This window comes from Nyctereutes procyonoides, unplaced genomic scaffold (assembly GCF_905146905.1).
Source record: "Nyctereutes procyonoides isolate TBG_1078 unplaced genomic scaffold, NYPRO_anot_genome, whole genome shotgun sequence".
NCBI classification, from domain to species: Eukaryota; Metazoa; Chordata; class Mammalia; order Carnivora; family Canidae; genus Nyctereutes; species Nyctereutes procyonoides.
The window spans coordinates 1,604,474-1,705,987 of NW_026575118.1; the positions used below are offsets into that span (position 1 = coordinate 1,604,474).

Sequence of the window (101,514 nt, forward strand, 5' to 3'; positions counted from 1 at the left end):
AACTCTCTGAAGAAAGTCCATGGTATTTGATAGGGATTGCATTGAATGTCTAAATTGCCCTGGGCAGCATAGACATTTTCACAATGTTTACTCTTTCAATCCATGAGCATGGAATATTTTTCCATCTCTTTGTGTCTTTCTCAATTTCTTTCAGAAGTGTTCTATAGTTTGTAGGGTATAGATCCTTTACCTCTTTGGTTAGGTTTATTCCTAGGTATCTTATGCTTTTGGGTGCAATGGTAAATGGGATTGACTCCTTAATTTCTCTTTCTTCAGTTTCATTGTTAGTGTATAGAAATGCCACTGATTTCTGGGCATTGATTGTGTATCCTGCCACACTGCCAAATTGCTGTATGAGTTCTAGCAATCTTGGGGTGGAGTCTTTTGGGTTTTCTATGTAGAGTATCATGTCATCAGCGAAGAGGGAGAGTTTGACTTCTTCTTTGCCAACTTGAATGCCTTTTATTTCTTTTTGTTGTCTGATTGCCGAGGCTAGGACTTCTAGTACTATGTTGAATAGCAATAGTGAGAGTGGACATCCCTGTGGTGTTCCTGATCTTAGGGTAAAGGCTCCCAGTGTTTCCCCATTGAGACTGATATTCACTGTGGGCTTTTCGTAAATGGCTTTTAAGATGCTGAGGAATGTTCCTTCTATCCCTACACTGAAGAGTTTTGATCAGGAATGGATGCTGTTTATTTTGTCAAATGCTTTCTTGGCATCTATTGAGAAGATCATATGGTTCTTGTTTTTTCTCTTGTTGATGTGATCTATCACGTTGATTATTTTACAAGTGTTGAACTGCCCTTGCATCCCAGAGATAAATCCCTTTGGGTCATGGTGAATAATCCTCTTAATGTACTATTGGATCTTATTGGCTAGTATCTTGTTGAGAATTTTTGCATCTGTGTTCATCAGGGATATTGGTCTATAATTCTCCTTTTTGGTGGGGTACTTGTCTGGTTTTGGAACTAAGGTAATGCTGGTCTCATAAAACAAGTTTGGAAGTATTCTGTCCCTTTCTATCCTTTGGAACAGCTTTAGTAGAATAGGTATTATTTCTTCTTAAAAGTTCAATAGAAATCCCCTGGGGAGCCATCTGGCCTTGGACTTTTGTGTCCTGGGAGGTTTTTGATGACTGCTTCAATTTCCTCCCTGGTTATTGGCCTGTTCAGGTTTTCTGTTTCTTCCTGTTTCAGTTTTGGTAATTTATGGTTTTCCAGAAATGCGTCCATTTCTTCTAGATTGCCTAATTTGTTGGCATATAGCTGCTCATAATACATTCTTAAAATCACTTGTATTTCCTTGGTATTGGTTGTGATCTCTCCTCTTTCATTTGTGATCTTATTAATTTGTCTTTTTTCTTTTTAATAAGGCTGCCTAGGGGTTTATCTATCTTATTAATTCTTTCAAAGAACCAACACATGGTTTTGTTGATCTGTTCTGTAGGTCTTCTGGTCTCTATTTCATTGAGTTCTGCTCGGATCATTATTATCTCTCTTCTTCTGCTTGGTGTAGGTTTTACTTGCTGTTCTTTCTCCAATTCCTTTAGGTGCGAGGTTACCTTCTGTATTTGAGGTTTTTTCCAATTTTTTGAGAGATGCTTGTATTGTGATATATTTCCCTCTTAGGACTATTTTTGCTGTATCTCAAAGATTTTGAATGGTTTTATCTTCAGTTTCATTAGTTTCCATGAATCTTTTTAATTATTCTCTAATTTTATGTTTGACCCATTCATCTTTTAGTAGGATGATCTTTAACCTCCATATGTTTGAGGTTCTTCCAAATTTCTTCCTGTGATTGAGTTCTAGTTTCAAAGCATTATGGTTTCAAAATATGCAGGGGGCAATCTCAATCTTTTGGTATCAGTTGAGACCTGATTTGTGACCCAGTATGTGGTCTATTCTGGAAAAAGTTCCAAGTGCACTTGAGAAGAATGTGTATTCAGTTTCATTTGGATGGAAACTTCTGTATATATCTGTGAAATCTATTTGGTTCAGTGTATCATTTAAGGCCCTTGTTTCTTTGGTGATGTTCTGCTTAGAAGATCTGTCATTTGCAGAAAATGTCATGTTGAAGTCTCCTACTATATTATTAAGTATGTATTTACTTTGGTTATTAATTGATTGATTTACTTGGCAGCTCCCACATTAGGGGCATAAATATCCATGATTGTTAGGTCTTCTTGTTGGATAGACCCTTTACATATGATATAGTGTCCCTCTTCATCTCTTAATATAGTCTTTGGGATAAACTTTAATTTATCTGATATAAGGATTGCTATCTCAGCTTTCTTTTGAGGACCATTTGAATGGTAAATGGTTCTCCAACTCTTCAGGCTGGAGGTGTCCTTAGGTCTAAAATGAGTTTCTTGGGCAGCCCCGGTGGCTCAGCGGTTTAGCGCCACTTACAGCCTAGGGTGTGATCCTGGAGACCCAGGATCTAGTCCCATGTGGGGCTCCCTGCATGGAGCCTGCTTCTCTCTCTGCCTGTGTCTCTGCCTCTCTCTCTGTGTGTGTCTCATGAATAAATAAAATCTTTAAAACAAATAAAATAAAATGAGTCTCTTGTAGACAGCAAATAGATAGGTCTTGCTTTTTTATCCAGTCTGATACCCTGCATCTTTTGATGGTATCATTTAGCCCATTCACGTTCATAGTAACTATTGAAAGATATGAGTTCAGTGTCATCATATTACCTACTCAGTCCCTGTTTTTGTGGACCATTTCTTTGAGCTCCCTCTTTCTTTCACAGAGTCCCCCTTAATATTCCTTGCAGAGTCAGTTTGGTGGTCACATATTCTTTCAGTTTCTGCCTATCTGGAAAGCTCTTTACCCCTCCTTCTATTCTGAATGACAGCCTTGCTGGGTAAAGTAGACTTGGCTGCATGTTTTTATCATTTAGGACCCTGAATATATCATGCCAGCCCTTTCTGGCCTGCTGGGTCTCTGTGAGAGGTCTGCTGTTAATCTGATATTTCTCCCCATATAATTTAAGAATCTCTTGTCTTGCACTGCTTTAAGAATTTCTTTATCTTTGAAATTTGCAAGTTTCACTATTAAATGTCGAGGTGTTGAACAATTTTTGTTGATTATTTGGGGGGCCTCTCTATCTCTTGGATCTGGATGCCTGTTTCCTTTCCCAGATTAGGGAAGTTCTCATCTATGATTTGTTCAAATATACTTTGTGGTTCTCTCTCCCTCTCAGCCTCTTCTGGAATCCCAATTAGATGTAAATTCTTCTCAAGCTCTCATTTATATCCCTAAGCCTTTCTTTATTTTTTTTTAATTTTTATTTATTTATAGTCACAGAGAGAGAAAGAGAGAGAGGCAGAGACATAGGCAGAGGGAGAAGCAGGCTCCATGCACCGGAGCCCGACATGGGATTCGATCCCGGGTCTCCAGGATCACGCCCTGGGTCAAAGGCAGGCGCCAAACCGCTGCGCCACCCAGGGATCCCTTCCCTAAGCCTTTCTTCATGGGCTCTTAATTGTTTTTCTCTTTTTTCCTCAGCTTCCTTCCTTACCATCAACTTGTCTTCTATGTCACTCACTCTCTCTTCCACCTCATTAACCCTAGTAGTTAGGACATCCAGTTTAGATTGCATCTGATTTAATCTATTTTTAATTTAGGCCTGATTAGATCTCAATTCCATAGTAAGGAAGTCTCTAGAGTCCTTTTTGCTTTTTTCCAGAGCCACCAGTAGCTTTATAATTGTACTTTTGAATTGAATTTCTGACATAGTATTGAAATCCAAATTCTGGAACTCTGTGGCAGAGAGTACTGTTTCCAGTTCTTTCTTTTGTGGTGAATTCTTCCTTCTAGTCATTTTATTCAGTGCAGAGTGGCTGTATGAGTGGGCTGAGTCAAAAATATCAACCACAACCTAAGTAAAATATGCCCTACATGATTCCAAAGAGGTCAGAGACCAGAAAAATAGAAAAAGAACAGAACAAAAGAAAACAAAAGGACCACTAAAATGAAAAGCAAATTTTAAAACACAGTAGTAAAAATAAAAGACCAAAAATCACAAAGAAGAAAAAAGAAAAGAAAAAGGGGGGGGGAGGTAAATAAAAGAGGAAAAAAAGGGAGGGGGATGGTGGTGGTGAAGAAGTGGTAATGAAGAGAGAAAGTAGTCTACCTGAGGGGTCCTAGAGGGTTATCCTCTTGGTTCTGAGTGTATTTTCTTCTGTATGTTAGAAGATGCTCAATCCCAATTTTATATAAACCAGCAATATTTATAGAAAGCCCCAACATGACAAGATAAAAGAGGGGGGCAGAATGGGAAGGAAGAGAGAATATAATCTCAGAGAATGAACCAGCATGGTATTCCACTTTGTTCTGGGTGTATGTTGGTCACATTTTAGAAGGTACTAATTTCCACCATTGTAAAACAAAACAAAGCAGAAAAAACAAAACAAAAAAAACCCCACAAAACAAAAACCCATATCTCGTATATCTACCAAAATTAAATTGAATACGTTGAAGGGAATCCAGAAGTGAAAAATATATCTAAGACATGTAATTGTAGAAATATGAGTCAAAAAGGAAAAAAGTTAAAAATGAAGAGCTGGTAAAATATTGCGGTTAATGTGGGAAAAAAAGAAAAAAATATTGAAAAATTTTAGTCTGATATTAAAATGAGTAGTAATGGAAAAAGGAAAAGAAAAAGAAGAAAATAAAAGGGGGCACCTTCTAGTTCTGTATATTATTTTTCCTCATTCTGGAGATTTCCAGTGCTGCTTGGTCAATAAATTTGCTCTTCCCTTGTTCTTCCAGCTGGTCTTCTGGGGCAGAAGCCTGCTGCACTGATTCTCAGGTGTCTGTGCCTAGGCGGAAATGCCCCGCCCCCCATCAGGTGCCGGGCTCAGTGCAAGCTGTTTACCCTGTGAGGTCTCTGTTACCTGGCACCCTGGCTCTCCCAGGCACAAGGAGAAACAAAGAGGAACAACAACACTGGTGGCAGCCAGATTTCCAGCTCTGGAGTCAGCTCCCCATGAGTAACTAACCAGAGTCTCCCAGTTTGCACTGGCCTAGGTGTTCCCGGGGCAGGTGCGGGTGCACTGACCTGCACAGCTTGGGGCCGCCCAGCGGCAGGAAAGTCCTTGCTGTCCTGTGCCCTCCCCAATTCCACCTGTCCCAGGGGGAGTGAAGGATCACTGGCTTTGTCCACTAGGGTGCCCTGGGATCTGGAGCCCTGTGCTGCTGGACCCACACTCCCAGGGACCGCCTCTCTCAAAGCCACCACTATCTGGACCATCCTGCCTAACCAACCAGCTTCTCCCAAATGCTCTGAGACCTGCGGTGCTCCAGCCCTTTACCGAGATCAGCCCCTGGTTTGTGGTGAGCTTTCCTCCGGGAGCCCCTCCTCTATTAGTGACTCCAGGAATCTGGAGGCTTCACTGCCCCTCCTGTGATTCTGCCCAATTTCCCTGCTAAGCACTTTTCCATCTGGGAAAAATCCAGCGTGGATTTTTAAAGTTCCCGCATCTCTGGAGCTGGGCTTCCCTGTCCCGGAAGCTTTCACTGCTCTGTTTAGCCCTGCTACTCATGGTTCCCTCCCCCACTTTATTCTTGTTTTTATTTTTTCACCTTCCTACCTTGTTAGAAGCAAAACCTTTTCTCTGTAGCATTCCCGCTGTTCTCTTTTTAAATCTCAGGTTGAATTCGTAGGTGTTCAGGATGTTTTGAAAGTTATCTAGGTAAGGTTATGGGGCCAGGTGACTTGAGAACCCCTACTCTTCCGCCATCTTGCCTCTTCTCCCTCAGGATGCCCAATTAAATTTGATGTTCAGTAAACAACAATTTTTTTAATATAAATGTTCCCATGGTACATTTTGAGACATACTACTTCAGGATATGCTTATACTAAAATAATACAAAACTTCCTGCTGTTTATCTGAAATTGAAATTTAACTAGACACCCTGTCTTTTAACTGAATTTTAAAATCCATACAAAGATTTTTGCCTTTAACAGAGATATGTGCAAGGAAAGACATGAGGCTTCACTGCAGACCTAAAGGGGCTCAATTGATGAAGACTATGAGGATCCCAATATTTCGAATTGTCCCTTTGCAGCACTATAGTAAGATATTCAGTGGGTAAGAGACTTCTTTTGGACAATGGTTGGTGAATGAGGAGATGGACACTGCATGTGGCCCTCAGGTAAGTCAAGTTTAGGATGTGGAAATCTATGCTTTCATAAACTTTCCATATTGGGAAAATTCTAGGATGTGCGTGCATGCCTATGTGTGTGTATGAGGTGGGGGTGAAGGTTGATATTGGCACAGTGCACATACCCTAAATTTGAAGACCAGTATTCTGGGCAGAGTTTCCCAACAGGTCTGCACTAAATGGGTAAATGGGTTGTGATTGTGCCATAAGATACCTTATCAGCTCTTAGGGCAGCCTTCGTTTAGAGGTACAGAAACATCTGGCAGTGACTCAAGTGCAAAGGGCTGGGAAGCCCCATATAGCAGAAACATTCCCTAATATACATAAGGTGGCACATCAATAAATGCTCACAGCAGCATTTTTTATAGTTTCCTAGACATCAACCAAATGCCCATAAGATAAAAAATGGTGGAATTAGTCACTGAATATTTAGGTAACCAAGTTTTATAGTGCAATTAAAATGGGTAAGCCTGATATATAACTCCCAATATGAAGAGATCTCAAAAACCTAGCACTGAGAAAAAAGCAAGCTGCAGAAGGATGGTAGACACAGTATGGCAATACATATAAAATTACACAGGTTAATTTTTTTAATGCAACCATCATGCATTAAAAGCAGATAAGCACTGATTAGAAGGATGTAGAGTAACTTGAGGAAAGTGCCTGCCTCTGGCAGAAGAATGGGGTTAAGGAGGACGAGTAAGAGCAATGGCAAAGGATAGCATTTGTGCAGTGGCAGGTCAAGCTCTGTTTTTCACTCTTTACAGTTACTCATTTACTCCTTTTGACAACTCCATAAGGTAACGATGGTATTATCTCCGTTTTATAAAGGAAGTGACTGATACTTAGAAACAGAGATTAGAGCGCTTGTCCAGGGTTATACATCTTTAATGAAAAGTACAAAAGGGTTCCTTAACTGTCCATTAATTTTTTTATTCATAAGGACTTGAAATATGACAAAATGACAACATAATAGATGAGTATTTATTATACTTCATTCTTTTCCACTTTTTTTTAAATATCAAATTTAAAAGCTCTGCTTTATTCTTTCAGAGGCTCAAACTTATATAATAAGATCATTCTAAAACTCTGGTTCTTTTCATGAAAACATGTCTTTTTCTTATGTGTCCTCACCAGTGGTAGATAAATTACACAAATGGGTGTCCTTTTTGTCCTTTTTATTTTTGTGTGGTGATATGGAAATGAAGACATTCTATCTCAGTCTAAATTACATAGTATGGCCATAAACTTGCATGCCCCACTACAATTTATAATATTTAAGGGATGGTTTTCATCCAAAAAAATCTGTGCTTTGCATGGTCCAAATGGATGAATGGGAATTAGGCCCAATTTTCCCTTAATTGATTTAATTAACTGAATCCTTTTTTTTTTTTCAGAAAAGTTAAAAAGCCAGTATTTAAAAGCTTGCTGCAATTAACTTTCTAAGAGCCAGGAAAATAAGCAGTATAAAGAGTGATCTTTGATTCATGCATCCAGAATAGTTTCAGGTGGTAATTTTATCTCCACTTCCAAAATATATTCTAATATTTCATACAGAGCCATTGTGAGGAAGTTGATGGAATAATGGGGGTGACAGTAAACATTTTTCCCTGGAATTGCTGTCTTTGGCAAGAAGAGCAGCTAAAGCTGTCTCACTGAAGCCCATCTCCACAGAGACCAGGATGGGGGCAACTGGCAAGCCTCCCTGACAAATCTCAGCTGTTATTTAATAACCCTAAATCATTTTTGTTTTCAAAAGCTAGTAGTTGTTGGGGCGCGTGGCTGACATAGTCAGTGGAGTATGCAACTCTGAATCTCAGGGTTGTACATTCGAGCCCCATGCTGGGCATAGAGATTGCTTAAAAATAAAATCTTTAAAAAAAAACTAAACAAATTTCAAAAACAAAATAAAATAAAAAACTAGTTGTTGGCTCCATTGTGAACAGGAGAAAGACCTGACCAGGTCACATAGATGGATCTGGATAACAGCATGCTTTCAGCTACAGGGCCCCTGGGGGTCTGTAAGTAACTAAACAGCTATGGGATTCACAGAGTCCTAGGTAATGAAGGAGGCACACAGGTATGATTTAAGCTGCTATTGCCACCACCAATTTGTCACACTGTCTGAAATTCCTACCAACACTCTCTCAGGTTTCAGACATTTATCCAAGGGATTGCTTGTCTCAGTGTAACTATGTATCTTGTAAGAAGGGGACATTGCCCCAAATATGGATTAGTGTATTTGACTAATTGGCTGATAGTTTAGAGACATCAGAAGATAAGAGAGTGGGACACAGAAAAGTTTTAATGAGGAGAATATAGAAAGGCACACATTATAGAGCAATAGCAATTAGGGCAGTATATTAGGATTCCTCAGAGAAACAGAACCAGTACGTTATTTTATATATATTACACATAGCTTATTGATGATATATATATATGATATATATCATATATATCTTTATATACATGTAAACAAATATTGCATTGATATATTTATAGTAATATATACATACATATAATGTATGTATAGAGTTTTATATAGAGAGAGTTATTATAAAGAATTGCTCACATGGTTATGGAGGCTGAGAAGTCCCACAGTGTGCTGTTTATAAGCTGGAGATCCAGAAAAGCCAGTGGTGTAGTTGAGTTCAAGTCCGAAGGTCTGAGAAACGGAAGGCCGGTTGTCCCAGTCCAAGGGCAGGAAAAAACCAATGCTCTGTCCCAGTCAGGCAGAGTTAATTCTCCCACTCTCCAAATTTTTGTTCTATTCAGACCCTCTAGACATTGGATATAGCCCACTCACACTGGGGAGGGTGATCTGCTTGACTCAGTCTATGGATTCAAATGCTAATTTCATCCACAGACACACCCAGAAATAATGTTTAGCCAAGTCTCTGGGCACACTGTGACCCAGTCAAATTAACACATAAAATTAACCATCACAGGCAGGCTGCAATAGAATTGCAAACTGGGAGAGAATGCTGAGCTGCTAGGTACCCAGATAGGGAGGAATCCAAGAATAGGATTAGGAAGTAGCAGTCACAACCTTTGCCTCCTTTCTGTGATTGGGGCTTTAACCTTCAACAACTGCTTTGGGGAATTCAGTGACCCAAGAATCCCTCAGGGTTCAGACACATACATTCAGAACCACAAAACCAGTTGGTACCACTGAGATGCATTTTGTGGAATGGAAGGGAGGATATAAGAAAGAGGGACACATCAGCTGGAGGGCTGTTTTGCTACATCTGGGTTGATGTCCTTAAGTTCTTCAAGCATCAGGTCTCTCGTGAAATGGAGATAACAATCCCAATAGTGTTGTTGTGAGGATTATCAGAATGAGTGATGAGTAATAAATACTCAACCTATGTGAGCTGTATTCATTACTGCCATAACACACATACACAAACACACACACACACACACACACACACACCACACACACATATTAGTAAAAGCATGGACTTTGGCCAATATCAATTTCTGATTCTCGACGGCTAACATGCAACACATATTTTCAAAGATCTAGTCTTTGCTTTGTTGACAAACATTGGATCAGCTACTTGGCATGGAGATATAGAGGTGATACATTGATTCTCAGCTGACCTTGTGCTAGCACCAATATTAATCAGTTCATGCCAGGAGTTACTCAATAATGTAGGAACTAGCCAGGTCTGTTCTTAAAACCCAAATCCATAAGTCTTTAAATATAATTGAAATGATCTAAGGTGATCTGTGGGTTATTTTCAACAAAATTTCTGGATTTTTGGTGCTAAAAACTAGCAGGAACAGAGTACTAAAGAGTATGTAAGAGAATTTGTGAGCATCTTGTGTATTTCTCTGACAAGATGCTAGAACTGTATATAAATGACTTAGAAATTATTAATTCATATTAATTATGTTCTTCCACACTAACTGCACACAGAATCCACTACATGATTCAGTTTGTCAGCATGTTTGGGAGTAGCAATTCTCAACTCTTGGAACCTAACTCAGCTGTACCAGAATTAGCTGGTAGTTTGGCTAACAGCTCTCTTCACCCTCTGCTGCACCCGACATAATGAATCAGAATTTCCAAAAAGAGGGTCTAGAAGTTTTCATGTTTAAGAAGCTCTATAGTGACTCAGTCAGGGAACTGAGTGAGTGACTCTTCATGTCGGGGTCCTGAGTTCAAGCCCCAGATTGGGCATAGAGCTTACTTAAAAAAAAATAAAATAAATAGACAAGCTCCCTAGATAATTTTTACCCAGAGTGAAGTTTAGAACACACTGGGTTTAAGACAGAAGGCAGACTGGCCACTTGATAGCAACCTTAAGCTTTCCTATATTACAACCTTTTTTACCTTCCAACTATCGTTGACACTGTCAAAATTTAGTTTCTTTCTTTGCCCTAAGAACAATTTGGTTAATATAATCATTCTAAAAATTAAATACCTTTCAGTGCCTTCAGGTCACCATTCTGGATTCAATTTAATTGTAGATAATTAAAGAGGACAAACACAGAGGAAAAGTTGAGTTGCTTGGAGGCTCTGATTGGAAACTGCAGGCCACTCTTCTGTATGGCTCCTAACCCAGGTGTGGTTCTCAGAGGAGAGCTGCTCCTTGCCATCCTCCTTCACCCCCTGGGTATGACCTCCCTGCATCACACACACCACAGCATATCCTGTGGAAGAGTCTGGCACACAGTGTCCTGAGTGTGTCATAGTTGTGCTGGTCATTTCCTAGCCCAGAAACTGCTTAGTTTTCCATAACTGTACACTTTCAGGGGACAATGCCCAGTTTTTGTGATTTTTTTCTTTTTCTCTGTGTTATGTTTGTTCTGACTATATTTACTGAACTGTAATTTTATGTCTACCAAAACTAATAAGAAAAAAATTGAACTTTTATTTTGTATTTTTACCTCACTTTTTCCTGTAATTTTGTTATATTTTGTGAACGGACAGCTATGCGACAGATTTTTTTTAAACTTCTTTACCAAAGAGCACTATTTTCCACCACACTCCTTTAAACAAATTCAGACAAAACACAGCTCTATTTTAGCACATTCTCACCTGCTAAACAGTAGGATGTTATATTAGATCATCCATGAGATTCTACAATTCTCTGTGGATATGGTTCTATCTTTTTCCTACAGGTTACAAACTTTTATGTGCACAGCAGACTTTCTGCTGTCTTGTCATTGTCTGCACCATCTCTCCCATTGTGAGACTGTGTGGATTTAGAGAAAAAAGAGAATTTTAATAAGAGCCCAATAAAAATGTAATTAAGAAAGGTAATTTGGTACCATTAAAAATATTACATAATATACATCAAAGATAAAGTCTAGATATTTCTTACCATCCATACTTTGGATTATAACTTCTCTCCTCCATTGAGATTTAAATGTTCACAACAATATTTGAAGTGTGCACTACTTTCTGAACCTCCTTCTATTTGCTTTATCATAACACATATCACACTGGATTATAATCGTTTGTGTTAAGTAACATTCAGCTTCCTTGCTAGATTTTTAGCTTCACAAGAATGGAGATCAATTCTGTCTTACTCACCACTAGGTTCTAGTATTCAGTCTCTGACATATTAATAAATGTGTATTGGAATAAATGAGTGGAAGAATGAATGAATTTCTTAGAGGAAGAACAATGGATTTTAGACTTTCCTTTCTTTACAGCATCTTGAGTATTTCTCGTCCATTACTTTCCTTTTGTACTGTAATTTCTGAGCATCGAGTTTATAGTTTGAATAGAGTCTAAGACTTCACGTGCTTTTAGAGAGTAATAGTTACAATATGTCTTAATTCCCTCAACTCAGCATTGGTATTTTAATGCCAAATACCCAACATAATTGTTATCTGCAACTATTTCCGATGGCTGTCAACCTCCCGCACTTTCTGCTTCAGATTAGCATAGTAATATTTTGCTTTTACATTTTTTAATTGATGATCACATCACATCTCCATTGCTTGGACTGCATACGCAATGTTTTTTAAAGAATTTTTTATTTCACCAGCAGGAGCTTAAAAAGCAAAGTTTTTTTTTTTAAATTAAGAAATTACTTTTCTTCTCCAGAGAAAATGTAGACAAAGCAAGTTTAAAGAGAGATCCAATTAAATAAATTTTTGTCTCTGTGAATTGGATCCCAAGTTGGTTCTCAAGGTCTGCCTGCTTTACACCAAATGTCAGACCGGATTTCCCTTTTGTCATCTACACTGCTTGGATGAAGTAAGAAATGACATTACAATACATACATTTCTCCCAGCGCTTCCTAAATGTGCTGACCCCCTGAAAGTTTCAGAATGGCTTCTTTGTGGGCTGGTAGGGACCAGCTGGCTAGCTGTAAACAAGTTTCAACATATGGGCCATAACACACACATGGTTCTACTCTAAGACAGAAAACTAAGAAAAGGTTGCTCTCTTGATATAGAAGCTCATGCAAAAGCAGCAGCACCATGTAGTACACAGCCTGCCCTACATTGCACACAGGAGAACATAATTCCCTTCTGTCCCACTCACTGAACATGTCACTTGATCATACCAGGTTTCCTCGATAGTCCCATCTGAATATTAAAAAGGATCCCTAGAATACTCTGGTTCTTCTCTTTCTCTCTCCCTCTTTCCTTCTCTCCCTCCTTTTTTCCTTCTTTCCTTCCCATTAAGAAATATTTTTTACATGCCTCCTATATATGTTGCAAGCACAGTGCAAAGTGCTGGGCATATTGATGAGGAAAATAGACACAGCTCCTGCCCCTGAAGAATTACTAAACAATGATGCAGATATACACTAATAATTGAAAATAGGTTGAATATTCCAAACAGAGGGGGAAAGCATGTGTGAAGGCCCTGAGGTGGGAAGCATAGACAGTTAACAAAATGCAGGATCTGTAAATATCTCTATCCATTAAATTAAGGACTCCTTTGACAGTCAAAATGCTGCAAGGAAAATGCTACCTCCTCCAATTCATGGCAATTCAAGCAATCATTATATATTAGCATAAGCTATCTGAAAAACTGTGCATTCTATTCATATTGTTGATATGCCTATAATCAATGAATCTAATAAACCTGCATGAAAACATGATCACTGAAAATATATACAAGCACCTCAAGCACATGACACTCTCGTAAAGGCTTTAAGAATTATGAAACCCTTTCCAGAAAACCTAAAAACTCTATGAGTACCCCTGCTTAACATTTACATAATAAAACCAGACACTAAAGCAATAGTCATTAAGTGACAGCTTACAAGTACTCTTTCCTAAGCACCATTTCCCAATACCCAGCCTTGCAGGATGACAGCTGATATCTCTGAGTGAAAAAAGAGATTAGTCATAACAGCCATTCTTGCTGAACAGTCATAAAATATGTGTAAAGTATTTCTTTCCTTGATTTTCCCAATTCTGGGTTAAAACAAAAGCTGTACCTTTGCACAAATTATGTCATGTGTGAAGTAGTATAAGTTGTTCGATATTTCTCTCATTCTCTCTCAATTTCTACTTTCTCCTTTCATTTGGCTGCTTTGCACATAGAACACAGCTTACACTGTCGTGCCCCTGTAGCCGGAATAAGGCAGAGTTCAATACCCAGGCATGCAGGTTAGGCATGAGAAAGAGCCAATTTCAACAACAAAGGTCATAATAAAAAAAATTAAGCAAACCCATTTGAAAAGCTGGACCAATCCAATTAACCATAATACTTTGTCTTACACTACGGGCATTTGTGATTCCCTACAAACTGCCATAGCCCTCACTCTATGATACAGTGACTATCTGAGAAATGTCTGCCTTCAATTTGATGGCACACTTCCTAAAACTTGTTTTACCCATCTTTGTTCCCTTGATGTCCACAGTGCTGAATGTAGCAGAAGGCCAATAAGTGCCCATTAATTAAATCAAGGAATGAACAGTCATTCTTAAAAAAAGTTATAAATTGAATAAATCCTCACAGTGAAATGCAGTTCATTAGAGACTGTCTTAACTACCCATTAGGATTTTAGCAAAACATTCAAGGCTTGGCCTTCTGTTATTTACATATAGCAATATTTATGACAGCTATGACAGCAGACCTTCAATTAAAAATCATTACTTAGGTTGCTTTATTACAGCTACAAATAAACTTTATTTGATGTAATGTAATAAAACATTTTCAAATTTAACAACATTTATTTGACCAGAATTAATCATTTAAATTAGGAATATAAGTATATACAGTCACTTTTGCAAATTCATGGTTCAGGAATTTGTACACGCTTTATCTGAAAAGACCGTGCCCACCTCCCCTTCCAGACCCTTCCTTGCGTCTGGTGAGATGCAATGTCAGTGAAAGAGGAAGAAATCCATAATCCACATTGGAATTCCACATTATCCTGTGAGAGAACAGCTACATTCCTTGTAGAAAAATAATTTTCTCTGTCAGTTCTCTTTTATCTAACGAAGGTTTGCGTTTGCTTTCTCCCCTTGGAGGTACTCATCTGATCCACCAACTTCCTGTCTCATTACGTATTACATAGTGTAATTTTTAAAAACGTACTATCCACAAAGGGGCCTCTTCTGTGTCCTTACCTGCCCTAATGTCTATCGCTTTGGGGATGGGGGGGAGGAGGAAGAAGAACAGAATGAGCCAGGCACACATCTGATTTAGGTTACAGAGAACACAAAAAACAAATTCTCCTGTAGGGAGAGAATAGTGTTCTGAGTATTTCCCAGTAGCAGCCCAGGCTACCTCCAATTTACACAATTCACTCTAATACAACACTGCCCAAGAATTTACACATTGATGCTCTGTCTCCAAAAGCATCACAACCTTCCAGGGAAACCCCATTATTCCCACACTTCCTCCCCCAAAGAAACACAGTTATCAACTAGCCCATGAGCCCACTGGATTTGTGTGGACAGAACAGCCAAAAGTTGTATGCCAACAACCATGCTGGTAGACAGTGCAGTTAGGTAGCACTCCTTCTTTATTCAGGCACAAAGCCTCATGGAAGGCATCCCCTTCATTCCTCAGGACCCTTCAGAAGAAGTGTGAGGAAAAGCTTTATTCAGGTTTTCTGATTCTCTCCATCCTGAGATCTGTTCCTGAGTTATACCATAACAATAAATGAGTTAAACAAAGAAAAGTACATTGGTGTGGAAGTCATAGGGACCCTGCAAAAAAGCGAAACTAGTTGACAGAAGCTTTAACCAGACACTGCTCTGGGACATCATTTGTATTAGCTGATGATGGGATTCTGTTTTCTAACACAGACATGCAACATATTCAACACTAGGCTTATCACAGTTTGCTTGGAAAAACACCCTTCTGTCCTACCACAAAATACATTCTGTCTCATGAATGATTCCTGAATATTCACCACAATGCCTAGACTTGGAAGCATGGGAAGTTTGCATTGGAACTTTCTTCAATTTGTAGGGGCTTGGATGTACACAAAGCACCAGAAACCATTTCCTTTCTGGGACTCAGCTCTGTCTGTGTGCTTACTGATGAGCTGATCTGGCTGTCTTAAACTGAGAACTGCTTTCCTTGGCACACCATAGCACTGATCCACAGAGAAGGACAAGAGGTTACCATCTCCCTCATCATATGCTTTGTACAACAGATCACCCTGGTTGTTACGTTTCAGCTACCCCAAGAAAGGACGAGCCACACTCCATTCTGTGGGCTCAGCAAATGGTTATGTTTCCATCTCTGTCTTGCCTTGTTCATTTCGTCTCCATTAGTCCACTTTTGATCATGAATCATGACTTTTTTTTCTACAGTAGTCAGAGTTTTGTCTGTAAAGAGAGAGAGAGAGAGAGAGAGAAGACCAGACAAGGATTTAGCAAAACCGTAAATATGAGTTTTCATTTTGGGGTGAGTGGATTTAATGTTTACAGCATTCAGTAATTTGAATTATTTGTGGCTTCTAAGGGGTTATAGGAGCTTCTCTAAAGGGAAGGAAAGAATGCTGTGGCTCTTTTCATAAATTTCATAACGTCTATAAGTTCCCAGGGCCTTAATACATTTGTAAATTGGCCCCAGATAACCCATTTAGAAATCCACCTTTATAATATGGCTGCAGCCAAAAATGGCTCCACTCTCAAAAATCTTTGCAAAATACTACTGCACTTGCCCCACATGAAAAGAATAACGATGACCACTTATGAGAAGTGTTCTTCCCTTCAGGCCTAGGAGCATGCATCATAGAAAGACATGTGTGCAAAGACCGGGAAACTCCATCTCCCTCACTTCCTTCCTCCCAGATTCACAGAAGTGCGTGAGTCATGAAGAAGTCTTGGCCAACAGTTGAGGGAAAGTCTTTCTCTTTGGTGTAGAGCCACATTCCATCCAGATCCACAGTCCCCTAATTCTATACCTTCATAGGACTCAGCTTACCAAACACTATCTGCGAGCTTAAGACTTCAGTCTACTGAGGTTTCAGGACCTGGCACTGCAACCCTAGGCTTAGTCTCTCCATCCCAACAACAGTACTACTCTCACTTGGCTCTCAAGACTGGAAAGATGGGTTTTCCTGGTGACAGGATCAGTGTCTCCATAAGATATCACCTCTTGCTTTGTCCGTCACCTCCCAGAACAGTGCTTGAAGAGAAGCACCATGCCGCAGCTAAGACCACAGCTCTAGGCTCCTGGGTTTGTGGGAGTGGGCAATGGAAATAGGTGTGTCCCAGACGATGCCCCCCCTCTTCTTAGCCTGAGGCCTCTACCTGTCTCAGCATAGAGGAGAGACTATACTTCTCTACAGCTGAGCACACCTCTGTTCACACTGGTTTATGAAATGGACTGAATCCCTACAGGTCTCAAGTGGCAGCACCGTCTGACTCCCCTGCCCTCACAACCCACCTGCAAGTCAACCACTACTGAACATATAGACATCCTTGGCCTCTTTCCTGGTCTCAGTGCCACGCTCCTCTTGTGGGCCCTCATGACAAAGGATCCCATTTTTATATTGGTCTCTTAATTCATCTCCCTTCTCCTATTGTGAACCCCTGTCCTGGTCTCACTCCTGTTCAAAAGACTTCGTCTCTCCCCTGACCCACACTGCCCACCTGGTCCTCCATGTTGAAGGAGGACTCACTTGGCTTCCAGAGACTGCTGAAGACCCACTCCAGGTTCCTTATCTGCCTCCACCCACATCTCTGCCCCTCTGTCCATACTGTCCAATCTGCTTTGAGTAGGCCCAACTCCACTTCCATCCCTGCCATCCCTTCTTCTTAAATTCCTGCTCTTTATTCAAGGCCCACTCCAAATATCCCCTCCTTTCTGATTTCCCCCAGGGATAGTTTTCGCCCAGGCTTATTTTTCTTATATACCCATCTATACTGCTTGATTTTTATTTTTAAAGATTTTATTTATCTATTTATTTATTTGAAAAAGAGAAAAAGAACGAGTAGTGACTGGGGAGGGGCACAGGGTGAGAGACAGAGAGAGAAAGAGAAGGAGAAAAGCAGACTCCCCGATGAGCAGGAAGCCCAACTTGGGGCTTCCTCCCAGTTCCATTTGAATTTCTTTTTAATCACTGGTTTCCATAAAGAAAAGGTAGATTCACCCTGAAACTCAAAAGCTTCAGCACAAAGCCTGGAGCAGCAGATTGACAGAATTCATAAAAGGAACCCAAGGTTACTCTACTACAACTCACCAGTGCAATCAACAGGGATTATAAGAGGCTTTTTGAAGAGAAAGGCAATATGATCACTGAGGAGGAAGGAGAGGCAAAAGAAGAGCTACTTCAAAACAATTTCATGAAATTCTTTCATATGAAAGTATTTTAATAACTGCCTTGCTATATTGTTCACAATAACAGTGTCAAAGAACAAAAATCATCACAATGTGACACTTAAAAACAATTTACGGCATTCGAAAGCACCTCCGTAAATAAGGTGGTCAAATTAAAAAGAAAAACAAAAGAATCCCTGTTTATATCACAAACTCACACCTGGTTTTGTATTGCCAGATTCGGATACTTGTGAAAAGGTGACAAAGTGAATTAAGATTAGCAGCAAAGCATGCATAGTCTTTTCTCTCTTTCCACTCCCTAACCAAGTGCCAGTTGGACTCCGGAGTCTCTCACTGTGCTGATCAAGAAAATGGGAAGAAATGGGTAGATATTTGGATGTAAATACAGTCTAGTAGATTGTTTACACAGAAGAGGAAGCAAGCCATTTATGTAGGAGGCAAAAATAGAGCCAAGAAGGCAGTTAGGGGCATAAATGAACAAGATTAAAACCCAAGCAGCCAGAGAGGGAGGACTCAACCCTGAGTCTGTAGGCTGGCCAAGACATGTGGGTGCTGGAGAGACAGGTAGGGGCGGGGAGATAAAGGATCCTGAGAAGGCTTGCCATGAGCTCTGGATTGGACACCAGCCATTCTTCCAGAAACTCCAGTAAGGTTATGAATTGTTTGGGTTCTTCAGCTGGTGTGTGCTTGAATGCAGGTATGGGATATTCTGATTACTTGTCTTACTAACTACTATCACATCTACCCAGCCCACTGGACTGTGAGCTTCCAGAGACAAGGACTGTCACCTCTTTCCTTCTACCCCCTGACATGCCTGGCATCATGCCTTGTACATGAAAGGCCTCACATGTTTCTGGGGAAAACCAGCCACTGAAGAAACTGAACTTCCAGCCTCTACCTTCTGATTCATATCACCTGGTGCCCCTGGTGTCTCCATCACTTTGATGATTCCTGTTCTCCTATGTGCAGAGATTCAGGCAATGGCTCCCCTCTGTCCACACCACGGTTTTTGCAACTTCAGTATTACAGAATGTGGGGTAATTCTTTATTGTGAGTGACTGCGCCTATATTACAGGATGTTGAACAGCATCCTATGAGATGGCAGTAGGTCCTCCTCTCCCCTAACTGTGATAACCAAAAATATCTCTAGACATTGTCAAATGTTCTGTGGGGGCAAAACCAACTCTGGCTGAAAACTACTCATCTATACCCAAATCCCAAATTGCTGGGGCTAGAATAGGAGAGCCTTCACAATTTTATCTCATTCTACCTTTCCACTGGATCTCCAAATCTTGCCCCATATCAAACCTCAGTACCAGTCTGACTGTCCTTTGCAGAAGGCCCCATACCGATGCCTTTACATGAATGCCCATATTCTCCAAAGTCTTCCCTGATCAGGGTTAGGGTAAGCTCTGAGTTATTTTCCTCTCCGTTGAATCCTACAGTTTTTCCTGTTTCCACCTCTCCTTTGCTCTTATTACAAAAAGGGTGACTGTGCATACCTGTGTGTTTATGCTCAGACTGTCCAACAGAAATATATGCAGGACCAGAAAAACATCACATATTTTCTGCATCCTTCTCAGTGCATGGAACAGTTATAGGCACAAATTTCAAAAGGAGTCTTCCCACACTGTAACTGACTAGAAAGCTGCCTGGTATTGATTTTTTAAAACAGCAGCTACTCCAAATCTCTTACTAGAAATTTCCGGAAGTTAATGGAGATTTAGGCAATCATTCCAAATGATTTTCGTATTCTATAATTATAAATACAATCATTATAAATCAAATAGAACGAGATGTAATGAGAGGATAGTCATTTTCTTAGACCAGGGAACAGCAAACTATCCAAATTCAACTGGCTGTTGAACTTTTTGTAAATAAAGTTTTATTGGTACGTGACCATGCTCATTTGTTTACTTGTGTCTATGACTGCTTTCTCACTGCAAAGGCAGAGGTGAGTAGTTTCAAGAGACCTATCGCTAGCAAAGCCTAACACACTTACTATCTGGCTCTTCAGAGTAAAAGTTTGCTGACCCCCATCATACCTAATGCTCCATACTAGCTAAAGACCCAGAGGCAAATATCCATGGATGCTGTGCTAGTGAAGTTAGGGAATAGGCTGAGTCCTGGAGGTTTTCAGTTATTTGTCATTTGGGGAGTATCCTAGGTTGGGAGCCTCTGTTGTATGCTGTGATGCTTGAGGGCACTTTAGTGTCCTGGAGCAGGGCTATTCTTCTGGGATAGCAAGAGCAGGAATGTGTCCTTTGCCATGGTTGTTACACATAAAGGAATCTAATTAAGGAAGAATTTCTAGAAGTAAGATTCAGATGAGGTAGGATCTAGACCTAGGAGTGTCTTAGCTCACTAAGGGCCACATTAGCCCCCAATCTATTACCTCTTTTGTCAAATGAAGGGTCTGGACAAGATGCCTGGCGGCCCATGGTTCTCCGGCTGCTCCCTCCCTCTGGGTCCAGTGAAGAGCAGAGCCTCCTCCTCTCATGCTCAACACTGATCTCTTACCAGTACCTTCCATCTTCTCCTCCCAATTTCTTTGCCCTCAAACAGCTTTCAAACAGGAAGATGTTGCCTCTGCCTCAGATTTAAAGCAAAATCAGGGTGTGATGTGCAGACAACCCTAATTACTCTGTCGTCTTCTTCCTTCATTACCATGCCAAACTCAGTGAGTGGGTTGCATGTGAAATACCCATTCTTTATCACCACTGGCCCTCTTTGATCCTTCTTGAGATTCTAACACCTACTGCAATTGCTTCTGGGAAAGTCAGAGGCCTCCCAGACAGACTCAACCTCTACAGGGTTCTCTCCTCCTCCAAAGGTGGGCAGCGCTTCCTAAAAGCTCTGTAGCTTTCAAGACTGCCTCATCCTGGCATGTCCCCATGCTCTCCACTCTCCTTTGTTCCAGGCTGCTTCCTTTAAGCTCATGTGAGTTTGCTCCCTTTCTCAAAGGACTTTATCAGTGAAGGAGGAGGGCATCAAAAAAGCTTTACTGGATGTAAGAGTAAGAGCAAAACAACAATAACAATGCTACAAGAGAGGGAGATACAGGACATGACTCCAACATTGTTTATGGGAAAAGGATGGGAAACATCACCTTTCATGCCCATCACACTGACTGTAATTCATTGACAAATCAGTCCTGACTTCCTGTCCCTGTAAGTACCTGACTTTAGCTTTGGGAACACTGTTGGCTGGAGGACTGGAGTCTATAGTATCCTCAATCCCAATCTGATCTGCTGGTAGGAAAGAAGCTGGCTACTGATTCAGGAAGCCCCCTGTGATATACTCTGAGAACTTCCAGACCAGGGGTGGGGGGATAAAAGGAAAATAGTGATAAGTGACCTTACAGCACAAACTCGGGTCTCTCGGGCCTCTCGGCGAGCTTCAGGGCCTCGTGCATGCCTGCCGCCGACAGCTTGCGGTTGATATTCCGGTACTGGCACTGAAGCAGGCTGCGGTAGGTGGTCCTCAGGTCCCGGTTGAAGAAGGCATATATAAAAGGGTTAATGAGAGAGTTTGCATAGCCCAGCCACAGAAATGTCCTCTCTACCCAGAGTGGGATGCAGCTGCAGGCAGTGCCGCAGATGAAGGGCCTGGCTGTGGAGAGGAGGAAGAACGGCAGCCAGCACACCGTGAAGGCCCCAACAATGATGCCCAAGGTGGTGGCTGCTTTCTGCTCCCTCTTAAAGATGGAGATGTTTTTCCTTTCGTGCTTGAGGAGTCTTGAAAGGTTGGCACACTCCTCCACCTCCTTCTGGAGCTTCACCATGCCATTCAGGGAGATGATGCTGTCTGGCTCCTCGGGCCGAGGGAAGCCAGGGAACTTGTGCTTGGCAGCACTCTTCCTGGCGGCCTTGTAAATCTGGTAGTACATGAACAGCATGACAGACATGGGGATATAGAATGCCACCGCCGTGGAGTAGATCGTGTAGCCAAAGTCCTGGCTGATCAAGCACACCTTGTCATCGTTTACGTTCTGAGCCCATCCGAAGAGCGGTGGTAATGTGATGGAGGCCGAAAGAAGCCAGACGGAGAGAATCATCTTGGCCATGCACTTCCCGTTCTGCCTCACGGGATACGTGAGTGGCCTCGTGATCCCAAGGTACCTAGGGGAGAAACGAAAGCCAACGTGTGACTCCATGATCACACCTGAGCAACCAGAAGCACCACTAGCCAGGTGCCAGGCTTTCTCCCCCGCAGCTCCATTCCTCAGGATAGCCCTTCTAGGGAGGCATCCTAATTCCCATTTTACTGAGAGGCAAACAAAGGCTCTGAGATATTACCTCCTTCCTTCCAGGTCATACAATCATCTGGAGGTGCTGCCTGCATTCAACCTGGGGGCCCTCTGTCCATAATGCTAGGCCCTGGTCTTCTCCTACCTTGTAGCCTCTCCTATTCCACACAGTCAGGGAACCAAAGATTAAACATCAGCCCTCCCCCCACGACCACTGCCACTGAAATCAGCCGGGAACAAAATGTCCAGCCTGATGTGGGATGTTGTGACACATCCTCACAAATTAACTAAGGTCTACCACGCTCTGATATTATACACCCACTGATCTCCTGGATTGTCTTAACTCAGACAGGCTTTTAATTCATTTTAACTTCCCCTTTGCACCGTAGCAAAAGCACTTCTTTAAGATCATAGAGATTTGTGAGCTATTAAGGAAATCCTAGGGTTTGGGAATGGAAAGTAGCAAGTAATCATTTTTTCTTTTACACCCAGAAAATTCTCACACAAGAGTAATGTCAGAACAATCTATAAAATAAGAACAGCCTACCTTGTCTCTCCCCTCCTGAGAAGGATCACAAAAAAAGGGGCAAAATTCTGAAAAATAGGAGGTAAAGCCAATGTTTTTTTTCTGCGCTTCGATCTACATAGAGAATAAATATTTCTCCATTTCTGTCATCAAGGATTTCCAATGCAAAAGAGACTCAGCAAACAGAAAACATACACAGCAAGATGTTTTTGCTAAATGTTTAACGATTTTCAGCTTTTCAAATTTGTTTTCTTCTCTGTACTGAATGGTCTTAGCTTCTATTTTAGGGAGAATGCAAAGAGCTCATAAGAAGCCAAAACCAGAAAAAGCTGGTCATTTTTTTTTCATGTATGATATAAAAGATATACTTTTTAAAGATTTTATTTATTTATTCATGAGAGACAGACAGAGAGAGAGAGAGGCAGAGACACAGGCAGAGGGAGAAGCAGGCTCCACGCAGGGAGCCTGATGTGGGACTCCATCCAGGTCTCCAGGATCAGGCCCTGACTGAAAGCAGCGCTAAACCACTGAGCCACCTGGGCTGCCCCTAAAAGGACTCTTAACGCAGGAAAAGAAAAGGTAGAGAGCCCCCAAATTACCAAGAGGTTATTTTCTGGAAGTCTCTCAGTTGATGGGTTGGAGTTTTAAAAACAATTATTTTGTGCTAGAAATAGCCTCACATGTTTTGCTTAAATTATCCTACAAAAGTCAAAAAATCATATTTTCACCATGAGAATTAGCATCAGCACAGCACTTACAACAAGGTAAAAGTGAAATATTAGTAAAAAGGATCAGCCACATTTTCTCATTCATCAAGAATATTTATTCATTCCTTCAACCAATATTAATCATGCTCTTCTTGTAAGCTAGATGCTGTTTTAAAAGTTGGGGATATGGCAGTGAATAAAACAGATAAAAATCTTGAATGCAGACACCTGAGGAAATCATGTTGGGTTGAACGGGAAGACTGCGCGGGTCATGGTAATGGTGAAAGGACTCCAGATTCTCTCCAAGGATTCAGGTGTTAGTGGCATGGGTTCATTTTACAACCTTTAGGTCCCCTTCCTCCATACAACTGACCCATCAGCACTATCCCTAGCTTTATAAGGTATAACTAGGATTAAGGTTTGGTTCCCAAACAGAATGAAGGATGAGAAAGAGGGAGGTTCTCCTGAGAACACAAGAATTAGAGCTGCAAAGGAAGGGAAAAGAGCAAAGGAAGTAAGAAGGGAGCAAGGAAGGGCAATGCCATTTGGGAATTATCTGAAATTATCTGAGTTTTAAGTTGCAGAAAAATTGTTAAGAAAATTTAAAAAAAAAGGTAAATGAGGAAATTCCTGATGCAAAGTGTTGGAACTGACTGGTAGCATACAGTTAAGCTGATCTCTGCTCTGAGATATTCCACTAAAAAATAATAACAATAAAATTTTAAAATATATTTATTTGTTTTGCTTTGGTTCACGTATTTTCTGCTGGAACTGCTTTCCAGAACTCTCTTTACAGATCTCACATTTGCTCTCCATAGACTCCTGTGGATGGATGTAGCCTTTTGGCTTCTTCCTTGTTTCTTAACTCCCCCAGCAAGGCTTTGCCAGGACTTGGATTTTGATTATCTTCTCTCTTTGCCCATAGCCACAGGCACAAGCTTGGATCTAGCTTCCAGGATACCAACCCAGGCAGGAGGTCCAACAGGAAGAGACAAGTCCCTACAGTTCCCCAGGTAGCCACCAGATGGCATTGTGAGACCATCTTACAACTACTTACAGGGGGGAGGGTTGGATATGCCTAGTTAGGGCAATTGGTGTTTGCTGGAAGGAGGAAGGAGGATCACTCAACTAGAAAAGTTATATTTTATTTGCGGGGTTATACAAAAAATTAGTAAGACTGGAATTCAGAATCTTGTAAACTATTCTTGAGGAATTCGATTCAGTTTTCCCTTTCACCCCTCACATACTCCTTACTCAAACAGGGAATTCTATCTTCATGCCTAATTAAATCCAGCCTTTCTTATGCTCACATAAATAATATGGAATTCAAAAAGATTAATCCTGAGAGATTGAGTACCAAAGCACATCTCACAATATTAAATAATCTCATAAACGCAGCATGCTCATTCATTCTAATATACTAAGTCTGACTTATATTGCATTTCTGTGATGGGAGTTGGCCCATATTTGGTCCTTCCTGGGTACACAAATTATATTCCACAAAATCCTGTTTTAGACTCCATTCTCTAGTGATTATGTCATGTCCTACAGTAAGGTAGTTATAATTACTTTTTTAGTCTCTTGGGCACCACCTGGTGAGAACTGACGGCTAAAATCAACCAAAAGATTATTTTAAAAAATAAATAAGTGCTCATTAAAGTGTCTGGAAATAAAATAAATAAACAAAAGTCAATAGTTTTTTTTAAATCAATTAACAATTAGAAATGCAATAAAAAGAAATAACTCTATTCACAGCAACAATGAAGGAATTAAAATATCTAGATAAATGTTTTAAATGCCAGGGCCTACAAGAATACATAATATGCTACTGAAATAACAAAGAGAATGCTTGAATCCATAGAGAAGCATTTTTAAAAAACAAAACCCAGTGTTATAAAAGTGCCAATTTCCCCTCAATTAATCTAAAAATAATATACAACTCTACTTGAAGATTCCAGCAGGGCTTTTCTTCATTTGACCAAATAATTTTTAAGTTTATCAAGTAAATATTTAAAAACAGAAAATCTGAAAAGGAAGAAAATTGAAGGGATACATATTCTATTTTAAAAGAAAGTAAGAAGCCACAGAAACAAAAACAGTAATAAGTACTCAGACAGGTCAGTTGAGTAGAATAGAGCCCACAAATAGATTCAAATATCTAAGGGAATAATAAAAGAAAATGAGTCATTTTAAAATCAGTAGTAAATTGGGTATGTATTCTTGAAGTCTGACAACTGGCTAGCAATTGGGGTAAGTAAAAATAAAACTGGCTTACATTTCTCCTTATTCAAAAATAAATCCCAGATGGATCAAAGATTATCATGTAAAAAAGTAAGGCTACTATGAAGAAATATGGGGGAGTATTTCTGCAATCCTGGAAGAACAATGCTCGTTAACTATGATACAAAACCTTAAAACTATAAAATGACATAGTGATTACATTTTTGACAAAAAAATTTATACACAAAACAAAAACAAATGACATTTAGTTTAAATTAAAAATGATCGTGTGCGGAGTTAAAAGTCAAAAGACAAACTCTCTTCCAGGTCAATGAGAAAAAGACAGCCATCCCAATAAAAATACTGAAGCAATTAAACAAAGAAGAAATAAGAATATCCAATAAGCACTTGGAAATAATGTACAATTTCATTCATAATCAGAAAGATGCAAATTTTTAAATGATGAAAGAATTTTTGGTCATTTGTTAATTTTTAAGAAAGACAAAAGCCAATATTGAGAAAGTATGAAAAAATAAGCATCTCTCACTTTGTTAGTGGAGGTCGCAACTATGATGACAGTTCTTTAGGGTAGTTTGGTAAGGAATATACATCAACATTTACCTTTTGGCCCAGCAATCAGACTTCTAGGAATTCAAGAATATAACTGTACAAATGCAAAATTATTAATGCGGAAGGATGTTAACTAAATACCTAATAGAAAGGGGAAGCTGTAGTGTAAATATCTATCAATAAGAGGTTAGATAAAGTAGGGCTGTTGCATGTATATATAAAGATACAGATAGAAATATGGATACAGATGTAGATATATAATGTAGCCATTAAATATTATACTTATCTATTTACTGACATGTAAACACAAGAAAGTGGATAGAAAATGATGTCTAGCCCTAAAATACAGAGTGCCATATATTGCATTAATCTTTTTATGTAAAACTAGGTGTTTATATGAGTGTGTGTGTGTATACTGAGATGTCTAGAATATCTACCAAATATGAATGGCACTTTTATCTAAGTTGCAGAGATTTGAGTCATTTTAAATTTTTTCTTTGGATTTTTCTATGCCTAACCTTTGTTAGCAGTATATAAAAAAGAAAAGAAAAGAACATCATTTTAATTCTGAGAATAAAATAAAAGATTAAGGAGGATTCTGTGATTTCTAAGCCACCTAAGTGATTTTGGCAATACAGACAATCTGATTCATAAAATCTTTAAAAAGCTGATAATTAAATCTTAGATTGTCTTATTTGATAACCTTTCCAAAAGTGTTTTATTACATTCATAAATTCACACAAAGGAAACAGAATTCACTGGCATTTAAAGTCCCATAATTAATATATAAAGTAATATTGGTATTCAGGGAAGTGTTTGTCCAAATTATACATTCATTCTCTCAAATCTTGTCTAGTATAAGTCTTACCTTTGAGAGAGGGGGTGGGGAAGGCAATCTAGATTGATTCTAAATATTCCCTAACACACATGGCTAATATTTGTCACACTACATTTTATGAACATTTATGTTCAGTGTTAATTAGAAAGCAAGGTACTTATAAAGCCTTCAGAATTTAACTTTAAAATGCATACAAATGTTAAAATAAGTAAATCTCAGAGACAAAGGCACCAAAGTATTATATAATTGTGAAACATATGCAACTCACAACAGGGGTTCTATTAAAGAAAGGGGTTTGTAGAAAAAGAGGGTTGGGAAGTTATAATCTACACAAAGAAGGATTAAAAAGCAAGTGAATTCTGCTGCCTGTCTTCCATTCTACTATATAGATAGAAATCACAGGTAATGGTTCTTCAATGAAATGACTTCTCTTGAATTTTACTGCTACAGAATAACAATTTAGGGGGTAAAAGAAATAGGATAGAACTACTCTTTGGCAAGTGTTAAACTTTAAGAAGGTCTATACACTTTGCACACCACTTCCATGAGAACTCCTCCCTCACAGGTGAAATCCACTGGAATCTCCAACCTGTAACAGTGGTTCCCAAAGTTGTCAGAATCACAGAGAAGCTTTTGAAACCTACAGATTCACAGGTTGCCATCCACAGATTCTCTCTCAAGAGAATCTGGAGGCCCAAGGCTTTGTATTTAGAACTGTTCTGTTCCTTATCTCGTGTACTGCTGTCAGAGCAGCCTTCCCTTGTTCAATTACAAAGACTCTCTCTTGTATGAAAGATTTTACTTTTACTTAAATATTTCATCTTAATGGTGGTTCCAGTTTGGCCCAGCAAAAGCATCATGGATCATATCTGCGTTATGCCAGTTATCAGTTTTGTCTCCCACTGTGTGAAATGCAAGAAATAGGCATGGTTTTATGTCTTAATTAAATTGTAGATTTTTTTTTAAATGTACAGAATACAACAGGGTTTTGTAAACCTTTTTAACAATAAATAAGAAATAAAAAAATAAGAAAAAAAAAGAAATAAGAACAAATACTTCTTATAATGAATATATTTTCCAGTCATTCAGTACACATATATTTAAGTATATAAATAAGAAATTAAGGCATAGGTATGTGTGTATGCAGGTATAGACATAGACATAGACATGCATATATTTATGTATTATGAAACTGAAACAAAAGTTTCACAATATCAACCTACGATTATAAATTGCAATTCACTCTCTTCTATTCTACTTCAGATTTTTAAAATGTTGCTCATAATGTGTTAAATTGATTTCATGACCTAATAATGGACCATGACCCAAAGTTTAAAAATTACTAGCTTTCAATAAATGTACAGAAAGGTGTTAAATATCATGAGTCATCAGGGGAAATGCAAATTAAAAGCACATTGAGAGGGGCACCTGGGTGGCTCAGTGGTTGAGCATCTACCTTTGGCTCAGGTTGTGGTCCTCGGGTCCTGGAATTGAGTTGCGCATCAGGCTCCCTGTGGGGAGCCTGCTTCTCCCTCTGCCTATGTCTCTGCCACTCTCTGTGTGTCTCTCTTGAATAATAATTTTTTTAAAAGCACACTGAGATGCCACCGACACGCATCAGAATGGTTACAATTAAAAATGATGATGATTCAAATTGGTGCAGCCACTCCAAAAAACAGTACGGAGATTACTCAAAAAGTTAAAGATAGAATTACCCTATGACCCAGCAATTATACCACTAAGTATTTATCCAAAGGATACATAGTGATCTGAAGGGGCCCGTGTACCCCAGTGTTTACAGCAGCAATGTCCACAATGCCAAACTATGTAAAGAGCCCAGATGTCTACTGACAGATGAATGGAAAAAGATGAGATACACACACACACACACACACACACACACACACACACACACACTGGAATGTTACTCAGCCACCAGAAAGAATAAATCTTGTCCTTTGCAACAACGTAGATGGAACTAAAGGGTATTATGCTGAGTGAAATAAGTTAGTAAGAGAAAGACAATTATATGATCTTACACATGTGTGGAATTTAAGAAACAAAACAGAGGATCATAGGGGAAGGGAAGGAAAAATAAAATAAGATGAAATCAGAGGAGGAGACAAACCATAAAAGACTCTTAACTATAGGAAATAAACTGAGGGTTGCTGGAGGGGAGGGGGGTGGGGGGATGGGGTAGCTAGGTGATGAGCTTTAAGGAGGGCATGTGATGTAATGAGCACTAGGTGTTGTATGCAACTGATGAATAACTGAATTCTACCTCTAAAACTAATACCATAGTATATGTTAATTAAATTAAACTGAATTAAGTTGAATTGAAATAAATTTTTTTTTAAAATAAAAATGATGATGATGCGGGAGTCTGGGTGGCTCAGTCAGTTGAGTATCTGACTCTTGATCTCAGCTCAGGTCTTGTTCTTAAGATTGTGAGTTCAAGCCCTGTGTTGGGCATAGAGACTTTCTAAAAAATGATGATGATGATGGTAAAAATTACAATCCTAAGCGTCTGGTGAAGACAAAACGCAACTGTCATTCTCATGCACTGCTGGTGGGAGTATAAATTGATGCGGTAACTTTGGGAAACTATTTTTAACATTTATTGAACCAGAATATATATGTACGTGTATGTGTGTATACATATTTTAATATATATTTCTATATATTAAGGAGAAATAATATATATAATATATATGCATATATATATATGAGAGAATATATATATGATAGAGGGAATCCCAAGCCCATCCCACACCATGCTGGGTGAGGAGCTCAACTCAGGGCTGAGATGATGACCTGAGCAGAAACCTAGAGTCGGATCCTTAACCAACTATGCCACTCAGGTGCCCCTATATTCTTCTAAGTATACAATGAACATTCATCAAAATATCAAAAAAAAAATATATATATATATAAATGTTCATAGCAGCACTAACAGTAATAGCCCCAAATGAAACCAACCCATTCCACAAGAATAAAATAAGTACAGTTCTACAATAAAAGAATAGGTTTATATATTATGGTGTATTTATGCAGTAAATCCTATAAAACAATAAGAGTGAACCACCTACTGCTCAATTCACCAACATAGGTGATTCTTGCAAACATAATACTGAGCTAAAGCACCCAAAAAGGAAAAAAAAAGAACACAGTTCAAAAACGGGCAAAACTAACTTATCGTGATATACACCAGAATAGTGGTTATCTTGAAGGGAGAGGGGATGTTGCATAAAAGGGAGTCTCAGGAAAATTTAGAGTTCCAGAAATATTCTATTTCTTTGTCTGGGTGTGTTACATAAATACATTCCCTTTGTAGAAATTAAGTGAGCTGTGCAGTCATGATTTGGCAGTGTTTAGAATATAAATAAATAAGTTTAACTTTAAAAATTAAAAGTAAATTTTTAAGAACACATCAAACTTAACATTTGCCATTAACCTACACATGGGCCTATTCTCTAAAACCACTGTTATAATGGGGTTATATCCTTTAAAACCATTTTTATCAGTATCTCCAGGCTATAGTCATAGTTAGGACAAGTGAAAATCTTGATTTCCCATTCTGACCCCAGTGTTGAAGAAAAAAAGTAAAAATTTGGAAAGAGTAACAAAAGCTTCCTCTTTGAAAAACTAAAGTTTAAGATAAGAAATGATAGCTTACCTTTAGGGAGAAAATAAGGCTTAATTAAAATAAAGCAAATCACTTAAAGCTAAAAGTATTTTTAAAAATTCATATACTGTATTAGTTTACTGTTGTTGCATAATTAATTACCACTATTTAGTAGCTTAAAATAACACCAAATCTGTAGATGTTCTCACAGTTCTGTAGGTCAAAAGTCTGGATATGGCTCCACTGTGTTCTCTATTCAGGGTCTCACCAGGCTAATCAAGGTGTTGGCCAGGGCTGAGGTATCATAGGAGAACTCTGGCAAGCATACATTGTTATTGGCAGAAATCATTTCCTTGTCGCTGCAGAATCCATAAAGGTTGCATCTTCAATGCCAGCAGGGAAACACCTGCTACACATCTCAACCTCTGTGATCTTTAAATCCTCTTTGAAAAGGGCTCACCTGATTTGATCAGGCCCACTGACACTGGAGGAGAGGTAATTATGCAGGGCATACGCACAAGGAAAAGAGAACCTTGGGGCCATCTTAGAATTCTGCCTTCCTCTGATACCTGGTGGTAACAGACGCTAAGGATACAGAAAATTTTCTACCAAGTGAGCTCAACAGAGACCTATTTGCTATCTACTCAAACTGAGACAAATCTTCCAGAGGGACTAACTTGTCTGTACCATACCATAAGACGATTGTTTTCTGCTGAATTTTTCCATCATTCAAGGTTAAAACACACACACACACACACACACACACACACACACACGTTTTCTCTTACCTGTCACTCTATTTTTAACTACCTAATATGTAAAACTCTATCTGTCAAAAAATTCTCAAAGGATTTTTAACTAATTATACAAAGTCATTATAAATAATGTAAGATATTACTAGTGACCCCTGAATTATATTTGGTATTTAATCACTTCAGTTGTTTCTGACCTTACAATAAAGTCTAAATTTTCCCACCAAAGAATTTTATTCCTCACAGAGAGAAATGGAAAGACAAGGAGTGACCCAAAATTGACCAACAGCAATAAAACAAAGAAATGACATAAAACTTTAGTTAAAGCTTCAAAAGATCACAGGCAAGGAAAACATATATATTCTGTTTTATGATAGTACAGAGTGACTTCTAATCACATACTACCCACAGAACACTGCCTCATAGAAGCAGCTGAAGAAAGAGGGTGAGTAAATAATTTCTGACTAGTATTATCTGAAGTAAATTGAGGTGAGGAGGAGCCAGCCTAAAGAAAATCCATGAAAACCATCAAGAACAAAACCCCTCAAATATCATTTTAGCCATGGTAAGAAGGAGCACCAAAATCTATGATCTTCTAAGACAATGGGCTGAAATGGGAGATACACCAAGGTCCAGAAGGTGGGTAATCCGCAGCTTAGTGGAATGTGCTCTGCTACAGGACATTTCATGAGAATTCAGAATAAAGAACAGTCCTTCACTAAGGGCTTTTCACTGAGCTGTAGTGGTCTACTCCCTCCCCTTTCCCCCAACCCTACATTTTCAGGCTATAGAAAAGCAGATATAATAAGTAGTAGCCTAAAGGGAGAAAACTGATATCAAATAAGGCAGATTTTCAAGGAGAGTTCAACTATACAATGTCAAAACAAACATTAAGATTTAAATAACTCATGTTAAGAATGAGCCAAATTTAAAAAGAATGTTGCAGCAACTACACATACTACTATAATAACAGTGAAAGAAGAAAGCAACAGAACATGCATAAAATTGTTGAAAACAAAATAAAAAAAAACACCCTTAGATTAAAAGCAGTTTTCTTACAAATACTTTTCATTCTAAAGGACCTCAACAAATACATATAACCCCTGAACAATGCAAGAGTTAGGGGCACTGACCCTCCATGCAGTAAAAACTCCATATTCACTTTTGACTCTCCAAAAATGTAATTACAGAGCCTACTGTTGACCAGAAGCCTGATAACATAAATGGTTGATTAGCACACATTTTATGTGTAATATGAATTATATACTGTATTCTTACAACAAAGTAAGCTAGCGAAAATAAAATGCTATGAAAAAATCATAAGAGAAAACACACTTCCAGTACTGAACTAATTTTTAAAATCCACATAGAAGTGGTCCTATGCAGTTCAAACCAGTGTTGTTCAAGGGCCAAATACATACATAATCACTAAAGCAGGGACTCAAAGATGAGATGCTGAAACAGCAGAATGAGACAGAAAAAGAGACTGCAGAGTTGAGGAAATAAATTGAGGTTAAAACACCGCCAGTTCAGATCTAATAGATAAATTAGAAGCAGCTAAGAATAGAATAAACACAGGTGAAAAGTAAATAGTGGCATGGAGAGAAGGTGGCAAGTAAAATAAACAATGCAGAGGGAAGAATTTATTCACGTAATTAGAGAGAAGATGACAGACAAGGAGGACACCAACAATAATACAACATAAGGATAACTGGTGCTCCAGAAGAAACAAAAGAACTCGACAAAGTAGCAACAATACAATATCAATTAGAGGTGCAAAATGTAAAAAGTATTCAGAGATATAATATAGGATATTTTCGTTAAATCCATGAAAGAGAGGAATGTTATGATTGGAAGGACATACAACACAGTTTGGAAAAAGTAACACAGAATTATCATCAACAAGACCAATCCATGTAAAGTTACGGAACTTTAAGATATGGGAAAGTGTATATAGGCATCTGCATGAATGAAAAAAGATATCAAAAAATATCCAAGGGGAAAACAATCAGACTGTTTCTCAATAGCATCATTCCATAATGGATCACAACGCAAAAATGTCTAGAAAGACATGAGTGTACAAGAACACGATACTTATTATTTAAGGTTATATAGTCAACAAGTGGGCATTCTCAAACATGAAAGAATGTAGGGAATATAGCACCCATAAACTCATTTTGGTGGGTGGGGGGAAACAAAATTTATCCAACTAAAAGGTGAATCAAAATGAAGAACTTAGGGGCACCTGAGTGGCTTAGTTGGTTAAGCGTCTACCTTCAGCTTCAGGTCATGATCTCAGGGTCCTGGGATTGAGCCCTGCATCAGGCTCTCTGCTCAGTGGAGAGCCTGCTTCTCCCTCTCTCTCCTTCTGTTCTTTCTCTCTCTCTCAAATAAATAAACTATTTTTTAAAAATTTTAAATGAAGAATTTAGAACCAAAGAAACCAGGATTATCACTGAACCTGTTTAAATGTAGAAATAACACCTGTGGGATTTATATTAGAAAAACAATATAAATTTTACAAAGTAAAAATAGCATAAGCCACAAGAATCAGGAGCTAATGAAAATGGTGTAAGATACACCATTAGAAGACTGATCACCTCAACTTTTGTAGTAGGAAAGAACTGATACTGTCTGTAAAATTTTAACATACAGTTTCTGTAAATCGAGCTTCTTGATGGTTGCGTGTTTTCCCCATAATCGTCATGCAATCTTTTAGGAACTAATAGCATTAAAATTAATAGCCCTTGCTTAAAGTTTGTACTTCCTTCATTTTAATTTTATTTTTCTCTTAAATTCAAGTAAACTTTGAATGTTTTGTTAGAATAATATGTTTAATGTGATCTCCTTCTTATAATTTTTCATCTATCAACTTTCTCTGGATCTGTCTGTTGAAACAGCCAATAGCCAAACAGCCAGCTGTCCTTCTAAGTGGACAGAAGCATAAAGGGACATCTAAAATGATCCTCACCAAATGTTAACACTATTATTTTTTTCTCTGCACAGGGAGGGTTTTGACAATTTGTTGCTATCTTATTTGTGTTTTTTATAATTGCTTGACATTTTTATGATGAACACATATAATTTTCAAAAAACTATTTCTCTAGGGAAGCCTGGGTGGCTCATCAGTTGAGCATCTGCCTTTGGCTCAGGGCATGATCCTGGGATCTGGGATCGAGTCCCACATCGGGCTCCTCACAGGAAGCCTGCTTCTCCCTCTGCCTTGCCTCTGCCTCCCTGTCTCTCTGTCTCTCTGTCTCTCTCCGTGTGTCTCTCATAAATAAATAAAATCTTTTAAAAAAGTATTTCTCTAAAATAACTAAAGGCCTTTTTTAAGGCACACCTAGGTGGCTCAGCCAGTTAGGCATCCTACTGTTCATTTCTGCTTGGATCTTGATGTAAATGTCATGAGTTCAGGCCCTCAGTTGAGCTCCATGCTGAGTATGGAGCCTACTTAAAAAAAAAAAAAAAAGATCTCATTCAGTAATTTCATTCACTTGCCCTTCAGTCCTTTTTTTACAGATCTCTCTATGAACTTGGCAAGTTTGGGACTGACTGCTTATTAACCATACTCAATTTCTCAGAAGATTTTACAAATTATCTTTGCACTCTTAAATTCTCATCAACTTCTTGAATCATGGCGTACATTTGGGGAGAAAGCCAGTTCTTGGCATCCTAACAGTCTAGTCTCCGAATGGGCTGTGGTGGACTATACAGATGGCTATATATTCTTTGCCACCCTGTCTTTGAGAGGTAAACTTTTCCCCTTTCCTTCATTCTGGCCTAGCCTTGTGCCTTGCTTTACCCACAGAGAGTAGAATAAGTGATGTGTGACTTCTGAGACCAAGGGCCTTAGGAGGTCTGTAGCTTCTGCCTTCACAGCTTGGAAAATCCCCTCTTAGAAGCCCACCATGCTGCCAGGAAGCCCAGGCTAAGCATGTTAAAAAAGAGAGAACCTTGTAGAGGAGCTCTGAAGAGTCACTGATGTGGATAAGGCTTTCTTGGATCTTCTGGTTTGGCCCAGACACCAGCTGAGTGTAGTCAAATAAATAATCCTTTATGATATCATTTGGTGTCAGTGAACCACCCACGTGAATTCTGCCCAAATTCCTGACCACAGATTTTGGAACAATAATGAATCAAATAAAGTTACATGGTGGTTTCTTACACAACAATTGATAACTGAGACAAGTTATCGCATTCTCCTCATTAACACATGATCTCAGAAATTGCATTTGCTGACAAGCACTCCACCTCATGCTTAGGAATGAAGCACTGCTTCATCTTGGCATCTACAGCCCCTAAAAGTAAGCCACAAGCACTCACTAGTGTTTGAAGCAAATCCAAATTTCATTCTTTGCCTTCTCCAATTCATTTATTCATTCAAAGAATATATCCTGAGTACCTACAGTATGGTGAGTACTGTTTAAGGACTGGGGCTACAGTGGTGAACAAAAGGGACAAAAACCCATGAAGCTTGAATCTAAAATAACAAAACAAATCAACAAACAAAACCAGAAACAGAATGATAAATACAGAGAACTGGTGGCTGCCAGAGGGGTAGGTTGGTGGGATAGGTGAAATCGGTAAAGGGATTAAGAGGTGCAAACTGGGTAACTTCTCAATTACAAAATAAATAAACCAGGGGATGAGGAGCACAGCATGAGGAATAAAGTCAATAACATTGCAATAGTGTTGCACAGTGACTCATGGTAAGTACACTTTTTGTAGCGCACACAGCATAGCACTGTGGAATCACTATGTTGTATACCTGAAAAATAATATAACTTTGAATAAATAAAATTTTAAAAATCTATGAAGCTTACAGAGATCATAAATAAATAAGTCAAAGTAGACAGTAGGTCAGATCATTGTAAGTGCAATGGAGAAAAACAAAGCAGGGGAGAGGAACAGAGAGTGGGGGATGGGTTGGGGACAAGCCACAGTGCAGGTGTGCACTGTGGTCCCTCAAAATGTGATGGCAGGCTCCCCAGGATTTCTTGAAAGCCTCCCCACTCTCAACTTCTGTGGCATGGCCTTCACCCGATTCTTTACCTTATGCTGCACAGAGAAGCGTTGTCTTCATTTGGCGGCTAGACAATACTCAACATCTGGCTAAAATGGAAACCGTGGAAACCCTGCACCGGGCAGATCTGGTGTGAATTCTGGCTCTGTCCTTTTCACTAGCTAGAGTACTCTGAAATGGATGCTCAGCTATCCAGAGCTTCTGCTGCCTCCCATGGAAGAAAGGGGGAAGGATGGAGTCACTGTGATGGGGAAATGAGAATGTGTACTTAAAGTTTTCACACCACCCATTACCTGGCAGACACTCAAAAACTAGGCCTGACTTCCTACCCCAGAATTCCATTTTAAAGAAAGAACTGGCAAATGAGGCTGCAACCTGAGTGGATCCAATGGGAGAGAGAGTGAGAGGACATATGAAGCATCTTGGGAAGAAGAACAGAGGGTTTTATGCCCCCCACATGAGCACTTGGCAGTGCAGCATGGGTGCTGATGGAATTTATTGGTATGAGGGCTAGCTGTCCTGAAGCTGGTGAAGTGGCTGTATGAATAAAGAAAAGAAGACAGAAGCAGAAGATACTGTTGAAACAGAGTAGATAGCACTTAGAAATGATTTAGCAAGGACTTGGTGGGTAAAACTGGACAAAGAGAAAGGAGAAGCTGAAGAGACTCATCAGTTTTCAAGCCAAGCTGACTGGGAAGATGGTGGGGCCCTTATCTGATATAAGTGGTCCTCAATCTACTGTGATACACCTTCCAGTCCAGGAGACCTCTGAGGCAGATCCCATTAGGACCACTGATTGTCTCTCCAGATCCAGTGGACATCACTCCATTCTTGTCATACTTGATGGCTCTGCAGCCCTCAGCCTGTAGTCAGCCTCAGCCTGTAGAAACTTCCCTTAGTTCAGTACTGACATACTCCCCAAGTTCTCCCACGCCTCTGGCCTACTCTTGCCCTATCTTCTTGGCCACCTTGTCCTCCACTCTGGGGCCTTTATGCTTTGGAACTCCTCCACGCTGGATCCCAACCCCACTGTCCTTCTAATTCTGTATTCTCTAGCTGTTCTCTTCCATTACCAGGGCTTTAAAACCCTCTATTGACTGATGATCCACCAATTTGAATCCCCAACCCAGACTACCCCATGGAGGTCTAGGCTCACAAATCCAACTGCCTCCTTGCTATCCCTACTTTGATATTTCTAAAGCATCTTATTCATTCCTTCATCCAACAGACTTTTATTAAACACTTTATATGAGTCTGGCACCATCTGGAAGTGTCCAAACACATCGTCATCGCCACAAATTGAGTCTCCTTCCTATTTTTCCAACTTGGTAAAAACACATAAGGGTGCAGTTCAGGAAACTGGGAGTCATCCTGGACTCCTTCTTGTTCATCATTTCCCCCAGGTATTAACCTAGTCTTGCACAGTGTATCTTCTCCATAACTCTCAAACCTGCCCACTTTTCTCTGCCTCCACAGCCACCATTCTAGAATCATTAACTGTTCTAGATTACTACAGTGGCTTTTAATTTGGCCTCTCATATCTATTCTTCTCCTTCCTAATACATTCTCCTCATGCATCCAACATGACTTATTCTTTTTAATTTTTAATGTTAATTTATTTAATTGAATATCTGACATTTCATACTTAAAAAATGAAAATATCCTAAAAGTCAATATTGAGAAGTCTCACTTCAAACCTTGCCCCGTCTTCCTCACCCCTTACATTCTATAGGTACCACTTTTATTAGAATCTTGTGTACACTTCCAGCTTTTCTTTGTACAAATGCAAGCAAATAAGAATATATTTCTTCTCTCCAACTTCCTCATATGTAGAACAGCATACTGAATACACTGTTTTGCTCATTGCCTTTTTTACTTTAAAATATATCCTTGAGATACTTTTACACTGGTGCATCCAGAGCTCCCTCATGCTTTTTTTAGAGCTTCCTAGCATTCTATTGTGAGGCTTTGCCATCATTTATTTATCCAGTTATAAATAAATACTGGTATAAATAAATGCTAATGGTATCTACCAACATTCATACTTTGCTGTCCACCAATCAAAGCCAAAAAGAAATCCACACTTCAGATGCAAACACCCAGGCAGAAAAATAATGAAACAACTCCATTGTCTTCCTTGTGATGTGAACTCTAAAAACAGTGGCCACCTGTCCTTCGGTTGGCCTTTGAAGAAAAGGAAGGATGTTGTTGGCCAAGGCTGGTCACCAGCTACTAAAGATCCCACTGATACAGAGCATAGAATGGATGTTTCTTTCTACTAGCCAAGAATACTCCCATGAACTGGAGCCCAGAGCCTAGTTTGCAGAAATCCTACAATAGCTCAGGATATGTGTTCTGAGCCATCCTTGCAGAAGAAACAAGAAGACAGGTTTCCTCAGTGACAAGTATCTCAAGTTGCTGCACTATTTGAATGTAAACATTATTTTCCTCCTACTTTAAGAATATCATATACAACAGTCTAAACCCACCAAGATTTGAGTTTTTAAAAATCGTATAAAAATATGGTTCCAGGGATCCCTGGGTGGCGCAGCGGTTTGGCGCCTGCCTTTGGCCCAGGGCGCGATCCTGGAGACCCCGGATCGAATCCCACGTCGGGCTCCCGGTGCATGGAGCCTGCTTCTCTCTCTGCCTGTGTCTGCCTCTCTCTCTCTCTGTGTGTGTGATTATCATAAATAAATAAAATAAAATAAATTATACAAAAAATATGGTTCCAATAGCTTTGAGTAAGAAGTTTGTCCCACAGGGACGCCTGGGTGGCTCAGCAGTTGAGCGTCTGCCTTTGGCTCAGGGCATGATCCCAGAGTCCCAGGGTCGAGTCCCACATTGGGCTCCCTGCACGGAGCCTCCTTCTCCCTCTGCCTATGTCTGTGCCTCTCCCTCTCTCTGTATCTCTCATAAATAAATAAATAAATCTTTTTTTAAAAGAAGTTTGTCCCTGTATTTAATACTTTGATAACATCATTTTCCTTTCTTAAGTTAATTGTATGGGAAGTTATGAATTAAATTTACTCTATATTCTCTATTTATTACTGTTATCTGATAATTAATTTGCCCATTTCCATTAATCTTCCCCCAAAGCAATCAACTAGCAAATATATTTAATCTTGAAATGCTTATTATGTATGCATAATTTCAATGTTTTCTTTCTGAACTAAATTGCTTATCTGATCTAGGCCTATCACAAATGTTCATATATTTCCACTGAAGTAGAGTAGAATATAAATCAGCATATACTTATCAAAATGTATTTTCTGGTTTAAGTTTTAACATAATAAGCTTTGGACCTTATAAGTAATTATAACCAAATATATACTTTAAAATAATTATGGAAACAAATGAACAAAAGAATTTTTAGAATTAGAAAATCAATTATATAATATATTCTAACCTGGAAACATAATTTAAAAGATTAGATTCTAAAAACCAAAGAAAAATTAAACGGTAACAACAGAAACAGTGGGCAAAATAACCAACACCAAGAGTTACTTTGTTGAACAAAATGAATAAAATTGAAAAGATCCTTTATAGACTGCTAAATAAGAGAGAGATTAAAAGAGGAAAGAAATGAAAGAGAAAATAGCATTTGAAAAGATCAATATCTTTCAAAGTAAACTAAAACAAAACAAAGACTTCTTTAAGAATCCCTTTGGTAAGAACTATAAAGCATTATATGTATAAAAAAACAGTACTTAGGAAGAAATTTCAATTGAAAACTGATTACAAAATCACCATAAAATAATTTGACAACTTCCTAAATTTAGACAGTATTAAAAGAAGTTTCTAAAAACAAAACCCCACATTATAGCAGCATAATTTTTGCTCTAATCGACTGAATAATCTCCCTATTTACATATCTACTTTAAAAAAGCAAATAGGCATCAGATATTTGGGTGGTTATTTATTCTTTTATTTAATTCTAACCCTTTGTTCTCATATTTTTCCTTAAAATTATATTATTCTACTAGTTCTAAATGGTATCCAGTACTAGTAGTCGATATTCACCAACATAATCTAATCACTTAGATGTCTTCCACTTCTCAAAAACACAAAATATATCGATAAGACTTGGAGATTTTCCTCCTCTGCTTCCTTTCCCCTTTAGCACAGTAAACCATTACAAAATCACCACAACTTTAGTCCAGAGGCTCTTCTTCTTCCTCTTAGCCCTTTTTATATGACATACCTTTACACAAAGGCAAAAATCTTTCTAGAATAAAAAAATCATAGCTGATAAACTTATTTTCTACTTGCAAGGAGAAAAATTTATATTTCTTTTAAGCATGTGTCTATCCAGAAACCCAACATGCTTTGTGTGACATGTATTTTTCCTTTTATCCCCAAAATCATTATGCAAAAAGAGTAAGAGCAAAAATAATTCTGCCTCATGTTTTTCTAGCATTTGTATAACTACTAACATTTACTGAGCATGCAAAATGCCCAACTCTGATAAATGTGTAGACACGGCATTGGATTCAGTCCTGGCAACCCTGTATGGTAGATATTAGCCACATTTCACAAATGAGGAAAATAAGTCTCAGAGAGGTTAACTTATTCTCCCAATGTCACCCAGCTAATAAAGCTCAAAACTGGATTTCAAACAAGGTTTTTCTTACTCCAGAACCTCCTCCTCACAAATACACATTTTCTACTTCATCATTTACAAATCACATTGATATAATAATGTTATCATATAATCCCTCTTTTTTTCAGTTTATGTTGGTGAATCACTGCAAGTCTAGCTGGCAAGAGCTTAGAATCCCTGACCAACTCAAATTTAGAAATTCCCATCTAGAATATCCCAAGCTTTTGGTTAGACTCACACGTTGTCAGAGAAGTCAAAGTTGCCTACAGCAAACAGCTATACTGCTGGACAGCCACAAGTGTTTAAAAGTTCTACATTCGTTCTAAGACAAATGTGCCTTTTTAATGGTTCCCCTCTGTGGGTGATATTCTTTTAAAGTAACCAAGAATAATTCTCACTCTTTTCCATATGACAACTACTCAAATGGCTTCAGATATTTATGATCTTTTTACCCTCGGTCAGGTCCTTTTCATTGAGATGATAGAACCCTGAGTTCAAACAAGCATAAGCAAGAAGGCAAATGTTATGGCCTGTGAATTAAAAAAAAAAAAGTAGAGGCTGTGTTTCATGCATGTCTTGATCCAGGGGCTTAAATGATGTCACTAGAATCTGGCTTCTCTACAATGCTCATCTCTATACTCAACAACATGGCTCCATTCTCAAGCTCAGTATATGTCTGTTCTGCTTCCAGCACCCACAGAGTTTTATTTTGCAAGGTTCAGTCTGATTCAAGGCTGTGCTCTTTCCCAGAAAACCCAGAAAAAAGTCTTGTTTCTTTCATTTTATTGGCTTTCATTGGTTCACACATCCATCCCTGAGCCAATCATATGGGTCAGGAAAACAATACCCTTCCTACTCAATGCCCCAGATGGGAGTTTCCCACTCCCCCTAAAACATGCAGAGTAAACATAGGGTAGGGATAGTTTCCCAGACTAAAATAATAGTTGTTTCAGGCATTTTCCTTGTTTTCAGTAGAACTTGTCAGTGATCTTATAACATGACTACAGAAGGGAACTCAGGACTCGGAATTTGGTTGAATCTGCACAGATGACATGAAAAGGGGAGTCATTTGTTTTCACATTTTTGAGTTATATTTATAATTTAAGTTTATATAATAATATTGTTAATTCAAGGTATTTCTTCTTTTTTGGAGTGGTTCTCCCCTTAAGTACTAAGCACTCTTGTGCTGTGTCCCTAGCCTACTCCTTAGGAAAACACTATTGTACAATAGTATCTCATTATGACTTCTGCACTTTTGTCTGACAGGTTTATACTTTGGAGACTGCTTCACCTGAATTTTGTTATAATACAGCATCACTTAGATATGCTTGGCTGGGGAAAACATTTTCAGAAAACCCAGCTCTAAATGACATAAACAATAAGAATAATTTATCATCGCCCCAAACAAGAAGTCACAAAGTAGGACAGCTCTGAGATAGTTAATTTGTCAGCTCAACAACATCATCAGGGACTGGGCTATCTTCCAACTTTTTAATCTCAATTCGGACTCAGCAGTTCTACAGATCTAATATGGCTGCGGCCATTTGGAATGGCATCACACACAAACCAAGACCAGCAGGGCTGTGACAGACCAGTCCTTCATAAGCATCTCTTTTGAAGCAGTGACATCTTTTCCAGATGGCCCCCTTCTCAGAAGTCCTCTTCTCACAGCTCACCAGCAAGAAATATATCACCTACCTATTCCTAAACCAATCATAGACAGAAATATGAGATCACCATAAGTGGTTTAGTGAAACAAGACCATAGAAGAGGGAGTGCCTAGACAAAATATGGTTCTTTTAACAATGTGTGTGGGTAGGCAGCAGGAAAAAAATGAAAACTATCCATCACTTGGAAATAGACCTTATTTACATTTTGGTGTTTTTCCTTCCAAACTGTGTTTTTTTTTCTTCCTTTTTGGTAGCTTCCTTTAAAACTACTTTATTCATTTGTCTAACAAATATTTACTGAGGACCTACTATGTTCCACTATTGTTAAAGGCAATGGAAATTTGGTGGTGATAAAGTCAAGGAGACAAATAATTTATAGGTTCTTTTCAGGCAGTGTTAGGTACTATGTGGATGAATTTTAAAGGATGAGGAGTATACAGAGGGGTGAAACAACATAGCAAGTTAAGAGGAGGTCCATCTGAGCAGAGGTGAGGGAGTGAGCCACCTGAGCATACAGAGAAAGCACATCAGATGTGCAAAGGCCCTAAGAGCAGCACACGGCCATGCTCACAAACCAGCAAAAGGGCCAGAGTAGCACAGGATGCTGGCCAGGAGAAATGTAGGGACACCTGGGTGGCTCAGTGGTTGAGCGTCTACCTTCAGCTCAGGTCATGATCCTGGGGTCCTAGGATCGAGTCTCACATCAGGTTCCCTGTGAAAAGCCTGCTTCTCCCTCTGCCTGTGTCTCTGCCTGTGTGTGTATGTGTGTCTCATGAATAAATAAAATCTTAAAAGAAAAAAAAAGAAGAAATGTAAGGGATCAATTTGCAAAGTGGTCAGCAACCAAACTTTATGGGGTCTGGCCAGCCATTATGGGATACCAGGTTTTAGCACAAGAGAGGAGGGAAGTCCCTGGAGAGCTGAGCAAGGGAGACAGAGCCTGAGTTACATTTTTAATGCTCACTGGGACTGCTCTGTGGAGAAGAGACTATGTAGAGACAAGATTCTAGGAAGCAGATTTCTCAAGATTCTCTGACAGCTTTTTAAGTTCATTTTTTCCCCATTTACAAGAACAAACCTTTTTTATACACTAGGTTTCTCCTATATTTATGGGAGTCTGTTTCAGTTACTTGTTTTAGACCAGCACCTTCCATGATAAACATAATGTAAGCCACACACGTAAAGTTTCTAGTAAAAAATTTTTAAAAAAGAAACAGGTGAACTTAAACTTAATAATATACTGTATTTAACCCATATGTCCTAAATATTATCATTTCTACACATAACATACAAATTTTAATGAGTGATTTTACAGTCTTTTCCTTATATAAAGTCTTTGAAACCTAATGTCGATCACACATACGGCACATCACCATTCTTACTAACTGCACATCAAGCCCTCAGAAGCCACATATGGCTTCTGCTACCATATTGGACATGGAAGTCTGGGATGACAGTTTCCACCTGTTCTTTGTTCTTTTTAATGCATCCCTTATGCTATTTCATGCCTTTAATATTTGAAAACTTAATTTCATAAACATTTTAATTATAAAAGGTCTGAGCAACTTTAATATCCAATATCACTCCGATATGTTGGATAGACATTGTCTCATTCTATTTTCTCTTTAGACTTTTTATTTTCAAATACTTTAATTCAAATACACACTCTGGCTAGCTTCTGTTCAGAATATTTATTTGAAAAAGCAAAGTGCTGGGCATCTTTATATGCTTTAATTAACTAGATAAATTCCACCAACCTTAGAAACGATGTGAAGCTAATTTATTTTCTCTTTCTCTTAAGTTTATGATCTAAATTTTATTTAATCATGTAAGTAATTACATAAAACTTCATACCTCATACCTCGCTTAGGTTGAAAGGATAAAATTTTTTTAACATTTTAAAATCGACATTTAAGCAGAATAAAATTAAATTATTAGGTATAAAAATGCTGATTAGCTAGAGTACTTAGGGAATAAAATGGTTTTTAATTGAATTCTAAAGTTAATGTTGGCTCCTTATTGTGAAAAATCTTTCTAAAATATATTAGGCAGATTTCCATTAATTAAGTTTAGTCTACTGACTATAATAGATTTTCCTTTGATGATTCCAGAAGTTATGCAGACTCAGTGTTATTATTCTGAATAACAGCTATCCATGTACAAAAGTACAAAGGAAAGAAAATCCAATTATTTAAGATCTTAGTTTAGTTGCAGTCTGGCCAGAATTCCCTATAGCATGGCAAATGAGAATTATTATTTTACAGAGTAAGTGAGGGTATACTAGCTAGGAATGCTTTTGGCTAAATATAATAACCTCTCTAAAGTGGGGTTTGTTTTCCCCTGGAGGAGTCCTAACAGCAATGGTGCTTCTACAATGCTAGCATGGACCTATCCTTCTAAATTCCCAGTTGTAACAAACTTAATCTTGTGGCCTTAAGATGGCACCTACCAAAAACCAGCATGCCAACCGTGTTCTAGGCTAGAAGACAGGAGACAGGCCAAAAGACAAAAAAAGATAAGGCTAACCAAATCTGTCCCTTTTTGAGGACTTCTCCAGGAGTCACTCCCAAGAATTTTCATCTCAGTCTCATCGGCCAGGATTGTGTAATCTGACTACCACAGCACCAAGAGAGGTTGGGGAGTTAGTATTTCACCTGGATGCATTGCCATTCTAAACAGAACCAGAGCCTTGTTAATAAAGAAAGATAAAAGAATGGATTTGGAAAAGGTAACCAGCAATTGCACATAAGGGGACCGTGGCATAATTGTGGGGAAAAGGGAGTTGGCTCCCAAATGCCCTAATCTCATGGCAGTGAGATGGAAAGTGAACAGATAGGATCAGTACAAGAGAACAAATAACAACGTCAACAAATAACCATGCCACTTCCTCACCCTCCATCCCAAACAACATGTGCCTCTTCGTCTCTTCATCTTCAGGCAGTGTTGGACTCCATAGACACTTCCAAATACAAATTTTCCTCCTGTTCTTTCCTCTTCCATTTCCCCTAAAGTGGATTCTAACTAGGTAAACCATAGATCCCAAGGATAAGGACGATGACCTGTCTCTCTCTGCCAGCCATTTCAACTAGCAAGGTAGACCACTGGACATGCTGAGTCATCATAAACTCAAAGAATCTGAATAAACCGAAAGAAAAGTCTTACCATTTGGACTGCTCAAACAGGACTCCTTTCAATGAACTGAGTTCCCACGGAAACATACACTGAATCCTTGCCCTTTATCTCTGTAAATAATTCAGGCCATTTCCACTTGCCAGCACCCACTGCCTCTCACATGGGGCGTTCCTTTTCTTCCGTCCAAACATGGCTCCATAGCTGGACAGCCATCATCCATTGTCCATGTGGTCCTCTTCTACCTGCCTCTCTCAATTCTAAACTTGATTTTTCAGCTTCAACTCCAACTAGTGTCCTGGCTATCAGACGGAGGATCAGGCAACCCTAACTTTCCACAGTGTGCTGACTGCAGGAGTCAACCACCCCAAAGCGAGAGTCGCTGCCCTAATTCTGGTCATGGTGCTGGTGATGGGCCAGTGGGAGGAAGGATACTAAACCTGCTACCTGAGGGTGGTGCTGGTCTGCATAGCCCCTGAGAGCTGTCCCTGAGAGCAGTCCCCAAGGAAATGTATGTGCCTCTTGAAGATGTTTAAAAAGAATTCCAGCAAAAGTAAGCTCTCTTCCATCCCACCCCACCCCCTTTGGAGCAGAGAGCGCTGGAACAGAGAAATTAGGACAGACCAGAAGAGGGACCAATACCATCAAGAATGACAAAATGAAACTCTCCACATTTCTAAATCTGCTGAGAAATAAAATCCTGGGACTCCTGGGTAGCTCAGTGGTTGAGTGTCTGCCTTTGGCTCAGGGTGTGATCCTGGAGTCCTTGGGCTCCCCACACAGAAGCCTGCTTCTCTCTGTCTGTGTCTTTGCCTCTCTTTCGCTCTCTTGAATAAATAAATAAAATCTTTTAAAAAATAAAAAGGAAAAAAATAAAATAAAATACAACGTGATTGGGGGAAGTGTTAAGTGTTTTGTCCCAGGAAGAAGATACCAAGAGATGAATGGGGGTCTGTATGCTCTGACCCCTGCCTTTGGCTCCGACTTCATTGCAGGCTACTCTCTTCCTATACCTGCTCTTTGTTTCCCACATACTGTGCCAGCTCAAAGAAGCTGGCTTCTGGTCTGATGAGAAACAACTCTGAAATCCCATTCAATGTTCATTCTCGACTGGTGTCACATCTTCTGTGAGTGCAGGCAATTCCTCAGGCCAGCTCTCCTCCTTAGTGATGACTAGCTAAGCAGCCTGTCTCTGTCAAGCCATGCTTCCAGAATCCCATTTCAAGGAAAGAGTGCTCTGGAGAGACCCCACACCCACAGATGAACCCCCCCCCAAAGAATATTTCCCATCTTCACTCACACCCCATTGGCTAAAGCATATTACATAGCAGTGCCTAACCCCACGGGCAGGGAAGTAAGTCCACCACAAGTGCAGAAGGACAGATGGAAATAATGCTGAGCAACACAAATAACCTGCCACGCCTTCCATGTTCTCTCTCACCTCCACACTTTAGCTTCTAGGTGGGGCTGCTCCCCAGAGGCTCCCCCGCCCCCACCCCTTTCCTTGGTTAACCTCTATTCCTTCAGTTAACACTTCCCTTCAGTTATTCCTCACCATCCAGGCCTGCACCCAGCCCATCAGAACTCTGTCCTGTCACTACACTTGTCATGTTGTTTGCTTATTTTACTCACAAAATGACACACTTTAAGGGTCTGTTACTTGTCTTTTGAAAATTCAAGTATGGAGTTCAGTGTGTGGTACATGGTAAAGGATTCCAAAATATGTGATAAATGATTAAATGAATAAACATGTAACAACTCAGGAAGAGCCAAAAGCAGCAAGAGGCACAATGCCACAGGGAAGTGGAACAGACAGATCCACATCCAGTGTGAAGGTCAGCCATCATCAAGAAGGACAAAATCAAATTCTCCACATGTGTGAATCTGTAAGACAGAAAAATCCAATGGAATTATGGGAAGTGATCTGTGTGCGTCAGCTGGGGAAGAGCAGAGGAAGAGGGACAAGCAGACTCTGTCCAGAGCATGGAGTCTCACATGGGGCTTGATCTCCAGACCCCAAGATCATGACATGAGCCAAAACCAAGAGCCGAAGACACTCAAGCAACTAAGCCACCCAGGTACCCTATGATAAGTACTCTTAATCCTCTTCACCAATTTCACCCATCCTCCCCATCCACCTTCTTTCTGGCATCCACTAGTTTGTTTTTTTTATCTTTTTTTCTTTATTTTTTTTGTTTCTTAAATTCCACATATGAGTGAAATCATATGATATTTGTCTCTCTCTGACTTATTTTGCTTAGCATTATACACTACATCTTCTTCATCTATCAATAGACACTTGGGTTTCTTCCATATCTTGGCTATTGTAAATAACGCTGCAATAAAATATGGGTGCATCTATCTTTCCAAGTTAGTGTTTTGGTATTATGTGGGTGAATACCCAGGAGTGGAATTACCAGAGCATATGTTAATCTCATTTTTAATTTCTTGAGGAACCTTCATATTGTTTTCCAGAGTGGCTGCACCAGTTTGTGTTCCCAACAGTCCAAGAGAGTTCCTTTTTCTCCACGTTCTCACCAACACTTGTTTATTTTGTTTATTATTTTAGCCATTCTGACAGGTATGAAGTGATGTCTCATTGGAGTTTTGATTTTCATTTCCCTAATGAGTGATGTTTAGCATCTTTTCATATGTCTATTGGCCATCTGTATGTGTTCTTTGAAAAATTATCTATTCAGGTTCTCTGCCCATTTGTTTAATAGAACTATCTGTGTAGTGTTAATTGTATGAGTTCTTTATATATTTTGGATAATAACTCCTTATCAGATTATCATTTGCAAATATCTTCTTCCATTCATTAGGTTGCCTTTTAGTTTCATTGATACTTTCCTTTGCTCTGCAAAGGAAACAAAAACAAAACTGCCTCACAACGAATATATGTTTACATCTATGAGACATGTGGCTTGGAATCTGAAGTTTTTTAACTTTTCTCATTTTTTATTAGAAAATAATATATGACCCAAAATTAAAATTTCAAATAATACAAAATGGTATGAATTTAAAGTGGAAGTGTCCTCCCCATTTCCACCCTAGATCCCTAACACCACTCTCAGAAGTAATCACTGTTAGCAGTCTATTCTTCCAGAAATCACTATGCATATTATATTCCCACATGTTGGTATTTAACCTTCTCATATAAACAAGATCATAGTCTACATTTTCTACAACTTGCTCTTTTCACTGTATATAGGGGACATCTCTGAATCAGTACATAGAAACACACCTCCTTTATCTTACAGCTGAATAGTGAGAATAAGGAATTTGAGCCAAACCCCTGACAAAGAGGCCACAACTTTTTGGAATTTTAAATATATCTTTTGAATGGGAAAAGTGTCTTCAAAACACTGTCCTCTGTAAACAATGAGAAAACTGAGTTCATATTCCACAGAAAATCGAAAAGATATCAGAAGGGTAATAAATGGTCAACATTATTATAACCATTCATCTTTCAAGTGAAGATAAGAATCTGAGAAAGTAAAAGCTTTATTCTCCATAGAAAATGTTGTGCATGATTCTATCAGAAAAAGGAATCTGATTTCAAATGTCTTGATTTCAAACATTCTGTCCTGTTATATAACAAGGGCTCTTCTTTTATCTTCTCACAAAAAGAGAATCTGAATTAAAAGCCTTCTCCAATTCAATTTAAAGAAATACTCATGTGTCAGATTTTCTGGATCAAAATCAGGATTTACTGGAATATAACCTTTCTTTGCTATTCTTTGACCACTAAATGTTTCTGGCATAACCAGCCACAGTGAGTACTGGTAGCAAGAAGCTCCAGTCTGCATCTTACTCAAGAATTACTCCCATGGCCCTGCTGCTTGCTCTGGGCACATCTTCCTTTTGCTCCTGAACTTGGTTCTATCATGCCTCTGCTTGGGTTGGATCAAGCTGGACTCCAGGACCAAGCAGGGACCTCTGGCTGTGCCCTGTTTCCCCCTGGGAGGCTGATTCCTGCCATTAATAGACATCACAAAAATAGGAGGGGTGGTCCATCCACATCCTGGAGAGGCTCCTAGACACCACTTTATGTGGGTCCACAGCACTTTCAATTCCGGTTACAGGCAAGGGACAATGCACCCAACCACCCCTGGCCCTTCAGGATACCACACTGAGTGCACTGCCTCTCCAAGAGGGCACTGAGCACTTTCCAGAAGTGCTGAAGTTTAGGAATGTTAGTTCAGAAGCCAGGCTGACTGAGTTCACATCCGACTTTAACTTCATTAGCTTGAATGAGCCATTTTCCTAAGACTTTATTACCTCATTTGTAAAAGAGGGTTAATAACAACACTTATACAATAAGATTAAATAAAGCATAATCTTATTTCATAACACTGAATAATCCAGTTGTGTGCTCGTCACAATGTATGAAGCACAAGATGTACTTAATAAATGTCCAGAGAGATGACAGTGATGATGGCAATGGTGAAGACGCTGACCTCTCCAAAAAAGTGTTTGGAATTCCTGACTTCCCTGAGCAACTGAACCCCTAGAATCATGCCCCATCACCTTTCCTATATCTCAAGGAATGAGATGGCCCAGATCCTTCCAGAGGACAGGCACTCTGAAAAAAGCCATGACAGTGCCTTAAATGGCCAACCAGACTCAGCCAGGATCCTCAGAAGCAAAGTAAACCCTTGCCTATGCCATGTTCCTGAGGCTCCTCAAGAATGCTCATGAGACTTGTATAATCCATCATGGAGCACTTCTTCTCCTTCCCACAAATCTCTTTGACTATCTTTGAGCATTTTTGTTCCTCATTCACACTTGTGATTCTATTTAAGAACCATAAATACAGGCATCATATGTTCAATATTTAATAATGACATCTAAACTCTACAGATTCAATTGTCCCATGTGAACTTTTTGCTGGTAAAGACTGGCTTCCTGAGGAGTTTTATAACTTGGAAATTATGAGCCCCATCTTACTGGAACTTTAATTGTGGGAATTCTCTGAGGCCTGTGTCCAGGGTGTATTTCTCCAGAGACCATTTGCTTGCATTTCTGCCAGGCCGGACAACACTGCCCATTCAGGGCTGCTTTAAGCCCAATTCTAGTTTGGAGATTTTGCTTGTTTATTTTTCCTGGACCTCAGGAGTAGTATGAACTCGACCCTAAGCCCTATGAGTGCCTGCTTCTGGTTGCAGATTATCAAGAGAGACTTTTCACTCCCCAGTGTCAAGGTTAAGAAAGGCAAATTTCCCCACTAACTTCTGTGCAAATTTGCCCCTTAGGTCAGCCTTTCAAGATTCACTCAAAATTTGTAGCAGCTTTGATCTCACTTCCCACTTTGTAAAACTCCTGGGCTTTCTTGCCTCTGGAAGGCAGCCTTCGTATTTAAGGCTCTAGGTCACCAGAAATCAGCAGCTCACCCCAAGGGAGGCCGCCAGCTTCTATGCTAGTTTACCTCTCTGGCTACTTGCTTCCTCTCCATCTTTGGCCTCTGAGGATTCTTCTTATTTACTTGCCAGCTCAGCCATGCAATTAAAATGACATGCATTTTTATAATTTTATCCACCGTGTTTTACATTATATGGGTTTTATAGAATATCTAGTCTATCCATAATACTACCAGAAATAGCCTGGATTTTTATGTGATGTTAAAATTTACTCAGTATTTTCTTCACCGTGTTATTTGAATGGTTTGTGCTTGCCTCTCCTCCTCGTCATCTGCTTTAATAATCATAATGCTCCTGCTCGACTTTCAAGCCCTACTCACTCACTTCTGAGTTTTCTTTTATTTCCCCACTCATCTTCCAAAGTGATAAAGTATGGCACTTTATCACGAATTTTTCCAACTAGGTCTGCCCATAGGAGAAAGGTTACTATATAATTATTATTTTTATACTGTGACTTCAAGCAACATTTCTAGAAAATTTAGTTCCTGACAGGTACAATACAATTACACAAAGAAAGATGGAGATTAATGGCATTCTTGCTAAGACAGATCCTATTAAATAGATGATGTGGAATAGTATAGCATCTTATACGTTATCTTTCACAAAACATACCACATACAAAACTGTCTAATTGTGTTGCCAACCACCTCAGGAAATATTAACTGTCTACCCACTAGAATCCTTCCATTACTTTAAAATTAATCACAAAGGACTTTGGAAAGATCTATTAATAACTGCTGCATCACATACTAAATACATGGTGTGGTTCTTTCTCTAAAGCTCAAGCACTGGATTCTACGCCCATCCTCTGAGACAGCCTGAATTTGAATCCCTGTTCTAATCCTTACCAGGTAAGAAGGTAAGAGCAGGTCACTTTATCTCTCAGAGCCTCCAGTCTTCACCTGCACAATGGGAATAAGTGTTCCTCCCTCACATGACCCTATCAGGGTTTAAATAAGAAGGTTTGTAAAACCCCTGGTACAGGGTCTATGTGAAGACACATATACTGTCTTCAATCATTGGCAGCTGTAAGAATAAATTCTATTAATATCTAATTTTTAAAAATTTAGCCACCCACCATTATCCCAACTGGAATAGCGACGACAACTGACCCAGTATTAAGAAGCCAGGGGTTTGTTTAAGGAGTGGGGATTAATGTGTGCTGACTTTAATACTTCTTCTACTTGGTCCTCTGTGTAGTCAACCCAGTCTCCAAGATGCTCAGTCAGGATAAAGTCAATGGCACCTGCCTTGATTCAGTAAGTGTAATCACTGATCATGTGACTCAGCAGCATTAGCACCAATACATATAGTTCTGTACTACTGTCCAGTTCATTCATTAGCAATGACCACTCTGGGAGATTCAGGCTCCCAGCCCTTGCACAGGCTGTTCCTCTGCCTGAAACACTCCATAGCCTTCTTCAGCTAAGTCTTACTTAGGCACTTAGGCATTAGAAGGCAGCTTGGATGCCATTTCCTCCAGAAAGACTCTCCAGTTCCAATGAATTCCTTGCTTGGAGTTTCTGGGACATCTCCTCATCACATCATCAACTATCCTGGCTTTCTATGGTTATCCACTTATTTGTATGGCTTTTCCGTAACATAAGGTGCATTAGGACAGGAACCATGTCCTTATTTAGAACTAAATCCAAATCCTAGTACAATGGCTGATATGACAAGCATTAAATAAACATTGATTGTATGAGTGAGCGAATGAGTGAATGAAAAATGCAGAGAACTGTATGTAGTAAAAGACTTACTTATCCTATAGACATCACTTAGAGGCATGATATCAGAGATGTCTGAGCAGACAGACCTAAATGTCTAATTGAGATGACCAAATTGAAAAAGTAGCAGAACATACACTTTGAACATTGTCTTCTCTGTGAAAGCCAAGTAGAATCAAGGGGATTTTAAAGTCCTAGATGCAACTTCCATTGTTAGCTGTGTAGCCTCCCCCATCCGTCCGTTTGTTTCTCTCCCACGCCCACCCTCACCTCCCCAGACACTTGTCCACATAGTACATGATTCAGTACCTGGTATATAAGCACTAAATAAATGTTACCTGAATGACTAAATGGCACTCCTGCTGTTTTCCCCCCATCAATCCTAATACTTTGCCTATGGCAACAGACCCTTCAGCCAAGAACCAGCACTGAATTCCCACAATCCACATTGAGCCTCCGTTTTGTGATATATTTTGATCATATTTTAACCATAACACTATGGTTCCTCTTATTCTTTACTTAGTCCTTAAAATTATATTTTTCCTCCAACATTTTTTACTGTTCCTCAAACTGCACCACAATACCCCACAAAATGGACTGAGCCCCAAATGCAGCCAAACACAAGGTCCTATAGCTGCGTGGAGTCACTTTTCAGGAGAGCCCATAAAACAGTCACCGTGCTACCCGCGAGTAGCCCAACATCGGATGTGTCCACCCCTGGAGTGTGTTTTCTCACCCAAATTCATGTGACCATAGGGATGTGGCCTTTCTGCAAGGTGTTTCCATACCCCTCTGGCTTCCATCTTAAACCCTGCTCATTGCAGGTATTTCTGCTGAGGGAACTTCCACAACACATTGTCCCCAGGTTTATGTCTGAACTGCACCACCTGGTGTCTTCATTAAAAACACAAAATTTATAGAAGTAGGCAGGTTGACACCTGATTTTTGCTCAGCATTTCCCCACACATTCAATAAGCAGGCTACCCACCATGGAGGCATTAGCTCTCTGTAGATGCCAAGTGGTCAAGGGCAGGCCTCGGCTAAAGATTGTTCATCTGCTTCAGCAGCAGGAAAATGCCTGTCATAGTTACCTGCTTCTAGGTATCTGGTTCATATTTCTTTATGCAGGTCAGTGGTTTTAATTTATTTATTCATATATTTACCATTCATGTTCTCCTGGGAACGTTGAAGCTGATGAGGTGACTACATGTGATGCCTGGGTTAACATACCCATGTGTGCTTGCTCCCGACATTGGGGTACATTAGGAACTGACTAAGAAATGCTTACACAGATGGAAAAGTTGATGAGACAAGCAAAGAGAGAAAAAACCTGACAGAGTTTAACTTCCCTTATTCTCGGTTATTACCTGAACTCTTATTTTTAAACTACAAAGCCTTGAAATTCATGAATAATACAGGAAATCTGTAAAATGCCACTTTTCTGGAATAAGCAGGACATTAAAATGCAAATTGCAGTTCCAAACACAGCTGTACCGATGTGACAAATTAAGCTCTTCTTATTCCTAGTCTTGACATTTGCCTTCAAGATGTTTGTTCAATGTAAAGAGAAAGAGCAAGGGAGAAACAGATAAGAGGAGTGGTTACCACAATGCCCAGGGTTGTTAGCCCCCCATAAGAGGTCCTGAGGGGGCAAAAGGTCATTCTGGGAGCTCTCCTCCTCTAGCAGAATACATGGGAAAAACCATCCTCTGCATTATTGCATGAGGCCTCAGGAAGGCCTCCCTATAAAAATAGCATTCTTTAATAATAAACATACCTCTTTAGAACAAGTAGAACAGAAATCTAGAACAAAGCAAGTAAACTAGAAAGTCTAGAGTCCCTTTTAGACTTACAGTTCCATATTTCACTCACTCAGCTAGGCCCACAAAAGTCCATCCTCAAACTTTCTCTTACAATATAACATATTGATTCAGGACAAGTGCCTACTCGACCTGCTACACTGAAGACCCATGAGTAAGTAATGCAGACTAAGCTCCCTGCCTTCATTGGGCTTACCTATCACAGCTGGGGTAGGGAATGACTAGCCAACGATTACATTAGCTGTAATGCTAAATACATATTTGGCTCACATAATGCCCTTGGCAGCCCTGGGACAGAGGTACTATTACTATTCACATTTTACAAATGAGGACACTGAGAGGTTAAGTAACTTAGCTAGCACACAGTAAGTGGGTGAACTCGGATGTGAACCCAAGCACTCTCACTCTAGAATCTGCATGCCTAACCCCTTCATTACATTGCCTCTCGGTCTTAAGGCCTCTTTTACTTTGCTACCTTGCTACCTGTATACAATAAAGACCATATCCTCCCAAAAGTAGGGTCTGCACCCTTGTTATCTTTGCAACTCACCACTCACAATCCCTACCAAGTCTGGTTCTTGGGTAATCAATACTATTTATTGAATAAATGATTCACCTGTTACTACTAAATTACTCTGGGCTAGAGCCGCAACAGCAAATATTAGCGCCATTTAGTGGAGAGAAGACTGGCACAAGAAAGGCCACCATGACCGAGTAATTGACAGCCCAAAGGTAGCTAGGGATTAAAGCAATTATCTGGATAATTCAGGTAAATGTCCTTGTGCAGGTACCTTGCCATCATTCTACAGACCTCTCACACTCAATGTGATATAACCAAAAGCTAATCACCTAGTATATAAAGTTAACACTATCCCAAACAGATCAAGCCTTGGTATTCTCAAGGGATCAATGGAGCAGAATTTTTTAAACAAAATTCTTCTAGAACAGTCATGATCATGGTCACAGTACAATAGGGAAGATCCTAAACTCTTACAGGGATGATCTATATATATGTATCTACAAATAACTGCACTAATCTTGTTAAAGCAGATAAAACCAATCACTCAGAGACCAAAAATTAGATTGGGCCCAGATAGAAAGCCTAAATGACAATGCTTGTTCCTGATCCCTGCTTCTACAGGAACTCGACTCTTTGCCCATTCTTTTATTAAGTATTAGTAAATTGTTTAAAAAAAAAGATAGTAATTATAATATCAATGTATTAATGTATGAATACAGGCTCTATCTATACTTTGCTTAAAGTAAAACAAATAAGTTGAATTTACTTCTTTCTTTAAATACCTCTTAGCAAAATAGGAAAAATAAAGGAGTATTTTATTTCAGTTATTTTCAGTTGCTTTCCCCTTTGATGTAAAGTGAAGAAAAAGAAAAGTATATGGAAAAATGCAGGGAAACAGAGTCAAAGACCAAAGTGACAAAGTCAGGAAGACTTCTAATACCTACTACATAACTTGGCAGACTCCTATTCATCCCTTAAGACCTTGCTCAAGTGTCGCCTCCACAGTGAAGTTTTTCCTAGCTGTGCTCCTCCTCTAGTTGCTTACTCTCATTATTGAGATCCCATAGTACTTGATATGTACACTATGATATAATATAGTATCATACTATAATTATGCACTGACCTGTCCTTGTCCCTTGGAAGCGATGAGGCCTTTCTTACGAAGTTTCTCACCACATCTACCAGTGATATGACTACTGAAACTAGAAGTAACAGTCATTTGAAAACAATATCACTTCCTTCTTACTAAGTCATACTTTGTATTATTATGCAACAAAAGCCTCTTGAAAGTAACTCAAAGATACAGCAGTTCTCAAGGCCTTTGCTTTGTTTGACTCTTCCTTTTGTGATTTTTTTCTGTGTATGGTCTTCAAAACTAGTCTTCCCAAGCTACAAAATCGACAATCACTGAAATACAAAGTAGAAAAAAATAAGCAAGGGCTTTGGTTTCCAATGCTATTTTCATCTGTTCTGCCTAGATGAAACTGTGTCAGGAGGGATACCCAACACACATCAGTGCATCCCCTGAACTGAAAAGAATGTGGAAAGGCTCACAGGAAACATCAAATCTGCTTTATAAACCCAAATGCCTCGACATGATCTGTTTACTTAAATACTATTGGCAAATGTACTGCTGAAGGTCAACACATAATTAAGAATCACTGTATTTCCATAAAAAATGATAAATAAAACAGAAGGATTAGCCTTATGTAGTTTCATAAAATCAGCTACAATTAAACAAAAATCAATAACCAGGAAAAGCACTGCACTTACTAAATGCATCTCGTTGGTATAGCGTAATAGTTAAAAATGTCTGAATGGGGGGTTATCACAGAGCCAGAATTCAAATCCATGTTTGGCCGTATATAAATTGGGCAACCTAATACATGTTCCTCAATCTTTTTTATGCCTCAGTTTTCTTATCTGTAAAAATGGGAGTAATAATTGCAAAATCATGGGTTTGTTGTGAGCACTTAGCAGAGCATTTGGTATATAGTAAACACTCAACAGATATTAACTGTTATTATTTCTCTTTTCTCATTTATTTATTCAGTACTTCAAGAAAATAAATATTGAGTGCACATACTAGATATTATACTGGAGACTTCCACACATATCACTGCAGCTCCTATCTGGAAAAGTGAAAAGGTCAGACACAAGGAAAATTTCTCATGCCAACATCTCCTATCCTAGTCATGCGAATAGTCAAAGTATGCTCCCAGGGTTCTGCAAACATTTGATTCAAATTTCATAATTAAAGTATGTTAATTATTTTACAACTATAAGGCAAAGCATCAATCATATTCATTAATGTCCTTTATCAAAATTTAATGCAAACGAGACCCCAAAGAACTTAAATGTGTGCTGCCCGGTTAACTATGCTTTATTCCAGAGTCCTCACAATAAAGCTTTTCTGTGGATATATTTGAACTTCTTGGCAACATGACTCTGATTAAGAAGACTGAAGGTCTTTTTGTTTTGCTCTGTTTTGTTTAAATTCAGACCTGCACATACCTACTCACACAAAATCATACAAGCAAATACAATCCTATAACATAGGTGTGCTCCACTAAATTAAATGACAAGGTACATTCATATGGTATTTTCTGACAAATGCTGACAAATTAAAATGAGTAACCATTAATTGATTCTTAAAGCTGAATACTTAATTAATAACCCTATGCACTTGTTACTTGCTGGGATTTTAATGAGACAAGTATTCACTACTCTTTTAAGTTACTGTATCCATTAAATTGAAAAGAAAGCTATTTTTAAAAATACTGTCATTCACAACTACTCTTATGAGTCCACATTTTCTTGATACCATACAAAGAGAGAGAGTACATGTGTGAGAGAGAGAGAAAGAGAGAGAATTAAATTGGATGCTTAGACTGTTGTGGCTGGAACTGCCTTCCATAAACACAAATTTCATTGGAAGTTTATTAAATGAGCCTCATTTAATAAACTTTTTAGATGCTTTTTTAAGATGACTTTCTAACAACCAAACATCACAAATTTTTTTTAAAGATTTTATTTATTTATTCATGAGAGACAGAGAGAGAGACAGAGAGAGAGGCAGAGACACAGGCAGAGGGAGAAGCAGGCTCCATCCCAGGAGCCCAATGTGGGACTTGATCTCCTGGTCTCCAGGATCACGCCAGGGGCTGAAGGCGGCGCTAAACTGCTGAGTCACCGGGCTGCCCCAAACATCACAAATTTGAAGTCACAAATTTATACTAATAAAATCTCCCCTTAATCTCTTCTACATATTTGAATCCTACATGATATTTAAAAAGAAGGTTCAGAAAACTTCATTCCAAGTTATTCTCTTTAGTGAGCAATTGTCAAAAGCTAGTAACTATGATGGTTCTTAGGTGGGACACAAAGAAAAATAACACCAAGTACCTGTCCACAAGAAAGTTTAAGTCCGGAGAAGGCTTTTAGAATAAGGCAGTATATGCAAACTGCCACCAAAGTGTGTATGTGCATTATATATATATATAATACCTAAAGGAATGAAGATGTAGATTGAAGGATTATTAATTTCAACTAGGAAGTTAGAGGAAAGTTCCATAAATAATCAGTATTTAAGCAGCACATTGAATACTGAATAGAATTTAATAGGGGAATTATATAGAACATACCAAGGAAAGATAAAGTAGTAAAAGATTCAGGAAATGCTCAAGAAACGTAAGTGGTCCAAGTGTATGTGTATACGTTTTTGTTCATGCTCACTGGAGGAGGTAGGGGAAAGAGATAATAAGGCTAGCGTAATCTGAAACATAGTTTCTGAAATTTTACCTAAAGATGTACATTTTGCACTTGTCCTAGATCTAAAGAGCCAAAAGAGAATAATCTTTAAAGTGAGCTCTGCTGATATTCCCTTCCAGTTTTTTTCTGTCACTCAAGATATCCTTATAACTTCCAGTAAACTGAAGCTTGGTAATCCTCTTGTTTCTTCATCCTTCCTAACAATTTTTCACAAACATGAAAATATTACAATATTTGACAGAAGTCTGGGTTTTTCAAATTTGAAATATCTAGTCACAGCTGCTCCCTAGAGTTCTTTGTTATTTACCTCAAAAATCTCCAAATCAGTTTTCAGCAGGGTTTATAAAGAGACAGAATGAAATAAAAGAATTTTGAAGACTAAAAAATTCAAGGAAAATTGTGTAACTCAAACTCATCATTTTCATGCATCTATGACCCATTCAGTTCAGATGATTCTGAGAAAGGGATGAAATAAAACAGAAGATGAGACCATTTTTTTAACTCAAACACACTTCAAAATTCTTTAAGTGTCACACAAGTTCAACCCTCAAGCTCTCAGAGCTAGGAAGATAACCATGATAATGATTCTCATTTTCAAGTTTCTTGACTTCCAATCCAAGCTTGGCTTCACACAGGGTAGAGTGGTGAATCAAAAATATGACATGAAGTCCTTGGTTCTAATATTTCAATGTCTAATTGGGGAGATAAAATATAACATCTATAAATAATAGGAGTTTGTTTTTTGTGGTTTGTCTTTTTTTTTTTTTTACTACAGCCATACCAGATGGAAATTTATCATAACCCCTGGTTTAAAACATAATGTCAACATTGTTCCAGGCATGACCCTCTTTTTTTTTTAATCTTTAAAAATAATATAATGAGCAAGGCGCCTGAGTGGCTCAGTGAGTTGAGTTAAGCAGACACTTAACTTTGGCTCAGGTCATGATCCCGGGGCCCCTGGGTTGAGCCTCACATCTGGCTCCCTGCTCAGTGGAGAGCCTGCTTCTCCCTCTCCCTCTCTCTGCATCTTCTCCAGCCTGTGCACTTGCTCTCTCTCTCTCTCAAATAAATAAACAAAATATTTTTTAAAATTATATCATGAGCACCACAAATGTACCATCCATCCCTAGAATTAGAATGCAGACAACTATTCACACCCATGGACACTTTCTCTTGTCCCTTTCTCTGCCTACCCTCACACAGGAGGTGAAGCCCCTTCCTGCTGGACTAAGGAAAGACTCAGTGGAGCTGGTCAGATTTTGATCAAGGGTGATCAGCAGCATTTGGGTAGATGGAAAAGAATATTCAAACATGGACAAAAGCTTGAACAGAGTTCAAACATAAAAAAAAAAAAAAACTCTACCGCAGGTTTACGGAGGGACTATAGAGAATACAAAGGCGGATTCAGCTTTGTGTAAGGGCTGAATGAGAGCCAAGAGAAGACAAACCTGTGGGTAGAGACAACTAAGTGCCACCTCAAGTACCTTAAGTGTATTCTGAAGATAATAGAGAGACTTTCAATGGAAAAATAAATGATCCAAGGAGTGTTTTAGGAAAATCAGCAGGATGGAAATAGACTAAATAGACTGAAAAGAGGGAGCCAAAAATCAGAAAGTTCAGTCCGGAGTTGTACAATAAGCTATCACTGAAAATGACAACTGGCCAACATTCCAGTAGCAGCGACTCCCTGTTTCCCATAAAAATACACATTCCTCATGAAAACCAAAGACATAGGGCAGCCCCGGTGGCACAGCGGTTTAGCACCGCCTGCAGCCCAGGGTGTGGACCCGGGATCAAGTCCCACGTCCAGTCCCACGTCCGGCTCCCTGCGTGGGGCCTGCTTCTCCCTCTGCCTGTGTTTCTGCCTCTCTCTCTCTCTCTCTCTCTCTCTGTGTGTGTCTCTATGAATAAATAAAACCTTAAAAAAAAGAAAACCAAAGACATAAAACATATTTTTAAAAAATCACTTAAGTGAATAACCTATTAACAAGTACCCTCAGATGACCTTTAAAAATACTAAACACAATAAAACTTAAAATACACACAACTTTAAAATCACAGAGAGCTGAAGGATAAGCAGATTCACTGGGTACACAATTTTTAAAAAGCACATATGGTGATAATAATATTAGGTAAAGGAGGGTATATAATTCAACTGGCTTGAAATATATATGGGAAAATATAAATTTCCAAAGTTGACCCCAAAAGAAATAGACAATGTAAATATACCAATAATACTTAAGGAAACTGAAAGATTAAAGAAAAAAAAAAGGGGCTCCAGAACCAGATGTTCTACTATAGACAAAAAAATGCAAATCCACTCATTGTACAAATCTGATATCTACATAGCAGATATAATTCTAATTATATAATATATATTCTAATATATATTATTGTCTAGATATATTATAATAATTCTAATATCTGAAAAAATAGGACCAAGTAAGAATAAACTATGAAATTAACTACAGACCAGTCCCATGTCTTTAATTTTAATAGGAATAAGACAGAGCCTGTTATTTGCCCTGCAATATGCTAAAACATCAGGAAAAATATGGTCTCTGTCTTCCTAGTACTTATGGTTTAGCCATTAAGCAAGTAATTATAAGTGTGATGGGGTAGATATGTAATATGTGAAAATCACAACAAAATACTGACAACAGAATTTTAAAATAAACTAAAAGAATCATTCATAATTACCATGGAGGAAGCACTCCCAAGAATGCAAGCATAGTTTAATGTTAGGAAATTTATTTATATGATATAGTAGTATATCAATATGCTGAACATTTTGAATGTATATAGTAATATATAATGAAAAATAATTGTATTTAAAAATAATTTTTTTAAAAAAACAAAAAAATAAGATCAATTCAGAATTAGACAGCAGTATATACTACAGCCTCAACTCTTACACACCAATTCCTTGATGTACAGAGAGTTCTTTAAAAATCCATAACAGTATTGAAAGGCAAGATGGGGCATTCTCAATGAACCAAAAATCATAAAAGAATCCCTTAAAGATAAAAGGTAGACTAGATCGGATTTAAAAAGGAACTGCAGTCCAAAACCGTCACAGAAAATGACTGCTGAAAAACATGAGCGAGCCTCTCTGAAGGTGCTAGGAAGTGGGATGGGTAAAGGAAGAAGCTCCAGGACAACCAACAATGTCATCTGAGTGGGGATGGTTATCACAGCAGGGACAGGTAGACAAGTGTGTCACTCTCTACTCACTCCCATGCTCAAAACACTACCTAGCAGAGCACACTACGTGAAAAGGCAAGATAAGCCCACAACCAAGAACTATAAAACATCTGGGACAACCAAAACCACCAAAATGAAGCCCCAAACTCAACCACCAAGAACTAACACCAGAGGAAGAAGAATTATTAGAGCAAACACAGAGAGACTTTAAAATAAATATAATTTTTGAAAGTATTCATATCCCCAGAAGAATCAGACAAGATATTGAACCCATTAAAAAGTAAAAATTGATACAGAAAATTGTATCTTAGAAATAGTGTTTTCTTACAATGAGTCAAGTGATTCTAAGGCTCATCTAGAAGAATATTTAGATGATATTAGCCAAGAAATTTTAAAAAGGAAATAGTCTCATTAGATAATAAATTAAAACAGCAAAATATTGTTATAAAAATTGATAATTAACCAGAATAATAGCTCAGGAACAGATCTTAGTGCAACAATGTATTCAGAACAAAGTAAAACACACTTTATTACAGCAATGAATATAACTCAAGAACTAAATGTAAAAAAAAAAATTCAATGAATTAACTAAAATAAATCACAAATATTTCAATTGTCAAAAGATAAAGACAGCTTAAGCAAAAAACCAATCTAAGAAAAGATAGCTTTGACTACATTAAAAAATACAAAATTAAGAAGCAAATGATAATCCAGAAAAATAATCTGCAACATATATGACAAAAGAGGATTATCTTCAATATAAAGAGCTCCAAAAAGTTAAACCTTAATTAATACAGATACTGAGATGCAAACAAATAAGATTATTTGAATATTCACGATTTTGCTTTATTTTATTTTTCACCATTTTAACAGTATTTATCACTAAGCGGTTAAAGTAAGAATTCATTAAATCCAGTATTTTCACAATCAGAATTAAAAGTTATCTCTAAATTAGTAAAATGAAGATAAACACACAAAGAAAATTCATTAAAAAAATATAAGTCTGGTCAATATATTGCAAAAGCTGGACACCTCTAATCAAAAATACAAACCAAAACAAACGCCATGTTTGCCAAAGTTAAAAAAATTATTTTAATGATACTATCCAGTGTTGGCAAGAATGCAATGAAACACTGTTATATACTCTTCTCTGGGTAGAACCTAAATTGGTACAATCTTCCTGAAGAATGTAACAATATATGCCATAAATATTAAAAATACATAAATTCTTATAAATTCCACTTACAAGAAATTATCCTGAGAACATAACCAGAGCAGCAAAGAAGTATTTTCATCTACATAGAAACTAGAAACAACCTGAATATCAAAATACAAAACGAGAAACAACCTGAATATCAAAATACAGGGAAATCACCAAATAAATTATGGTAGATAACTACGTAGTCACCAAAAATCATAATTTTGAAAAATGACTTAAGGATGTGGTAATTGTTCCCAACATAATTTTAAGTGAAAAACAGTAAAATATAAAATTCTATCTACAGTGGGAATGTAAAAATGATGCAGCTGTTGCAGAAAACAGAATGGTGAATCCTCAAAACATTAAAAATAGAATTAGCATATGACCCAACACTTCCACTTACTGGTATATACCCAAACGAGTTAGAAATCGGGGTCTTGAAGAGATATTTGTACACCCATGTTCATATACTCATGTTCATATGTCCATGCTCATGCAGCAGGATGCAAAACAGCCAAATGGTAAAAGGAACCCAAGTGTCCATGGACACAAGATGTGATCTATCCATACAATGTAATATTATTCCACCTTTAAAAGGAAGTAAATTGACACATGTTACAACATGGATGAACCTTGAGTACAATATGCTAAGTGAAAAAAGACAAAAGTGTAGTATGATTCCACTTCCGTGGAGCACCTAGAATAGTCAAATTCACCCACACAGAAGATAGAATGGTGGGTGCCAGGAGCTGAGAGGAGGGGAAATGAGGAGTTGTTTAATGTTTATAATTTCAATTTTGCAGGATGTAAAGAATTCTGGAGATTGGTAGCACAAATATGTGAATGTATGTAACAGTACTGGACCATATTTGAAAATGGTTATGGTTGTAAATCTTATGTGTATTTTACCAGATTTTTTTTTTTTTAGTTTTTATTTATTTGAGAAAAAGAGCACGATCAAGGAGGAGCGGAAGAGGGAGAAGCAGGCTCCCCACTGAGCAGGGAGCTCTATCCCAGGACCCTGGGATCCTGACCTGAGCAGAAGGCAGATACTTAACCAACTGAGCCACCCAGGCACTCTTACCACAATTTTTTAAATGGAGGAAAAAACTAGGTATGAACCCATTTTTTAAAGACATTTATAAAAAATGATCATGTTGTTCTACCACCTAAACCATCACTATCTCCTAAGAAGAATCTGATATGAGCACAAAGGTTTAAAGACTCTCTGAATAACAAACAATACAGCCACAAGATGTTAGACATCTAGGAAATAACTAAGAGAAAGAAGGCAGGAACTGGCAAGATGGTAGGCCATAAGAGGGAGTAAGAAAGCCAAAAGTCCATCATCAAAGAAAATTTGCAATATACTATAAATTGCTTACAAATAGTTTTATGCAAGTGGATTCTTCCAGGGAAGCTCAAAGAGGAGGCTGGTGGCAGCTGAAATTTGAATTATATAAGAAATTTCTAAGCAAAAAGACTGGAAAGATATACCCTAAAATGGCAGTGATGGTTATTTCTAGACGGTGAGCTTCCTGGTGTCTTTTTTTTTTCTCCTTTCATGTACATTCCTTTCTATGTTTCTTAAATTTTCTACAACAAGCATGCAGGCATTTATTTGTTAGTGGTTATCTTGGGTAGTAGCGATGGGAATGAAAGAAAGGTAAGCAACAGGCATTGCCTTGTGAGAGACGAATCTACAGGACTTAGCAACAGGACCACTGAGGGACTGCATTCTTCCAGGGTTCATTCACTCATGGATTCCTCGATATAACACACATTTATTGAGACTCAAAGGATACCAAAATGAAGAAGACCCTGTTCTTGCCCTCAAGAAGCCATTGGTCCGTCTAACAGACTCATTATCAGCCAAGCAGAGAACCACATGAGAGGTGCAAGAGGGCTTTGTACTAAGGATACACTATAAGAAGAACTACCAACCTAGTCAAAGTACTAACTGGAATCTAGGACAGAAAAATGCTTTGAATTCGTGTAAAACAACAGACAAATGCAAGATACTGTCACAATGAACTGAATTATTCTATCATGGAACAAAAACTCCATAAAACAATGAAGAAAGTAGCAAGGAAGATGTCCTACTAAGTAAAACTTTCAATTCTTCTCCATCCTGAGGCTCTGCCTGCAACATTTAGGTGTTTTAATGTGCCTACCGTGAGCAACACCTCTCCAGTTTCCAATATTCTGCTTCTAATCTGACAACTGGGGAAGCAGATAAGCAACCTTATTAGAATTATACCAAAAATAACCCAGATCTACATGGAAAAGTATTCTTAGAACACAAAGTAGGAGTCTTAATGTTGTTCTCTTGGGTCATACATTGTGGGGATTTGGAGGTCTCTTTTCCATGCCTCAGGTTGGGGGAATGTGTTTATAGTACAACAGTAAAGGCTTCTAGGACTGTCTATATAAAGAACGCTAATCCTCTAAGAAGGAGGAATCCTTCCCCTCCTGAACTGTGTGATCTCAAGTAAACTGTAATCATTCTGGGCCTCAATGTGCTTACATATATAATGGGAATGAAGTCTACCTGGGACAAAAACGAATGGATTACATGAGGTCATGTGCTTTAAAGAGTGTTCAAAAATGAGTTGATATTGCTGTTCCTCTCCACATTCCCTCAAGCACCACAAGAAGGCATGCTGGCAAAAGTTAACGCAGTACCTTCACTTATTGAGCTCCTTCAGGACTGGGTACAATCTCACTCAAAGCAAGAGTGGGAGCCCCACTTGCAGATACTCTGATTTAATCGGCCTGAGTTGGGACCTAGGTAAAGAGATCTTCAAATGATTCCCATAGGCGCCCAGGTTATGAATTAATGCTGCAGACAAATACCTTGAGCCCGCTGAGCCTCCATACTTGCCTACATTATATCAGGACCCCTAAAAGCCCTACTGTCCACTGATGAGACTCAAGGTTGGTTGATTCTTGGTACCTTCACGCTCATCTTCTAGGGACCCTGCTCTGACTCAAGTCCTATTTCCTTCAAAATGCCTGACAATATCTGGTGTAAGACTCATCTCATATCAGGTACATACATTGATATTACTGTACTAGTTGTTAAAATACCATGATATTTCCCTACTAGCTGGCATATAGCTGCTGCTGGAAGCTCCCTGAGTGGCCCCACTTCATCATCTAGCCATATGACCTACGTCCACTGTGACTGGTTAGTAGCAATAATTAAATATTTTTAATAACATCCCAGATTTTCATGAGTAGGGCTTTGCCCCAGGACACTGAAATATACAGGGTAGAAAACACTGTAACAATTTTTTTAAGTTTACAGGTAAAATAATGAAGCAGCAGAAAGAGAAATCAAGGAATTGATCCTATTTACAATTGTACCAAAAATCCTAAGATACCCAAGAATAAACCTCACCAGAGAGGTAAAAGATCTGTACTCTGAAAACTACAAAACACCCTTGAGAGAAATTGAAGATGACACAAAGAAACAAAGATATCCTATGCTCATAGGTTAGAAGAACAAATATTGTTAAAATGTCTATATTACTCAAAGCAATCTACACATTTAATGCAATCCCTAACAAAACAGCACCAGCATTTTTCACAGAGCTAAAACAAATAGTTCTAAAATTTGTATAGAACCACAAGACAAAAAAAAAAAAAAAAAAGAACCACAAAAGACTCCAAATAGCCAAAGCAATCTTGAAAAAGACTGAAATCTTGAAAAAGAAAAGCAAATCTGGAGGCATCACAATTCCAGACTTCAAGTTATATTACAAAGCTTTAGTGATCAAGACTGTATGGTACTGGCACAGAAACGGACACACAGATCAAGGGAACAGAACAGAAAATCCATTAATGGACCCATAACTCTATGGTCAACTAATCTTCAACAAAGCAGGAATGAATTTCCAATGGAAAAAGACAATCTCATCAACAAATGATGTTGGGAAAACTGGACAGCCACATGTAGAAGAATGAAACTGGACCACTTTCTTACACCATATAGAAAAATAAACTCAAAATGGATGAAAGACCTACATGTGTGAGAGAAAACCATCAAAATCCTAGAGGAGAACACAGGCAGTAACTTCTTTTGACATTGGATGCAGCAACTTCTTAATAGATTTAACTCCTGAGGCAAGGAAAACAAAAGCAAAAATGAACTCCTGGGACTACATTAAGAGAAAAAGTTTCTGTGCAGCGAAGGAAACAATCAACAACTAAAAGGCAACCTTCAGAATGGGAGAAGATATTTTCAAATGACATACCTGATGAAGAGCTAGTATCCAAGATCTATAAAGACCTTATCAAACTCAACACCCAAAAAACAAATAGTCCTATTAAGAAATAGGCAGAAGACAAGAATAAGCATTTTTCCAAATAAGACATGCAGATGGCCCACAGACACATGAAAAGACCTTCAACATCACTCAATATAAATACAAATCAAATACAATGAGATACAAATCAAATCAAATATAAATCAAAACAATGAGATATCACTTCACACCTGTCAGAATGGCTAAAATTAACACAGGAAATGACAGATGTTGGTAAGGATGTGGAGAAAGGAGAACCTTCTTAGACTGTTGGTGGGAATGCAAACTGGTGCAGCCACGTGGAAGCAAGTATTAAGGTTCCTCAAAAAGTCAAACAGAGAACTACCCTCTGATCCAGCAATTACACTACTAGGTATTTACCCAAAAGATACAAAAATAGTGATTCAAAGGGGCACATGCACCCTGATGTTTATAGCAGCACTATCAATAATAGCCAAATTATGGAAAGAGCCCAAATGTCCACTGATAAGATGAACAGATAAAGAAGATGTGGTGTATATATATATACAATGGAATACTACTCAACCATAAAAAGGAATGAAATCTTGCCATTTGCAATGACAAGGATGGAGTTAGAGAGTATAATGCTAAGCAAAATAAATCCATTAGAGAAAGACAAATACCATATGATTTCACTCATGTGGAATTTAAGAAACAAAACAGATGAATGGGGGGGGTAAGAGTGAAGGGCAAACCACAAAAGAGAGTCTTAACTATAGAAAACAACTGAGGGTTGCTGGAAGGGAGGTGTGGGGGGAATGGGTTAAATGGGTGATGGGGATTAAGGAAGGCACTGGTGATGAGCACTGGGTGTTTATGTAAATGATGAATCACTAAATTCTATTCCTGAAACTAATATTACACTATACTTTAACTGGAATTTAAATAAAAATTTGAAACTACAAAAAAATTTTAAAATAAAGTTTATAGGTGAGTCCATTTGCATAGATAATCACACAACTGGCCTCCTAACTTTATTCAGATCTTTGTTCAAATGTCCTCACACCAGAGAGAATGTAAAACAGCACTTCACTGCCTAATGTTACCATGTTTTAATTTGTTGCACAGCACAAATTACTTTCAATTATGTTTGTGTTTTGATTTATATGTTAACTCCCTCCAAGAACATCCAAGGGTCTGTGAGAATGAGGACTGGTCTGGTTTATTTGCTCTCTAAATCCCAATGTGTTAAGCAGTATCTATACTTTAGTAAGTACTAATAAATATTCACCAACAGTAAATGAATAATATAATTCACGTAGTACTATTAAAAATAGATTATGGATGGAAGAAAATATCTGCAATTCTTGTATCTGATAAAAAAACCCTTGTATCCAAAATACACAAAGAACTCCTACAATTAATAATAAAGCCATAAACAACCCAATTAAAAAGTGGAGAAAAGTTCTGAATAGACATCTCACCAAACATAATACCCAATTGGCCAGTAAGAAACTCAGCATCATTAGTCAGTAGGAAAACACAAATTTAACAACAACAAAATTCCACTACACACCCAACTGAGTAGCTATAATCAAAAATACCAGGGTGAACATGAAGAAACCAAAGTCCTATACATTGCTTTTGGGAATGTACAACCGCTTTGGAAAATAGTTTGATAGTCTGATCGTTTCTTAGAAAGTTAAACAGAGACACCTGGGTGGCACAGTCAGTTAAGCATCCAACTCTCGTTTGCACCTCAGGTCATGACCTCAGGGTCAGGAGTTTGAGCCCCATGTAGGTCTCCACTCCCAGTGCAGAGTCTGCTTGAGATTCTCTCTCCCCTACCCCTTCCACTCATGCTCACTATCTCTCATAAATAAACAAATAAATAAATCTTTAAAAAAAAGCTAAACATGTTCTTACTAGCAGTTCTACTTGTAGTCATCTACCCAAGAGAAATAAAAATAATGTCCACAAAGGACTTGTCTACAAATATTCTTTTTTTAAAAAAAGATTTTATTTATTTATTCATGAGAGACAGAGACAGAGAGAGAGAGAGAGAGAGGCAGAGACACAGGCAGAGGGAGAAGCAGGCTCCATGCAGGGAGCCCGACGCAGGACTCGATCCCAGGTCCCCAGATCATGCCCTGGGCTGAAGGTGGCGCTAAACCACTGAGCCACCCAGGCTGCCCGTCTACAAATATTCTTAAATAGAACTATTTATAATAGCTAAAATGTGGAACATCCTAGATGTCCTTCAAATGATAATCAGAAAAACAAAATGCGGTATATCCATACATTAGAATGCTTTTCTGCAAGATATACATATATGTCTTTGGAGGAAGGGGTATTGGAAATATTCCAGAACTGGATTGTGGTGATAAATACACAACCCTATACATTCACTGATCTGAATCACTGATCTGTGTACTTAGAATGGTGAATTCCATGGTATGTAACTTATATCTCAATAAAACTGTTAAACAACAACAAAAAAAGATAAAATAAGAACCACTGTACAAATCTAAGTGTTTATTTGCAGTCCTTCCCAGAAATACTGCCTCTTTATCCAACATGACAAGCAGAGATGCCTCAGGCTGGGGACCCAAAGTCAACAGGGATCTGCTAGGTTTAAGACCCTATCTTTGAACAGTATACCCCATTCTCCCTTAACTGTTGATTTATGGATAACTTGTATCTGTTGATTTGTGGATAACTTAGAGTTCCCATGTATCTGTTGATTTGTGGATAACTTAGAGTTACAACCCCAAGTTGCCCCATGAAGTCTTCACCTCCTATCTGGTTTCTACTTCTGGGGTCTACCCACTCCCACTGTCCTCTTCATTCCCAAACTCACTTTTGTCCTGGACACTTTTATTTCTCAATGCATAAACGTGATACAAAAAGCCTTAATACCACCCCAGATCCTGAGCCAAGAACCTTATTTAGACTGGCATCAGCTAGCTTCCCCCTTGTTCTGGGGCAGGATAGAGTTCAGGCAGCATCTCATAAGCTAAAGGGTATATCCCAGGGATTCCCATTATTCTTCAAAAAAGAGGACCCCTTTTAAATGTCAAAACATTTTTCAAACCCACACTTAGTAGTAATTGCACTTTTACTATCAGTTGACTAAAGCAGTACAAAATGACAAAATGCTATGCTAGCTTAAATGCTCTTAAGTGAATTTGCATTTTATTAATCATAATCACATCTACATTTACCAGGAAGGAAAATCTGCTATTTTTTAAAAGGGAGAAATACTTACTCCAGCTGCTTCGGCATTCTGAGAAAGTGCAGAATTTATGTCAGGGGGAAGAAGGTCATTTTTTTCTTAGGATGTTACAGCCCTTAGTTGTGAAAGGGAAGCCAGCCTCTAGGCTGATCTGATGAGAGAGATAGAGGCTGATGGGAAATAACTTAATTTGCATAATAAAATAAAGATCAAATAGACCTTTCCAATAGGTCTCAGGCAGCTTACAAGAACGGTGGCTTTTAAATATTGTTTTTGTAATTTTGCAAGGGGTGGGGACAAAGGAGAGGAAGAACCCCAACATACTGAAAGAGGTGTTGAGGTGGAAAGTTTCAATGGGAAAAAGATTTGGACACAAATCCAGACCATTGCTGCTTGGAGCAAGAACCTGGATGCTGTTAGAACACCCCAGCCCACAACATGGAAAATCTGCTATAGGAAATGAGGTTTCTAATCATTTCTTGAGTCATTTCTTTAGAATCATCCAAATCACAAGCTTCACAGATAATGAGAGAAGATCCCATCTGAACTAGTAAAGCACACAGATCAGAACGTCAACATAGGACCCACAGTCCACCAAGTCTGTCATTTCAAAGACAGTTATAATACCCTTATGCTACAGGAAAAGCAATACTCTCCACTTATCTCCACTTACAAAAGAACATCTTGTACATACGTTTTTCTTTTTACCACCAAAACATCCTATGAGGAAGGTATAATCAACCCAACTTTACAATATGGAAACTGAGGCTCAAAGAGAGTGAATTGGTGTCTTATAGCTAATAAGGAAGTCACAGAATGAGACCCAAAAGTGAGGCCTTTGGATTCCAAATGCAGTGTGTTTTCTACGTCATCATGGATATGGAAAATGAACAGAAAAAATAAAAAGAAGTCAAGGCATCTGAATTCTAATTAGTATCAGGCTGAATCAACAGCCAACAGAGAATGCCTCAGAGGTCAAAGAATTAATATGCAATGCTGTAGACAGACTAGGTGCAACTACTAACTTTACTATTTCCTGCTCATGGACAATATGAATATTCATTCATTAAATCATTCAACAAATATTGATTGACTGTTTATCTTGAGCCAGTGCATCAGCAAAGCCAAGTTTCAGTATCTGCAACTCGAATACCATTTGATAATTGTATCCATAATCAGTGTGACAATTCCTTCCCTTGATGGTAAGCACTGGATTCACTGCCATTGTGGTTTGTGGGTGCTATTAAGCTCATGAAAACCCTGTATTTCTTAAAGAACAAAAACCATTTATCCTGGAAGATGCTAATTACACTCACATACAAGCCATCTGCCTACACTGTATACATAAAAATATATAACCAGATAAACACAGAAGCCCATTCATGGCATTTTTTATTCTGGAGCACCCAAGATAAGGCAAAAGACATAGCTGACAAGTTGCCCAAGTGCAGTTGAGGAATCACCTGGGTCACAGTCATTACAGGAAGATGTGATTCAGTTAAGTTGTTCTACAAGGAAAGTAAATAAAACAAACTGTCTAAACTACTAGACACTACTACTACACAACTACTAGGCTGTCCTCACTGGAGTGTACATGAGAATTACTGGATAGGAAGTCAGTCTGGTATGCCTTCCAGTTCTGGTCTTGTCACTTAGCAGTCAGTTGCTTCAAGCAGGCACTTGCTTTCTCTATGCTTTGGTTTCCTTTATAAACCATGAAGGTTGGACTACATAACCTCCAGAAGTTCATACCAATCTGAATCTCAGCAAGAAAAAAATTGTACCCTCAAATTAGGATAATTTAAGGAATCTCTTTATGGAGGTATGAGCAGGAGGTAAGGGGATGACAAAGGACAGTGCAGCAACAGAACAATAACTACCCCATGTGCAAAGGGAGGAGGTCAGGAGGCAGTTACAGGACCCAGCTGGAAGGAGTCAGGTAGCAAGGGCCACCTGGAAAGGAACAATGACTTCAAGTCAAGGGGCATAGTCAGTGCAAGAGGACCCAAAGGAAGGTAGGATCTCCCTTTGATAAACTTCCCTGAACTTTCCACCTGCTGAACCCAACCCAAAGCCAGAAAGGGTATCTGTTTCCCAGGGAAGAGAACAGAATGGAGAAAAGTAGAGAGTAGACCTGGAGATGTCAACTAGCAGAGGTCCCTTCCAGTTTTCACATTCTCTGATTCTGTTTGGTAATTTAGGACAGGATAACTTGATCTCAGTTGACCTCTGGCATGCCAAACCTGGAACTTTGGGACAATCAGGGATAAAGAGAAGCCACCATGCACACCAACGTCAACATTTATCCTATCACCATACAGAATATTTCAAGGTGCTGATATTGTGCCCTGAGGTGAATCACCAAGGTCTAGATATATTATTTGATTTTCATCTTTAAAAGAAGACACATGATCTACCAGGAATAGACCATACTTTCCATCCCCTTCTCTGAGAAGCATAAGAGGTAAGACACCAGCTCTGGAATCAAATATACCCAAGTTTGATTCCAGATTCTGACCCCGAGTAACCTGATCAAATTCTCTTCCTCATCAAACCCCTTCCACATTTGTACAATGGAGATAACAGAATCTACTACACAGGACTGTTGGAAAAAGTCAGTGAAATGGTCAGCATGTAGCACAGAGTCCTACAGTTAGAGGGTAACATTTAATCTTTCACTGGGCATTTAGTTAACAAAAATTTCTTGGACTTGTTAATGATTTTTACCTAAGTTACCTTTCACTTCCTTCATTTCAACTCTGAAAGACTCCTACACAGAACTTTCTAGGGCTCCCAAAATGCCAACAATCGATCAGGGATCTTTATTGAAGCTACACATGAAATGAATTTGTTTGAAGAGTCATAACCTTGGACAAGATGAAATTAAGAACTTTCAGTGGGAAACTGTTCATTTGGAAAATATGAATCTTACACACTGAAAATCGAATCAAATCTAAATAAAATAAAAATCAGTCATCACATAATGCCACTTGAAAAATACAATTTAGAAAAAGGAAACTTGGATACTTATCAAAAGGCTTTATTTTGGCCAGTTCTTTTATGACTACATACTCTCATTTTTATGAAAATTTGGGGGACTTTGCTATTACCTTTGGATATGCTAAGAAATATAAGGATTGGTAAGAGACCACCATAACTATAAAAGAGAACATGGAAATACAAAACATCAAGAGTAGAGTGAACATCAGATACTGGATATCTAGCTAGGGAGTGGGGAAGAAATGAGTAAAGAGGTTGTTGGTAAAAACAGAAGCCAAGATTCAAAGATACTGCAATTGAGTTGCATACATTCATCTGACCTGCCCACATTTCCAAAGTGCATTCTTGGTACCTGGCACTGGGATAAGCCTTATGTTGGGCAAATCCAACAAGTCCTCCAGATACTGCTACTGTTCTTGGAGTATTCAAGATCTACTGGGGAGGTAGACTCATAAACAAACATCCAGAGAACTTGATGGACATTGTGCTATAACATGAACAAATCAACATCGGAACATAAATTCAGGAAAGAGGAAGATCAAATCACTGAAGTCTTGCTATCAGTTTCTGCTATATAAGAAATTACTCTAAAATCTTGAGATGTAAACACTAGCCATATATATTCAGCTTGCTATTCTGTGGGCCAGTGCACTGTTCTGGTCTAGGTTGGTTCAGTTCATCTCAAGTGGGTTTTCTTATGTCTGTGGTCAAGTGATAGATCTGCTGGTGCCTTAGTAATTTATGAAAACCTAATTTTCCTGACTGGAGACGGGCAGCCAGGGAAGTAGGAGGACAAACCCATGAGTCTCTCATTACCCAGCACAGGCTTCTTCACATGAAAGCAGTCACAGGGCCCCCCAAAGCAGCAAAAGCAGGCAAATTCCAATGCATATGCTCTCTTCAAGTCTCTGCCTGCATCATGTTTGCTAAAGTCCCATAAGCCAAAGCAAGGTATAAGGCCAAGCATAGAGTCAATATGAGAAGGGCTATAAAGTCACACAGGAAAGGCATATGCATAGAGGAATGGGAAGAATTTGGGATCAGTTTTATAATCTATCACAAGGCTATGTACAAGTGACATTTGAGGGGAACGTGACTGTCTCGTAGGAATTTACCAGGACAGGAGCTATTCCAGGGATGAAGAATCAAGACAGAAACCAATGTATAATCGTAAAAATGCCTCTGACTCATCCAAGATAGAGCAATGAGAGGTTCCAGAGGCAAGGTTACATTTTATTATGTGATTTCCCACTTTCTGCAGATATGTTTGAAATATATGTGGCTGTAGTAGATCCTATTATACGATTTCCAGCATCTTGTCTTGCCTCTGGGGCTCAGAAGCCAATCGAATAAGGCTGCTGGGGATGTTCATGTAATGCACCACGCAGGTAAAAACCCTTTTATACCCACCACCCTTACAAAGAGACCTTAATGACAGAACATCCTGACAATGAAATCCACAGTGACTTTATAAATCGTGAGAAGCAGAACTGTGCATTCAGAGCCAGAAAAAGTGCTCCTGGCAGCTACAATCATGTCCCCACCCAGAGAGAAAAGAAACAAGGCACACCAAAGCAGAACTGAATCATAAATGGTGTGGCTCCTACGTCCTTCATTTTCCCTGCCTACTTGTTCTATACCCAAGACCCAAATGAGTAAATTAATGAATGTTTCCTTCATTCCTTCATTTATTCATTTACTTATCCATCACATATTTATTGAGCACCTTCCACATGCCAAGAAAAGCTGGGAACAAACAGTGATGAGTAAGACGCCCCTGTTCCCAAGGATCCTCAGCATTTGCTGTGTGGGGTAGGGAAGAAATAGAAACAAGTACATTTCAGCATGATGATAACAGAGGCTAAGGAGGAGACTGGGAGAGAACCGAACCCAGACCTAGGGATCAGGGACAGCTTCCCAGAGCCCATGATATATTAGTTGAATCTTGAAGAATATTTAGGAAATAGGCAGGAAAGGGGGGGGCATTCCAGGCAGAGGCTTTAAATATCATTTACAATAACATCCAAATGTGTATATGTAGACCTGACTTCTCTCTGGAACTCTAGAAACTTACATCCAAATGTCCACAGGTATCAAACTTACCATTCAAAATAGAACTCATGATTTTTACCACCAGTCCTACGACTTTCCCACTTGGTAAATAGCATCACCATTGACTGGGTGGCTTGAGCCAAAAGCATGTTGTCCTCTATCTTCTCTGTCCCTCACTTTCCACATCCAACCCTGTTAGTCCTGCTGATGCACCTCTGAGACATATCTTGCATCCCTCCCTCTTCCCCATCTTCAATATTCCCAGTGATCTCTTATCTTGACTGCCACAGAAGCCTTCCGATTGGTCTCCGCCTTGCACTCTTACCCTTCTCCAATCCATTCTCTACAAAGTAACCATAGTGAACTATCAAAATTATAAATGGGATCATGTCACCCAGACTTCAAATTCTGCGCTGGATTTACTGCACTTAGAATAAAATCCACACTCTTTACCTGGCCCAAATCCCAATATAATCTGTGACCACTGCTCTACTCTCATTTCCTTCCAGGCTCTCCTTTCATCCTTCTACTCCAGTCAACTGGCCCAGGGCCTTGGCACCGGTTGCTGCCTTTGCCAGCATGCTCTTCCTCCTGAACTTTAAGGAGCCAGCTCCACCACACTATTTTTTGTATATTTTTATTGGAGTTAGATTTGCCAACATATAGTATAACACCGAGTGCTCATCCCGTCAAGTGCCCCCCTCAGTGCCCATCACCCAGTTATGCCATCCCCCTGCCCACCTCCCCTTCCACTATCCCTTGTTCATTTCTCAGAGTTAGGAGTCTCTCATGGTTTGTCTCCCTCTCTAATTTTTCCCACTCAGTTCCCCTCCTTCTCCATATAATCCCTTTCACTATTTCTTATATTCTGCATATGAGTGAAACCAAATGATAACTGTCCTTCTCTGATTGACTTACTTCACTCAGCATAATACCCTCCAGTTCCATCCATGTCAGAGCAAATGGTGGACAGTCTCTTCGATAAATGGTGCTGGGAAAATTGGACAGCCACGTGTAGAAGAACTAGACCATTCTCTTACACCAGACACAAAGATACACTCAAAATGAATGAAAGATCTAAATGTGAGACAAGAATCCATCAAAATCCTAGAGGAGAACACAGGCAACACCCTTGTTGAACTTGGCCACAGTAACTTCTTACAAGACACATCTATGAGGGCAAGGGAAACAAAAGCAAAAATGAACTATTAGGACCTAATCAAGATAAAAAGCTTCTGCACAGCAAAAGAAACAGTCAACAAAACTAAAAGACAACCTACAGAATGGGAGAAGATATTTGCAAATTGCATATCAGATAAAGGACTAGTATCCAAGATCTATAAAGAAGCTATTAAACTCAACACCAAGAAACAAGCAATCCAATCATGAAATGGGCAAAAGACTTGAACAGAAATTTCACTAAAGAAGACATACACCTGGCCAACAAGCACATGAGAAAATGCTCCGCATCACTTGCCATCAGGGAAATACAAATCAAAACCACAATGAGATACCACCTCACACCAGTGAGAAATGTGAAAATGAACAAGAAGAAATAACAAATGTTGGAGAGGATGTGGAGAAAGGGGAACCCTCTTGCACTGTTGGTGGGAATGTGAGCTGGTACAGCCACTCTGGAAAAATGTGTGGAGGTTCCTTAAAGAGTTAAAAATAGAGCTACTCTACAACCCAGCAAATGCACTACTGGGGATTAACCCCAAAGTATAGATGCAGTGAAAAGCTAAGACACCTGCACCTCAATGTTTATAGCAGCAATGTCCACAACAGCCAAACTGTGGAAGGAGCCACCATGTTATTTATATCTCAATATACATGTCACCGCCTTGGAAAGATCTTCGTGATAACCCACTCTAAATTAATACATCACTCTGCTTTAATTCTCCATTATGGCACATGTTACCAATGAATGACTGTGTTTTTTAAAAGAGTATCTGTTTCTGGTCTATTTATTCTTACCAGAATGTAAGATTCAAGAGAGAAAAGGTCTTATTTTTGTCTTATTTAGGGTATAGAAGAGTAACTAATGAAGATTGAGGCACCAATAAAGGTTGAAGAAATGAACAGATAAATCCCCTATGACTCCCATAATAAGAAAAGACAATTTTGATATGTTAAGAAGTTGTTAATAAAGGCCTATCACCTTTGAGATCCCCAAAAACTAACAAGTATGAAACCATAAGGCAATATATTTATCAAAACAGAAGAATTTTCAGACTTTTATTGAGACTATCAGGGACTTTTTCACACCAAACATACAGAATATATATTTCTCAAAATACAATTCTGAAATATTCAGGCAGTTGGATCAGGTCGATCATAGCTGGGCTGTAATAGCATGCCGCTGAAGTCTCCAGGTTTAACCATTAAGGCTCACAGCCCTCTATAGGTGTGTGGTTCTGCCAGATGTTCTGAATTAACCATTAGGAAGGAAGAAAGCTATCCGGCTGCCATTCTTTGAAAGAGTAGAAAAATATCAGAATGCCCAGAAATACAGAATGCTCGGGAATTTTAATCAGAACAGAGTCCATGATGAAAGTGAGAATGCAAACCAGCTAAATGGGCAAAACTCAAGCTCCCCACAAAGATGCACTGGGAGTGCTCCCCTCAAGGCCCACAGCTGCTTAGTCCCCAGAGGCTGGCAGCCTGCGCTTCACTACAACATCAGAAGAGTGGGCAGGCAGGTCTGGCCCAGGAGCCATAATTTTGCAGCCACCCTTACCAAGAATAATTCAGGCACAGAAAGGCTGTTCAAAAACAGACCACAGAGTCCCTGGGTTTTTATTGATGGAAGCACTCAAACAACCCAACTGTTTGCAACTAGAAGCTGAATGACTCATAAACTCCTCCAGAAAGGTCAAAGCACACAGGGATTGACTGCAGAACAATAGATATAAGCTAACTTTTTAAAGGTCCATATTTTCTGATATGTGAATAAATAATATTAATTCATGCTCAACTAGATAACCTCTTGAAGTCTGGGCCATGTCTCTATTCACCTTTGTATCACCACAGTACTCAAATATCTAGGAGACAAGTAACAAGGGTTTGCCCTATTAAAGAAATCTCAGCTCCACTATCTTCTCTGGCTTGCTCACGCATCCTCTCTCTCTCCCTTTCTCTACAAACACACACACACACACACACACACACACACACACACACACACACACCACACCTGGCCTCTCTGTTAAGGTCTGCTGGTCTAGAGTCTTTCTTAAACCTGTGAAGAAATGGATCTTAATATTCCATAATGAACTTACCCTAACCCTAGCCCAAAAGCTAACACAGATGGACTGGAGTGGAGATGCCGTGGATCAACACTGGTGGAGAGGGTGCCAAAACACATCTGGCTCTAGAATAGAATGTTAGTTAAGAGACTATGAACTTATGATAACATAATTACTATTATAATAACATCACAGTTGTCCTCGTTGAAAGGTGGTAGAAAACATCTAGTGCTTGATGTGGTACACAAATGATGTTCACAAAGTCAACACCCCTCTGGGTCTCAAAAGACCTGAAGTCAGACATTTCCCCAGCCAAATGTGATTCCACTACTTTCTTCCTGTGTGCCCTTGGGCAAGTTATTTAAGCTCTAACAGCCTCCCTTTGCTCATCACACAGGTGGCCAGGATGAGAGTGCCCACAGAGTGGTCATGGGGAGGAAGTGAGATGAATTACATAAAGCCCTTAGCAGTGGCCCTAACACAAAGTATGCACTCAACAAATTATGTTGCAAATGCCAGTTACTGCGCTCTCCTACTTGAGTATCACTCTCATGCCTGACACCTGTGACTCTCCTTCTGAGATACCTGAGCTTGGTCGAACATGTTTCTCCACTGAAAGAAAAAGGCTCTGGGATTTTCATTCAATTTTGCCTGCATTCTCCCTCTGCAACAATGATTATAATAAAGAGAAAATCCCTGGCTCTAAGCTGCGAGGTCTTTGGTGTCACTTGGACCTTATTAAAGTCAGTGTACTGCCTATGCATGGGAGTGGAAAGTGACTCTCTAGCCTACGAGACCTTGATGGGACAATCCCTTGGGGCTGTCCTACTGCCTCCATGCTGCTTCTGTTCCATCAATCCCTTGATCCTAATTTGGTTTCCCAGGGAAACGTCTATGTTTTCACCAAGAAGAATGTTTCACAGAAAGCTGGAAAATAAGTAGTCAAAGCCAGACCTTTGGGAATCTGAGGTACCCATCTTCCTTCTTCAAATCAATCCACAATGATTAACTAAACACCTGCCATGTGCCAAGCACTACACTAGGGATGGAGACAATCTCCAACAAGACTCCTGACATGCAAAATATAAGAATAATTCCATGCAGAATGTACAGGTCCTGCCATGCAGAATGTATGGATGATTAATCCCATAGTTCATGCATGCATTACAGTTAATTTCACAAACCATGAATTACAAATTGAAGTGAGTCTTAGTAAGAAAAAATGCAGAAAGTTATAAGACTATGTAAGATGGTCTGGAGATTCTAGGAAAACTGCATGCTACAGAAACATCTAGCCAAGGACCTGTTTGAAGAGTGGTAAAAATTAGCCAGCCAAAAAGGTAGAAAAGGAGGGAGGGACAATAAAAAGACTTGTGGAGGCCCTGAACATCAAAATGTTGAGGAACTAAAAAAGGAACAAGGTTGCCAGAATATTAGGGGCATGGCGGAGATGGGAAGATTGACTGATTGACTGACTGACAGAGAACTGAATTGAATCAAATTGAATCTTGGGCAAAAGTTGGCAAAGTCCAACAGGATCAAATCTGGCCTGCCTGTTTTTTTGTAAAATACCCCCAGATAAGAATGGTATTTATATTCTGAAATAGTTGAATAAAAATGAATATTTAATTAGATGTAAAAATTACATGAAATTCAAATTTTAGTATCCATAAAGTTTTACTGGAACACAACCACTCCCATATATCTACTACATACTGACTATGGTTGCTTTTAAGCCTCAATGGCAAAGTAGTTGCAACAGAGACTACATGACATACAAGCCTAAAATATTTACTAAAATACTTATCTAGCCCTTTACAGAAAAAGGTTTGCCAACCCCCAATCTAGTGAGATAGGCAGAGGTCAGGTTATATAATTTTTTAGGTCACAATGAACATTTAGGATCTTACCCCATGAACAGGGGAACTCGTTAACCCATTAAAAAAGCAGAACAGCATGATCTAGTTAGTGTCCCAAACCTGTCTGCCCATTGGACTAACTTGGGAGCTTCCAAAATATGGATTATGAATCCAACCCCCAGAGACTGGGCATTAATTGGGCTCGTGTATAGCCTGGGTATGGGCTGTGGAATTTTTTGAAGATTCCCAGGTGACTCTAATGTGCAGATAAGTTTGGGTACTGTGAATAAAATCACATTTGCTTTTTTTTTTTTTCAAAGGTTTTATTTACTTATTCATAAGAGATGCGGAGAGAGAGGCAGAGAGAAAAGCAGACTCCATGCATGGAGCCCGACGTGGGACTCGATCCCAAGACTCCAAGATCACACCCTGGCCAAAGGCAGGCACTTAACCGCTAAGTCACCCAGGCATCCCACATTTGCTTTTTGAACATCTTAACTGAGGGGCTTTCCATCTTGCTACACACTAGAATTACTTGGGGGATGTTTTCAAACATTCTGATGCCCAGGCCCACCCAGACCAATTAAATCAGGATCACTCTAGAGCTGGGCTCCAAGAATTGTAATTTTTTTTTTAATTGCCCAGGTGATTCTGTTCTTTGGCTAGGGTTATACACGCTGTATTACCATGAGGCAGTAGATACAGGGAGCTTCCTGGGAGGCTACTTTGAGTGGTCCAAATGAAAGGTGATAGAGGCTCCAATTGAGCTGCTAAACATGGCTGAGGAGAGAGGGAAATGGGAGAGGTAATCAGCAGGATTTGGTGACTGGCTGGTGAGAGTAGGGGACTTAATGGGAAGTTTCAAAGATGGACCCAAATATCTAGCAAAGCAAATGGGTGCAGAGTGATGTCATTGATTGGGATGGGAATGTTGGGAGAGGAACAAGTTTTTTTTTGGGGGGGGGGGTAAGAGAATTAGCTCTGTTCTGACATATTGAAGAGGAAGGGTCTATAATGGAGTTAGTCATACTGAGGCAATAAGGGAATCTGGAGTTAAATCATAAAGGGCCTTGAATGCCGGTATAACAGTATTCTACTCACACAGTAGGCAATGGTTGCAGTGATACAGGAGGATACATGGGCTTTTGATCCAGATGCTGTTCCTGCCACACAGAATATGGTGTTCCCTCAGCTTCCTCATCTACAAAATGGAATTAAAAATGTTCACACTTTCTTCTTTACCTTTGGCCAGCAGAGACACTCAGTAAACATCCTTGTTATGAAAATTAAATGAGATATTGTGTGTAAAATCTTTAGGAATTTACATAGCACCAAAGGCTCTCAAAAATAGTAGTTGTTAATTCTAAAGGATTTCCAAAAAAAAAAAAATGACACAGTGACACTCTCCATAATGTTTTATGATATATACATGTGGACATCCATGGAAGGATCAATGAGTAGGGTCAGAAACTGGCTCTTATGTTCAGCAGTTGTGACAGACAACATAATGGTATCTGTTCACCCATTGCTAAGAAGTCAGGGTTCCGGCAACCCTGTGGAAACCACCATCCATCAGGATCCAGGCTACCCTGCTGGCACACTGCCCCTCCTTCCCAAGTGTGGTCCTCTCTTGACCAAGATAATAGCTAGACCTCTAGCCACCAGATTTAAATGCCAAGCAACAAGATGGAGACAAGGACAAAAAAAGGAAGGAAGAAGGCACACACCAAATGTCTTGAAGGAAGTTTCCAAGAAGCTGAAAAACAATATTTCTACTAACATCTCTTGGGTCAAAATTTGGTAACATGGCCACACCTAGCTGCAAGGGAGACTAGAAAATGTAGTCTTTATTTTGGGCAGCCATATTTCCAGTTGAAAACAGGAATTCCTGTAAGTAAGGAGGAAGAAGGTGATAGGTGTCAAGAAAGTCAGCCAGCAGCATCTGCCACAAGGGGCAAGGTCTTGCAGACTTGGGCTTTTCCTATGCTATTACCTCACCCGGGATGCCTTCTGGCTCCCTCCTTGGCATCTCTATTCTCCTTGCCTGGAAACTCTCCACCTTTCCATCACCAGTCTAATTCAACATTTCTTCAGAGACCTCCATCAGGATTTAACTCCATCTTGGCCATATCTAAACTTCTACTATTTCCTTGAAGACATATACATTAGTACATGGCACTTGAATAGGCTTTGAATATAGGTTTCACCTTGTCTTGGACAAGTCACTTTCTCCCTCCAGGTCCTCCCACACTGAGTACAGACAACAATGCCCACCTCACAACGCTGAAGGAAGGATCAAAGATTTCTGTGTGGAAAGTGGTCTGCGAACAATAAAGCACTAAAACACCTATTAGCTGCTAGCATCTCTACCCTGCTCATCAATTCATAAGAAGAAACAAAAGTAGTTTCTGGGAAGCATCACTCACAAAAGAGCAGAAGACCTGTGTATTCTCCTCCCTCTCACCTTCCCACAGCAAAGCTAGAAGAGGATTCCATCAACACTTAAATGGTCCCTACAAGCTGAAAATTAATTTAGAGATGAGCAAAGATGACTTCTTTAAAGAGAAAGGTGATCCACAGAAGCCAGAATGCTCCCTGCACTGCTGATAACAGCAGAATCAAAGCCAAGAACGCAGCTCAGATTATCGAAGCGAATGAGTCACGGTACCTGGCAAGGAGATGAGGTTTCAGCCAGACACCAGTCAGAACCAAGGAGTATGGATCTTGCAAATAAGTCAGATGAGTTCCTGTGACTGTTAACAACCTCAAGATGACTCCTGCCCTCATGCATGAAGCAAAAAAATAAATGGCTGCTGATCAACTGAAAGAGTACCAGCATCTGCTCAGATTAACCACGCATCTAATGTAAATCCAAATGCCCCTCACAAGTTGTCATTAAGTAAATACTTCTGTCCTTTTGATTATAAAACAAAATGTGTAAGCAGGAAAGTACTTAGAATATATATGGATGCTTTCACAATAATTTTAAAAGTGAATATTCATGTGATTATCACCACAGTTCAAGAGAGAAATCATTACAACACTTCAAAAGCATGCCAAGAAGTAATCACTCTCCTTGTTCTCATGTTATATATGTCTTTCCTTTTCTTTCTAAAATTTCCACTTACCTAGGTCTCTAAACAAAGTTGTTTGTTTCAAATTTTTTAAATAATAGTGGAATCTCATTGTATGTGTTCCTAGGAACTCTGCTTCTTCTTTTTTTAATTTTTTTTATTTATTTATGATAGTCACAGAGAGAGAGAGAGAGAGAGAGAGAGAGAGAGAGAGAGAGAGAGAGGCAGAGAAATAGGCAGAGGGACATAGGCAGGCTCCACGCACTGGGAGCCCGACGTGGGACTCGATCCCGGGTCTCCAGGATCACGCCCTGGGCCAAAGGCAGGCGCCAAACCGCTGCGCCACCCAGGGATCCCTGCTTCTTCTGCTCAGCATTGTGTTTGTGACCCCAAAGTATTTATGGGTGAAATGACATGATGTCTGAAATTTGACTTAAGATACTGTGAGGATGAAGGAGTCTCAAAGGATATGTTGAAGAAAATGGTGATCCCTATTGAAGCTAGGCAATGGATACATTAGGTTCTTCATACTATACTCCTGACTTCTAAACATGTTTCAATTTTTTATAACAACAAATTGTTTAAATTACTTTGTGAGATTCATTTTAACTGTGGTTCATTTTCATTGTAGTATAGCAATCATTCTATAAGTAATGTCCTAAAACCAGGAGCATCAGAATCATCTGGGAATTTGAAATGCAAATTATTTGGCTCTACCCCAGACTTACTGAATCAGAAACTTGGGGTAGGACGCAGCAATGTGTGTTTTAATAAGCTCTCCAGATAGTTTTGATACATGTTCAAATTGGATAACCATTATCAAATAGTATTCTATCACACAAATGAATCACAATTTATTTATCCATTCTATTGATGCACAAATGTATTATTTCAAGTTTTAGGATTCCAAGTTTATGTATATTATAAATAATCTTATATAAGACTTTTGGTGACAAGAGTCTCTCTGATACATACCTAATGGTAAAATAACAAAATCACAGGCTGTATGTATCTTTAACACTACATAATGATGCCAAACTCTTGTTCAAGTGATTCACCAATTTACAATCCTGCTAGTAATGTATGAAAGTAGCCTTTGTTCTACATCCTTGTCAATACTTGGTATTTTTCAGGTATTTTAACTGTTGCCATTCTGGAGTGTTTCTGCCAAATACTTTCAGGCTTTCCAACCTGGGATCAAAAATATGTATTAGGGAATAGATATATTAGGGGATAGAACTCCAGACATTCATAATTTTGCAAATATGTTAGTTGGAATGGACCTGATTTCAGAAAGAATTTGGCATGATGGAGAAACTGAAAGGGTCAGTGGGACTATACTTTGGAAGGCAAGAGGAAATGTGGTACAAAATATTATTGAGAAGTAAGGCAGGGACAAATCAGGGACCTTATACATGTGCTACACATTCGGTTTTATTCTAAGTGAAATTAAAAGCCAATGAAAGGTTTTCAGAAGAGCAATTTACATAGTTACACTTCTGTTATTTTTATATATTTAAAATATCTCAGGCACACATCTACTTCTAGCGATGATGAGGCCACATGATGTTTCAGACCACTGCTTCTGCTGAAACAACCAAAAAAACTGGGTAAAGCAGAGACACACCCCTGCTTGTAGCCATCACAGTTTTTTTTTTTTTTTATGATAGTCACAGAGAGAGAGAGACAGGCAGAGACATAGGCAGAGGGAGAAGCAGGCTCCATGCACCGGGAGCCCGACGCGGGACTCGATCCCGGGTCTCCAGGATCGCACCCTGGGCCAAAGGCAGGCGCTAAACCGCTGCACCACCCAGGGATCCCGCCATCACAGTTTTTGAGACAACACAGGAGTTGAGGGGACAAAATAATTCTGGACAAGAGAGAACCACAGAGGTGAGCCAAAATTCTGCAGCCATTTTTCCCCTTGGGACATTTGCCAAAACTAGGTGAGGGGAAGGGGGTAAGGATCCGGGCAAAGAACCTCAGCAGAGCTGCTTATGAAGAGGCAACAATATGAGAAAAAACTTTGGTAGTCTATTGAAAATAAAAACCTGAGAGACCAAGAACCAATAAGAAGGAAGAAGTAGAAAACTAAGCCCAATACTTGGCCAGTATTCCCCTGAAGACATTGGCTGAGTTCTGAAGCTGTGCAGAGCAGGAGGCTGAGAAGCCAAAAAGAAAGCTCCCCAAAGGCTTTCAATAGGAGTTTTAACAGTCTCTCAGTGCTGAAGAGAGAACAATCAAGAGTTCCACACAAGCCAGGTCATTGAGAACACCTTATGCTCTTAGCTGAAATCCCAAAAAGGCTACACCTTAAATAGAGGCATCAGCCAGTAGCAGATAGAGCTCTATCAAAACTAAAACATAGCCTGTAGTCAGCACAACCCCTAAGTGGATTACAATAATAAGTCCGCCAATATGCCTGCCTCACAGAATTTTCTCTTAAGGAAAATAACATCATTTACAACATACGTAATTTTGTGTACAAAATGTTGAGTATATAATCAAAGGTGCTGGCATGCCAAGACATAGACCCAAAGCCTAGAGGACAAAAACCCAAAGCAGATTACACAAAAAGAAACCACAAGTAACTCAGATATTGGAATTAGTATAAAAAGAGCCTATGTACACTCAACAGTATAATAACATTAAGGAGAAATTACATGGAAAGGCAGAGAATTCAAATCAACAAAAAGGATCAAATACAGGAAAAAAGGGTCAAATGGAACTTTTAGGAGTGTGAAATTAATAACTTAATAGATAAGCCAAACAACAGATTAGACATAGCAGAAAGGATGGTTAATAAACTGGAAGGCAGGTCAAAAATTTTTCAGCATTAAACCACAGAGTAAAATGGAAAATAAAGAAAAAGCATAAGAGACATGTGTGATAGAATAAAAGTTCTACATTATGTATGTTTGAGACACAGAAGAGAGAAAGAATGGGACAGTAAAACTATGTAAAGAGATAACAACAAACTAATCAGAGATATCAGTGCACAAAAAGAAAAACTACTAAGAATCCCAGTGGAGTTGACAGCAAATTAACAGCAAAAAATAATCAATAATCTGGAGACATCACAGAAAACGTGATAAAAACTAAAGACAAAAGGAAAATCCTAAAAGGAACCAGAGGATAAAAGACACATTATCTTCAAAGGCATAATAATAATGTTGGTTAATGGCTGATTTTTCAACAGAAATGATGGAAGCCTGAAGACAATGGAAGAATGTCTTAAAGTGCGGAGAAAACCCCTCACACATATAATTACATACTCAGAGAAAATGTCACTCAAAAATGATGGCAAAATTAAGACATTTCCAGATAAATAAAAACTGACAAGATTTCTTACCAACAAACTCACTTAAAAAAGATGCTAATGAAAGTTTAACTAGGCAGAAGAAAATAACCCCAGATGAAAGCATGGTAATGAAGGAAAAAATACAATGCAAAGGTGAACCTGTGGGGAACTGAGAATAAAAACTGATTGTTTAAAATAACAAAAATAATATATAAAAGATCTTTTAAATATGTAGATTAAGATGCATGAAAACAACACAAAAGATGTAAGGAGGCAAAGAGAATTAAAATACAATATGGAACCGTAGTATACAGCATTTTGTTTACCCAAAACAAATGAAAACATGTCCACAAAATGACTTGTAAACAAACAAATGTTTATTATTTATTATTTATTTATAGCACTATTAGTAATATCCAGAAACTGGGAACAATTCAAATGTCTATCTACAGGTGAACTTATAGACAAATTAAATGGAATACTACTCACCAAAAAAGTAAAATAAGACAAAATAAAGTACAGACACACTAAAAACTATGGATGGATCACACAGATATTATATTGAGCAAAAGAAGCCAGAATTAAGAGTACATACTAAGCTGTTCCATTTACAAGAGGTTCTAACCAAGTAAAACTAATTCATGATCCTAAAAGTCAGGATAATAGTTATCCTTGAAGTATCAAAAACTGGAGAGGGGCAGAAGGGGATCTCTGGGATCTCCCCCCTTACTGTGTCGATAATTTTCAATTTCTTGATCTAGTGGCAGATAACATTAAAGTGTTCACTTTTTGGAAATTCGTCAAGCTCTATACTTAGGATTGTTCATTTTCTATATGTATTTTCCAAAAAAAATTAAAACATATATTTCAGACATACAGAAAATTAAACAAATAGCAAGACTGTATCAACCATCAAAATTCGAAATAAAATATTACCACTACAGTTGGTATGTGCGTTACTGCCTCATTACACCTCCACCTACCCCACCAGAGATAAGGACTCCCATGAGTTTGGTTTGGTGTTCACCATCCCTCTGCACTCTTTTTTCCTTTACTCCTTATATAAATTCACCTAAACAATGTATAGAGCTCTTTCACATGTTTTTAAACTATATATAAAATGTAATTGGATTTCTATTTTTATTTTTTAAAGATTTATTTTAGAAAGAGAGACAGAATGAGTGGGGTAAGGGGTAGAGGGAAAGAATCTCAAGCAGACTCCCCGCTGAGCACAGAGTCCCACTTGGGGTTCTATTTCACAACCTTAAGATCATGATCTGAGCCAAAATCAAGAGTCAGACGCTTAAATGACTGAGCCACCCAGGCACCTCTGATTTCTATTTTTAAAAGATGATTCTATAAAGGGGCACAAGGGAACTTTCTAGCATTATAAAAATATGCTACATCCTGGTTGGAGTGTGGGTCCATGGGTACAGACATATGTCAAAACTCATCAAGCTATGCATTTAATATCTGTGCATTTCACTATAGGTAAATATCATCTCACTTAAATTATTTAAAAAGAGATCATTCATAGGCAATGAATGAGGGATGGACAGAAATGAAACCAACAAGGCCAGTTAAAATATTTCAGTAGACCTGAGAATGCCAAACTCAACTACCTAAGGAGGAAAGAAATAAAGACAGCTGTGGGCACAGTTCTTTGAGCAGCTTAACTGTGAAGTGGAGCAGTAAATTGAGGGAGACATAAGGCCAAAGTTAAATAGAAGATCAAGCTTGACCCAGTTGAGAGGAAACACTGAAGGCAAAGAAGAGAGAGGAGGGATCAAGGAAGGAACAAAATCCTTGAGATGAGAAGGGATGGGATGTGAAGTGCAGGTGGTTTGGTCTTTGCTGGGACACAATGTCTTCTAGCCTTTTAACTGGACAGAAATAAAAAGGGAACAGATATATAGGAAAGACTGGTGGTGGAAAGATATTGAAATATCCATCCAATGATTGCTACTTTTTCAATGATCATGAATCATTATCTGAAAAGGATAGGGAAGGGAGTGTTGAAGTCTGTGAAGAAGAACAGCATGAAATTGCATTGAAAAGGCTAGAAAGGCATCCCTGTATGGTGGATGTCATTAAGAAAAATCAAAGGTTCCATCTTGGACACGTTAAAGGCTCACCAGATATCCAAATCCTCGCAATACAGTAAGAGCTCAAAAGCAGGAATATTATTACTCATCTTTGATTAGCACTGCACAAAGCACACTGTAACCTAACCCTGTACTCAAGAGGGAATGAATAAACAAATATTAAAATTTTTCATATTTTCTTAGCACATTTGTATATCCGTGGTCATATTCTACAATGAAACTGAAGAAAACAGTCTCTTCAGAAATAATTCACCTTAGATATCAAATGTATTTTCCTTTGTCTCATTTTTTATTTTTGTGTTTTGTTGGAAGAAAAGCAATCTGTGTCTTCCAGTGTTATCAGTTCTTTATTTTATCTTAAAAAAAATGCTCTGTTCATCCTCCAAAGTAATTTTTAAGTAGAATTCACCAGTGGAGCAATTCTCATAGGAAATAAAGAGACAGACTCTACATCCCTATATTATCACGGTTTGTGACAATCACAGGATATGCTGGATGAAGAAACTGAAAACTCTTGCCAAGAAAGATTAACCTCTTCCTTGTATCCAAGACATCCTTGCTGCTTGCTGGTAAGTCACATGTGCACATGGAGTGAAGAAAGCCTTTAGCTAATATACAGGAATCTCAGGGTAGTCCCAAACCAAACCTAAACGAGCCCAGCAGAGCAGAAGCACTGGCTGTGTTAGGAGATGATTTAGTATACTGTGCTATTTATGTATCATTTATCATTTATGAAAGGAAACAAATTATAAATGCATTTCTTGAAGCAAAAATTCTATTTGTTGTATTACACTCAATTCCATTTAAAAGGACTCCATTCATGCAAGAATGACTGATTTGGTTGGCTTAGGAGTCCAATTTTTATGCTTACAATTCATTCATATACTTACTATGTATATTGAGTGCACTCTTCTATTTCCTGTTGCCACAGCCAGACTGTGAGTGCATGTGTTTTTGTCATTCTTAACTGTAGTAATTCAAAACTTCAGCTGTCAAGTTTGGAGCTAATATTCTCATATATGCCATTCATGCACTTTTCTTAAAAATAATTCCTTGTTTGCTCTCAGAAGTTCCTACCTAACATGATATGTAAAATGGCAGGATCAATTTAAAAAAAAAAAAAAAAAACCTAAATCTTTAAACACAGCTACAATATATTTTTTCTTGAAAATATCCCTTTTCCTATCATTCCCTTTATTCAGTAATTATAAACCCTAGTCAAGCAGTAAAATAGGACAACATGTTCAATATCAACAAACCACAAACAGCAGTGTTCACTGGGAGGAAAAGGAAGAAAATCTCAGTTTCATGCTAGACTATCTCTAGAGGGACTATCATCTGAAGTGTGGAGGCATCAATTATTTCTTCTATGCTGAGGGTTTACACATTTAAAGGCTCTGTAAGTCCACAAAATAAATAAGCCATCGTTTCTCTGTACCATCAAACACAACAGGATATCAGTCTTGTAAGCGGGTTTTAAAACAACAGAATTATGTGGGTGAATCCTAAGGTTTAATATTTCAGTTTTAAGAGAAACAGTTCTAAGGTGGCCAAAGTGCACTGGGACCATACTTGGAGTTGTCAGTTAGACAGTGTTTCCGGGACCAAAGACCAGCTCCATAGCAGAATCCTGTGATTCTAGAGTCTGAAGAAACCCTCGGAGTCTCCTAGCCCAATCTGACACCCAAGGCCTGAATTTTTTTCTCCAGTATCTCCGACAGATGGTCAGCCTCTGTTTCAATTACTCCACGGGGGGGGGGGGGGGGCGGTTCTCAAGAGAAAATTCTCAAGGGATATGATGAAAGGCTAGAACCAACCATTCAGACAGGGAGTAAGGCTCCAGTCAGCAAGCCTGCGGGGTGCAAACAACATTGTCAAACACCAGAATCAGACTTCCAGGAGAATGAGATTCAGGATCAGCAACCATGGAAGTGCAACGTTCAGACATGTAGAACCCCCCATTCTGCAACCATCCTCAGTCCGTTCACTGGCCTTGGGAGCAGCTCCCACAATCTGGAAGCAAGGAGGCTTTTCAACGACTGATTTCTTAGAGTAAGAAACGACACTTTCAGACTCACAGCAAGGTCTGTCAAGTTTAGCCAGGATCAAATCCGTTCCTTCTAAAAACCAAGCCAAGGGACCCCCTGCTGGAACCGCTAATGCTTAAAATACTTTAACTTTGGTCTTAACAATCCTCACTACAGTAAACTAGAACACTCTGGGCTCTTCTTTTAAAGGCGTATGTAGACTATGCCGTAACCGAAATTGCTCGGTTGGTGGAGGGCTCATGTGTGGGGCTGCCGGTTCAGGCGCAGCCCTTCATCCCGCCGAGTCCCGCTTATCCTCCCGGGGAAGGCGAGCGCCAGCACACCCCCAGCGGACCCGGGACGGCGCGGCCGGCCCTTACCTGTCGATGCTGATCACGCACAGGGTCATGATCGAGGCGGTGCAGCACATGACGTCCATGGCGATGAAGACGTTGCAGAAGAAGTGGCCAAAGATCCACTTGCCCCCGATGAGGTCGGTGACGCTGACGAAGGGCATGACTGCCACGGCCACCGAGAGGTCGGCCAGCGCCAGGGATACGATCAGGTAGTTGGAGGGCTGGCGGAGCTTCTTGACGAAGCACACCGAGATCACCACCAGGCAGTTGCCGGCGATCGTCAGCAGCGTGATGAGCGTCAGGACGGAGCCGATCACAACTTTCTCGGCCCTGCCATAGTTGATCTGCTCCCCGCAGCCGGAGGCGTTGTCCGGCGGCGCGTCCCAGGTGGGCACGGGGCTGGCCGTCACCTCTGCGGCCCCGCGCAGCAGGGGCGGCGCCCAGGAGCCCGAGCCCGGGCCGGCGCCGTCGGGGCCCAGCTCCGGCAGCCCGCGCCCCACCTCCGGCAGGAGCAGAGAGCGGAGGTGCCCGTAGAGGTCCGGGCGGCCGCTGCTGTTAACGTCCATCATCGTGCCGCCGTGCGCTGCTGCCCATGGAGCCGGCCCCGGGCGCTCACCTCGCCGGTTCCGCTCCGCCCGGCCCAGCCATGGGGCCCGCGCCGGCCACTGGGGGGCGCCTCGCCTCGGCCTCGCGGCCCCGCACGTCCCGGGGCCCCCCGGCCGCTGCGGACTCCCCGCGGGAGGCGCCTCCGGCACCGACGGACGCCCGGGACGCGCGGCTCGCCGGCCGCCCCGCAGCCCGCAGCCCGGATCCCGCAGCCCGGAGCCCGCAGCAGCCGCGCGTCTCGGCCGAGCGCGCCCCGGAGGCAGCAGCAGAAGTTGCGGAGTGCGCCCCGCCCCTCGCGCCCGCCGCCGCCGCTCCGCCGCTCCCGCCGCTCCCGCCGCTCCCGCCGCTTCCCTGCGGCAACCGCGCCGCGTCCCCCGCCGCCGCCGCCGCCGCCGCCGCCGCCGCCCGAGCCCCCGGAGCGCCCGGGACGGGCTTCCCCCGCGGGGCCGGGCCGCCGCGTCCCCCGCACCTCCCCGCCGGGCGGGGGGCGGTGCTCCGCGCGCCTCCCGGGATCCCGAGCCGCCTCGCTCGCTCTCCCGTACCTCTGCGCGGCTGGAGGCGCGGACCCCCTCCGACAGACTGGAGCCTCCGCACGGAATGAACGGCGCTCGGATGGGGGAGGACTTGGGGGGGCCACGGACGTTCGGACTCATTGCAAAATGAAGAACCTGGAGAGGATTTTTTGTTTTTTGATTTTAAAAAAAAACCTTTTCGAGCACTACACCAAGCAACAAATACTTCCGTTTCCTATTTTGACCACTTAGGGGTGAAAGCGAAGATGGAAAAGGAGAAGGAGCCGAATGGGGAGGGGCGGGAGCTCAGAGGACTTAAGCAGGGAGAGGATGGGATGCCCTCAGGTCTTGACACCCAGGAGGAGCTCCAGGCTCTGGGGAAAGGACTTAAACGCATTCTGACCCTCCAGCGTCTAGAAATAGACCCCGGCTGCTTTTATATTCCGACTTCAAAGCCTAATATACTGAAATGAGGGTTAATTTTCCCATGGTATTCTGGAAATCTTGCCCATAAGCGAAGAAATGACCGATTATAATGTTCTGCAGAAGAATCCTGGAGGTGCATGTTGACTTAATGCCTATTGCCTAAAATCTCCTTGGTATTCAAACGCTGTTACAGAGGCTGATTTTTATTGTTTGTGAGGCTTACTTCACTCCGTTTGGTATAAAGGTTTTATTGGACACCAGCAGTGATTTCTTTAGTTTAACACTCTAAAAATAATCAAATCTGTTTTCTTTTCTAGTTAGGCCCTAGCAGATTATAAATAGGAAAGAAAAGGAACAGAACCTCGAAATGTATTGATCTGAGAGCTGAATAATACTCTCATTCTTCAAGGTGGGTGTTAGCCCTATTTTTTCAGATAAGGAAACACAGTTGCTACTGCATTCAGCTGGTAAGTAATAGGTTTCAACACCAGGTGTATCTGAATACCCTGTCTATATTCTTCCCGCTACACATTGAAAAAAAACAGATTTTTTTTAAGAAAAGAAAAAAATCCCTCCATGGTGGGCCAATGGTCACGATCTATGAACATGTCAGGGTCTTTTCTCAGCCTGAGATAAGCAGGTCAATACACTGAGTCAGAGGAAGGGTGGAAGATAGTTATGTAGGCCTCAGAGCAATACTATTTAGTAGTTAAGAAAATAGATGACAAAATGTCTTTGATCTTACTTATGTTAGTATTAAACATAATTTCAGACAAGAGAAAACTTGTTTGCAGCTGGAAGGCATCTAAGAAATCATTTGTTTACCCTTCAAGACAGAAGGAAATAGAGGTTGGGAGAAGTTTAATGCCTTAGCCAAGATCATACATGACTACATTGAAATGGTTCAATTTTGGGGGTGCCTGGGTGGCTCAGTTGATTAAGCATCTGCCTTCTTGCTCAGGTCATGATCCTGGGGTCCTGGAATAGAGCCCCATGTCTAGCCCAGCATCCATTGGGCTCCCTGCTCAGTGGGGAGTCTGCTTCTCTTGCTCCCTCTGCCCCTCCCCCCTGCTCCTGTTTTCTCTCTCTCTCTCTCTCTCTCTCTCTCTCTCTCCTCCCCCCACCCCCAGGGAAATAAATGAAAAATCTTTTTAAAAATAGTTTAATTTTCTGGTTTTGAGTTTAGGATGTCTCAAGACTTCTTAAAAATTCTTTAAGGTAGTAATTTCACAAGCTACTTTTGACTTTTCTTATTTTAACTTTATAACTCATTTTAACTTATTTTGAGTTTTCTCTCCTACCCCCCTCATCCCTCCACCCCCGAGTAATCAGGGCAACTTACATTGTCTTGCCTCTTGTAAATAATATTCTACATTAATGAATTATACAAAGAATTTAAAAAGCAATAGTTTTATTAATTGAATCTATAGTTAATATAATTTGCACCTATACTCCTACCCACTCTTACCCGGCCTACTTATTTCATAGCAGCTTCTGAGGTTTTTTGCATTCATTATTTTTCATTGTAGGACATATAAATACACCAAATAATCAGTAAAATACTACTTTCAAATTGACTTCCTCTTCCATTTTCCATATAGCATCAGGTCTAAACTCTCCTTTTTATAGAACAGTCACCTCTATTACATTACCATTGGTGATGGCTGAGTGTATTTCCTTAGAGTTGCTAGGTTTTTAATTTATAAGCTGTCACAATGCATAAACATAGCTATTGAAAATCTCAGCTTCTGCAGCATTACCTTGCTTATGTTGAGTTTAAATTTCATCTATCATTATTCCAAAATCCTGGCAGAACTATCAGGAATTCTTTGTTTCCCTCTAACCTTGACTCACAAATAATCCTCTTTTCATAAAAATGCTAAAAATCTCGTGTATATGTTTCCATAATTTTCTCATAATGAAAAGCTAACGGTAGAGCTTCACAAAATATTCAAGAAATACCTAAACGCTCACCTAAATTTGTTATTTGTTTTGCCCTTGGTTTCCTAATGTTTTAAAATCCATACCAAGGTGTTGCTTCCTTCACCCTCCCCCTGCCCACCCACTCTTTGGCACTTACCCTGGAGAGGATAAGAGAAGTGTTGACGTTTAAATCAAGTTGTGTTGTTCGTTTTCATCCCTTTTATTTCTTTCATTCAAAAAGTAACTCTGCTGCTTTAAAAAATATGAAACCTTGTCTAGACTCTCATTTCCTTTAACAGCAGTCTCATAAAAGTGTCAACGAGGGCACTTGACACTACAGCTTTCTGAGGCTTCCAACTGGTCATCTCCCTCTCTCAAAACCGCTCTGGGTGGTAGAGAAGAGCAGCAGAGTCCTACAACAGGAATGACCATCTTTTTATAAGCTCGTCCTTCCTCTAGGTACTCATCTAGCTCATCCACATGCATATGTTTAATCATATCTATGCAGACCCACACATACCCATACATAGGACCTAAGCTTAGGAGAGTCTTTTCCCCTAAAACCAGCAAATTCTGACAATTGAGATTTACTTTAAGAAACACAAGTGAAATAAAGCTTTCTATGCCATGGGATCCATTGGCAACTCACTAGTCAGTTAAGTGTACTAATGTCATGCTAACTGGGATTCCAGTAATTTCCAAAGCCCAACGCAGCTGACTTCCTTCAGACCTACTCTTCTTCAAAGTCTTTCAGCTTCTCACTTTTACACCTTATTGCCTCATTCAACTAAACTATTTGCCTGGGTGTCCTTTGATCCCAGAATTGGATGGAATGAGTAGGAAAACCAGAATGCTTGGGCAAATGTAGTGCTAAGATTTTTTCGTATAAATATCCAAATACTACCCAATGGCTAACAGTTGAGCTGTGGATCAGTAGCACAAAGATGGAAGTCAGAACATCCATCCTCATGACAAGGGCTGAAATCTGTCAATAGACATTGGGGAGGCTCAGTTGGGATAAGAGCAGCTAGCTAGTCTGGGACCAGGAATGCCCCTTTCTTTGTGACAACACCCTTTACTGTAGTTAGTTTCATCCTTTCTAGATTCTTGGAGTATTTTTTTTCATATCTTTGTTATAGCATCTACCAGTGCAATATACTTTGCATTTACATGACTGTCTTCCCATTAGACTATGAACTCCCCAAACACAAGGATATTTTCATATCTCTGCCATGTACTAGGTGTTCAATAAACATTTGTCAGACTGAGTGCAGAATAATGCCTATAACCAAGTGTCATTCATGGTTTAAAATAATTCCTCAGTTTAAAAGTGAATTGTGAGTTTTGTTTTATTTTAGATCTAGGCATCCTTTAACTATGCTACCTTTGTTTGCATTATCCCTTAAGGCTGACGGCAAAAATGTATTTTTTTCTTCAGTTCCTTCCATTTAGAAAAACCTCACTCCTTTTACAAAATAAATGTAACCTTTAAAAAATTGTTATAAAAAAAGGTAAATAGAAGGATGCCTGGGTGGCTTAGCGACTGAGCATCTGCCTTTAGCTCAGGGCGTGATAGAGTCCCACATGAGGCTCCCTGTGAGGAGTATGCTTGCTTCTCCCTCTGCCTATGTCTCTGCCTCTCTGTGTGTGTGTGTGTGCCTTTCATGAATAAATAAATAAAATATTTTTTAAAAAAAAAAGTAAATAGAAAATCAAAGAACAGATAGATCCAAGAACATCTATTTTTTTAAAATTATTTATTTATTCATAGAGACAGAGAGAGAGAGAGAGAGAGAGAGAGAGAGAGAGGCAGAGACACAGGCAGAGGGAGAAGCAGGCTCCATGCAGGGAGCCCGACGTGGGACTCGATCCCGGGTCTCCAAGATCACACCGTGGACTGAAGGCGGTGCTAAACCGCTGAGCCACTCAGACTGCCCCAAGAACACCTATTTTTAAATTACTCATTCTTTTTCAAACGAGGACCATTTGAAATATATGTGGTACGTGCACACCCCCTAGTGGGCAATCTATTCCTCAATACAAATTCCGCACAGAAAAACTTCCATGGGAAGCTTTTGTCAGGCAGCAAATTCAACAATTTGGCTTTCATGCTCTGAACCTGAAGGACTAATTAAAAGAAAAATGAAGTTCTTCAATTTAAAGAAACTTAAAGAAAAATTTATAAAAGCAGCATTCTCTCACTGATTGAGTCAACATTTAGAGCGTCTAAAACTCCAGGTTGTAGTACAATATGAAAAGCCTCAAAGTATAGGGATGAGCCCACAGGAAAGAGGTGTTGGATCTGACTGGGGAAACCAAAGAATTGACAGAGCTAACATTCCAGTTCAACTAGAAATTTCATCAGTAGACTGCAGGAGGGGGGACAGGGTTCCATAAATATACAGGACACTCCTCTAATATCTGTAGATTCTAATATGTTTAAATTTAGATTTAAAATAACGAGCTTAATATTGTCAGTACTTCTAATTTACATGTAATATTTGTTAAGGAAAGGCTAAATACATATATTTACTTATGTAGCACATACTAGAATTTACATATAAGTTGATGTTATATGTATTTATATAAGGGTATGTGTGATAATATGTATATATGTGAGTCACCATAAATGCAAGTGCTATGAATGCAGAGTGGTGCAGGTGTACTGCATTGTCAGCTCAAATAACAAAAGCAGTATTACTGCAATGACATGATTTTTTGAAATGAGGAACAACTCATTTAGTTTCCTACAGTTCCAACCAACTCATAATTCCAAGTAAAGTATAGTCCTCCGTCTTTTCACTCAACAGTAATATTCCTGGAAACCTCTGTGCACATAAAAAAAATGTGAAATTTGCTGTGCATTTATACATATAAACCTGTTCTAGATGCAAAAAAAAAAAATGATAAACAAGCTTTGCCCATGACAGACAAGGAACAAATGTTCATTCTACAAGACTTTCTCATATATTTCAGGATAGTTAGCTTCCCTGGTCCCTTCCTGCTAAAGCTAGTATCAATCATCCACCTTCTCAATTACTGTGACAACGATAAATCTAAAAAGAATGCCCACCCAAATTTTCAAGTGCTCTCCAGGGTTGGCTGGTGGGTGGAAGGGAGGGCATCAACATTGTCGTGGAACATTGATTTAAAGAATGGTTCATCAAACATTTTCTGTAAAGTATCATATGTGTATTTTAGGTTTCCCAGGCCAAAATGCAGGATTGAGGCTACTATATAGGTCCTTAAATAGCAAAACTTCCTTGTGTCCTTTTCATTCATATTAATGATATGAATTGAAAAGTTAAGCAGTATTATCATAGAGTTTAAGTGTTTAAACTGGGGTACCTTTCTTGGATCATAGTCTTGATGCTACAGTATGAGGATAGGCCATAATTTTCATATCTGGAAACCAGTTTCTGTGCAGAAAAAGACCTAGATTATTCCTAGCCAGATAAGTTTCCCAAAGACACAATTATGCTATCTATGGACAAATCAGTTTGTGTGTGTGTGTGTTTGTTTGTTTGTTTGTTTATTTTGGTGCGATTTTTTTTTTAAAGGGAGATGGAAGAAATCAGAGTATTTAAAGGAGATATATCACCAACCAAAGCAACTAAATCTGACCCAGGCCTCACTGATGCGCCAAAGTGGAGATATTTTCCTTGATAACATTAAGAAGTAAATCTCCTTTCTGCAATTCAAAACTTTCTCAGCATCCACTACATCCATTTATAACTATTTGGAACATGAACTATGTGGTTAACTACCATGGCTGTTATTTTTGTAAGTATTAAAGTTTAGAGTTCAAAATGGTTTCTAGTCAACGGTACAACAAACTGGCTAAAATTCTGCATCTTGACAGAATCTTGTCACATTGTGCTTATGTTTCATAAGTCTGATGTTAAAAATGACCCCTGCAGGAATCCCATCTGTAATCATGGTTACCAATTCTGACAAATCTACTTTAAAATTCTCAAAATTCTTCTCCATACACACACAAAAAGCCACTTCCTAATGATGTGCCTTTTGGGGACACCATTTCCAGATGATATTTAGTCATACCAAAATTTTCAACAACACACATAGCTTTTATTTATCTACTTGATTATCCACTTGCAATAGAAAATGCCCCAAAATAACTTGATTTCTTAAAGATTTATTTATTTATTTATGATAGACATAGAGAGAGAGAGAGAGGCAGAGACACAGGCAGAGGGAGAAGCAGGCTCCATGCCAGGAGCCCGACGCTGGACTCGATCCCAGGACTCAATCCCGGGACTCCAGGATCGTGCCCTGGGCCAAAGGCAGGCGCCAAACCACTGAGCCACCCAGGGATCCCCAATAACTTGATTTTTAAATGCCATTTATCCTGCAAGTTCCGAGCTGTTTTTCCAACATACTGAGCAATAGAATTTGTAGTTATTATGTTCCTAAATGCTAATTTCTGTTTAGGACCTGTTATTTCTTTCACTTTCAACAAACATTCTTTGTAAACTTGCCTTTGGTTAAGAAGTTGTAGTTGTTGCCTGAGCAATTTTTGTTTTCATTTAATATGCCATAATTTCAAGGCACTATCACTGTGATGGCTAATTTTATCTATCAACTTGACTGGGCCATAGGGTACCCATATATTTATTCAAACATGACTCTGGGTATGTATGGGGGTTTTTTCCTGAATAAGATTAACATCTGAATCAGTTGGTTGAGTAAAGCAGAATTAACTTCCTTAAAACGGGCAGTTCTATCCATCAGTTGGAGGCCTGAATACAACAAAAAGAGTGATCCTTCTTTAAGCTGGGACAATGTTTCTGTTTTGTTTTTTCTGTCACTGGACTCAAGTTGAAATATCAGCTCTTTCTGGATCTTAAGCCTGCTGGCCTTCATACTGGAGCTGTATCAGCAGCTCTCCTGGGTCTTCAGCAGGCCACCTGAAGATTTGGGGACTTGTTAGCCTCCATAATCTCCTAAACCAATCATTCATATGATACACACACACTTTCTTGGTCCTATTTCTCTGGATAACCCTGACTAATACAACTACATATTTCACTTGTATTAAAAAATCAACCCCCTGGTTGAAATTTCAGTCTTCCTCTCTCCATTCATTAAGTTTACCATCACACATCTTTTCCAAATACTAGCTCTTCCTTCAACTTCTTTCCTATTGTCTTCTTAAGTTGTATTCTTTTGTTATTATAGGCATACTTTGCATCTTAAAAGGGTAAGAATATTCTTTATTTTCACAAGGCTAATTTTTATAATATATGAGCTTCCTCCATCTGTTTTTCATTTTCAAACTTTTGATAGAAACATAGATATAAAAGACCTTTCACTTTCATTTTAATTGCACATTAAAAAAAACAGCAACTAACGTTGCAAACATTGATAGACTACTCTGGCTCAGAAAATGGACAAAATTGAAAGATATCAGGTCAGGAATGGGAGTTTCTATGGGAAGACAAGAATATGAGAGGGGAATTATTGAAAGAGGCTTCCTGTATCAGTGATGTCTTATGGAGTCCCATTAGAGTTCTAGGTTTAGCAATTAACTTCCCTAGTATGTTTTATCAGGAGCTCTATGAAAAGTTGGGCATATTGTTCACTGCACAGCCTTACCAGCCATGTGGTGAATGGGAGCACATAAAAGTCTGCCTAGAGGAAGGGCACCTTTTTTCAATCTGCACAGGAGCTCCTGTAAGTGTTCCATCCTTGGGAATAAGAGGGGGTTCTTTTTGGGTTGCTGGTGTATCATGCCAGGGTACCATATGCACAGTTCAGTGAATTTCTGGCCATGTGTTTAGATAATTGAATACATCCAACAGCCACAGCTGTGATGATGTGGGTATGAAGGTAAACAAGAGCTCATGGCTTCATTGATTAAATCTGCAAATTTTGACTGAGCACCACCTGCTTTGTTCTAGTTCTGGATAAACTCCAGACCTCTGCATCCTGTTACTTCTCAATTCCATGCATCAAAATTTATATCAAGCATTCTCTCATCTAGGAAAACAGACTTTATCTCCTCCAAATCTCCCAAACTCC

The 101,514-nt window shown here is 39.3% G+C and overlaps 1 protein-coding gene across 2 annotated transcripts; it reads right to left on the reverse strand.

Annotated features, from left to right (window-relative positions):
- Positions 1-14,335: 14,335 nt before the first annotated feature.
- On the reverse strand, positions 14,336-92,847 carry HTR7 (5-hydroxytryptamine receptor 7). Of its 2 annotated transcripts, none has more exons than XM_055334451.1 (3): positions 92,030-92,847; positions 21,262-22,020; positions 14,336-15,939 (listed from the first exon to the last, which is right to left on the reverse strand). In XM_055334451.1, the coding sequence occupies exons 1-3, from the start codon at positions 92,572-92,574 to the stop codon at positions 15,897-15,899; spliced, it is 1,347 nt and encodes a 448-aa protein (XP_055190426.1). In that variant the 5' UTR covers positions 92,575-92,847; the 3' UTR covers positions 14,336-15,896. The 2 variants fall into 2 exon arrangements, with proteins under 2 accessions (XP_055190426.1, XP_055190427.1); XM_055334452.1 differs by having other exon boundaries at positions 15,846-15,939; positions 21,257-22,020.
- Between the last annotated feature and the right edge of the window lie 8,667 nt (positions 92,848-101,514).

Bases quoted from the DNA above. Each gene is read 5' to 3' on its own strand.
- HTR7 (XM_055334451.1), bottom strand. From the start codon at position 92,574: ATGATGGACGTTAACAGCAGCGGCCGCCCGGACCTCTACGGGCACCTC. The intron at 22,021-92,029 runs GTAAGGGCCGGC...TTTCTCCCCTAG, and splicing joins TGCGTGATCAGCATCGACAG to GTACCTTGGGATCACGAGGC. The intron at 15,940-21,261 runs GTAAGGTCACTT...CTCTCTTTACAG, and splicing joins GAGAGACCCGAGTTTGTGCT to ACAAAACTCTGACTACTGTA.